Here is a 142,177-nt window from a genome sequence, read left to right on the forward strand (position 1 = left end):
GTGCACTTATGAGACTGATGTAAATATGTAAAGACAACGTCATGTGTTTTTCCAATAAATGTGCTTTTCATTCATGTTTTGGCGTCATGTGCGCTCAGAGGGGAAGTTATTTTAAAGTGGTATCCGAGCTATGAGCATGCGATATCTTCTCGGGAGGAACCAGGGTGTCACCTTTAGCACCTTGCCTGAGAGTGTCGTCAGAAGCTGCGAGAGTCAACAGACACGTGCAGCTGCAAACACATGTCCTGTTTGTCCATTTGCTGAGGATGCAAGGGAGAACGCGGAAGGTGTGAAAGTGTCAGCGAGAGCCTCCAGATATCTGAGTCATTTACTTACAAATTGCTTTAGATCTGTCTGAAAGTGGCGGGGTTCTGAGGGAGACCACCTGTGGGAATGACAGGGATGGTCCAGAGGTCAAAGGCTAGAGGTTCGATCTTCAGTCTGTGGGTTTTAAAATGGCTTCATCTGACCGACTTTACATTAGATAAGGAGCTGGTTATACTGTTCAAAGGTGCCGAATGAGTGGCAATGTTGGGATTTGTTTGACTTGTGGTGTGTAGGTGTCTATGTGCAACTTTCATTTATACTTTTTCTGTAAGTGTTGGATCATTATTTGTAGAAGCATTTGGCAAATAGCCTGTTTCTGACATTAAAAACATGGATCTTTCAAATATTGAAATCATGTCTTACCCTTCTTTGTTATAATAGTTAATTTTGAAAAACTATTCCGCAAAATGACCTTTATATCACTTATGTATATTGCAGAGAGGTTTTTAGATGTGATAACTGAACCTCAAAATATCACAATATTATCGTGTTCTTTTGGAATATGAGGTGTAGAAAATGCTTTGCAGTGTAGTTTGTTATTTAGTCAATCACCGTAATAACCTGAAACAAATGAAATACCAATGATAAAATGCAATTCTAGGTCAACGCCACGTGGTGTCGCTACAAGCTCACGTCTATAAATTCAGTCGTTGGATTTTTCGTTTTGTTTTTGGAAACAGTTGCGATGAAAGCTACTATTGCGTCAGAAAATCTGATAAAAGAAGTTCCACTGTGTTCTGCTCGTGACAGGGTTCTTTTTATATATAGATTTTAAATACAGTTTAATAGTGAACAATAATCATGTTTTAACAACATGGCTCAGTTTCAAACGTAATGCTGATGTGAGTTTAAAGCAATAGAAACCTTTAACGTATTTATTCATGAATTTTGCCTTTGATCTTTTGCTGTGATCTTCATTTCTAAGACTTTGAAAAGGGAGAGTTTTGGTGAAGGTATTGAGGGCCCAGTGCTGACCTGTTATGAAGTTGACTAGACCTGTGAGCACTTGTCTGCTACAAACATGAAATGTTCCCAAATGGGAAGCTGCTGAAACTCTCTGGTCTAAACCACCATTCTGTTGTTCATGAATGTTTGCGGCTTTGTCCGGGGTCACCGGGGCCAACGCTCAATGATCTCCGTCTGATATGGACTCGACCTCTCGCTCGCAGTTCTTGGGAAAAGCGGCTGTCACTTAATAAGCTTAAGAGTCCTCGGCAGCGGGTCGGCTTCCCACCGTGGACCCCAGAAGGAAACCCCTCGCAGCCCGAGCCATAAATAAGTCACAGATAATGAAATTAAGGATTCCCTCCTCGACTGGAATGTTTGGGGATTTCGGGATCAGGGAAGTGACATTTCCAAATGTCAGCGTGTTGATGGTGCCGCTCTGATCTGCCCGGTGATAAAATATGAAACACCGTAGGCCAAGATTATTAATAACTGTGACGTGGCACTGCTGCCCGGCAAGTGACACTGGAGTTGTTTACCAACAGACTTTTAATGGAAGAGACGTCAGCGGGGAGAAACTCTACACACACGTGTCAACACATTGGCGCTCACTGGTGCGCACATTTATCGAGTTATATTTGCTTATTGAGTCGGTATGAAAGGTGAGTGAATGTGTTATAACATGGGCCCTCATGTACACACAAGGACTCAAACTCACTAAAAAAATATGGAACACACAACATCCTCAAACACACAACTGCAGAATTCTGCAAAGCCTTTGTGACACACTCTCATTTAATGGACCAGTCTCTGACTTGACACGTCAAAGCTCCATCGGTCACCGATCATGATCGGCCGATATCGGCGTGATCGGTTTATTCACACACAAATAAAGAAATGAGAGGAAGCCACACACTTTTATTATTAAAGCTCACACTCACACACACACACACACTCACACACACACACACACTCTCACACACACAAAGTCAAATTCTCGGGCAGATGAGGTGTCAGTCACTTAAAGCAAATGACGCGCACAAACTGTCACATGAACTGAAACTCTGTGGAAAAAAAAGAAACGCGCTTGGAGTCACGCAGCCCTCTCCTCGCACGCCTCCCTAGGCCCCGCCCCCTCAGCAGGACTCGTTAAAAGAGCGGGTCTTCTGGTTGAGGGGATGACTCCTTCAGGACTTTTTACACGGACCGTGACTCGGACTTGGCGCGATGAAGTCTCCAAAACTCACATCTCAAGGTAACAAAAACCAACACCTTCCTCTGCGCGTCTCTGAGTGTCACGTCAGTGTCCGGATCGGATCGGTTCATTAAAAAAAGTTTTGTTTATTTTGGCGGGCGGCAGAGAAGCTCATCAACGTGGACGATCTGAGCGATGTGCTGTGCGAGTTCGACGCGGTGATCGAGGACTTCACGTCCCCGGTGGAGAAGCGACACTTCAGGTACGACGAGCACCTGAAGACCATGAAGAGGAGGAGCAGCGCCAGCGTCAGTGACAGCGGCATCAGCGACTCCGAGAGTGAGTTCCACCTTCATTTCCCTCTCAAAGTGTCTCACAACATGTGCAACATGTACACGGAGGCAGTGGCGGCCCCAGCTCTTGTGTGGCCCGTGCATCGCATAGTATTCCTATTTATATTGTTTCAATCTCTTAAAAGTACATTTTTTTATACATGGCTGACTTTCTACTTTATAGAAAGTGTGTTTATTTGAACCCTGTCCTGGTTGTGTTTGACACGTGAAGATCCCCGGTTGCCAAACAACGTCCTCCACCATCCTGCACTATAGTTGATGCGCGTGTTGAGAGCAACGTGCGCCTCCCTAGTAAACACTGGTTGGATTGTTCTCCTCTATCGTCTTCTGTTAGCCGACTCTGCGGAGCCAGTACAGGGCAACAATTGAAAAAGATAACTTGCTGTTATGTTTCATATTCTGTGTCTTTATGAGGCTAATAAATGGATCATTACTGGAGGGCTAATGATCGGGTAATGAGGGCAGTGAAACCGAGGCGAGTGGTTGGAACTGCAGTGTAATGATCTGGTAGAGAGGCCTGAGGCTTTAGATTCCAGCAGGAGGCTCGTCCTTGCCATGGCAGTCCACACAAGGGCCCGTCCCATGCAGGGGCCTTTTGTGTCGCCGGGTGATGGATGAACTGATCAGTCACAGGGTGGAGGCCTGTGGCTATGGGAGACTGGACACGATCATTTCAACAGCGGATGTTAGTCTGGGGGGGGGGTGTTCTGTGCGGACGATGAGTGGGTCAGCGAGGAGGTGACATTTAAGACGGTCCTCAGAGAAGAAGCTCTCAAGTGCTGCACGAGTCAGGGGTCGGTTACTGCTGCAGTCGATGCTTATCTTGACTGATTCCAAAAGAAATGAGGTGTAAGCATGGACATGAAAGTTGCAGTCAGTTGTCCTCCTTCCTCTGCGTTTGGTGTCTCTGCAGCTCAAGAGTGAGTGACAGGTCCGAGGCGAGGAGAATGCGCTCATTACAAACCAACCTTCGCTCCACTGACACAGATCGCAGCAGAGGATCACACACAGACACACACAGGTCTGAACGTTTCGTCGCTTGTCTGTGTCTGCCAGGTGCTGAATCGCTGAACAGGAATAGCTTCAGCTTCAGCGACGAGCGCCTCAACTCTCCCACCATCTTCTCCCCCGCCGCCTCCCCCCCGCCTCTGATGTCACCCAAACGTAAGTTTAGAATATTGTTTGAAGAGCGAGTGAGAGAGAGAGAGCGTCCGTGAAGATGTCCTGCCTTGTCTCCCCATCAGCCAAGCTGGGCGACACCAAAGAGTTGGAGGACTTCATCGCCGATCTCGACAAGACATTAGAGGGTGAGCACTTGTGATGAATGAGCACGTATCCTGGCGCCAGCGCTTTGTTCCTCTGCTAATGACCACTCCTAAAGTGACAGGCCGCTCACTCCCACTGCGTTTCAAAGAAACAATACGCTGTCAGGACAAGTTGCACGCTCCGCTCATTCACAGCGACTCCACAGATCCATATCTCCAGAAGCAGTCAGAACACAGCTAAAAAACCTTAATGCTGTTTACGTTTTCGCTGCCAAAGGTTGTGTCACTTTGTTTTGCAAGTGGAGTGTCGGTAATAGGAGGAGGGCTGTGGTGAAAAGCCACCAACCAGCCTGCCTTAAATTTAGCCGCGACCATTGCGCTTCTACGGGGCTTGTGTGTTGCGACTTGCATGGAAATGAGGAATGTGCGCGGGTGCAAAGTGGGCCTTGAATTCCAACTGTAAATGTCAGGCGTGGCATGAGACCCAAGTGGGAGTCGGACTTTTGTTTCCTGTGCCGCTGAATATGTGTAATTCATGAGGCTGGCAGACGTCCTGGGCCGAAGCGGCGCCCCCTGTGTGTGTGTGTGTTTATTAGGGTCACTGGTGTTTACGATGACCAGAGCGTCTGCCGTCCTGAGCCAAGAGTTCTCATCAGGTCTGTCTTTTTTTTTCTTTTAGATATGTGACTGGGACGCTTAGTCATGAAGCCATGAGGGAGTGGAAGTTTGGACCCCCCTCCCCTTGAGCAGCTCCTGCCCCCCACACTGAAAAAGAAAACCCCAAGAGAATCCAGCTGGATGACACAGCAACTGCTAAGTGGCTCCAGGTCGGCGTCGGGTCCTGCCAGCGCTTCTTCCTAAAGTTAACCTGGCCGGCGGAGTCCAGGCCACCCTGGCGGACGCCAGCAGACAGAGGGACAAACTAAATTAGCTTTCTAGGGGACATGAGGACAAGAATACTCCGCAGCCATGAGGTAACAGATTCCATGGCCTTTTGTGAGGAGTCACACTGGAGCATTGAACAAGCCCAAACCTTAACTCAGAGTGATGCAAAGCCTTTTGTATTAGAGGTATATTTCTTATTTTATAGAGCTTCTTATTGTAAATTTGTTTTTTGTTTTGTTTTGTCAGATATATTTTTGTACCATATGTAAATAATAATTGTCATATATTTTATTTGCTGTCACACGAAACAGACAGATCTCTGAATAAACTGATCAGCTTTAAGTCTGAATGTGAACTGGAAACTCCTCAGAACCAACTGGGATGCAACCTGAGTATTTATGAAGCTACTGCCGACAAGAAACCCAAGAATACAATAAAATATGAATTATTGATATTTAAAAGAGGTGAATCGTTTTTTTTTTTCCATGATCAAAACACTTAAACACCAGTGGTTCCGGTCAGCCAGGATGGAACCGTGATACAAAAGGCCCTTGACTCACCAAAAACAATGGCACCAACCACTGGAGCAAGGCATCCTGGGTACTGCGGATTGTCCGCACTTGTATTGCTCCCATCACATGTCCATCAATATATAGCCACTACAGAGAGTTTCTGGACTTCACTGAGCTATTGAGTGCCTCCCCCTTCTGTATTTACCCCCCAATATTTTCCTTTTTTTCCCCCCAGTTGGTGAGTAAATCTGATGGTGGCCATCTCTAAAGCCACCCTCCCTTTATCACCACAACATACCAGCACATGATCTCATTAACATCTCCATCATGTGGTCAGAGGTGCTGCTCACTTCCTCCTGAAGAGAGCAAACTGTGCCATGTCGCTGCACAGTAACAGTAACATATCGTCTCGGCGTTTCCCCTTTCTGTCCTCATTTATCAAGCACTCAACAAAGCCCCTACTTATGTAACGCCTGGGTCTATTTCCAGTGGTGGAGGCACACAGGAGGGAGTGACCCCTTGCTGGCCGGGCAGCAGGTGTGGCTGCCTCAGTCTTATGTCAGAGGCACCCCTCTGTCTGCTGCCACCAGAGGTCAAGGGTCGGTGGATGCAGCTTAATGCTATGTTGGTGACATCGTAACGCAGAAGCAGGTGCGGAAATAAGACCATTCACTTGCCTGTGGACGGATTGTTCAGATCAGACAAGCGGGAAGGGTCAATAGGTCTCAATGGCGGCTTGGACCCCGAATTTCGGACAGTTGGCAGGGAGCTCTAGGACCATGTTGACACAACAAATGGTCTGGCGAGGGCACGGCGGGCTCCCCTCTCTTCTAAAATAACATTTTGGCCTGGCAGCAGCGGGCATCTTTTATTGGCAGCAGAAGTGTTAGCCTTGGCACCGGAGTTGTTTGTGTAGGGAGCTGGAAGTGTGGGAAAGCGAGGCAGGGATTTGCTCGGACCAAGACGGAGCAGCAGTCTCTGAACGCGTGGCGGGAGAGACGAAAGAGAAGTGGATAACTGGAGATGTGCTTCCATGTGTTACTCTCGACACCAGACGGATTCCTGCGGGGGGCCCCTGCCGAAGACTGCTGAAGTGGTCAGGCTATGTATAAGCAGGGCAGAGACGCACAGATGTGAGTCCACATCACAAAGAGACAGAAACACGCCCGGCCAAATATCAGGTTCAGCTTACCACTGGGTCGCTGGTGTGCAGATGTCCCCGCTGGCTGCGCTCACGTGTTACGTGTTTTCATGTTGATGGGTTCAGCTGTCTGCAACTTATTACGCTGCTCAGATGAAATGAAAACGTCGTCGTGGAGCACGGAGCGAGTGGTGCGAACGATGACGCGTCATAATTCTGAGTATCGGACTCAACACTGAGCCATCTCTCTACTGTGCTGCAGGGGCCGGAAAATGTGGCCCCCATAAGGTCGGAGCAAAGCGTGATGAATTGATATTCAATATATTTAGGGAAAAATACAACGCGAGTCAGTGCCTTTACATTTATTATACATATTTTAAGTATTCAGAAAAGACCATCCAATATACAATTTAAATATTTCATATTTCATAATGATCAAAATTCATAGGAATCTGCTTGAGAATGGAAGTTTATAATTAATCTGAATTATTTGGATCAAACGATTTTCTTTTTTTTTGGGTTATTAATAAATTTGATTCCCAGCCCTGTTTAGAATATGTAACTCACATAACTTAAGTTACATATAGGACTGTTTTCTTCTGAGCTCCTGTCTTTTGGCATGACAAACCCTCTCGATGGTCGCAGCCTATACTTAGTTGCTCACCTCTAATGTACCTGAAGGGTGTGGAAATGCTCTACGCATCCAGCTACAACGGGATGGAAATTCCAGGGTGAACGGCCTGTCATTGCCGTCCATGCAAGACAGGCATTATTCTTAAGAGCTTTTATGAGACTCAAGCTCATAAAATTTGATTTGTAAATGAAGTAAACCAAAGGTTTAAGTGAGTATTTTCAGGCCATTCAATGTTTTTAGAATCAGAAAAACTTTACATGCACTTAAATGTCACTATAAACAACAAAAATATACAAATGAAATGTAAAATCTAAAATGCAAAATACTCTTTTTTTCTTAAGCAGGTGACGTTTTTTAAATTACAGAAAGAAAAAACAGAACAAGAATCCACTTTCATTTTGCAGTTACATCCAGGAATAGTGCGGTCATACTCCACTCAATAGTTTAGCTCTAATACAACTTCCACACACTGCTCCGAGGAGTCTCATTCCCCGGTGGTGATGAAATCTCACCATTACGACAAGCCCACTCTGGACTTTGCCAGCATGTTTGGCCTCATCCGTCCAGCAGGAACCAGGTCACAGATGTTTCACACACACAGGCGACTGTGGTCACAGGGAAATCTGAACAATATGTGGGTGTGTTAAGGCTGACAGAGGCCGTGGACATTCATGCAGCTGAATGGGAAGCTCGGGGACAGGTGCTGGATGGATTTCTAAACAGTCGCTTCTTGGGAGAAAAACATGTTGTTTCGACCCAGAAAGATTTTTGTACATGAAGGATGTCATTTAAAAGCACTCACCAGTTTGAAAGTGGGCGCCACATATATTCTATAGATATGAGGTTTACAGCAGGCAGCTGTGGCGCTGCGTTCAGGTGCTCACCATACGAACGGATGAATCCGCCTCTGTCTTTTATTCCCTCAAAATATTAGTGCTGTGCAAAAATAAAATAAAGAAAACATGCTTTATACAAAAATATGCCTCATTTTAGAGATCATTTTTAAAAAATGTTTTCACAATAATATCATTGCGGACAAAAGTTTGAGCCCAAGATAACATCGCTAAGGGAGTTACTGAAAAGTCTGTCAAAACAGTGGTGATACTTTAACTGGTCTTGGAAACTTCAAAGTGTGTGTGAGAAGGTTAAGACTTGTTGAAGTTTGAGAAAGGTTCAGCCTGGGTTAAGTATTTAACGCGTTAAGTACAAGGGCCGGGGGAATGCTTCACTGGCTTTTACAGGCTGTGTGTTAATGTGTTTGCTCGCGCAGTGGCTCGTCTTTTCCTTCCTGGAGACAAAAGAGCCTACAGCAGGAATCATTAATGTACTTTAGGTTTTGAAAGACAGGGTTCAAGGTCAAAGTGTCACTCTATTTGAAGGTACTGGTTGGAAGGAGCAGTCGGGATTAAAGGTGCGGTGTGCGTTTTCTTGGATAGATTGTGGCTGAAATTGAATGTTGACTAGACAAAGAATATAAAAAGCATGTGTCCACTGGTGATTCTGAGTGAGGGCAGATCAACCTAGATCAGATATAGGCTGTGTCCCATTTCTCCCCCTAACACTCGCACTTGGTTTTGAGCTCCCTCCACTATGAAGTGCCCTCCGACGACGAAGTGAAGTGATTCACGTCCCTAAGAATTGGGACAACACATCATGACATCACGCATAAAGACGTGTCATTGGCTGCAGTGCTGTGTTTTGTTTCCTGCATATCCAGTGTTGCAACCTCTTGTATCTGCACTGATAATCTCACTTGGTTTGGTGAACCAACGGAGAAGAAAAGGGCGGAGCTGAAGCCACTGTTGGAGGTATGAGGATGTAAACGTTAGCCTGGATGCTGTTGTACATACATGTTGTATTGTTCATGTGGGTCACTGACGTGTGATACGAGATTAAGTCAACAAACCAAAGAGTAGTCCTTGCTACTAAAATGTCCCTGTTGTCCCATATTCACTCGCTCCCCTCACTTTTGGGTCTGTTTATCAGCATCAAGTCAGAGGCTTTCTCTTGTTTGGAAACGTGGCACTGACGTTGTTTGTTCCTTTTTGAGTCCTAAAAGTCTCCCCGTGCAGCAACAATGGGTTCTGTCTTCTCAGCGGCGCACATGTGTCTGATCCTGTGATGCCAGCAGGCAGATGGAAAACAGAGCCAGCGAGAGTCGACAGGAACTGGAGTGCACTCACGTTAGCCGGCCAGGCAAAAGATCAATATCCCAAAATACAATACAGCCCGGTCACGAGCATTGACAAGCGTGCGGTCATTAACACATGGATGTGGCTTCGCTCGTGACTTCACCATCCAGTTCACTGTGAGGTGGACACGCCATCGCATCGGACTTGCAATCCAGTTGAACAAGCTAAGGCTGGCAGAATAAACACAAACATTTAAAACAAATATCAACAGTATTTGTTTCAATTGACTCCGACAGTCTGAAGAAAGAGCTGAGCCAAAAGGCATGACTTTTCAGCTACATCTGTGAGCAAAAGGAAAGAGGTGGCAAACACAGGAAGGATCACACCTCACAGTTTCACCATGCTGTTCCTTCAGAGCAGCATCACCATCAGAAACCATTCCAAACAAACCATCAGGAGGTTTGTTTGGAAAGGCAAGCCACGCCCCCTTGCTCAACCCTCATGACCCAACCTCAGATAAGCAAGATGTTTCTGACACAGAAAAGAGATACAAGGTGTCTTTTTCTAAACACATTCCTGTGGTGAAATATACGGACGAGGTTTTTTCTGGTGGAGCAGAAGTAAGAGTAGGTTGTCATCATGACTAACTGGAGGAAGAAAACTCCAAGTTCAGCCCAAACACAGATGACCATGAAGGCCAGAGAGCTCTGTCTTCAGTAGGACCACAGACTGAGACTATTGTTCTGAAGTGAGTCCCAACAGATGCTGACTTCTCTGGACCCTCCTCCAACTTTCACTTCCCCTCCCACCCTGCTGTTCTTCCTCTCCATCCTTCAGCATCCTCCTCCTCCTCCACTAATCTCTTTGTCACTCACCCTCTGTTATCAGCTGCACTTCCAAACTCCTCCATTGTTGCTTCACTTATCAACGGCTCCACTTATACACACACGTGGGAGGGAGAAGAGGCCGTGTTAGTTTTCACCACCTCCTTCTGTTTTCTCAGCACGACTGGTGGGTCAGCGTGTAGCTCGGGGCCGGCAACTGCACCCTGTTATTAAGACCCAGTGCATATGAGAACTGGAGCCTGAGGGGGGGTGTCCTCACCTTAGCTCACCTGATGGATGGAGGCCACTAACATCTTGAGTTATTGGGTTGAGTTGACGGAGTAGTTCCGCCAAAAATAACAAGTGGTTCCAGGATGGATGCTTGCTTCCAGCTTGCAATCTCAATCTATGCACCTTCTTAAGACAAGGCACCTTAGTTCCTTTGGTCTGATGTAGTTCTGACCTACTGCTGCGGTGGTAATTACAACTGTAAGGCGATATCCTTGTGTCAACACCTCCCATTTACACAGTGGGCTACTCCTCCTCCGTCCACCTCGGGGCGAACCCTCCTCAGAACCTTCACTGACACCGCTCGACACAGCGACTGACCAAGACAAACACCGTCCTCCTCATCGCTGAAGGGTTCGTCTCCCGCCGGGTGAAAGTTGCTGAATGGTGATGGACTACTTTATGCTCTCCCCCTGCGCTTCGCCTGGTCTTGCCCAGATTTACGCCTATTGGAGCGGCGCTGTTTTCTCAGACAATAAATCAGAGCCAAGACTCCAAGTCCATTAACCTAAATTTAAAAGGATAAATCAGGGCTGTCGTGGTGAAGTTCAGCGGTTTATTTAAATCACGGCCCATTGATTTATTAAGAGAAAGATTCAAACCAAATCCAAACCTTCACCGGTGGTTTCTTCAGCACGTAGCGTCGACCTCCAATACAAATACTATCGATTGGTTCTCTCTGTGGAATTATCCCACTGTAAACAGCTGCCATCGCTCAGTCTTCCCTCTGCCTTCCAGCGAGATAACAAACAGAAAGTTCAAGTGGAAGATCTGGACAAGACTCTGCACGCTCCCCTTTGTAACAGAGGCCAATTCTGATTTGAGCCAAACGCCAATTTGACTTTACATTATGACCACCTGGATAGTATTCTGTCGACAGGGGAGGTCGGCACTAGTCTTTGGTAGGGAATGGTGAGTGAAAGGTTTCGGAACACATGCTGCATCACAGTGTACAGGAGCTGGGACGACATCTGCCTCTCACCCCGAGTAGCTGAGATCAGCTTCAGCAGAAATAAGCAGAATATAATAAATACGACAGCCATCTTTATTGTGTGTGTTCAGCTTGTAATGTGAAGCCGTGGATATTCATTCGGTCTCAGCAGCAGACCCTGTGCTACCCACACACAATGAAGCTGAAGTATGATTCAGGGATTAAAACTCTGGGAACACAGTCGAATGACCAGACGTCAGGAAGCCTGCAGGAATTTCCTGCTGAGCTGATCGAGCCGTCATCCGTTCTGTGTGTGTTTTGATCACGAACAATAATGTATATCACAGAGTCATAAAGTTCCTTGTGGTACAGTGAGTCGATGCAATTGTATTGTTGTTTTGATAGATATAAAAGAAAGAGGTCACTTCAGTAGACCGTTCTGGGTTGAAAACAGAAAAACGCTGATGCTTGTTTTTATCAAGTCTGAGGTGAACTTCCTCAGTGGAGCAAAGGTCGGCTAAGATTCGCACGCATGAGGCTCAAGGCCACATGACTCAAGACTAGATAGTTCGAGGTCAGGCGGTCAAGGACCATGGAGGATTTGGAATAGGTAAGACACAAGACGTTTGCTGCTTTAGAGCAACCAAGGACAGGTGGGTATGAAGGTGGGAATGAAGACCAAGAGTTGCAGGCACCAGCACCAAGATGGTTCCAGATGAAGATGAGGCAAGCAACATGTTCTTTAGGGTGGAAAATATATTTTTACCCAGAGAAATCAAAGCGCAGTGATCAAAGCTTGGGAAGACCAAGTGTTTAAGGGGTCAAGAATTTTGGATGATCCATCAGAGGACTAGGTTTAGTGAACTTCAGAGGTTGAAACCAAGACAAGAAAATTGAAAACTGGCCTTTTTGGTGCCGAGACCAATACTTAGGCGTGTACTATGCAATATATTATACTAAGAAACAGTGCTTTTTAGGGATTGAGACAAGTACAGGGGGTCAAACTGGGCTGAAACTGGGCCAGTGTGATGCTACAGGATCAAGGCTTGCAAGTCAAGACCAAGACTTCTGGGAGATAAAAAAAAAACAAGTCCAGACATGGATGTTGAGTTAGGACTGATACTCTGGCCTTGGGGTGGTCGAACCGGTCCTGAATGGGCCGGGGAGGCGTTTTCATTCGAACCCATCTAGCATAGAAAGCATCTCCAGTCAGGTCTCTGAACACTGGGATCAGTCAATTCTCAGTCAGCTGTTGCATGACACCTCATGGGTTCTGATGGGTTGGAACTTCAGGTTTGGACACCTCAACTCGAGCGAAAGACAAGACCTGGACTCAGGTCAAGACAAAACCAACATGGGATTTGGGAACAAAGAGGATGGATTTTGCTTTAATATTCTTGCCGATAAAAATGTGCTAACTTGAGTTTTGTGCCCATCAACTTATCACCGTCTCTGTAAATAGTATCATTTGTCTATAAAATTATTGTACGTACACCTGCGTAACATTGTATGCTTGTTAACATTAAAGAAAAGAATAAAGAAAGTAATCTAGATCTTATAGAACTTACAATAATAATGACCTTATTAAGGTTGTTTTTGCCTGTAACAGAGAAGACTTTAAGTCTGCAGTTTCTCTATATCAAATGAAACTGTTCTACAAAGACGGTTGGTGTGGATGAAGGTTTTTGTTGCATCTAATCTCGAGCAGTCAGCTGTCTGGGAACTTCGACAGCTGCCTTTTTGAGGACAGTGTGGACAAGCAGAGCTTCAGGATCTCATGAGATGTAATCTCCACACTTGGTAGGAGACACATCTAGTTCAAGCATGACGGACCTGTCTTAGTCAGAGCCGGCTGAGGTTGGGAGGAGCAGTTCCCTGATGACACTGTGACCTCGCAGCAGATGAGAGGACGATGAAGAAGAAGTCGTTGAGAATGGTCACTCTCCAGCTTTCATCCTTTCCCCACGTCCTTCATCATCATTACGGTCATGACTGGCTTCCTCCTCGGGCTGTTGTTGGGTCTGAGCTGCAGACCAGACACCGTCTACAGACCCTCCCTTGTTCTGGGTGGCGAGAGGAACAACAACACACACAGAGCGCGGGCTACTAGCAGGAAGAATCCAGCGCTGGCAGCAAGATCCCTCCTTTTCTCATCAAAGGGCAGATTCATTGTCTTGAGACTTAGACTGGAGGTGGGTCGCGCTCTGGGAGGAAGGAATGACACAGCAGAGGAATGACTCAATCTGCTAAACAAATCACTCTGTTAGAGACGCACCACTGATGCAGCGGAACAACTTACAAACGGCAACGATGACCAAAACAGGCAGTGAAAGCTGGTCACCAAGGAAACACGCTTTTTCCGTTAGATTCTAAAAACTTAAGACCCAGTTCTGTGAAGACATCACAGCTAGAATTTGAGAAGTTTTTGCACCCTACAAAGGGAGCTCAGACCGATGTTCCATCTGTGGAATGTTTAGGTAACTCATGATTTAGCGAATGAAATTTGGTGCGACTGTTATTGAAAACACGAGTGACAAGCATCTGTCGCTTCCTCCTGTCACCACAGCGACTACTTTATCATGTCAATAAACACCATGAGGTTGGTTGGTTGTCGAGGGAACTATCATCTGTGAGCTTGAGAAGTGACCACAGACACATTCTGCCAGAAGCCACTTCCCCTCAGACAGAGATGGAAAGTTGAGCAACGGTGGAACAGAGGAGTCCCGTGGTGATTCATTCATGGTGAAATCACAGGAAAAGCAGAAGAAAGATGTTGAATGAAACTTGTAGGGTGGTTTTCAGAGTTTCGCTAGCTGGAGGAGAAACGTTCTATTTATAAGAATCACAACTGAAAGAGTTTCTGAGCGTCAATCTGGTGAGACATCTGCGGTGACAACGCGATGACGGACTTGCTGATACGGACTCAGTTAGCGCAGTTTCTGCTGAGGTCAGTGACCGCAGTCACCAACAGACTATGAAAGTTTGAGCATGAGCAGCATTTTTCCTGACCAGGACGACTTGTTTAGCTGTTAAAAAAAGTGCCCAAAAAACAATGAGGACAATGAGGAAAATCAAAATCACGCAATTAGAATATACAATATAAATTTGAAAAATTACGAGGTTTAGAAAATGAAATTGTTTGATAGAAATGTGTTTAAATTGTGCGTTTAAAAAGGTTTAAGTAAACAACTTGGATTTTTTGAAACAGCAGGATTTATAAGGTTATAATAAATAATTAGAAGTGTTAACAATAGAAAAACAGTAAATAAATAATCCAGTACTTTGATCGTATATGGCCATGGCAACATCATTTGGGTTTGTTTATTGTTCATGTCTCGTTGGACACTCCTCCCGGCCCAGTCCCATAATGCACAGCAACAGCTGCAGATGGAGTACAAAATAATATTGTTTTAAAAAAAAAAAACATGAGAACAAAGTCCATTTCTGTAAATACAAATCTCTGTCAAAGGCAGAGGAAGCTACTATCGCCCACAGTCCAGGACAACTGGAGGTTTAGGATCTCATGAGATGGAGTTGCAACACCTTGGAGGAGGCCACATCTCGTTCAAGACTAAAGGACCTGTCTCAGTCAGAGCTGGCTGAAGTTTGGGAAGAAGACACATTAAACTTGAGAACAGTCACTCTCCAGCTTCCATCATTTCACCAGTCCAATTTCCACGACTGTGTCTCAAGGTTTGACTTCTAAAACCCGAGAATCCCTGCGTCTATCTCGGACTAATCTTCTCCATATGGCCTTGTATGGTTGACGTCAGCGACGCTGCCCGGACTCGCCGTCAGACACCAGCTCATGTCGGGATTAACAGCACACAAAAGTGTGTCATAATTCTGGATGAAGGAGGATGAAGTGCTGAAACTCCGACTTGTAATCCGCCGCTGTTACCGCCGCCGGTTTTCATCACCGCGGCTGAACTTCTCACTATCAGCATTTCTGAGTGTCAGTCGCCGCAGCGACCCGTCTGTGGGTCTGTCAGCAGCTCGGCTCATGAGATTCAGAGGACGGCTCTATTAGAAGACGACAGGGGCAGGTGTGTGAGTCAGAGACTAAGCTGCTCACACTGAAAAGGGATCTTGTTCAGTGAAAAGAGGGCAGTGCCCCCCCTTTTTTCAGAGAACACCCCCAGTGATTTGGTGTGGAGTGACACACAAATGGAAAGTACACATGTTACATACGTTTTTTTTGGCACTGTTGAGATTTATATAAAAAAAAGCATATTTTTAAAGTTCCAATTCTTGTGTGTTTTTTTACTCAACTAAATTAGTAGATAAACAACTTCCCAGTTTTGACTGTTAGCATCATGCTAACGTTTTTGCGGTTCACCATTCATAAATAAACATATAAAACAATCACTACGCTGCCAGTCATATCTCTGAAAAACACATTTCTTTTCATGTTTCAAGTCTTTTTTTTGGTGACATTCCTTTTGTCCCCTTTGCAAAACAGGAAGAGGATTTAAATGCAGCGCCAGCAAAAAGAAAATCCCCAAAATAAGTTGTGAATCACAGAAAAGCTGGCGAGTGATGAAATGCATGGAGCAGGAAGCAGAAGTGATTCACACGCGTGACAGAACACCAGTCTAGACGTGGTAATCAGTTTTCAAGTGTCCACCAGGTGTTTATCACAAACAACCATTCAGCAGTGTTTGTCGGCGCAATTCCACGCTGATAAAACGCGTGTCAATAGAGTGGCGAGACGTGGGAACCAGAAGTACCGATCCTGCTCAGGAGTTGGATCACAAGAGCAGCCTCTTGTGTCTGTAAACAAACTTAACTCAACAGCAACCTCTGGTCTTCACCTTGTTTTTCCGCTACAAGAATGATTCTAGCAACCACTACCTATGTGCTCTTGAGCAAGACATTGAGCCCCAATTCGCTTGGAATGTCGTCAACAAACAGAGCCAGAAAACAGATGTACTAATGTGTAAATATTATGGTAACACAGAGAGGTATATTTTTTCTTGTGTTTTCATGTGTCGTAAAATAAATCGTAAAGTAAAAATAAAAAAAAAAATTATTCATGCATTTCAAGTACAATAGGAATTATTAAACATGTTTCTTTTTAATTCCCAATTATTCACTCCAACTTTAACTTAAACTAAAAGGATTTATTTTATTGGAAATAGATTTTAGCACTTGTAGTATTCGTCACACAAATGCAGCAATATTGTTTCGGAAACAGTCTGGACATCATGAAATACACAGGGAGGACAACAGTTAATATGATGATATGAATATGATAACTTTAATGAATTACATCACAAATAATTCTATACAATCACATAAGGCAAAGGTATCTACAGTTGAACATGCTATTGTGTATAAATATGAAGCCGTTATTCTGCAATTTTATGCCTTAAATGAGAGTCAAATTCTGACTGCTGTTGTAAATAAAAATGAGGTTTGTTATTGTCCAACACAAAGCAGCCTTAAAGAGCTCATTATTGTGACACAGCAGAAACAAAATTAGTGTGAAAAACAACAGATAAATAGACAATAAAAAGCGGATAACAGAAACAAGAAAATGAAATCATGACAGTCAAGTTATGATAAACCCAACTCGGCGACAGACATTTTGCCGTCACAGTTAAGAAATGGGGGGTCAGTAATGAAAGGTGATCTGGGATTCCATGCGGGACTGAGGCGGTCAGTGGGTGTCACAAGATCCAGAAGCCAGGAAGGAAAAGGGGGCGATCATGTTGACATGGACGCTGCCAGAGAACACACACACACACACTCATACATGCTCCTACAGCGGCAGCCTTGAAAGAGCGAAAGCGAAGTCAGGTGGGAAATTCCCTGCTGCTCATCCAGCCAAGATATTGACACTGGCACCCTCCAAGTGTCGCCTTTCGTTTTCACCTCCCACTGTGAGGTTTGTTTCAGCCCATAAAAGGATTCCAGAACGAAAAGTGGACCTGAACACAGCGTGTAAAAGCAGCAGGTTGTTTGAGTCCGGCCACTGAAAGCGACCTTGCGCTGGACAAGGCGTCAGATTTTGCCTGGCAACCTCGACAGCGCTTGTGGCAGCAGCTGATGGCAGATAAACTCTGTCACGTCAGTGAGATGACTCTTTCCTCCTGAGACTGGGTGAAATATGATCTGGGATCAAGACGCGCTGCAAGTACAAATCATTATTTCAAGCAACTCACATGATCAATATACTCAACTATAAACAATAAATCAATTATGTGTCTGATATTTTTTTATTTTACAGTCATTTTCATTTAGATTTGCCAGGAGAAATCCATGAACTGGTGGACAGGTGACTTGTTTCTGCATCACTGTACACAAGTAACCTGGACGCTCAGTGACGGCTCACAGAGCTGGAGGGACGACCCTCATGACTATCTGTACGAGATTGACTCTTCATTGTTATCCGTAAAAACAGAGCATCACAGGTCATAGTTCACACAGGGTCAGATTCAGATGTTCTCTCATTCAGAAGAGTGAAACAAAAAGCAAATCACAAAAACGTCCTGCACTTCCTTCTTTCTCGAGCGAGGTGTCATGTGATGACTCCAATCTACCTCTTGGTCTTGGTTTCTGTTTTCCAACTTTGTATGTTTCAGACACTGGACAACATGGTGGACGTGAAAATCTGCTGCAGTATTTGAGGGATCTGTTTGGTGTCCATGGCAACGAAGGATCTTCCAGCAGGAAGAGTCTTTTGAAGTCTGGAAAAAAGGGAAATAAAAGTTGAGTAACCTTGAAGTGTGGCAACAACACAAATCTCCACGAAATGGGTGAAGACCTGGTGTGTGATGAATGGAGGGGCCCCCTCATTTGCATAAACCCACCGCCATAAATGAGGCTCTTTGTCGCCTGTTATGTAACTTCCTCATCTATTTTGGTGTTTTAACTGCTCGCAACACAAAGACACTCCAGAGTTCACGAGGATCATGAACTTACATAAGCTCGGCAAACCGTCTGACCAGTCTAACAGCTTGATGCTGATGCATCTCCATCATTCATTTCTATTTGAACCACTTTTTCTTTTAGTTATTTGCTGACTAACTATTCGTACAAATTAAAACTTAATATCTAAAACCTGTTGCATGTTGCACCTGTTGCAAAAAAAAAAAATCACTGTAAACTTACGTATAGTACAGTAGTTATTTTACTTTTTTTTATTTAGTTGTATTATTTATGAACAATATCATTAATTTAACTACTTACCTTTCTAATCCTAAAATATTTTAAAGATAATTTTTAGTTCCACATGATTTGAGTAGTTTCTCAGTAATGATGCTTTGCTTGATTTATCCCACATTTATTTTTAACTTTAAACAAAAAAAAATCAGTTTTTTTACAACTTAATTTATTGCTTTAAAAATGTGCAGACTATCCAAACAGATGAAATGAAAATTTTACAAGCAAATTATTGTTTTATTTGTGTATTTAACAAAATATTTTATGAAACAGTGTTTAAATGAAGGATTATATTACTTTTTTATTATATTATTTATTTTTCAGAATTCTTATTTTAAATATACTTGAATAAGTTATTAAAATACATAATCAAAAAAGATAATTTTACTATTATAGTTATTATTTTTATTCATTTGTTTAACTTGTGCTCACCCTCCATTTACTCACCTTTCAGCCTGATCGCCCAGAGATCCGATGAAAATGGCGAAGGCATGGACCTGCGGGTCAGAGGTCAGGACCTGGGCGAAGTGTTCAGGCCGGATCCCGTAGCGCTCCAAGTTAGCGTCGCTTAGAACCACGACGAAATGCTCGTCGGCTTCCTCGCGTCCCAACTCCTTGATGCTGTGCTCAGTGCCTTCCAGGGTGAAGTCTCCGCTCATGCAGAACTGAGAGTGAGCATGCATCGTCTGCCGGGGATACGAGGATGCCAGGAGAGGACGGTGAGGAGGGAAGGAGGTGGGTGAGAAGGAGACAGGAGGACGATGAAGAGGAAAGCAACGAGTAAGGGACATGAGCAGAAAGTAAAAGGCAAATGGAGAAGAATAAAGGACGGACAGGAGGATGAAGAGAAGAGGATGACACAGGGCCGTACCTTCAGAACTTTGAGCCTCTGCTTGTCATTCTTGGGCACTTTGTCGGCTCTGACCAGCTCGATGTCGAAGCCGTCGCCAGAGTGGCCCATGATGTCGTACTGGAATGCCAAAAAAGCAAAGGGAAGTTTGCATTACTATTGGGTGGTCATGTGGCAGGCAACAAGAAAACATTGAAAGTAAATATTTGTCGGTCAGCTCAGCATGACAAAAGGGGGGAAGGAAACAAAGAGGGTAAGGGAGGAGACAAGGCTGGAAGGAAGTCAAAGTGCAGGACAGTAGAAGGATGAGGTGAAGAAAGGGAGAAGACAGGAAGAGACAGGGACAAAGGGAAATGGAGGGAACAGGAGGAGGGATGGAAAAGACAGCAGAAGCTTGCGATCAGTTGTGATAATAGTAGTTGGGCAAGTGCCAGTAACAGTAGTGCGGTGAAGAATCCAAAATAGCAGTAGAAAGTCAAACCAGTCATCTGAACATGCATGGCATGAGCTCGGTGAAGCTCTGTGACTGAACTGTTACACAACATGTAGCATTCCCCGCCTCATGCAGGACTGAAGTGGCGGCACGCAGGTGTGACGTGGCAGAAACATCAGACCATAACTTACACCCGGGTATCTTCACGGCCGCCACCTCCCGCTAAACTATGATAACCTGTCAGATGTACACATGCCTCCCATGCGCCATCCATCACTCTTACATAAGAGTCCCGGCCCCTCACCCCTCTATTTCAAGCGTCATACATGATGTGAACAGGCCTTCTGGAATACCAAATATTAGCGTTTCAGTTCAACAACAAGCTGCTATTAAAAAAGTGTATTTCCATCCTGTGGCTCTCAATGAAACACGACGCCCCAGGTCTCTGATGATGTCACAGCTCCATGAATCATGCGAACACGTGAGGACGGAGAGTCATAGGATCAGTTTTTACAAGGTGAATCTTCTGCCAAGCAAGCAGCCTGTGACATGTGATGGGGAAAGTGTGCGCCTGTGTGCTGATGTCAGGGCGGCTTTAGTGTCACACAGGGGCCGAGGAGTCTGTGAAAGCCTCACACCCCAAATGTATCAGAGCCCCAATCAAACTGTGCCAGATAACCAACTCTAAATCACTGATGTTGGAGATGAAGTGCAGGGTGGGGTGACGGTTTCCACCAGAAACAGTAGCCGTTGTTTTTAAAGAAATCTTCTGATCTCGTAATAGTTTAGTAATAGGCAAAGTCATAGCAGTGACTCATAGTACTGACATCAGTAACATGACGGTGATGTCAGCGACAGTGAGGCTCATAGTGGTAACAGCAGTAGCAGTGGAAATGCAGGATGTCAAGTCTGTAGTAAGAAACAATAGCCACAGAATAAGTAACACTAGAACTTACAAGAGGCAGTAAAAACTGAGGCACAGTAGTTAACAGCAGCAGAATTAGTAGTGTTACTTTAGAAAGCAGGCAGGTAGGAAAATATCCCTCCACTGAAATATTGTGACGGCGTGATACTATCTCAATAATTTAGTCACGCTATATAAATATTTAATCAACTAATGAATGCTTAGTTATGTTAGTGTTTCTGAGTTGTATTCAGGTATCGGGGCATTTTAGCCTCATAACTCTTCATAATCTCCAAACATCACAACAAGATCTCCCAATAGTTCAAGCCCAGGTTGGAGAGGCAGCGTCTGCTAACCGCCCCAATGGTTGAATCTAAGGAGATAAGACCGGCATCCGCAACATTCAAAGGGAAATGAGGTACTGTACATGAGTCAAATACTCATGGAATTACAATATAGTTGCATTTATTGGTCCCACAGTGGGGAATTCAACTATACGTAGCATATCGCCAGATAACTGCCAATACAGAGCTGTACAATCATAGCTTTGCCTCGAGGATTAAAGGTAGCCATCGTAGCCATAATAGTAATAGTGGTATGACTGTAGGCAGTAACCATAAGTGGCTCAGGTAGTAGAAGAACAGAGCGAGGTGGCAGACTTTGGTCGTGCCACATCTGTAAAGGACTTGTGGTGGGAGCAGCACTGGCTACTAAGAAGTAATAGTTGTTGTAGAATAGTCGTCAGTAGCAGCTGGTCATCGTGGTCATGAGTGACCGTCCACTTGTAGTCAGTGAGCTGTAGTGTGTACGTTTTCACCTTGAACTTGTGTTCATAGTTCTCCAGCGCCTCCATCACCATGCACACGGCCTCCATGGAGCGCTCCAGCCTGCCGTCCACGCCGTTGAAACGGTACATGCTTCCCGACACGTCAGCTAGCACCCGCAGTCGCTTGGGCTTCTGCTGAGGGCTGCCCAGCTGGAAGTGGAGTAAAAACACTGGTTCCATTTTCATGGTTACAAACTAGACATTTGAGGAAAGAGGAGTGTGCTGTGGCCTTTCTGTGCACCTTCATGCTGGGACTGAAAATGTAAGAGCTAAATTTGGAGGGAAAAGGTTGGAGGAGTGGGAGTGGACAAAAATGACGAAAAACAGGGGTGTAATAATAATCTCACACACATCTCTGGAATGTGACGGATGAAGGTCAGAACTGCGTATGAGAGGCCTTCAGTGTGTGGCTGACTTTGAAGGCGTGGCAAGAAAAAACATGCACCTCTGGCTCCTGTTCTCCTCTGCGTTTATAAATAGACTTCTCGCCCGTTAGCCCGTCGATGATCTTTGCGTCGTCCAGTTCCCCGAGCGCCTGATTCTTCAGCCACTGTCGCTCCTTCCCTTTGGCCTGAAGGTGACACACACGTCTTGAGTCATGTTTCCAAATATATAAACAGCATTTTGACACTTCTTGCAAGTGTGCACCAACACTTTCTCTTCCTTAGCGACAAGATATTGAGCCATGATGCCATTGCCTGTGTTACTCGGGGTCATTTCAGTAAAAAGGCTAACTGCTAAGCCAATAATAAGAATCAGGAAATGTTGCAATTACAGTTTAAAGATCTTATAATGTCTGACTAACAAGTTCATCGTCTCGAAATACAGGCTGTCACCCTTCACTGTTTACTGACAATAAGGCTGCATGGAATTAACATTCCATGTGGGAAGTTGGGTACCACAAGCCAAACCCCATGCCGCCCTCTACGCCACACCCACTCCGCCACTCGCGCTCTGGGTCACCCTTAAAGCCAGCAGTTCTTAGAAAGCTATTGCTGCTTCTGTGGTCGTCCGGAAGGAAGACTTTTGAAACACGTGCATGGAAATGAACGCCACTGTACGGAGAGGACAAAGGGAGGAACCCAGAGCACACCGTCTTCTGTTCCAAACTAGCATTGTTATTGTTCCTGATATTAATCTCATGCGTAATAAAGAGACGAACAATAGCCAGAGCTTGTTTGAAGACGGCATGCTGCTAGAACAGAAGTGGTTTCTAGCCATGAGGTAAACGCAGGCAAAAACAACACATCAACATGCTAAAGTATTTAAATCTTACTTTTCTACTTGCTGCTGATGAGTGACAAGCAAATACTCTTATGACTTTGTACAGAGATGATCAATACCCACAATTATTCAGACACTTCCACAAGAGAAAATCTAAGGGATTTCAACAGGAAGTAGATCAATGTAAGTGAGTGTCTTTGGTGAACAACGACACAAGACACGTGGCAACTAGGATGAGAACAACAACAACAAACATGGAGGAATCCCTGAACAAAAGCAAACCAAAGCATCTGTTTGCTTTTGTTCAGGGAGGTTTTTCGCTACACAATGGCCAGGGTTTCCACTACTCTGAATGGACTTGAAATTCTTATAAAACTGAAATTCTTATACAAATATTTCCAAGACATTAATAGAGCTTTAGTTTAAATAAGGTGATATAAAAACTGGAATATAGCCACCATCGTGATTTATTGTGCTGCTGTGAAACTGAACTGAAATGTATGGGTAATATACCAAATTCTTTCAAATTGAAAAATGTGGCTTCTTGTGGCAAATATTCTCATACCATTAAACTGCGATTAATGAATCCCAAATTCTCTAATTTATTTGATACATTTTTGTAATCGAATTACACCCCTAGTAATTAGTTACCGCCAATAACCAAAACATCATAGTCAGATGTGTCAGGTAGACTCTCGACTTAAATTGCTTTAGCATTAGGAGCCAATAACTGGAATATGTAGTCAGATCAGACGTACGACAATGAGGCTACTTCCCCTTCCAATGTAGATCCAGGTGTTTACATTAGCAGATCGCTGATGGATGGATGCCGGGGTTTCCCTCCAGGGACACTCATCCCCACAAACACAATACAGTTTTCTTAGAAGCTGCCAGAAATGGATCGGCATGCGTGTGTCTGTGTCACATCACTCCGCAGGTATGATTAAAATAACACGACTGTGCCTGGTCACGCCCGCTCCGATTGGTATAATCTCCTTCATCTTTATGGGAAAAGAGCCCCGAGGCAGCGAGGACAAACACAAACAATAACCGCAGTTCAAAGCCGACGGCGGCGCGCCTGCAAACACCTGGATGGCAAACACAAACACCCTGGCCGCAGCATGTGAACTTCACACCTGGACGGGAGGATAATAGAGCGAGACGTGCCGCTGCTCTGTAATCTGCCCAGCAAGCCGCACGATTTTCACGATTCAGTCACATGACCTCGCTGACACACTTCTGTGACAAGCGCTGGAACAATGTGAGGAAACTCGCGAGCAAAATAAAGAGATGGAGACAATAGCAGATGTACAACCCTTCCACCCCCAGACCAATGAGGGAACCCCAGAGTGGACAGCGCCCCTGCTCTTCCTGACAACAAAGATTATAAACTATTTCATGGCATCACATGACGGACTGGATTTGAAGCTGTCGCCTTTGGAAGGTTAAAAATAGTGAAGCGCATTCGATCCGTTGTTCCAAAAATATGATTTATGTCTTTTTTGTGATCCCCTGTCTTAGCGGTCCAGCTAGTTAAGATGACTGTGTCATGACGCGAGTGTTGATGCTGTACTCGGCTGAGGTGACAGGAGATTATGACCGACACCTCCAACTTCACGTTGCAACGCCAAAACCACAGTTCATATCAGTTGTAACACTCACATGTTTTCTCTATATTTACCTGTCATCTTATCATCTTATTTCATAAATAACTTCTAGCTGTTCTGCTCTGACATTTGAGGCCAGTTACATATTGCTATATTGCTAGTTAAAAAAGATGAAGATACAACACTTTCAAGAGTTTGTTTTTAAACACAGATCATAAGAAAAGCACTAAATTAAAAAAGATAAAGAACTGAAGAGATGGAAAGTTTGACTGAAACATCTAAAAAGAACTTTCAACTTCAAGTGTGACCTCAAGAACAAAAGGTTTGATAAAACTTAAAGTAGTATTCGATAGGTACACAAAAACAATAATCTTATATATACCATACATAAACTACTTATTCATATGAGTACTAGTAGCAGTGGTTCAGTTGTTTATTAATGGTTTTTGTATGTGTTCCAAAGTGGACACTATAAAACAACTATTACATGTGGCTCAGAAGGTGCCAAGGATTTTGATTCACACCGACCTGCAAATTGTCCAGGATGATGCGCAGAGACTGAACTTGCCTCCTGACTGCACTGGAAAAGCGTTCGTAGGTATCTGCGTCGTACTCACTCATGTCAATCTCCCGTAGCCTGATTAAGAAGAGTAAGCAGATTGTTACTTCATCAACTTCGTCCAACAACCAGCACAGTCTCAAACCCAGTGAAAACCTGTTCTCAGTCATTCTACATTAAAAGTGAATTGATTCCACTCCATTTCTATAGACATCTGAATGTCTATTGTGATTCTGAAACTGGCTCTGCTATGTAATCTGCAGTGAATCTCAACAGGAAGGAAAAAGGAAGAGAGAAGATCGGTTGGTCAGAATGAGAAAGAAAAACACCATCAGTATTCAGGAAAACATTGGAATCAAATTTGAGGGAAAAGTGAAATTGAGGGAGTGAAGTGACTACAAATGTCACTATTTATTTGACATTAGAACTTAGTGATGGAACTGTAAAGAACCACACCTTCTTGTAGCCAGCAGGCCCACCATCAATAGGTTGTCATTCAGTTTCTTTTGATCACTTTTTATGACACAGAGGTGGGATGACTGTTTAAGCCCAATGTTTAGGTTCTCATAAGAATCCCCTGCAGGTGTTAAACCTTGGCTATGTCTTGATATTTGGACGGGTTTACCAGGTGTTTGAATCTCGTGGCTACAACCAGACCATAACCCAACACAGGGAATCAGGGCAGACTTCAAAACCTGATCCTACGGTTAAGTCTGGTCTCAGTAGCGCTCGGATCATGTGCGTGCTTGAGGGCAGACACACTCAGTTTGATGTTTACACTCGGAAGGCATCTGCCGTGCAATCAGAAAAACTAAACACGCTAACCCGGAGAAGGTCAAGAAGCATGGAGGTAACTTGTGGCAGGAATTTCGACTCAACATGTAACAATGACCTATTACTTAACAGTCATATGATCTAAAATGTGAACTAAATAAAGCATTGAATTTATTTAGTTAATGGATCTGTTTCACTTTCATAAAATGTGCCAGCAACAGGACACAAGCATTACTTTCATTTTCCACTGACACTTTCCTGCTACCTCACACAAAGGCAATCCTTAAACAGATCAAGCTTCTCGTGTACAATTTGAACACGTCAACAAAGTAAATGCCCAGTAAAACAATTAGAACGGTCCACATTCAGAATCCTTATCTTTCTTGTTTTCACTTGTTTGTAGTAGTTATGGGCTCAGTTCCTCAGTATTTACACCAGATGACATCAGTCATGTGCAGCGGCGGCTGACAGACTTCCTGCACACATTTGCAGCATCCTGTGGCCACAAAGCTATTTCCTCTAAATTCCTGAACTCACTGTAAATACACAATTTTCGAAAAGTAATGCAGCGCAAGCAGCAAGAAGAACACAAACATCTCTGGAAGTGAATAGAGGAGAACCTGTTCATTTTAAGAGTATCTAGTATTTTGTTGGTGCTCAGGATGTTTAGGTTTAACAAGGTTGCCATGATACACTATACACAACAGGTATGGTGAAAAAAAAAAGCTTTGAATACGGTATGATCTATGAAAGGAATATGTATCAAACAGAGTCTTTTCAAATCATTCAGTCAGGTGTCAGGAGGAGAGAAGTCCCCGTCATGATCCAGAAAGAGGAACAGTTTGGATTTGTAAAAGAGCAGCTGGTGTATTGGCATGTGTGTGCATGAGCAGGTGGGCGTTCCAGGGCCTGAGCATACCTGAGCCTGTTTTTGCTTGTGAGTGTGTGTGTGTGTGTGTGTGTGTCAGGTGCATCAAGGTTGATGGTATGGTGGCAGGGTGCTCGATGCTCTAAGCTAAATAAATACTAGATTGTAGAGTGAACGACAGCGGCAGGGAAAACCCTGACAGGTCCATTAGTGTGGCATCTATAGGAGATGATCTCCAGCATGTAGCTACAAGATCAGAGCAGGATGTATGGAGGTCTCTCCGAGGTCCAAGCCGAAAATAATACTATTATTTTTCTGTCATAAATTTTTAAGTCATAGAGCTTTGATTTTTTCTAATGGTAAAAAAGCAACAGGTATTTCAAAAGACATGTACTCTACAATATTTATGTTATATTCAATACCATTTATTCTAAAATAAAATTATATATGTAGTTCTTTATGTCTTTTATTCTTGTATTGTGTTTTTGGAATAAAATTAAGAAATAAAATGAATGAATAAAATTCTGTTCTATTTTTAAAAATGATCTATCATACACTAATGTACAGTTAGACGTACTGAAGACAACTAATACAGAGATTTAATATTCACACAACAAATAAAAAAGTAGGTCACACCAATATGCTGATCTGGGACCAAAAAAATGAAAGAAAAATGAAGAATGAAAACAGAACATGGGGGAAAAGACATGGGATAAAGGGGGGATGGGACTTTTAGAGAGAGTGTAGCAAGTGAGACAGAGTGAGAACAGAGACGTCCTTCATGGTTGCACTAGTCAAAGAGATTCTTTAAGAATCCTTCACACTGAGGCAAAGTAAAGACACACATCCACACATGAATGTGCACACACACATCTCACAACTCGGTTGGACCATCACTCCAGATGCGGACCAGATGGTGTAAAATGAAGTGATGCGCCTGGATGGTAGACGGACCAGGACACAGCTGGTCAGAAGAAAAGGCAAGGCACACACCCAGCTGATCCTTACCTTTCTTTGAAAGCCTTCTCTGCCATCTCCCGAGCAGCTCTGCGGACATCCTCAGGAACGGCATCCTTCTCTGCCTGAGACACCTGGTAGACCTTGTGTCCCGCATCCAGCCGATATGGACCTCCCTTACCTCCCAGACCTGCCGTGTCTCTTCCACCTGCAAGAAACAAAGGTCATCAGGATCATGTGTCTGCATGTTCATTCAAAATCACACCAGTCACACACACTTGTGTGTGCATGTCCATCCTTGTGGGGACCTCTTTGCCATACTGCTTTCCCCAGCCTCTCACCCTAAACGAAGACATCCAAAACAAATGGCTAACGTTAACCAGGATTCTAAACCAAACTTGAACCCAATAATTATGGGTCGGTTATTTTGAAGTTTTCATCCTCAAATTGAGGCTTAGAATTGTCCCCACAAGGATACAGCCACCCACACACACACAGAAAAAAAACATGTCACCTGTTCCACCAGCCCACTGGTTTCCACCGACGTGAGGGGCATTTTTAAGATCAATCTTTCCGTGTTTTGGGGCTGTGACGTCTAAACCGCTTTCCTTCTGGATGGTAATCTGAAAGAAGCAGATTAACAATCTAAATAATAATAATAATAAATTGTACTTTCATATCGGTGGGAATTTTGAAAACACCTTAAAGACGCATGGAAAATGAAAAAATTTATCTTCACAAACTGAACAAAAGAAACAAAGTACTTAGGGGATTTCTGTGCATTGCTCATGAGCACTTAAGCAACTGTCCACCGCTCTGAAATACTAAATAAGTCTATATTCCAGTGCATTTTACACATATTTTCCTTTTTCCTCCAGGACAAGATCATGTTTTCATTTATAGTAAGTACATTTTAAAGGGGAACTGCTTATAATAACTAAAGGCAGCATCTGAGGAGAATATTGGACAATAACCTGAATTTCTGTAATTTTATAAAGAAGTTACACAGTGACATGAACATGAGTCCTCTTCAGTGTCATGAATATATGTGTGTTGTCACTATTCTTGTTGACTGCCCAGTTTGATGGCGGGACAGTTGGATAGACTCTTATCAAGACCCAGCACTGACACGGCAGAGGAGGACCTCTCCTCGCTCAAAGCTGACCGCGCCTCAAACTGACACTGAGCCTCTCACACCTACAAGTGTCGTGTCAGCAGAGCTCTATTTAGGGCAGATTAAAAGGGTCACAGTGTGATAGGGACAAGATATGGGTCAGTCAGGGAACAAGACTGTGAAGTGGACACAAGCGTTCAAAGTGATGCCGGTGAATCCAGGTAGTTTCCAGTGAAATAAATCTCTTCTATCATGCGAGACAAAAAATAAATGAATGTATTTTTTTAAATTAAATATTATATTTATTATATATAAATAGTGTGGTATGTAATTAAAAACAATAATTATTTAATTTATAATACTCAATTCAAAAGCCAGAGCAACTATTTAAACTATAGCAAATATTTAATGTTACAGAACTTCCTGTTTTCTATTTTAAAACCAATACATTAGACATGGGGCGTCTCTAGCCCGCATGCTACTTCCTTGTTGTTTCATTATCCTTGCTAGCACAGCTCTTTTTTGAGCTTCAACCCCCCTCTGTCACAGGAGGACTGGACTGAATGAAGACAATTTCAGTTTCAACCCAAGTCATGTTGACCATGACTCAGCTGTGTCAGTTCCAGTCGGCAAACGCAGATTTAAACAGACAAATATTCACTCAATCGCCTCCTGCCGCTGCAATTCAACAGTTCATCTGCGTACCAGCGGAGGATTAACAGCCGATGTGTATTTAGCTGTGTGTGTCAGAGTGAGCTCAGTGAGTTGGTCACAGCCATAGATGTGAGGTGGAGTGAAAGGTCAGTGCGGTGACCCATTGACACGCCACGTGAACCATCACACACTGATACATATTTGTGAGGGTGATTGATGGAGCTGACACAGGAAGCACTTTATGGCACACACGCACGAATGAACGCACACACACATGGCAGGGCTATGGAGGAGAAAACACACTGCACAAGAAGGAGTTTGGATTCACTCCCACAGAGCATTAAAAAAAGATTGATGGTAATGTGCTTGAGTCTTTGTGGTAATTAATTAATAATAAATAAATGATATTTATTTGCACACCGAAAGTTCTGATCCTGACTGAGTAACCCGCTAACGCCATGAAGAAAGAAAGAAAGAAAGAGAGACAGAAAGAAAGAAAGAATGAATGAATGCATGGCATACATGTGACTGAATCGCAGAAGTTACACATGCCTTGGTCACACCGACACATACCTAAACTGATACTGTCTGCTCACCATCACCTACTGAGGGTCTCATCTGTCTCACTCACGTCCGGTTAAGTGCTGACTCATGCTCCGTTTTAGGATTTGGAGGAGACCATCTGAGTCAACTGCATAGTGTGTAAGCAGGTGAGTAGCATGTCCATGGCCCACCATCACTAACAACAATTTCAGTAACAATAATCATGAAAAACTAACTAAATAAAAGTACAGTTTTTTTCTCTTTTTTTTTGAAGGAGACGCAGCAGAACATAACATGGAATAAAACCAGCATCCAATGTGCAGTCAAACATTGAACACAAACCTGTTCTTGAATCATCACTAGAGTACTGTTGTGTACATAAGAGCTGTGGGCAAAGGGAGAAGTTTGAGAATCATGACCATCCCTGAGAGACATTTTCCACCCTGTCTCTTCTTCACACGCCGTCATCAGCGGCCTACGCCTCGTCCTTCAGGATTAATAGGCTCATAAATTTAGGATTCTCCCTTCAGATTCTTCCACAGAGCTGGAAAGCCTGTGTGTCTTATTGCAAGTGTGTGAGTCTGGTGAGAGGAGCAGTTAAACTACCACCTGCACTCACAACAGTGTGTGGATTTTAGATTTGAGGAGAGTTTTGAGAACTTCCTGCTGGTTTGTTTAACATCAGCCTTGATAATGTACAATTTTTTTCTTCTTGTAACTATATTTAATATCTCAGAGTGACGGTCAGTCGAACTGTCCTTATTGCTTCTTCTTATTCTGAATGACTTCTTTTCATCACTTTTTAATTGTTCATTTTTCCTCCTTTTTATTTTCATAGTTACATATTTTCTTTAAAATTTAGTTATCAGTTGTTATGGTTACTTTTTAAAAATTATAAGTTTCTCTTCTCAGTCTAGTTTTGTTTCTTGTGTTCTTTTTTCTTTTGAAAAGTTGAGTACGTTTTGTTTATTTTGTTGACATATTTTCCAGACTAAAACCTTATTTAAATACCCAGAGTTTTAGGGTTGACTTGCCAATGTTTTGCAGGTACTAAAGCACACAAAACAAAACAATTTAGCAGGAGAACAGTGATAGTTTCTGTCTTCCAAAAGTGTCCAACACAAAAGGATCGTATCGTCCATCATTCTAAATCTTCTAAACAGCCTCAGGTTGGTTTGTTTGTATCCATTCATAAGCAGAAATTTCAGGATTGCATGAAGGTATGTGTCGATCAACAGGCAAGCTGATACAAGTAACGCAGTTTCCACAAGTCTTCTCGAATACGGTGTATCAAGCAGCCAGCTAATTCTAATTTCATTTCAGACTGAATCTAGATCCCCAACAGAGTTTAATTTAAAGAGGGGGGATATTGAGGACAACAAAAAAGTCACAGCAACACCCGGCTGTTGGGCTCTGTGATGGACTTATTTAAAGAGCGTGTGTCATCATTACGACATTGAGCAGGAAACCTGCCATCACCTGGTTGGCAGCCATGAGACGAAAAAAAACAAAACAAGAAGATGTGTCGTGTTTAGACAACGAGACGGCCGTCGACTCCTGAACACGTGAGAGTAAAGTGATGTGGCGAGAGGAGACCCACTGTCAGTGCTGATGTTCACTGTTGGTTGGCTTTATTCTTGATGAAATTAGATGGTTATGTAAAATGCTTGAACGTAAAATGATAAAAAAAAAATTGTCGCTCAATTTCAGAAGAATCACAGGAATGTACAGAAAGATAAATATGATATTTTCACATAATCTGCAGCAGAAGAAGTCAAATGATGATGAAACACTCTGATGAACTACTATAGCTCCAAAATAAATCAGCAGCTGCTGGAAACATCAGTTCGAGGGCTCCTACCGAGCTGAGGTGTGTATGCAAACGCATTTTGGGTTCTATAGCGCCTTTCATGGAGTGCGCTTCAGATACAGTAGCACCAGTGTTGTTTGTGGAGGGCTAACAGAGAGCACAGGGAGACTCTGTCTGAGTTTGACCTACGGGGGTCTTGCCGCCTCTTCAAAGAAGAGCGGACCACTGAGGAATCCAGACCGGGGCGAGGTCCCTGGTGTCTACTGCAGGTGGAGGGAGTGAGAGATGGGTGTATGCTTCACTTCTATTGCCCAGAGTAACAGAGAGATCAGGGACTGATCTTAATGTAATGAAATTATCCGACACTGGCGGATGTTTCCAGACAAGCAAAGAAGTCCAATATGTCAGCCAGAAGAGTGAAGTGGGAAGGCTCTTTAGCAAGGCTGGAGATGGACCCCCTCCTTTTGTCCAGAGTGGATTAAAATATTTCCTCTTAGATGCCCTTTTAATCACCAAAATGTTACTTCTGTATTAAAGCTCTGTACAAAGATAATATCGTATACTTGATCGGGGATACACCTCATAAAAGTTTGAGCTGAAACTTTACATAAAAAGACTAAAAAATGTTAAGTCACGCAAACATCAATTTTAATTGTCTTCTGAAACTTTAAAAAAATATGATATTTAAAATCCATATCTCAATAAAAAGAGACATCCATCAATGATACACTAAATGTCATCAGGTAAAGACATATATTTCCATTTTGGCATCTAACTAGGTATTATACGAAATGATAGAAGGCGAAACTGGGATCAACAGAGCTTCAGTAACATCTGAGTTTTTATGTGGAACAATGCTGCCTCAGTGCTGCTCCCAATGTCCTGACCTGTAGCAGGGGTCAACCTGATTACATCATCACAACAATGTCCGTCCTTTCATACACACTGACCCGGCCAGGTCATAAATTCTGGGCCTGGAAACATTCTAGTCCTGGGTGAAATCAGGAATTTCTCGGCGGTCAAATAAACCGCAGACTCAATTCAGCGTTATTTAGCGAACACTGCCACTTAGCGGCTAAAGTTGAGAACGCAGCAGCGAACGTTAATAAAACGATGATCGCGTGCAAATGTACCTGGACTGGTCTTCCATCCTCTGACCCAATCATGGTTCTCCACTCCATCAGGGATCTCTGGAGGTTGTCTAGTCCTGTCTCCCACACTCGGACATAACCCCCCATGTCCACTGTGACCACACCTCCTGACCCCAGAGGAGCCATCAGCACGTCGGACTCCGACACTTTGGACAACCAGCTGGTGTAAGGCGACACTGTCATTGACCTGGGAATATGATCAAGAGAATGGTCATAAAATACAAGTAAAAAACATCATTCAAGGCTAGTGAATGGCTGCATATAAAAGAGAATGAGAGTATTCGCTAGTAGTCAAGAACACTCCTGGATTTACCTTGGAACTGCAATGTATTTGACTTTTTTTGAGTTCAGGTCTGTCACTTCCAGATACGCTGCTGCCATTGGGGGTGTGACATCTGAGGGGAGAGAGAGTTAAATGTAAATGTCTGAGCTTAACATATACAAGAGCTATGAGCTGATCTACCTTTGGGGTAGACTTCCTTCAGGGGGACCTTGCTAGGTGGCAGCGCTCTGACCACCTGGTTGGATGAGAGCAAACTGGCGCAGTTGTCTCGTTTGGCTGAGCCGGACCGAAGTCCTGATCTGAAGAATGAGTGGGCGCCGCTTTCCCCGCTCTTCATGGCCGACAGGTCTGCTGGTCTTTGGAAGCTGTAGACCTCGTTGGGAGACTAGGCAAGAGATAAAAGGTTACAGGAACTGGAACTATGTGTTGCTGTATGGTCACCCACCATGAGTTCTGGGAAGCCAACAATGAGCCGAGCGTACGACCCGGTATCTGTCATGATGCGATTGGGTGAAGCAATCTTCTGGTCCAAAGCAGCACTGAGATTCTCGTTGGGAAGCTGGTAAGATGAGAGCATCTGAGGTTGAACTCCGTCTGGAGAGAGAAGCAGACAGCAACTGTTACTATAATGATAGAAAAATTCAATGGATATTTACTGTCATTCCATTGAATAAACATATTGACGGAATAAAAAAAATAAAAAAAAATAAAAAAAAGTTCCACACAAAAATGATAAAAAAATGAGGGAATAGTCCAAATGAAAAACTCAACTTGATAAAATAATAAATAGAGAGAGCAGTGAATGATATTTTTTTCATTATATTTTTTTATATAGCCGCACTACTCCTCAGACTCAGTGGCTCTATCTGTCTGTCTGATTCTTTCAGAGAGGTTGACATCATGTCTGTGGTTGGACAGGACGCAGTATATATCTGATTCATGTGCGAGTCGTGTGACACAAATCACCAACATGGTTTGATACCTGAGCTGACGCCGTGACCTGCGCTTGCCGAGTCGTCGCTGATGCTGTGCAGCTGACAGACGCCAGAGTCCTCCGGAGCCATGTGCATGGGCTTGGTCAGCAGGAACTTCCTGTTAAAAAGGCAAAAGTGTGTGAAAAGTGATTAAAAAAACCAAAAAACAATTCAACAACAACAACAACAATAATAATAATAATAATAATAATTGTTCCTTTTTTTAAATGAGACTTTTATAAAAATGTGTATAGAGTATATAGTTAGTAATAGAGTAGTATAGCAGTACACTTAAACACACTAAATCTACCAATATTAGTTTGTGTATTTCTGATTTTTATATAGCTTAAAAATACTGTAATAAAAAAAAAAATTCACATTTAAATATTTAGTTGGTTATATATACATACACTCTCCCTCATATTTAAAATTCTACTTCAGGTATTTTCCCTATTGAACTTATAAACCGGTCCTGCCTCGCTGATTTGACATCACTCACTTGTTGGTGTTGCTCTCGAGCAGCAGCCATCGATCCTCTGCCACGAGGAAAACTGACTTCAAGTTGATGGGCAGTGAGATGGAGTGGACCTGGCCCTCCAGAACGTCCAGCACCTCCAGCTGGTTCCTGAGACCCCGACAAAAAATGTAAAATCAATAACTCAACGACTTAATTTCGACCTCATGTCTACCAGAGAGACTTGCTCACCCTTCCTCCTTGTAGAAGAGGAGCCAGTTCTTGTGAGAAAAGTCGCGACACATTTTGTAGGCAACCTATGAAGACAAGACCATTGCTTGATCTTCAAATGTCTCTAGGCAAAAGTGGTATATAACATGATTAAAAAATGTTTTTGTTTGGAGGATGAAATGTAATTCAGACTGAATTGGGTACAAATGCCTCTTAGCAGCATTATGCTGGCTCAGATGAAAATAAGGGTTGTATTTTAGGACAAGCAGAGGAAATATTTGGTTGAGATTGTTTGGCAAATAATCTGTCTCACGCAGAGATAGATGAGGGGCGAACTCGTCCACCCTCCCTCCTCTGCTAGGTCTTTGGCTGCACACAATTTTCCAGAGAGAGAAGAGAGCTGCAATTTGAACTCATCAGCAGCTCTGTTCAGATAGGATACTGCATTCAGTCCAGTTTATCAGATGCTCCCACTAATAAAGCCACCAGACCACTCTGAGCTCCCAGCTCTGATTTCTTATCTCCAATTGAGTGCAGTACTGGTCTGTGCTCACATTTGGAAGGCTCAAATAAATGCACATGGTGCCCTCTGACCTGCTCCTCTTTGCTGCTCCACCAGTTTGAGGATCTGGCCGTAGGCGGGTCGCTCTCTGGAGACAACATGAGTCGACGCACAGCACCGCTGACCATGTCCAGATGGAGAATCGTGTTGCTCTGGTGGGAAAAGAAGAACACACGGTAATGGTTCAAGTAAAGTTGTGTTTTATTCATTTATTTCATAAATAAATATTCATGTTTGCATTCATAGTCATTCACAGAAAAAGGCAAATCAAATCACTGTTTTAGCATTATGTACATGTACTATAATCACCCTACTGAAAGTAAAGGACTGGTACAAAAAAAAAGTCGAGGAAGTAGAAACATAGCCACATTAGTAAAAAAAAAAAAGTATCTTATCAATCAATCTACATGGTATCATGCATCATAGCACCTCACCTGAAGTATTGTATAATTTTTATTTATTTATTTTGGTAGATACAGAGAAGTGATTTTTTTTTTTTTCATGAAAACGTGATGTTTCACCACAGCCTATAGGAGTCGCTGTTTACCAGGCAAAAATATCCATCTTTTCAACTTCGATGTTGGCAGAGCGTCCAGAATCGACCTCGGTACTCAAGCTTTACAGTTCACTGACAAACGCATCATTGACACGCGTCGTCGGTAGTAGAGGGATGAAGCCACAGGACTGGCCTGACTGCGCATCTCTACTTCCCTCTGATGCTTTCCTTATGCTGAAACACACACACTCCGGGCTATTTTAAGAAGGCAAACCCCCACTTCCTGAATCAAAACTGACCCTGAATTTAGAGTGTTTGACAAGTTATTTGTGAATCACTCTCTTAGTTGGATGACTACCAAATCATTCCCACTTTCTCATACAAATGATGATCTGTTCTTAATTTACAAACTACAACCAGTAAACAATCTTCAACAGAAGATAATCCCATGAAATTAATATTTAAAGATCCATGGAGCTTTTACATCCTGCGTGCTTGTTCATATTTGCCTCCTGCAACGACGCTGACCTGCAGCTGAACTTTATTTTGTCTGTTCATCTTCCTCTGATACAACAGAACAGAATTTTTAGGATCCATCAACACACTAACACAAAGCGGCTACACATGACTACTCTGTTTCTAAGTCAGTAGAGTTTGAGTTTGATGTTGCAACAGCTATATGTCAGCGCACTGCTTACATGAAGGTATACCAAAGTACAATGTACTTTATGCACCTACCTGCTCCTCGTGCAGAACCACCTGCCCCTCCAGGGGGTTCCCTAGAGGAGCGACGGTGACGAAAGGCTGCCAGACTCCGCTGATGGTGCGAGGGAAGACGTCGTACAGCTCCATGCACTGTATCGCCTCCCCCCGCTCCTTCATGGAGTACAGGGACACCGGGTTACACGTGGCCACGTACATCACATCTGCAAAAGGAAACAGGATGAACCTTAAATATGCTGTTGGTACTTTCACTCCATTTCCACAGGGGTTTAGCATGTACCTCACGTCCTATAACGTTGCACATGCGTCATAACGGATGATCAAAGATTAAAGCTTTGCATTATTATTATCATATTAGAAATATAATGCGCTTAATATACACTCCTGTGATCTATTAATGAGATTAAAATGCATAACTAACTCAGTAATCTGTTCTATTTCATACTGTGACCACTAGATGGTGCCAAAATGGTTACAAAGTTACGTGTGTGTGTGTGTGTGTGTGTGTGTGTGTGTGTGTGTGCGCGTACCATCTTTAGTGGTGACATCACAAATGATGTTCACTTCATTCATGGGAATTTGCCAGTGGACTTTCTCCTCGCTGAAACTCATCGCCCGGCTTTCCTGTCTGTTGCACGGGTAACTCTGGACACGCAAGAACACCGGGCCCTAGGACAAGACAACAAACACAACCAGCTGCTTACCAATACTTTGTGGTATTCTGTGATCCACCACAGCAACGACCAGAGGGTTTGGAAAAAAAGATTGATGTACATTTGGTATTTCACTTGCGAGTCTCATTTGCCTCTGATAGGAACATGTTCATGCAAATAAAAAATACTTTATAACACCTCAAGGAGTAGATTAAGTGTATAGCATTGTCCCCAAATAAACAAATAAAATCTAAGCATGAAAGTGGTACAAAAACACTGGGATACCTTCACATCTATCCTCCGAGTCTCAGCCGGGCAGAGCATTTTCCTTCGAGCGTTGACACCTTGATTAATGGTCCAGTATCCTGTCATCTTGACCTCTGGCAGCGGCAACCTGGGGTCAAAGGAGACGACATGAAAGTCTTTTCACACAGCTTGCAGTTTACTGCCTACGCTTTAAATACCAACCATTTTAAGAGGACAGAAATACATTGCTCTTTTCGTTTTTTGAAGTGAAATGAATAATAGTGCGTGTGATATTATACAACAACTTAGTGAGACATTGAGAGAATTTTTTTGAAAATAACAATGTTTTCAGGGAACTAGGTTTTCCAATGAGGTTTTTTCACTCAGAAAAAAATGTACTATTATCATTATTAATCTTTTTTTCAACAGTTTGTTCAATATTGAAGCAAAACAGTAAATATAATTTGTTTTACATAAAAATAATTCATTACATTTTAATCATTTTGTTCTATGTCAAAAATGTATTATTAAAATGTTTTAAAACAACAGAAAAAACATAATTATGTAATAAATAATGGGCTATCAACAACATCTGTAGTTATGAATGAAACTTAAATGGTTAACATAGTGGTCCAATAGGTCATAACTAGAGCATGGATTAAAATTTGTCCTTAAACATATCAAGGAAAATACTTGTTTCTCCCTCAAGCGTTTATCTTTTCATTAAAATTACAAATGCAGAGAGAATAAACGAACAAGAGACAAGAGAAACAAATATTTTCCTTTATTAAAATGACAAAACTGTACAGGATGAAACAATGCTTGAAGTGAGTACGTCTTAAACTGGCATGATGTGACTTCTCTTTTAGTGTGTTTTGTACTTCATGAGTGGCTCCACATGGTAACATCAGTCTACTTAAAATAACGCATCGAGAAAACAAGCTGAATTTCAAGTGTGTCAGGGAATGATCTCTAAATCAGTTCATGATGTGCAACAAAATGTGTCGTGCACGAGAGGTAGAGCAGATGAAAAATACTTATTAAAGGCTTAAATTAGTAAGCAAATACAAATAATAAGTGGGAATAAAAGTGTTTGGAAGCAATTAATATTTGTAAAATTCTGAACCAATCTTGTCACTACAAAAGGAGGACTTTTATTATATCACTAGCGTGTCCTATCGTCTCGTGACCCTGCAGTCTTACTCCTTGGCCAGACTGACGGAGCTCGGCTTGGCCCCGATGGGAATCCCGTGCTTGTGCAGCGCCTCGATCAGAACCTCCCTCATGTCCTTGTTGTACGAGTCGAAGTCAAAGACGTTGCGCACCACGTTGGCCAACCCCTCATTAGGGAATTTCTGTTGTGAAGAAGGGAACAAAGTTGAGGAGGTCAAATGAAGATAGTGTTGCTCCTCCTATGAGAATTTATTGACTCCTGGAGTCTATCACAGCCTGCCAATAAGTCCCAGTCCTGAAATTGAGCCCAGAAAATCACTGGTACACATGAAGACACATGTATGACTGTCCACGTGACTCAATTACAGTCATGCATCCAGAAAATAACATCAAACTATGAGGTGCTTGTGTCTCCTAGCATTTCCCACCAAGGGTGGCCACAGCAAGTCAGCTTCCTCTTAACCAGTTCAAACCCCATCAACTAACATGCGATTCATCTCCTGAGGTGCCATTACATACGCAGAGATGTAAATCGCATCTGCGCACATCGATCTCAAGCTTCCGCAGAGGTGCAATTACGACCAAAAGTGAAAAGTAAATTACAACCTACAGCCTCAAACCAGATATTTAGACCTGAAAACCTTTCTGCGGATGTCACAAAACTGTGGGCGTCAATAGTGCCGCAGATTAATGGCGGAACAAGGAGGTCCTCTGGGAAATATGAAAGAAAAAGGAGGTCAGTCCGTGAGCAATGAATTATTGATCCAGTTCTGATTTATCAGTTCTTCATTTTCTCTGGCGTGTTTGTCCATCTCTGTGGTCGAACTAACATTTGCACAGCCTGTGGTGCAGCCTAGCACTTCCTTATGAAGCATTTCACACAGAAACTCAAAAACGATATCATCTTACACGGATATCTAAAGTAAACTGTTTATTTAAAGGAGAATCAGGACCAACTTTTTGAACTCTTAAGACACAGGCTTCTCTTAAGTTTTGCTTTTTGCAATTTCAGAGACATTACTTGGAAGGAGTAATAACTAAACTTTGTTTTGTAAGGAAAGTCGTTTTAAAAGAAGAATGACCTTTACTTTACTTTTATGGACCATTACTATTCACAATGCCGTAATCAATAATAATTCTAAAACAACTAAAATATGTCAGATTTCCATGTCATATGAAGCAGTTTATTGTACATATTGCATGTACTCTAGATTCATTCTCAAAACCTGAACAGAATTTACCATCCCACTGTGTTTTCATTCTGGGGTTGTTGCACTAGACCATACAGTGAAAGACAAAAATGTCATCTGCACATATGAGGACGGACGGTGGAGGATAAGGTGACAACAAATCTGAACTTTTAACGGTCAAAATTTGTGGTTTACATTTGAATCACAGCACCAGAGCTGAGTCAACCCTTCTATACCTCCGCTTTGCGGGAACAACAGACTTTTGTTCTTATATTCAGCGTGTGGTCACAGTATAAAATAGAGCAGAGATTTTGAGAGGTGTGTGAGGCCAGCATAATACAAACAAAAGATTGATAGTGTTGCACAAACAGGGACCGCGTTTGGATTAATTTCCTCTTCAACCATGTATGGGAATCTTAAATAGAAAGCCTTGGATTTATTCATATTTTAAATAATTTAGTTTTTTTAATTTTATTGTAACAATGTTTTGTCAATACTGATTAAGACATACATTACAGTTCTTTGAGATATACAGTATATCTACAATTCAATTTATTAGTGCTGTTATCAACTACGTTCCGGTTATTAACACGGTGATACTTGAATTAATATATATAACATGCAAAGTGATGTATTATCGCACTTATATTCTTCAAGTGGCAGCCATGGTTTTCCATCAATTCTTTACTTAAAGCTCACATATACTGTATAGTGGATTATTAGAATGTTCAAGACATCAATGAAGATGTCATGAATGATCAGATTCATGTATGGCAAGGTTTAAGAACTATTAAGTCATGGACTTAACTGAATTGAGTAATACAGACTGAAGAACCCATAACCCTAACCTAAACACACAATATGTCATTAGAAATAACACTATTCTCTCAAATTCTTTATACAAGAATACCTTAGAAACCACATTAAAATTGTTGTTCATGATAATAGACATTCATAACATCATCTATAAACATGATGTCTTCTGAATGTACTCAGAATGCACCACAGATGACACCTTTATATTAAGTGTAACCAATTTTTCAACACAACAAGATTGGTCACCTGACTTGTTTGATTTACGATGTTTTACCTGAAGGTGCTTGACAATGTTGACCACCTCTCTGGTGGAGTAGGGATACGTGATGGATCCCTGGTCAGCCATCGAGCGCAGCTCTCCGAAAGCAGCCACCAGCTTCTCCAGAGTAGCGTCAGGAACATCTGGGCCGTACTGCTTCAACATGGCCAGTTCTGCTTTGGGTTTGGGATTGTCCACAGCATGACAGCTGAAGATGTCGCCTGTTCACGGATCAATCATGAACGAAAATAAAATGCACGTCAGTATGAATGAAAAACATGGTCATAAAACTAACTAAAACTAAATGTGGGTGTAGTTTACTCTCTCTTGGTTTTAGCATAGCAACAATCCAGACCAGAACCTCCCATCACAGGAACTGATGCATGGTGAATAATCTTTTACCTAAAGCACCAAAAAAGTCATTCCCAAGGAACGGGAATCCGGGTCGGTTGGCCAGAACCAACATTCTGAAGTCTGGATGCATGACGATGGTGTTCACCTTTCCCTCAGATTCACGTGGATCTAAAAAAAAGGTCATATTATCAAACTGACAACAACATACAGAAATATTTACTTAACAGACACACACACACACACACAAGCAGGCACGCACACACTTTACAAATGACTCCACCGCACTGACTACTTCAGGCTAGTGTTAAATTTGACATCTCAAGTTTCTGTTTACATTCCTTCAAGTGCAGCAGGCTTGTAGTACGGAGAATCATGTAAAAACTCGGTCCAAAATCTACTGGTCCGGCTCCATAAAGGCTTTTACAATAATCCTCCATGAGAGATGTCTCTGTTTAGACGTCTAAGTGCTCAGCTCGAACATTTATTAGTCCTCTGGGGGATGTCACGCTTCTGACTGAGCCTACCTGAGATGATTCTTCTTCCATCTGCCAGGATCATCTCGCCGCTCTCCACCAGGGTTTTCAAGATGCAGGTTACGTTGGTGGGCGCTTTGTCGGCCTCATCGATCACAAGAATGTGTCCAAATTTCACAGCTTTCACCTGCAATAGATTTCAGTCTTCAGAATTTGGCTCATTACTCCCCACAACACAGATTGTTAGTGGTGACTTAAATCGTGGCAGTGAAGAGTTACAGCATTTCACTAAGTGCTACTACTCCTAAATGTGGGAAGGACATTTTTGCTGGTGAAATTAAACTTGTATTGGTCTTCTAATAAAGCCAGTAGACAGATTTTTTGAGTTGAAATGGGAGTTTTACTAGCATGAGGCTGTTCATGGGTGCATACCAGGGGTGAATCCTCATACATGATGATTCCATCTCGTACTGACGGCTGCAGAGTCAGAGTCTGGACAGTGGTGTCTCTGTAGGTTTAAAATGATGAGCACAATCTCATTAAAATACAGCAACATATAATTATCTACACACCTTTACATGAGTTAAGGACCCAGTCCTTCCAATGGCAACGGGTAAAAACATTCTCTGCATGAACTTGCAGTGCTAATGAGGTGCTCTATGTGGGGCAGTGACAAGCAGATGAGGCTTCATGACACAGTATTGGAGAGTTGATGATATTTTCATGAAACATGATTTACAGAGGCTGTAAAATGTCTGGACTTGAACATCTCATTCATTGAGACCTCACATCATTTCCAAACCTAGACCACCATTTTGAGGCCTCTAAAAAGCAGGACACTGTTTCATCAACCCTGCAATACTGTTTCATGAAACCCCATCTATCTATCATTGATGTGGCACTTTGCGAAATTTATAGACAATGTGGTGCTGTTGCTGTTGGGGAGGATTGGAACTGTAAAATAAACTACATTTGGGTTGAATGGAGGCCTGACAAAGTGAGCACCAGCTTTTGTCTTTGGACATTCTAAACAAAAAACCATGGCATCAATATCTTGAATGTAACCTGCAGCAGAAGTACAGCAGAATGGCTGTGGATGGGTGAAAAATAAACATCCAAAAAACAGCCAATTTAATAACAGACATAGTACATATAGAGTATGTTTAACTGCATTATAAAACGCTGGAACTATTAAGCCATATCGAGTAGGGTCTCAAGACCAAGCAGGTGAACACATACACCAATAGGAGAGGGCATTTTCCATCCATGATAATCATCATACAGAACAAATGCCTGAAGGTCTGAATCTGGCTCATGAATTAAACAGATTGCCATCTGACCGTTCGAAAGAGAAAAGACCTGAGGATTCTCCAGCATGTTCAGATCTTCCTTGAATAATACATGCTGGAAAAATATTGACCACAGTTTAATTGCTTGGTTTTAATCTCTTGAGCAAGGCTGTTAAATGGGAGGTATTTAATGAAAAATAAAAATGGTTTCTGTGTTTCAGTCTCCGTCTTTTACACCTCCAAGCTGAGTAATACTAGAAGGCCCAGTGCTAGACACACATATAAGCAATTAAATAGACAAAACCCCCTTACATCTGTGTTGACCTCCCATTTTAACAAGCCGCTGTTCTGACCTAGAAGTTGACCCACTTTCTTTCCAGGAGAGCAGCAGCTCTTTTGCTTTTCTGAGCCACATCTCTGTAGACATCAACCAGACGCTCCACAAGCACAGCTCTCCTTATTTTAGCAGTCGCCTGGTGAGCCAATCAGGTCACTCGGATTCTGACAAACTGCTAAAACAAATCGCCACACCACCAACATGTGTATTAACTTTTCCTTACAAAGCTGTCATTGATCTCAGAGCAGCAACCGGTGATTTTCTGGTCATCAGTCAGCACACAGACCCCTACCCTCTAATTAGTGTTCAAATCTATACAAACTGCTTTGCCGCTGATAGATCGACGCTCATAAACAAGACGGATCAGCTATAGCTATAGGATTTGCTTACACTTGTTGGAGACATGGTCTATACATATTATTTGTTTGTGTCTATGTCTGTAGCTGTTTATCACATATAAAAAATATACATTAAACATACTTAATGTAAGTAATATAGATATGTGGCAAAAACTTCTCTTATTTTGACCAATAAGTATCAATATTTATATCTAAAAAATAAATTATATATAAATATTGTATTATTTTCTACATATAAGAATCAATGTTGGCTCTCTGTCTAACTTAACTGAAGTGACTTATCCGATGAATCAAATATAACATGCTAATTTTTCCAAACTCATGAGAGAAAGTGGAGCTAATGATCTTCGGCGGTCGGGTGGCCTCACCTGTGCAGCTGCAGGTATTCTCTCGGCCTGTTCAGAAGATGTAGGAAACGGTCCACTATTTTGTTTTTGCCCACTCCCTGTAAGAGACGACAGTGTGTGTGTTCAAGTGTTCAAGTATTAACCAACAGGTTAGTCACTGACTGAAAAGTAGTCAAAACCGTTCATGTCAATCTTTAATTATGGCCTCTAACCAGAGCATTTGGATGAATGGCCAACAGTATGTCAATAATAGCTGCTATTCAATTATTAACTGAACTAAATATAAAAAAATCAGTTGAGGAAAGTAGATTTCTGAGTGCTATACAAGACAGTCCTTCAGTAAAACAGATGGGATGACAACTGTTCTTCATTTCAATGCAAAACAATAAGAACAAAAGAGTAAAAGACATTACATTTGGGGTGAATAACATATTTGAAACAATCCCTGAATTAAAATTCCAAAAACATATCTTTATTTAAGCTAGTTTAATCTAAAATGAAATGCTGCACTTTGAATAAATGGCTTCCGGGAAGAAAAGCAATTTACAAATATTAATATTTCTTGGAAAAAGTACTGCCAAATCATGTGTTCATGGAGTGTTTTTCTGACTCTGTGCTATGACTCTCATTTTGCACAAATTTGAAATCACAAGCCGAGCGACAGTGTCAACTCAGAAAGGACCCTTAAGTTACTTGACTCACCTGGTTGCCCACCAACAGAAGGTGTTCTCCCAACAGGAAGTCCTTCAACATGTCCTCCATCACCATGATGTGCTGCAAAATCAGATCAGCTCATATGTCAATTTATCGACCTCAGATGTTTTCCTTGTTAAGCATGACAAATTACTAAGGGATGATGTCAGATTTATTAAATGAAGGAATGTCTCCAAGAGCAAACAGCAAACATGAGCTTCGAGGAAAACGTCTGAGACATCATTTCATCGCCTGCTTTTTTCCACGACTTGACAGAAAACAGGTCGAAGCTAAATAGGACGTCCTGCTTTTCGCTCGTCACATATGGTCCTCATCAAACCTTGTTCTAACCAAGCGCAGTGAGAGGAATCTATGCAGAAAGAGGACAGGGGAAAAAGATAGCAATGTGGGTCGCATTGCATCATCGCTGCTGCTTGAGGACGTCAGGATGTCATTTCTGTTGCGGCTTCCTCTTGAAGGAAGACGTGCCTAAGTCACTAGAACTGAAGTGATCAGTCAGAGGAGGGAATTGATCGCTCGCAAACAGAGCAGTAATGAGTCCGGTGGCCGACTCAGAAGGAACTAAGGGTATTTATTAGCACTGTAGCTTACAGTTTGATTCTATTCAAGACATTAAGAGTAAAATAGCAGATTGCTGTTTCTACAGCAAATACACTAACACAGAAATTAGGAAATGTACACACAACTAAGTGTGCTCTCAGAGGTGGAAATCTAAAGATTAATCTAACACTCGGAGTTTGTTTGATTATGCTGTTAAACTAAACTTAACTAAGACACCTGGGAACAGTTTTGTGCATAGAAATTGTGTGTTCTTCAGAGAGTTTCCAATGGTGTCTATGCGTAATTGTGTACACGTGGCTGCAGTTATTACAGTTAGGAAACTATCATTCCAAAATGAGAATTTATCAACAGACGGACAGTAATAAATGGCTGTAAATACCTGAGGGTTATCGTAGAAAAGCACATCTGGAACCTTCAGAGTCTCCTGCGGCCTGAATACGGGAGCTGACACCTTGCCTATAGTCAATACTCCGTCTTTGACCTTACCTGGGGTAAAACACATGGCAAGGTCACCTGCGTGTATCTAGTACAATCAAACCACTCAAGTGTTGGTCACTAGGGTAGGCATAAAAATCATTTGGAATTATCAGAAGAAAATACATCTTTAAATACCTGAAAATTAAAAAATATTCTGCAAAAAAAGATAATTCAATATTATAGAAAATAAAATATAGAATTGATTCAATATAAGTGAGCAATGTGACAATAATTCTAACAATCATAATAACAAAAAAAAAGAAATATGAATAAAAATAACTGTCAATATTTGAAGATCCAATGCAAGGTTTGCGATACAAAATAAGTTCCAAATAATAATTTAATAATAATAATAATAACTTTTTTATGACACTGGGTCTTACTCCTACCATTTTGTAATACAAGGAAGCATTTGTTGTCTTAAAAATGTGGTGGTATTTTGAAACCATTCATGATACAGTTCAGTTGTTAATATGCATTGAGTGGCTGAGAAGAACATGAGAGTAATAGTGACGTACAGCTGAAATCACGTGTGTGTTCAGTAGCATCTGAGGTTTCTTTTATGGAGCAATTGGCCAAACTTTTCTGTAGTGAAGCTCGAGCCAGACTGGGAAGGAACCTAGGGAACACACACAAAAAAAAAAAAAAAATCAGTGATCTGATTGCACACAAAGTTTTCACTAAATAACGCATGCCGTATTGTTCCCCATACTTGGGTGTACCTCGAGAGACAGGCCTTATTGACAGCGTGGGCGACACTCTCCTCGGGGTACTGCGAGAGCCGGCGACAGATCCTCAGTAGCTGTCTGGTGGAAAGAGAAGAAGCCAGAGACAGAGCCTGGGGAGAAACACCATCCAGGAATTAATTCTTTAAATCACAAGGCGTTTGCGCTATAGCTGAATACTACAGCTGCATGCGTACACACCCACACGTATGTTTGTCTTCCTATCTTAGTGAGGACTGTCATTGACATAATGCTTTTCACAGCCTCTCACCTTAACCTAACCATCTAAAACAAATAGCTAAACTAAACCTTTAACCCTAACCAAAGTAAAACCCGTTTATAATAACCGTGCTATTTTGTAGTTTTAACAAAAGTGAGGACCAGCCAAAATGTCCTCACTTAGCAAAAATGTCCTCTCCCTGTAGACCAAAACCTCATAGAGGTTCTCACAAAAAAGTACAAGAACACACACACACACTTACTGTTTGATCATTTGTTTGGCGGAGACCGTGTGTAAGATGCAACAGTTGCTCTACAGCTTCTGGAGGAACATTGGGAGTCTAAAGGGAGAATGATGAAAGACCTTTAACTACAAAATTACCTTCATACAGTCATGTTATATCTTGACAAATAAAAATGTAATATTCATTACATTCTTGAGAGGACATTTCGCACAAATAAGACCTCACCAGCCCTTGGATGAGAGTGATCTCCTCAGTTCTGGACAGAGGATGGACTGTGTGGTAGAGGAACATAGTGAGCAGCTCTGGGCCCAACCACTGCTGACCCTTGCTGTTGCTGCCGGCCGTACTGGCGCCCACCACAGGGGGCTCTGCTAGGGCAAGCACCCTGAACGATGGGTGAATGGGGAAGATTGACCTGAAGGCAAACACACAGAAGAAAAGTGATAACACCGGATACACAGTTCAACCTCTTTTCATGCGTGTAGATCAAAGCAGCAGGTGTCTGTGGTGTCGCTGGCGAGTGTGCATTGAGGGAACGTCATTGTCCAAAGCAATCTTCATCAGTGCGAACAGCACGACTTTAGACAGCCAGCTATGAAATCGTCTGATTGGAGCGGACAGGAACGTCTGTGACACTCGCCCTGCAGAGGCACCCGGACTATATAGGGATATATTTACACTGTAGCAGGCGGAGCAAGTGTTCGGTATCGTCAACATCAAAAGACGTGTGTGACGAAGTTTCCTCTGCTGGGGAGCACGTTTAGGGCTGAGCTCTGAGACATATATATATATATATATATATATATATATATATATATAGACATATATATATAGACATATATATATATATAAAGAGCTTTATTTTCTGAGATGTAGAAAAAAAATTACATTTTATAACATGTTGCAAGTACTTAGGACTCCATTACAAATGTGGTGATCTGTAACTATGTGAAACCATCCAGATGCAATCTAAATTCGACACAGTCAGCAAATTCACTTTGCAACCCGCGGCACTTTCATAAGGAACCACACAGGAGGCACGTCAAAGCACCGATGCTCCACAATCCTTGTGCTTAAAAGCCTCAGCCGCAGGAGATTAAGGATGAGGAAGTGGGGTTTTTTTAAAGTCCAGATGCCCCACCACAAACATCCTTCCTGCAGTGGTACTTGTTCTTCAGATATAAAAAAGAAGGGCTTACCTCTCCTTCAGTTGTTCATCCGTGTACTGTAGGTGCTCCTTCAGGGTCTGGTATCGGTCCCACCGCAGTAGCCTGGTCCCGTCATACAGATCCAGTTCCCTGTCGTGAAGCAACCTGACACAGAAATACCGGTATAATTTAGGTTAAAAGAAACTTACGATACTGAGTGTAACTCACTTCTTAGAAAATATTTCACTCCATATGATGTGTTCTACAAGACAACCAGTGATGGGTTTTACAAAATTTAAACTGTATTTATGATGGTTATTGAGTGCTTCATATATTTTTAAGTTTTATAATTCTGGCTTGTGAGTAATTATTATTATTATTATTATTATTATTGTTGCCATTAAATAAAAAATCATGAATTATTTTTAAGTTCCCATTTTATCTGCCCGCATTCCTTCCCTGCAGGTGGCAAGAGCTGAACTGAATTGTGAAATTAAATATTAAGTAGTGCTCTAAAAATGTAATTCTACATTTCTTGTCCCTCAAACTAAAAAAATTATATGGAAAAATATAGTAAAAGAAAGGGCTTTTATGATTCATACTCATAATCTTCAAATTAAAAGGTTACATTTCAAAAAATGGCACTGTTTAAGCCTTTTCTCTTATGTAAAATTTAAGCTAAGAGTTTTTCTTCTATCCTGCATGAAAGACAATACTCAAGTCCATCAAACATTCTCTGTCCTGACTGTGCAACTCCCTGTTAATTCATCTTCAAGTATTACCGGGAATCAAAACAGTTCACCTTAACTCCTAAAGAGAAATGTCGTAAAATATATAAATGATGGAAATGCCTCACCTTGAGAGGACTGCCAAAGTTCCAAGATTGACCCTGTGTATTCCATCCAGCAAAAGCAGTTTGCCTTCCAAGGCAGCAGTCACTAGAGGCGAAGGCCGCCATGCTGTGTCACCATTGGGAAGAGTGTATCGCTGCTGGAGAAGGTCCCGCGCTGTCATGTCCTGTGCGGAGTGAGAGTTATGAACAGAATAATCGGCTGAGAGGAGGAAAGGGAAACACTAGTTGAGACATTGAGAAATTAAATAGCTTGCATTTCGATGTACACTTAATTGGGTGTTCCCTTATTTTGGGTTTATTTGTTTATTTGCTCTATTTCTTAGCTAAACCAAGGAAAACACTCAATAATGCAATAATCTTCAACTCTGTAGTGGATCAAACTATTCACAACACAAGCCAGCCTGAAGAGATCTGCTGCACACACACAGAAACATTGCAGCTCAAGATGCTCCTTTGTTTTCCAAAAATGGATTTTTTTCAGACAAATTGCTTGGCAAAGGATTCCACAATTCCCACAGCACGAGTGACCTTTGACCTCAGGCAGCTAAAAATAGCTGCACGCTGATGCAATAACACACTGGGCTTCGGCACGCCAGCTTCCTCCACCATCATCACCCAGCACACAGAATTCCCTAAGATCCCACACACTCATAAAGAGGACATTCATTCACTGATTCAAATCGTCCTCCTCAACAAGAAAAACTGGTCAACAAAATCAAGTCCAAACAAGCCAGAAACACTCAGATTGTACACATAATTAAATGATGATTTAAGAAGAAGCTGAAAATAATTTAAGTGGCACAAGATATACATACTAAGAAAACATTTTTCCTTTTTTGAGTCCACTCTTGACTATTTACTTTTGGTACGGCTTGACACCAGTCGCTGAACATCATTTAGCATCCACAAGATCTTTGCAGGAATGTTTATTCATCTACAGACGCAATACATGAACCCCAGACCAGTATATCTGTCATGGAATGGCTTTTCCACTGACATGTATTCACTGTTTTGATTCCTACCAGCCACCCAGAGAGCTAATCATTAGCATGTACACTTACAAAGCTGCCTGTTAATGTATAATGAATCACCAACTTGGATGACTCACTCACTCGCTGTGCTCACTCCTGGCGACTCTCAAAGATGCAAGTCAGTGCCAGTGACTTGTGCAACAATCTGGTTAGCTTATTGGCAGGTGTTGTAGGGGGTCAGGGGTTCAATTGCAAATCGGGTTCTTGCCTGTATATGACCACTCTTTTTTGGGATAAAAGAATGACAGAGAATTTTTTTTTTTGTGAAAAAACCAAATGTCTTTTGTCGAGAACTGCTCTTCCTCACCTGGTAGAGCATGACAGGCTCAATGCTGTAACCCAGCATCTCTGCAAACTCCCTCGCAATCACAGACTTGCCGCAACCCTGAAATCACAAGCGCTCCATAATCAGTGACAAACAACACATTCCCACACGGATCGCTAGAAAGACATCATCGTGAGCTACCTTGGCGCCAATCAGACAGATGTCCTTAACCATGTGTGACTGCATCATTTCTGCGATCAGTTGTGAGTGACTGGCCGTGGTGATGAAGGTGGGGCCGCTGTTGGGGGGGCGGAGCTCTTTGGCACCAGCAGGGACCTGGAGAGTTTTGGATGTGTGGGTTAAAAATCGTCACCACACTTATGGATTACAAACCTATCAAGCACAGGAGCTTATTTCCTCAAAGTGAATACACAGGAATAAATCCCTCCACTGTAAAACTGAAATGTCACATCACAGAATGTGACATCTCAGGATTTAGTTACCTGAAAGGTGATGCCTTTGTTCGCAACTAGTAAGGTGACATCAGCTGTTCCTTCAACACTGTGTGTCCTAGATACACTCTGAATGGAACTGGGTTGCTGCTGCCGCCGTCCATCCAACAGCTCGAACCGCTGAGGATTACAAAGCCATCGAATTAAAAAGACAGCAACATTTTTTTCTAGGATGACTGCAGTGGCACCACAAATAGTACAGTACAAATGGCACATGTAGCAATTATAAATATTCAAAGATCTAAATCCAGATATGAGTTGAATTATACCATTACTGAAACAGAACACACTTCATCTTGCAGAATTGACAATAAATCTACCCTGATTTCAATGGAGCTCCTCCCCAAAGGCAGGAGTCTGACACCACTAAAAACCTTGGACTAATCAGACACCCATCTTGACAAACAGAAACGGCCTCCATAAAAGCAAAACAAATCACATTTTGTCACATGTCACAATGTCACATTTTCTATGTCTCAGAATAGAGATTCTACAGTAGTAGTTTGTGTAAAAGAGAGAGTTGTTAGTTCCAGCATGGGTGCCTGGATGAAGACCATGTCAAGTCTTTATAGTCGCTTACACTGAGAACACCTTCCACTGCTGAACGTCCTTCTTTCCCTAAGATATTGTTGTAAGGGTAAAGTCTCTGGACCAGCTGCTGGGAGGACAACATGGGGAACGCATTCTACAACGAAGACAACAGAAGAATTATTCAGTTGTAACACTTATATGTTTAAACAGCAAGCAACATCAGTCATCTCACCAAGATGTTGATGCCAGAAAGAAGGTTGTCAACTGGAAAGTCAGGAAGTCCCAGGGTAGATGATTCCTGGGAGCATAAGGTCGTTGCTAAAGACAGAAGCTGTGACACTCTGGTTCACAGAAAAGAGACAAAATAGGTAAGAGTAGCTGCCATGCTTTCTTGAAATGTGAGTGAAATTTTACCTTTCTGCAGATACATTTGGTCCTGCAGAGTACAACAGTTCCAGTTGGTCCTGAAAATTAGAAATTTTCTTACGTTAGTATTAAGGCAAAGTTATGAACAGAGCCGACCTTCCAAGTCACTTTATGTGGCCCGTGAGATCTTTAAACTGACCTTGAATGGCAAGTAGTAGATGTCTCTAGCCTGGAAGCGAGAGCGCAAGGGGGGGTCCAGAGGGTTGCCTTTGTACTTTGGGACAGGAAGGCCGAGAGCTATCACCCGGAAGTCCTCACTCACTCGCACAATCTTCCAGCTGTCCAGTTCTTCTTTGGTGTGCTCCTGTAAGACACAAACGTATTTATCCGTGTCCAGGTAGAGTTTAAGATGTACATATAAACTGAAGTTTTTGAATATCAAATTCAATTCAAGATTCAATCTCATTACAAGGGAATAACCAAGCCAATATCAAAGAGGAGGAGGTCGATTGTTAAAACACTAAGTGGCATGACTCAAAGTCAAATGAATAAAACTCTGCTTGTGTCATGTAATAATGCGCATCATCACTAAACACTGAGCCAGGAGCCGGATAAGCATGCATCTCCTAACCTGTTTACAACATATTTATAGCATATTTGGTGAACACAGAAGGTGTCTGTGTGAATGTGCTGTGATATTACATAACAGAGGTGCAAAGAATAATTTAGTGGCAATCCAATCTGTTCAGGCAGAGGCCATGAGACGGAGCTGCGCTGACCTGCAGCAGCTTGTCGTAACGTTCTGCTGACATCAAGAAGCGTCCATCCTCCAGCTGCATCTCCCGATTCTCCAGCAGGTTGTTGAGGACCGGCAGGACATTTCTCTCTGCCTTTTCGAGACCTTCCAACACCAGAACCCGCCCCTGGGTCGCCGCCCGAACCGCACACTGGGGACCAACAAAGTAATTCATATTAAAGCACTCGGTCCTGAGCATGGTGATGTACAAATGAACTGAAACAGGATGGAGTTCAGAGTTCCACTTCTGCAAAAGGGTCATTCTGTATTTTTTGAAACCGCTACTAAAGAGCAATAAAGGTTTTGACTGTCAGACATTGCATACCAAGTTGGAGGAACACATACTTGGGGAAGATCAGATAAATGTTTACTTTCGTGCTAAGCATATGTACACCTAAGGGGAACTTCATCATAGCAAGACTAAAAAAAAACCCACAAACTTATCAAGTCATTAGATATTTCTTCTGGTCATTTCAATATTTCAAAAAAACAAAAAGAAGAAACCTTGCGTCAAATTCTTCTGGGACAGAAGAGTCATGAACAAACCAGATTAAAGATCTATAATGTGAGAGTAAGTATGCAGAAGGAGATTAGACAGAATCTAGTGTCTATATTTAGCTCAACTGTTCAAATTCCAACAGTCACAGAGCATGAAAACAAACTCTGCTTTAAGTTTGATGCCATCTGGATGTGGTTTATCTTGGAAGATGAGCACAAAATCTCTTCCACATCCTGCGTCACGCACATTTCTGACAATTATCCTATTACAGTGTTTGTTGCCTAAAATGGACCAGGAGTTAAAAATAGAACATCTGGTCCCCACTATACTTTTATGACTTCCCTTCCCCACACAACCTGCTGCACATTTACATGTAAACCTAATTACACGGACACTCGCGCTGCGGTCCGACCAGACGGCTGAAGTTTCCTGCCTCTTGACGTCAGATGCTCTTTTTTTTTAATCTTGCAGAAATAGGTCTCTATATTTAAGACGCATGCATACACAAACACACACACAGGGCTGTGGAAAGTAGGCTTTTTTAAAAAGCCTGACTGAAAATTGTTTGCTTTAATAGGATTGATCTGGGAACTCAATAAGCAGAAGAAATATTTTTAATTGGGTGAGCTGGAGGTCAAGAGGCCAGAGATAAAATGTCATCATGATTTAAATCCTTATTGTCACTGCAATTGTTCATCGGCCTTCCAATAACTGATAAACCCTGAATTGGTGTTACTCCTGTTTGCTGCATGTATTCATTCACATTGTTCTACCTATTTCCTTCATATGGTTATTGGGACTGTCAGTAACTCAGAACATGTTAGCAGTCCTTCAAAGAGCACAGATAACCAACCACTCACACCTACAAACAAGGTAAGTCGGCTAACCTCTTATAAGTCTGATAGTCAGAGGCAGAGGACTAAAAACAAGAGCAACCGATGGACTGCAATCATAAAATAGCTCACAGTTTGACCTGCGTCTGGATATAGAACTATGAATCAGCACAGGTCTCTGAGGGATACTACCGTACAGATTAACACTCTTAACAACTTCTACTTAAAGTGAAATGTTCTATTCATTTGGATAAATCGCTGTTAGGGGTTGATCACAGGTACAGATAAAAAAAATGAAGCAGCGTGAGATTCCCACCATGTGACTGAACAGAAGCCCCTGTTTCTTACACATTTATATTTGAACACCAAAACACATCATTAAAATCGAGTTAGGGGAGAAATAAGCCGCTTTTTCACACGTATCACCGTAATAGGGACACTGCATGACCTGTTGCTATGGAAACTATGGACACCCGCTTTCATTTTAGTATTGCGTGGGTGGGGAGGTAGTTGAGCCTTCAAGGGAGCATAAGGAATTATCGTGTAGCTTTTCCTGGCAATTGAGGATGTGCGCTATATTAAACTCAGAAATATTGTTTCACGAGAAAACAGATGGAAAATAAAATGCTTTAACTTTTATGTGGGTTGGAATAACCTCTCATGACATTTGACCTCAGTTGCACCAGCTCTGGATCATCAAGATGATTCTTGCTGCATCGTTCCTCTAACAGTCTACAGTATATGTGCTTTGTCAACAGGTACAGAATTATTGCAATTGCACTGACACCTTTTCAACTGCTGTCAGGAATGGCTAGCATTACTAGGGTTTTCAGGTCATTGACCTATGATCCTCCACCACAAGACGCCGCACTCAACAAAAAGGTTCTTTGTTCCAACAATGAGGCGAGAAAATGCTGACCGCCGATTTCAGGAGAGTCAGGGCTTCTTTAGATGTAGACCCAACTTTGAACAAGTGAGTTCGCAACTAAGATCGGCAGTCACCTGCCTCACTTGGTGTAGACAAGCACAGACACTGGCTGAGGCCCTCATGGAAATATATGTCGGGACAGCCGAGGCATCTTTTTCGGAATCAGAATCAGAATCAGCTTCATTGCCAATGTCAGTGAGGACCCCTCCAACTAGGAAACTGCTTTGGTATTTTCCCAGCAATTGATCAAATATTAACTGAATAATTAACAAATACAAACAATCCATCATTTGCAAGTGCAATAACATTTCCGCTTTGTGACAAAACTCACAACATTTGGACCTGTTAAAATGTTAAAAAGACAGAACAAAGTACACCTTTTATGGGAGATTTGACTACTGAAGAAACAAAACACACAATAGAAGCCCTTTAAAGCCGTTCTGACCACTGGAGGACATCAAACTTGCATTTGTAAATGAAAAACTATTGTACATTTCACTGCCAACAAATAGCCCAGCAATGTTGGTGTGAATTCGGGAGATGGCAAGACTTATTTACATTGCTGACATTTCACAGGGGTTTTATCATTTGTGTGGGATTGATTTGAAATGGGAGGTGGTGAAGAAAGAACACTAAGTTCTGCACAGATAAAGCAGCTTTGATTGTCACGGATGATCGTCCCCATGGTTACAGGGATTACAAAGTAGACCACTAGTGGAAGACAATGAACAATTAAAAGAGAATTCATCAAACATCTTAAGTACACAATTGTGCTTGAAGGCTAGTTAATGCATTCCAGGTATAATAGATCTCTGCTCAAAATATATTTTAGAAAAAAATGTTTTAATTTACTGATCAACTAACATTTTGTGTCTTCCAATTGTTTAACCATGTATTGAAATGTTAAGAAAATCATTGCACAGCTTACTGTCGCAATAATAAAAAAAAAATGTGATAAAGCATGCATCATATTAAGTTAAGTTAAACATTGCAACTAACCTGATCAATGTAGAAGGCTGTTCCTGACCGGATCTCCCGCCTCTGCTTCAGGTCAGTCTCAGTGGTGTCTCTGGACAGAGCCACATACTCCACTTCACGCTTCGTCAACTCCTGATCACCAAAACAAAAGCACCACACCTTTCTTTAGAACACAATTCACTAGAAACACAAATTCATTTTGTCCCTTTATTTTTTTGACCATGTAGGATTGCGTTTCATTGTGAATGTGTGTATGTGTTTGCTTGAATGACTGAAAAGACTGTGCAAGTATATGTTTTTACTCACAAGGTACCGCATAGCAATCGATCGTCTCAGAGGTCCAGGGGGGCCTATAAGAAACACGTCCTGTCCTAAAATGTCTTTCTGCATGATCCATCGTAGATGTTGAGCCACTGTCTGAGGTATAGAGTCTGAAACTAACCAGAGAAACTCAGTTAAAATCTTAATACTAATAGCAACCCAACAGAAGGTTTATAACAAAGCATGAGCATCACAATAAAATTCTAATTCTAAAATAAAATATTGGCTTACTGTGCTTCACTGGAACTAGTTCAGGATTCCGTGGGGCTTTTAATTTGTATGAAATGTCTCCAATTTGCACTGTGTCACCTGCAACGTCAGATCAAGATCAGTGTCAACAAGTAGACAGTGGGAGGAGCAAAACTGATGAACCAAGGAACAGTGTGTAGCGCACAATAGCAGAAAATTAAGCATAGGAGGGGGAAAACAAATCATGGGGGGGTACTCATGAAACATTTGATGGACTTCATCATCATCATCTACATCATCAATAAGACTGAGAGTGAGCATTCACTAAATTATTATTAAATTAATAAAATGTCTCGGTGAAAAACAATATGAATACAAAGATGACCATAAAACATTTCCGTTTACATAGGTGTATTTAAATGTGGTTCAGTAGGTTGGGAAACTAGATTTGCATTTGAAAGTGAAACATACTTATTGATCGTGGGAGAGTTTAACCTGTTTCTCTTCCATTTACCTACCATATACATGTGTCAGTTGTGTGTGGACTGCCACAGGATTATGACTCTATTCATGCATTTAGTCGCAGTGTTAAGTATTGTCCTTGTCAAATTGAGATTAAAAAAAGTCAAATTTAGCTTGAATTCCTATTTAAAAAAAGAGTAAGTCCAACAAAATCTAACGCATGGGACCTATTTAAAAAAATACTTTTTGCGTTTAGACCAAAAGTGGAGGAGAAACTTCTCTCAAGTCTAATGACTGATACGTCAAATGAATCATTAACCGAGGTCGCTATTCGCGCTAAATGATAATATTGTATTTGCTAAATGATTCAGGGCAACTGTCGGTGGAGCACGCGGCGAGACAATTGTGTTCAGTTTACCTGAAGAAGTGTTAAGAAGTTTGACCTCATGTGTCTTCCACATCCAGCTGTCTCTGCCCAGAACACAACCGAGGATATTCCTCATTCTACGGGCAGCGACAGCCGCTGCCGTGCCGCTACATAATATCTGTGAGTGCATACTTTAGCTTATGCCATTCAGATAAGGCATTAAAAGCAGTTAATTTACTAGTAAGGACACTTGACTAAGCGCTGTTAAGAGTCCATTCCGTAACATGTTATACGTAAGTGCCCGGAAGATAATAAGTGAGGGGCGGCGGAGTCCGCCACTCAAGTCTTCCGTGTATGAACCTCGTTGAGAATAGTTCCACTTTACTGTTGCACCGTAACGATAAAGGCAAATTTTGGAGAAACCAATTTTGCTCAAATTGGTTGCAAAAAAAAAAATCTAAAAACACAATTTAAAATTGTATTAATTACTATGTAATGTAATCGTTTTTGTCATCAATACATTTCCATTTTATCGCACTAGTTCATTTTAATAACATGGTGGCCTTTTTATCTAAAAAGGTGAAATATAGTAGATTTATTATTTATTTTTACATCAAAACAAACGTGTCCGTGATTATTGTTCATAATCGTGGAAGTCGAACATTAATTTATAAATAATTTGCCACGATTGCGTAAAGTGAAAAAAAATCTCATTTCAAAGTATAAGGTATAAGATATAAGTCCAAGTAACTCTCTCTAGTCTTCAATGTCAAATATCTAATAAAATGTTAAAAAAAAAAAACAAAAACACAACAAATCAAATCGTTTTCGGGTACAAAGCAGTCTTTTCTTATTTTATTTACCTTTACCCATGACGTCACTTAGGTTATGGCCAGGACCACGTGCGGGTTGTCACGTGACAGAAGGAAAGAAGGCGGGCGAAGCCGAGTCGAGGAGGAGGAGTAGATGGTGAGGGAGAGGAGGAGTGGAGGAGGAAGGAGACAGAGAATTAAAACAGCTCAAATGCGCGTAAGAGCTTCTGGAAGAGCGGCGAAAATTCCTCCACCTTACCGTGATCCGTCTCTTTTCTTCCCTTGGACAGAGATCTCTGGACTATGGAGGATGTTTACCCGTACACCCGCAGTCCTGCCTGGGAGGAACTGGTGAGTTGTGACTTTAAAATTACATTATTGACATCCAAGGCACCGACTTTATTGGTGGTGCTTGTTTTAAACACTTCAAGCCACTATCAATCCATCCAAACACATATTGTGAGTGATATATTCTATTCAATAACAGGGGAAAAGTTCACTGTGGAGATCCTGAAAACATATCTTTCTTGCTTGGTATATTGTCAAAGTAACGTACTGTATCTAAACCTTTTTCCTCCGACCGAGAAGCAGACAGATGTGCGACCACTTTCACAAAGCGGTTTTTACGATGAAGCCGAGGCTCTACTCCGAGTCCCTGGTGCACGACAACACTTTTTTGTCTTTAATAAAGCATTCCAGTGCTCTATTATTACAATTGTGGAGCAAAAAAAAAAAAAACTATTTGTCTCGGCAAATTTCTCTCCGGAACAATAACTTGGATTAACTTGAACGACCATTTCATCATTTTCTTTTTCATTTAATTTGAATTACTATTAGTAATATAGCCATTCAGTCTTATTGGTTGTGGCAATAAGGTCTCAATATATAGATCACAGAAAACACCACATGGAATTATGAAGAAAAATCACTCCGTGGTGATCCGGAGAGCGGCTGGGGGTTCACCTCTGTGGAGCCACCGCTAGGGTTTGCCCTGCTACGGTCATGTCTCCCGGCAGGCGGCTTGGATGAGGCGGTCTCTCTTCGGTTCACCCATCTGCCATTTAGGGACTAGAGGGTGTTTTTCCATGAGGCGAGGACTCCCTCTCCGAGGTCCACGACATGCCACACGCCCATGTGTCTACCAGCCTTTGCGTCCAAACACACACTCAGGGAGCCGGAGATGACAGCGAGAGGAGACGCGTGTTCTGAGCCGCTCAGCTACTCTCGCCTGCGGGAGAGGAAGGGAGCGACTACTACCACTGACCGCTTGCCTTCTCCCCCGCGACAGGAGCCGGATAAGGGACTGGTGTCCTCGGCGAGGATCCATGTGGTCGGGACTGTTTCCGGATCGGTGGCTGCGCCTGCGGACGAGTCTTCTGACAGCGAGGCTGAGCAGGAAGGTCCCCAAAAACTGATCCGGAAAGTGTCCACATCAGGACAGATCAGGACGAAGGTAAGAGGAAAATGTTTGCACTCTTGCATGGATGCGTGTAGATTCTCGGACAAAGATGAGTTTGTTGCCCCGAAGGTGCGAGTTTTTTTTTCCCTTTGCAGGAAGTTAAAAATAACTTTTAGATGCAGTTTTATTCAAGCGCAAACCGAAATGCTCTATCAGCACTAACACTTTCAAAACAGAAAAAAATACAAAATACACAAATTATCAATAAAAAATACATATATTGGATATTTTTTATAGATAATTTGCTTGTTTGTTTGACAGAAGTAGGATTGTTTTGAGCTGACCGCCTGGCTGATGCTCACCCTTGGAGTGAAAAATGAAAGACATCTTTATGACTGTTTTTTGAATGCTCACTCGTCCAGCCTCTTGTCTTCTCTAGCAGACTCCTAGCAAGGCTTTTACATGAGGTCAGTGAGACAGTGATGAGGCGTGACAGGGATTTAAGGTGAGAGTAGGATTACATCAGGGATCAGCTCTCAGACCCTTCCTGTTTACCATTGTTATGGACAGACGTACGGACAGACAGAAAGGTTTCACTGGAGTCTCCATGGAGATGGTGTTTGCTGACATGATAGTGATCTGTTGTGAGGGTAAGGATGAGTTGCATGAGAGGCTGGAGGACCGGTGAAGAAGAGGGAGTTGAAGCAGTGAAAACAAGTTCAATTATGTGGAATCTGAGGTTCGACTCAATTCATTTGGATGTTTCGTTTCCTTCCAGTTGCTGAAATTCTGCCATTGCTATATATTATTCAGAACATATTTATTGGACTCTTGCTTGCCCCACCTGGCTCAAGATTACTGTGATTGTGTAATATACATAGGTAATTCAATATGCTTTGGATGGGCTTTTAGCTGTGGTCTTTTAAGCCAAATTGTTCATGTTCTTTATAAGATCTTACACCTCATAATATTGGTTTGAAGCCAGATTTGTTTGATACCATAGAACCTCCTCCACCTTGAACCTTAATGGTCTATCTTGTCCCCTGCCTTCACATGATTTCTTTGCTGCATACTCTCACTGCCACAGCGGACTATTTTCCCTTCTCATCATCACAGACTTTACTCCTTTCTGGAGTCTATTGTTTGTTACAAAATAAGGATAATGGTGGCTTCTGGCTTCAGTTGTACTTTATTCATCACCCACGACCCTCACCTGGAGGAATAAGCAGAATATAATATGTATGTCTATATGTATGTACTTATTTCAGCAGCCAAAACGTTAACATGTAACAAGGAAACTGGAGGAAATAAAGTCACCATCTTACCTTACCCCGTCTGTACTGCACGTGTCAATGGGGTGGCTGAGACTGTAATTCCAGAGCTTCATGAAAATCAAATAAAAAAAGTTTAAGTATAGACAGGCTAGCAAGCAGAGATTCTAAATGTCAAGAATGAACCCTGAAAATTCCCTAAAAATTAATGCTGGTAAAAGAGAATATAAATGAAAGATAGAAAACCAAAATGAATGTTTCTGGTTCAGGGAGAAAACCCAAGTGCTGTTGATGTGTATTCAGTAGACAATTCATGTGTTTTGAATTAAAATGGACATGTTTAAACAAAGGAAGCCTGTGACAGACAGGCATTTGGTCCTGAACTTCAGCATTTGAAATGTTGGTCCTTTTTCGGAGCAAATCTTTTGACATTGCAAAGAGCCCATTTTAAGTCTTCACGTTTCACATTGTTGATTTGCCACCTCTCTCTGTGTGAGGCTCAGAGGTAAGTAAGCAGATGCTTTGCTGACTTTTTCCTTCGACACCAAAGCTCTCTTGGCCACCTTATCTTTTTGGCTTTAAATACGTCCTCCCACACTAATGCATCCACTTAATTATTGACTGCCCCTCTCCACCTCTCTTACATTATTCAGTGTTGGAGGACACACCAGGTCTTGGCAGCACACAAGTCCCTAGTCGAGTGTGTGAGGCGGGCTTCAGGGCACTGATTGATATGTTGACATTATGACAGATGAAGATGTTAAGAAAACAAATTTACATGAGCAAACACCCAAGACTCACTGCGTGACTAAAAAATAATAAAAAGGAAACCACTTTACTGTATTTTATTACTAAATTAATGTATAATAAGGAGAACTACGAAACTAAGTAGACAAGAGTCCATAGGCAAATCACTAAAAAAGTCTTATATCTGAGTACTAAACCATAATAAATCTTTTTCATACACTTGTCTCTCATTGCCGTCACAATGGCATTAAGCACTTGTCCCATAATTGTATCGATTCGCTTAGAATGTTGACATTGCACCGACGAAGGTCTTAACGTTGCCGTCGTGTGGTTCAGTGGGTTCTTCCTGCGTTGGTGTGTGTGTGCTGTCAGCTGCTAATGGATCATGCAGGCCCGCAGTCACTGAGTGTTGTTCCACCAGTTTGTTTGCTTTGCCCCGGACGATGTGTGCATGTGTGTTGATGAACATGCATGCGTACACTTGCTCATCAAAGTGGTTCCCTCCAGTATCTCGCCTCTCGTGTGGTTGCCACAGACAACCACGTCTTTACTGCCTTTTCGGCTGACTGAAGGGCACTGTTGCCTGCAAGACGAAGCACTGGGATGAAGGGAGAAATGTGCCTCAGCGTTTACATTTATATCAACATATAACGTGCTATTTTTGAATTGTTGCTATTTTTCAATCTCATGTGAAAATGTTTAGTCGGTCCTTTTTTTTCTTATATTTCTAGACATTGCAATTCACATTCTTCTTAGCGTCAGAATTAACAGCTGAAAGTTTCATGGCATCAATATCCCATGATTTTGGCACCACAAATTTGAATTGCTGATTGTGTAAAATAGATAGTTGTATATTATACACCTCAGTTTACTGCTAACATGTAACAAATAATTTTTATTTTTTTTCTTATATCAAATGTTCATCAATTGTAGTATTTTTGGATTTTATAGATTTTTTAAAAAATCTCTTTTTATATATATATTTTCATATATAAACTATCTTTATTTCTCTGTAAATAATGCTGTCCAGGTGTGTGACGAATGCTGAGTAACTTCCCTCAGGTTTCGTGTTCCCTGCCTCGGTGTTTCACTGTCAGTCCAGCGCAGTGATCATAAAACTGTAAGCATAAACATTTACAGTTTTCCCATGTTCCACTGATCTGCTGAGCATCATGAAACCCGGCCTCCGAGACAACACACTCCATCACAGACACGCGCATCAGCATAGAAAGGCCTCTGTCCAACGCCATCTCCGAATCCGTTTGAGATGGCTGCGTTCTAATTGCTGGCCTCAGCTCCGCCACTCGACTTCCCCACCAGCATCTTGACACCGTATAATTAGCCTTGTAGGTTGCACAAAGAGATCAGAGACAGATGAATTACCCCTTCCTTATTGTTGTGTTGCAATTTTCTCATCACCATGGTGAAATCTCAGTGTGTGGTTGCCTCAATGACATAAGGACAGGCAGCACAGTGATGGCAAGGTTTTAGTACTCACCTAAACAACAGATTTGATCAGTAAGGACCTGAGTTTGAAGAAGCAGCACAAACTAACTGCTTAAAAACTGCTAGAAAGGATGTCCAGGAACCCTTCACTACACGCTGTTCACCGTTCACAGAGTATTTCTCTCGGATACTAGTGACAATAGATTGTAGATTTTTCTTGAGAGGCTGTTGCTGCCGTTCTCAGCATCCATCCTGCTATGTTCATCCGTGTGTGGTTTCTAAGTGTGATATTCTGAATTAGTTTCAAGCCACACAACAGGCGAACGATCGACTTCTTCGGTGTTTCTGGCACTGAATTCAGGCACCATAAGATGATGCTTATGCATGCCATTGGAGAGACGGTGAAACTTTGTGACATGGCAAAGGAAGGTTTCTGACACGAAGTCAGACTGCAGTCTGTGTTGAACTTTTTTCTTCTCATTTTTGAGGTTTTTCATTTTGTTCACTTAATCCAAGAAAATTACTTGTCGGTGTTTGTTTCTATCAGCACTCAGATACCATCAGGCTAATGGCTGTGTTATGTGTGTGCAGCTATTAATGTTAATAAAGTGCTATGTGCAGCAGATAAACCAGACTGTCCACAAGCCACAGACAGATGCATGTGCTCTGTACCACTTTCTTATTTCTCGTGGCAAAGTATTGATGATCCAAGCTCTGACTTGTTTCATTCCTAATGTGCAGTCGTGTCTCCACATATAAACTTGTATTGCCCTTCGTGTTTCATCATTTGTAGTTACCTTGTGCAACATGACCTTGCATAAAAGTTAAGAAATTAAAGTGTGATGCAGCGGAGTGTAGAAAAAAAGGTGAAGTTGTTTAACACCAAATTTCATCACTGTTGCTTCTGCAAAAGCCTGTTTGAAGTGACAACATTTGCATCATAAGGACTCCTGTCTTTTAGAACAGCAGTTTCAGACTACAATCCACAGGAGAACAGAATTTAACTCTTTGCCTAACTTTGTTGTTAAAGTGGGAGAATGAACTGATGAACACTGGTCTGTAATGTGAAAGAGATGTTATGGATGTTTGGGCGAAAAAATGAATAATTTTAGGGAAACTATACATGCTTTTTTTATTTTATCATTATTATTTTTTTATCTTAATATTGAAAATAAAATAGAGATGTTATAAAAAATAACTACATGAACATTTACTATACTACATTTATCATGATAAATGTAAATGTTTTTTATTTGTATTATTATCATTGATAAAAACAATAATAATTACAACAACAACAACAACAACAACAACAACAATAATAATAATAAAGGTCTATTTATATTTAGCAGTGTTGTGTTTCTGCCCTCCTCCGGTAAACTGTTCCAGAGGAGCCCTGACAGAAATAATGAATTCATGAACCAATGCCTCACGTTGTAGAGCAGTTGTAAAGCTGATCTGATCATGTTTTTCTACTTCGATGCCTTCCACACGCTCCCAATAAACCAGCCAAACTCCAACAGGATAGGCTGTGTATTAGTAGTGTTTTGCAGTATTATTTTAGTGCCTCATTGGCAAGAAACTTTAAGGGGCCTTTAATTCTAGAATTGTAAACATGGAATTTACAAGAAAGCAACATTAGGATCTTATATTTATAAGACCCACCATCGCCACGGTGGGTGCAAACAAGACGTGCTATTTTTAGCTCGTGTCCCCTGCTCTTTGCGTTGATGCTCTCGTGAAACAATTAACCTAATTGCAGCGGGAGAAGGAAAGTCAAGCTTTTTTAATCAGATTAATTAACTGCGCCAGGCCTCAAAGGGACTTCTAATTGGTTTAGGACTCTCTGGGCGCTTGAAGGCGAGCGAGAAAGAGGGGAGAAGCGTGAATAAAAGGTGTGGAGCATTGGGTCATGGATGGTCAAGTCCTGGTGTGTGAGTAATATGTTTGACTTAGAGTCTAGGGGGGCGTCAGAGGCAGGATGCCTGCTCAGCTTCAGGGAAGTCTTGCCCCACTCTTATCCACCACAGCTGCTGGATTCATTTGCCTTTGTCTATTGTATGAACTGCTCAGTGTGTGTCTGTGTGTGTGTGTGTGTTCATGTCAGGGGGGTGTTAGCTGCCCGGTGCTCGGGTTACTCATGGTTCTCCGACGCACTACACACGCTAGTCACACCATTTAGCCGAAGAAAAAGCTAAGAGGCGGGAGACTATTTATAGATCACTTCTGGCCTACTTGGCAACAGGAAGGCGCCCAAGACAAGGAAAGGAACTATGGAGGCCAAGGAGGGACTAAAAACAAAACACAACTTCCAACTGGAGCAAAGTCGTTGCCGAGTCGAAAGAGCAAGTTTCACGTTGTCAGGTGCCAAGGGCTTCAAAACAAGGCGGAGGGATTGTAGGTGGACATAATCACTAGAATTAAGGTCAAAGGCTTTTCTTGTTTTGCACTGCAACTGTGGGTGGAAAGCACAGTCGCACTCCAACTGCTAATTATATCAATATTTTTTCAAAATGGTATTACAAAGGAGAGGCAGGCTCCTTGCGTGATGCCTTGAGGGAAAACGCCCGGACCAGTGAAAAACAATGTTTCCCTTTTTGTTCATCCTATTCTTCAACATGATATCTTTGAAATGCTTGCGTGTTTTTCATAACTTTACCTGATGCCACACATCCTCCACAACTCCAACCGACCCATCTCACATCTCACTCCTAGGACGTTCAATAGTGACTAGTTGCAAGTGGGTTTTTGCGTCCCGGAATGACACGGTAGTCAGCCTACCTGGTTGCATACTTTCACCTGAAGCCCCTTTCACCTTATGCAGTATATTCTGACGCCTGAAAGAAAGATGGTGGTTGGAGGTTGGGATAATCCAAGCTGCTTCCACACAGTCTAAACAATTGTGTCACTTGGCATCGAGTCAGTTGAGACATTTAACTCGTAGTAGTGTTGTGTGCTGGGTCAACCACTCTGCGCACCTGTCCAAGGTCTAATCCCTTTTGAACCACACGCAAACCACACGAAACATTGTACCTCATAGAAACACCAATACAGAACCTCGCAACATGGAAGGCTGACTTCGGCATCAACATAGAGCACAAAAATCCGCTTGAAAGAACTTACTATTTGAAGCCTTGAGAGTGAGAATGTGTTGCCCCTTAGGTCCTTCTAGTGCTGCTGTAGCGTTCTGTGTAACTCAACACGACAGCATTGACCTAGGCTTAATAACCATCTGCTTCGATGTGGCCCATACATACCTCCAAATTAACCCACGGCCCTTCTACCTGTACCTTTTTATCAAAAGCTATTAATGTTAATAAAGTGCTAGTGCCAAATAAGGAGAGAAACCTTATATGGAATCCATGATCCAGCCCCACTGTGATTGCAGTCATGTGGGAAACCAGAAGACCTTATACGGTTGTTAGTACTGAGGTATTCCACCTTAATCCGTCCCAGGAATGTGCTCTTCAGCGGTACTTATGGAACGCTCAGATCACTGTTACATATGCGGACAGCTGTTTCCGCTGGCTTCCCCTACATTTTTCGGCCTTAGCTCAAAACGCTACCAAAATATTACATGTTCAAACGTTTTGGAATTGTGGTTTTTGCCCTGTGGGTGTTAGAACAGTGATGACTGACGGCAGCAGAAATTCACTACATACATCTTTCATGAAGTGATGCATGAATATCACCCATCTTGAAAATTGTAAGACATTGAAATCATGTTTTAAAAACACTGGGGGAAAAGTTTCAGTATAATAAAAGTGGTTTATTTACTTAAAAAAAAAAATATATATATATCTTTTTTTTTGTGCATATATATATATATATAAAACTTGTTTCTATAGGCTCGCATTTATGTAATATCTGACCAATTTATATATATATATATATATATATATATATATAAGTCTTCTGTGTCAGTCGTGTATATGTTTTTGTTGTCCTGGTAAATATCAAAGCCATGTTCCCAATGCGGGGGTTCATGTCCCATTATGGTTTTGTATACTCTTCTCTTCCTCCGGTGTGACATGCCTTTGCATGTGTGCATGTTGTGTATCGACGGAAAAGCGTGGATCTGCTAGCTATGTTTAAGTTGACACAGCTGGTGGGCAGGCGTTTGTAATCCTCCTCATAAAGAAAAGCCTTCCTTTGCTATAAATAGCTTATGTGTGTGTGTGTGTGTGTGTGTGTGCATGTGTTTGTGCCGGCTATATCTTACTTCCCTCACAGTAAATTTGTGTGTTTTAGCTTTTCCATGTAGGCATTTGCGACGTTTGCTTAGTTCTCTGTGTGTGTGTGTGTGCGCGTGTGTGTGTGCGTGTGTGCGTCTGTGTGCAATTATAATGGCCATAATGATGCGGTGAGATTAGACTTTGCACACATAAGCTCTTAAACAGACACAAAGACCTCAAGTTGTTCCATCTTTCCATTGTGTGTTCTTCAGCTTGACTTGCATTCTTTTTCCTTATATCTGTGCAATGTAATGTCTGGTGTAGCTATTTAAATGCTCCTTATTTTACTCTACATTTTCCATATAGAGATGCATATAGACATTGTTTTCTGCTTCCCAATACATCGGGGTTGTGATGGAACATAGCGGTCACTGAGTGTGAGGCACACAAAATCTAGGGTTTAATGAAAAGCTCTGTATGAATATGATACAAACTGTTTGGAGAAACCAGTGCAGCAAACAACTCCACATCAACACCAGAGTGTGTGAGGTGCTGATATTAAAGACGCTTCAGTGACACAGGAAAGCCATCGACTAGAGTTTGTCCTTGTGTTTTTCAGACCAGTATTAAGGAGGGATTGCTGTTGAAGCAGACCAGCTCCTTCCAGAGGTGGAAGAAGCGTTACTTCAAGTTGCGAGGGCGGACCCTCTACTATGCCAAAGACGCAAAGGTAAGGGGTGATTTTCTCAAAAATTAACTTTTAAAATCACTATCAGAACTTGATTTTATGAAGGTCAATGATTAACAATAAATGAATCAGACAACTGATTCTCTTGATTTCCTCTCCTGTTAAAGTAACGTATTATGTTAGCTGAAGAGGTACAGGTGGATACTGGGTTTTCATCGATCTGTGATGATGTAGTTTCATATTTTGTGAAAAATTCTATGTAGAAACATAGGAACAATGATGATGCTGATGACTTTGACATCTTCTTGCCGCTAACCTCCCTGGTCTGGATCACATGTTCGCGTGTTCACATGTACCAGACGGGCAGCGCTCTGTCCCGCTGGCAGGAGAGGGCGCTGCGCCGGGTGTCCAGGAGTCATGTGTGCTGGCGGGTTCTGTCCATGTGCTGGACTGGTGCACGGCGCTCTCCACCACCTCTGGGCCCCAGCGGATCTGAAGAGGGCCTAGTGAGAATCCGGGTCAGCACTGTCCAGTCAGGGGTCAGGGGTGAAAGGGCAAGATCAAAAGATCATCCTGTCCTTCCCTCTCCTCATTTCAGAGCTGCATTCATGTCTCATGGTGATCATGAAGCTGTTGCTAACTGTGAATCCTTTAATCTGCCTGCCCAGCAAAACAGGCGGGAGAATCATTTGGGGCTGTATGTTTTCATTGAGTCACGTATACAAACAAATAAATACATAAATGGCTGCTCAAAAATAAGCATACATTTAAATCCATTAGAATAGCTTTTGAATAATCATGCAAAATAATAAAAATGATGCCAATTATTTGTGCTAATGATTATAGAAATGAAATGGGGTAGGTATCGACGAAACAAGTGTTGTAACATGGTAGCTAGTGTTTCACAAAGAGGTTACTTGAGATGAAAAATAGTAACTATAAAATAAAAATAAATAAGTGTTGTGTTCAGTTAAGTCATAATATAGGAATCCATGGTGTACAATTTAGTTCATGAGTTTGGATCTTTTATCACTTTTAATTTCACCTAAAATAAATGCCGTTGTTAAGTTTAGCAGCTCATTGAAGAATGGGTTGTGCATCGCCATGTGGCATGAATGTAGTTTTTGTCCAATAGACTCAGAAAAAGCAGCACATGCAGCAACAGAATTGTGGAGCATCCCAAATTCGTCGCTGTCGATAGTATTTATTGTTGCCGTTACTGCTTTTTCAGTGGTAAAGTTGAGTAGTTTGTACTAGGAATCTGTAAGGATTTGTTTAGGTCATAGAGTGATGGATCATTTGCTGCCATGCCTTGCTATAGAAGCCTACCTTTGGCTCAGCTGCATCTTGGCACACAAGTTGTATTTAAAGCCAGAGAGGTGATCAACACGTATGTTTCAAAAACTAAATACATAAATATGAACATGAAAGAAAAAAAAAAACACCTAAAAAGACTCAACGTCAGGGATGCCAAAGGCTTGTTTGCTGAGATGCTGCCGCTGACCTACACTCTGGATTTTTGGGCAGGAGACAGACCGGACTCACGCTTGTGTCCTTCACTCACTGTCAGCTTTCATTACAGCTTCTCTCCAGACACTCGGATCTGGCTCCTTCCTCACAAACAAGTGTGTGTATGAGTGGTAGAGAGCGGGGGCGTTTTGCAGAAACACATATGATGCAACCTCGCTGCGGCCACTGCTGGAGTGTGAAGGAGGGAGGGGGCGTAATGTTCCCAACTCTTTTGACCACACACTCATCCAACACACTCACATGTTGGAGCCTGCGCACAGCAGATTACTGGGTGACCAAAGCATGGCATCCGCCATAACCCCCTTCCTTCTCCATACACACTTGGACATGTTCTTTGTCATAGTATCATGTTGCTGTTCGTGGAGTGCCCCGTCCGCCTGTGTGCTGCCTACACTGGTTAAAGATGGCTCCAGTCTCCTCGCCTCACCAGAACAATGAGCTTTCACTGTCCCGTAACTCACACGCACGTTATTTAAAGAGAGCAACACAAAGGGAAAGTCATTTCACAGCGCCAATTTTTGGATATATTGTTTTGTGGTGAAACTCATTTCCTACTAAAGGGAGAGAGTCATTGTTCTTTGTCACAGCATTCTGACTTTTTGAACTTCCAAGAGGCTGTATTTTGGAGACATGTACACCATGTTTGACAACAAACATATTCTGATTTTAAGCCTAATTATGTTTAATTAGTTTAGAGATGCAAACCATTATGTCTCATTATGTCTCTCTTGATAAACTGCTTTGCTCTTTTTTGTGTGTGTAAGCAAACAGGTTTGCACGTATTTTACTACACGCTAACTGAAAATCATGTTTTTGTGCATATGCTGTATGTGTTATAAGTTGAAATAAATAATAAGATACATATAATGCAAATTGAATTCATATTGCTGAAAATATCTGCTTTGCTATGGCTGCAATAAGACGTCATCACATTTAAGAGATTAAAGATTGTATGAGAAACAGACTCTTACTTTGTCCTTCTTCTTCTCTGCACATCTCTTCTCTAGTCTCTTATCTTTGATGAGGTGGACCTGTCAGACGCCAGCGTGGCAGAGTCCAGCACCAAGAATGTCAACAATAGCTTCACGGTAAGTTTGTCTTCTTGTAATTCAACACCCATTTATGGAAGAATACAAATGATTGATAAAAAGACTCAACCCAAAAAGCTGAGTCGAATAAATAATACTGACTAATGGAGCGTCTTGAGACGATCGGGACTACAGTACTGATGTTTAATCTCCAGTTTTAAAGAATAATTTTTGTCATTGATGGCTTCTCAGTTGTTTAAATAGACAGCAAAGATGAAAATCTACACAAATTGGTCTATTTTTGTTTTATGAAAACTGCACATCTGTTTGTTGAACAATTATGTTGCTATATTTAGATAATGCTCATATGCATTTCCCAGCAATGCTTTGTTTATCCTTGAATTCTTCCCACTTCCTGCGGGAGTGAATGAATGTCGCTATGAATGGAGACTTGATCGTAAAAAGAAGGAGCAGCTGAGGCGTGTGTGGAGGGAAAGTGAATATTATCTGGACGAAAACAGACAGTGAAAGAGCTCATAAGGTCCTATCCTTTCTATAAATGTCTCCCCTCTGCGTGTGGGTCGCTATAAAAAGTAACAAGAGGGGGGTGGAAGCGAGGAGAACACTGCCTGGTGGAGAGTGTGCTGCTATTTTTAGCCGTGCCTCCAAACGCTTGGCTGAGCACGGCCGGGATGGCCTTACGTCTGCAAATTCATAAATAGAAGTTAATGTGACAGCAACACGTGCATGTGCATGAGGGTGGTGTTCATTGTGTTGTGTGGGATCTTCATCAGACCTGGACGTGGCGTTTACCCCTGGCTACAGTCGACCCTGACTGACCCTGGCTGACCCCTAGGAGCTCAGTGTTTGAGGCACACACACACACACACTCACACACATATATATATATATATATATATATATATATATATATATATATATATATATATATATATATATATATATATATATATATATATATATATATATCTCAGTGGTTCTTAACCTGGGTTCGATCGAACCCTAGGGGTTCGGCGAGTCGGTCTCAGGGGTTCGATGGAGCCTCCACCGCAGAGGTCCACCCCTCAGTCTAGTCTGCAGTTAGTGGGCACAGTCATTGAAAGCGTCCTGCTCTGAGATTTCCAAGGTCAGTTGTTTTGAGTTCATGCGCTGTGTTGGTTTTGTTATTTGAACAAGGTGATATTAATGCACAATTCATTTCGTGCACCAGTAAAAAAAATCATATTTTATTTTTTACTATAAAAGGGTTCGGTGAATGAGCATATGAAACTGGTGGGGTTCGGTGCCTCCAACAAGGTTAAGAACCACTGATATATATGTGTATATATATATATATATATATATATATATATATATATATATATATATATATATATATATATATATATATATATATATTCTCATTCATGACATACATGAGTGGTGATACAATAAGCAGTTTTAAACAGTAGCATTTGTTAACAAGAGTCATCATTTTAAGGGGAACAAAATCATAAAGCATGAAAACAAGTGTATTGTTATCAATTAAGTCCAGTTAGATTTTCTGTTAAATTTCACTGTACAACTGAAAAATGTACCGCTCCCGTAATCAACCCTCATTGTGCAGAAAGACAATGTAATGGTATGAAACATTACAAATGCAGCATCATATACAAGTGGGACTAATAAAGGCCCTCTTATTTAATCTAAGTATTTACTGTATGAAATGGTATAGCTGACTTGAAATATCGAGACGATATCACACAATTAAGTATTGAGATTTTTCAGGAAAAATATCGGTACAATATCAATGTGCAATGTGTTGCGATATTTGAATATTTAATATTCTCTCAGACTCCTAGTATTTATTATGATGTTACTCTTTTCAGATGCATTTTGTGGGAGTTGTATATGAAGGTAGCTGGAGTCCCTCTGTCCTTGTCGGTTGTCCAAGATAATAAAACCAAGGTGATTAGGGAGCATAAGAAGTGCACCGTCATAAAATCTTTATGGCACTTAAGCAACGTTTGAGCTAATGGACGTAAAGCTTATGATTCATGGAGGAATGACCGCTGAGGGGGGAACCCGCAACCGGGAAGGGCAGCTGAGGAAATCCTGAAGTGATGCTGCACCATCACTGACGTGTGTGAGTCTCTAGAGGAGAGCAGCAGATAGCAGCACCGGGCAGGGGAGGGAGGACAGATGCTGCTTAGAAGAGAGGGAACCAAGACTGGGGAGGCTTCGTGAAACGTTAAAGAACAGAAGGTAACTAGGCAGATTCTTCCGTTTTTGTCACATGAGCTGCGGTGTGCATGGTGCTGATTCAGTCACGCTAGTCCTCAGAGGGAGACCTGGCTTCTTGAGGTGCTGTGTGTGATCACGGCAGAGACGGACAAGTAGAGGACAAAGGAATGCGCATGACAGTCTTTTGGACTCCGATTAGCTCCTGCAGTGTTTGCTGCAGAAATCTTTAGTTATTCATGGTGATGTTTGCACTGCTCATAACACAATAACACCAGGTAAAACATGACGACTACAGTCTGAGTGTAGCTTCATGCTCCTGCTCGGTGTTCTCGCCCAGCGTATGATGTATTTTCATCCTCATTGTTTTGACGTGATTATGGACTAGCATATGCTGAGTTGTTGCGGTTCACTCCGGGTTTGTGCTTCACGTTGATTTCCACGTGCTTCGCAGGAGGAATGGAGTGAAAAATAAGTCACACTGGATTTTCACACACACACATTTGTCTTTGCCATTTTTATTTCCATTTAGCATTTATTGTAATGTCTGATCCAGATAGTTTCAATAATTAACTTTAAGGTGTTTTCCTGGTGATTTAGCTGTGGTCACAGTTTAGATTAGGGATTGTTTTTTTTTACCCTATAAAAACTACTTATTCATATGTTTACTCACAAAATATTAGACAGTAATTCATCATTAAAGTATTTACTAGTATCTTTTCAAGACTACTAACAGTCACTGAAAGTTCACTCTAACATCATCGTGATTACGGTATTAACTGTGTATAAACAAGAAATTAGTTTATTAATAGTTAATATGTGTTCCACAACCTACCTTGATATTCTGCTGGGTCTATACTTGTTGGATTTGTGTATTTATTATTCTGATAGGTTACTTAATACATATGTGCTGAACTCATGGCTCCGCGGCTCAAAAAATCATGAAGTTGTCATTCAAAGTGGACCAGGAGCTGCATTAGTTCTGAGGCCGGTGCATTATCAGGACGTTAGGAGATCACAGTGTCAAAGCTTTGACCTTCAATGGACGGTTTGCGGAATCTGTGTATCAGGAAACTTCCCAAAACTGAAAAGTGAAGTGCATTTGATGAATGATGGGGAGTCTAGAGTTCGGGTCATCGATGAAGGAGTCCAAATTCTGCATGAAAACGGTTTGAATTGTATCACAATTGAGTGAGTCATGAAGAGCCTTCATGACATTATGTCGTAATTGTCATTGGCAATTGAGTTATTGTTTGTTGCAAATATCAATTACACATTTGAAACTTGGTTTGTTTTGTTTCATGCTCATGGTGCGTGTGTGTGTGCTTCTAGTTGATCCTCCCTTGTGGGGACCTTTTGCCAATGTGGGAACTATTTGGCTGGACCCCATAATTCCAAGCCTCAATTTGAGGATGAAGGCATCAAAATAAGTGGGTCATTATAGTCAGGTTTCAGTTTGGTAGAGAGTGCTGGTTGAGGTGAGCCATTTGTTTTGGATGGTTAGGTTTAGAGGGAGAGGCTGGGGAAAGGGTTATGGCAATGCCGGTTCTCACTAAGATAGGTAGACAAACAGGTGTGTGTGTGTGATGTCATATCCTCACCAATCCTCCGCCGTTTATCCGCCCCTCTGTTTTCATTTCTCTGCTGTGTGGCAGCAGTGCGCCGGTGTGCATGCTTGATGAGTCGCTGACACTGTAGCGCAGACGGAGCACCTTGCAGTCCATGTGAGCGAGCACAACGCCCAGCCCACAGCGAAAAAAAACCAGTCATAACACACCCAGCAGGGCCACTCCTCCGCTCTCACAAGACTCGCTGCAGCTTATAGGATTGGCTGGGGTTATTAGCGTCCGCTTTAAATCCCTGACACTGATCTGGAGGAGATTCAGATTGGCTCTGAGCTGCTCCCTTCACTGCCTGGATTTGCTGTGGAATTTGTAAGTAGTGGCATTCCAACAGGAAGTTGGGAAAGCACTTGTGGATGCTGCAGCCTGTCAGATCTTGTAGCAAACATCGTGCCCACTTCAAAAGTACATATTCTCATGTTGCTGTTCTTGAAGGGGGGGAGACCCAATACAGCTGGAATAGACCTGGGTTTATAGCAGTAAACTAATTCATATAACTCCTACGATCAACACCTTTAAATGTTGGCTGCTACACTTGCAAGGTCGAAACATTACACTCAGGTTGTAATTTTAAGGTGAAGTTTCTAACTTCTCATCTGTAACATTAACACTTCTGATGTATTCGCTCGTGAAGGTCAGGTTTCCCGACACTTGAGGGATGCCTCAAGCTTTTTTTGGATGCAGCTCTTCCTGTTTCCATTGGCAACTGACCTTATCACTCCTCTGTCGCGGAGACACATAAGGAGAATGTCTTCTCTTCTACAGCTCTTGTGTTTTTCTCAGAGAATCAATTTAGCAATGTGCATGCCATCTCTCCCACGCACACAACCTCTATCTTTGTGGGGACATCTCATTGACATAATGCTTTCCCCAGTGTCTCACCCTCAACCTAACCATCCAAAACAAATGGCAAAACTTAACCAGGACCAAAATTATTTAGAAGTTTTAATCCTCAGATTGAGGCTTGGACTTCTGGTTACTGGGGAAAATGTCCCTACAATGCAAAATGTCCTCACATGTAGGTGTGTTTCCAAGAATTAGTCCCCACAAGTACAGCTATACAAGTACACAAACACTCACATGCACACGTAATCCTGGTGGATGCTTGTATTGTGAGGGAAAACACTGGACGATCAGCAGATTTGCTCGCAGGTTACACAGTGAAAACATTGTAAAGTGCAGATTGGTCAACAGTTGAACATGAACCACGAAACACACAGGCAGCTGTGCAAACTCACACACTCTAATTTTGGACTCATCGTCTCCACTTACATAACAAGAGGGGAATAATGATAATTTAATTACCTTTCAATTCAATTGAGGGCAACAAAAGGACAAAAACTTTGCAGACAAAAACAAACTACAGGCGAGGTCTCATGATGTCCATTTATGTAACAGTGTGAGTGAGGGCTTTTGCTAAGAGGAGGGGGAAACACGGTGCCACAGATGTGTTGAAAATGTAAGGAACTAATAATAACATTGGAAAGTACAGTATATATTGGTATTATGTTTGTGTCTGTATATATATATATATATATATATAGATAGACATAGATATATAGATATATATTTCATCAGTTTAATATATTTTATAAATTTTCTGTTCCCATGTTATGTTTTATTTCTTTTTTTCACTGAAATATCAATAATAATCGCAATAATTATTATTATCCTAAAAGAAAAATATGTATATGACCCTCACATTTTCCTTATTACATTCATTTTTAATGTCATTTCATTTCTTGTCTGTCTGTCTGTTTGCAAAAAGACTCATAAATGTCTTAATAAGAAAGTGATACAAAGTCAAAGAACAGATGAGCTGCAGCACAAGCTCCGATTCTTGTTCTTGTCTTGTATGTGTGTTGTTGAAGTGAGTGGTGTCATGCTGCTGCCACCTGCTTGTCCCATAGAGCTCATCGCTAGCAATGATATTTCAAACATTGCATAAGGCCTCAAATGAAATAAATACAGTGCAATAATATTACAAAAAGAACTTTTCTTCTCATATTTAAACTGCTGATTCACAAATAATAATAGATTTAATAATACAAGTGAGAAAAAATTCAATCTTTAGTAGAGATTAAGATGTTCCTGATTGTTAAAATGTTTAAAATTAATTAAAATAATTTGCTGTTGCAGTTTATAATTTCCATTTTCTTTATATTTTTCCGGTCAGTCAGGAAAATCACAATTGCGTATGCATTTTTCTTGTTTGTGAGATTAATATTGAACTGGTGGGCCTCTCCTTCGCGCATGAATATTGATTTCTGTGAGATGAATGCAAGTGAATGTGCATCTATTCATCTGGGAGCAAATGCTGTAAAGACACAGTGAGCAAAGAAGAGATAGAAGAGATGAGGGGCGCATGAATAAGTGATGGGGCGTTGAAAGGGTGCTGTGTGTCTGTGGGGTTATCTACCGGGAGACCTCACCATAAACACGCTCGCACACATGTCGCGGAGAGCAAGAAGAGGAGGTGGTGTGCGAGAGAAGCTCTTAGCCTTATCCGAGCCCACCTCGCCTGTCAGCACCGATCTGTCTCGAAGCAGCATGAAGAGCTGAGACCAAAAAGAAAGAAGCAAAGGATCTCAAGAAGGTGTGAGAGGAAGAGAGAGTTAATGAGCAGGAGAGAAAGGAAGATGGAGGGAGGGGGCTCCTCTCTTAAAAAGTGAGCAGAGCGCTTTCTCCTCTCAGTGGCACCGCGGGCTGAGGAGGGAAAAGCTTTGCAAGCATCTCTCTATACTCACAGTATCCCTCACCGTGCATCTCTCGCTCCCCCTCCAGGTGATCACTCCGTTCCGTAGGCTCATCCTCTGCGCCGAGAACAGGAAAGAGATGGAGGACTGGATCAGTTCGCTCAAGTCGGTCCAGTCGAGAGAGCACTATGAGGTAAGGAGATTTTCAGAATCACTAATCAGGCAACATGTTTGAGTGGAAATGGACACAATGTGACAGAGAAAGGCGTCTGTGAAGTGAAAGGATTGTTGGTTGAAACTCATGGGGACACACACGTGCTGGTGTTCACAAAGCATGTTTGGAACAGCTGGGCTCCGAAATGACTCATAGAGCATGCACTTCCGCCACCTGTCACAGACCACTAAACCTCCTTTTATTACCGTCTTTGTTATCCAAAACATGGAAATAACATTCTACATATCACCCGTGAAAGCGCCTCTTTAAAAAGCCTCCCTCCTTGAAATGTTTACGGCGACCGGTTGCTCTGGAGGAAAGTGGAACTGCATGTTTATGGCTGTGATTTTAGGGAGGGAAATATTATATAAGACCCCTTCCCTCACCCCGTTTCACTGCACTGCAATGCAGCTGCACCCCCAGAGCTCACACACACCGGTGGGTACACAGAGCTTTCACAACAACACATGCGCGACATTAAAATAGTGCCACTGCTGGAATCTGGGTCTGGAAGCACCTGCTCTGAGTCCAACAGAGCTTAGAAGGGGAGCCATTGTTCTTGTGTACAAACTGTGTTTAGTTTGAATTATTCATGAGGCTCTTGAGCTTTCATGACAAGGTGTCTTATTTTGATGGATTTTCGAGAAGCAGTTTAATAAAGGTTTGATACATACTCTAGATTAATAAAGTACATGACAATGTGGTTTTATATATATATATATATGGAAAGGTAAGAAAAGAAAATCATAAATCTTTTTGGGTGTTAAAACAATAACAACAGGTGGATGACATCATTCAAGCGACTTGCATAGCAGGTGTCTCAGATTATTTGCATATATCAAGTTATTATGCCCCTTTTGATATCTTAAAAGCTTGTCGATATACTTTGTGTGATACTGCAAGAGATCCACATGAACTTTCATAGTTCAATTTCCGACGCTATTTTGTGTTTGATATTTTATGATGCTGAAGTACAATGTGCATGTATTCCTTTGCACCTTTTTTCCTGCTGCTGCCAACTCTTTTCAACTTCTTCTTCGTCAGACGGCACAGTTTAATGTGGAACATTTCTCAGGGATGCACAACTGGTACGCCTGCTCTCACGCACGCCCCACCTTTTGCAACGTCTGTAAAGACAGCTTGTCCGGGGTCACGTCCCACGGCCTGTCCTGCGAGGGTGAGTAGCGGACGGTCCACTCAGATATAGCCTGAGATTCAGACTTAAATTCAGTGAAGAGTGAATGTGATTTGAACAGCTGCAGGTTGTAATTACAGTGTTATTTCAAGCGTAAAAAGACTGCATATAGCCTGTTTGTAAATATTTTTTGAAGGTGGATGAAGAAAGTACCATAACAGAACCCCTTTATATATGTAATGTGTCGGTCTAAAAGAGATTTTTCTTACACTTTGTGACCCACTTAAGATACATGCACTGGAGTCTTTCTCTGCCTGAATCTGGCCTGGATTCTTTTCATTGGCCTGCTCCTCGATTCGGGTTGAATTCGGGCCTTGTTATGCCACATTATTGCCATGTCCAGTCAATTCTTCCAGCTCAGTGCTGGTGCAGTAGATTTGTGACTTACGTGAGTGTTTATTTATTCAGTTCAAATAACCCATCATTTTGTGAAAAAAGTAAGATAAAATTCTAACATTGTGTTTTTAGTGTTAGTTTTTGAGTATAATGCTGCAGGCTTTTTCAATAGTCCTGTTTGCATTGCTATACCGTTTAGCAAGTTTTAACACTGAAATGTTTGACATCCAATCACAGATATATCTTGAAATGATAATAGTAATAGCTAAGATTTATAGAGTAGAGCACTTTTCAAGGCGCCCAAAGCGCTTTACAGCAAGTATTCCTACCTCAGTCACACCAGTGGAGGTGAGCTACAATGGCTCCAAGTGAACTGACTGCACAAAAACAAAACTCATAACCCAAACAAGCTGGTCGTGAGTTCTGGTTGGATGCACTTAATAAATAATGATATAATTTAAAAAGAAGCTAGCAAATGGCTGCCATCAGCATAACGGTTAAACATCTATGACTGTGCTCATCAGTCACGATTCAGACTGCGATCCGACATCGGCTCAGTGATGAATCTCAGCTTTCACAAGTCCGCAGTGACATACAGTGGTTATTAATGCTGTGTTGCGTAAGCACCTGTGACTCATGAAAATCTTTTTAGAGTCAAGTGTTGGGGCTGGACATCAATCCAGAGACCAGAAAGAAAACTTTGTCAATCTGCCATTAGCAGTGGCCGAAGGTTTGATTCCCTCGGGCGAAGCCCTCTGTGTGTCTTGTTCACATCTTCACCTTATATGAGACAGAAAGGTGGGTGTGAATAGGAAATGGGCCACTCTTAAAGGTGTTATGGTATGTCTTAGCGACAGGAAGTAGAATTTAATTAGCACCCTCTGCATTTACATACTTGCTAATTTGACTAAGATTCCCGAGTGAGGGTGTCTGGGAACCTTTTGGAGCATGTTCAGGTGTGTTTAGGATATTTTTATTTTTATTCCCCCAAGATCATTATGTCCCCTTTTTCTTTTTGCCCCTATGGGCTACAACCAAATCTTCAATTAATTAATTCAAATTCCATTCATGAGCTCAAAGCAATTTATATCCAGTTATGCTAAAAAAACTTAAAAAAAAAAAAAAAAAGAAAGAATCTGGTTTATTTTTCAAGTAAACTCAAGTCTTAAGTGAATGAAATTATGTTTGTACAGCTATAAAAATACAAAAAAGTGTGAATCCTATATTAAACATTTATATAAAAATAGTGGCTTTTGTTGCGTTATTTTATATGTTTTATTTTGAAGAAGAATTTTATTTTTTTGTGTATTTAAAAATGTAAATGTAAATAATGTATGACGTATGAAAAAAAGATACAAAAAAATCTTTAAAATATATCTGGGAATTTGTGTATTAAGTGATTCAAATTCAAGAGAACAAAATAAACTGTTGACTCTTGAGAGTAAATAAATAAAATTTAAACAATACTTGGTTAACTATGTTCGTTGTATATCTTTCGAGCACCTGGTACAGTACTTTTCTCACATAAATTACATCACTTGCCTCTCTATCAATTCTAGTTGCACTGTAGTGACACTATTAGAATGCATTGTATGGATGTACGGCAGTACTTCCTCTTTCTGGACATCTGCCACTTCAGATATTTCTTAGGTTAAATGTTAGTTATCATAGTTTATAAGGCCTATCATGCTGTTTCACCCCTGGTTGGGTCTGATTTGTACTGGACTCACTGCAACAATGTGACGTAAGGATGCTAAACTCTTGAGTCTGAAGCTTGGCTTGCAAGCAAGAGATCTAGTTTGGACACCTCTCCACTTAAGACAGATTTTGTATTTAGCCTCTCAGGAGTGTAAAGTGCTTTCCGGTTGACCTGATGCTGTTTTTCCGCGATCCCTAGCTTGTTGTTAGCTGTGAAAAGAAATGTCAATACCCATTCTGATCAACTCTCTCTGGGAAAGGGAGGCAGTTCTCCGAGGCATTTTAGTGAAGATGCTTTGCATTACTGTCATTGAAGTGGACTTATTGGCGGAGCTGTCTTTACAGCGACTCCATCCACAATTCTCTTCCATTGATTTTCCCATTTTCTTAGTTTTAACACTAGTCGGCATGATTAAGCGGCAGTCCTACTCAAGCAGACTGGTTGATGAAATGGGCGAGCTGATGGATGGAGGTGCTGACAGGAAGGATCTCCCAGGACGACCAGCAGCATGTGATTATAGCCGACAGGACGAGGGAGAAATGAAATGGAGATGAGAGAGAGTTGTTGTCAAACGTGAAGTGCAGCCAGCCAAACGCTTTCACAGCAATCAGCGGCTCTTAAATTTCACTTGGATTTTTTTCTGCGCGGGACAGACACTAGGGATTGATTTAGCCGCAACCACTTCTCCCTCTCTGCCTGGCACACACCCTCCTGGACGCAAGTCCTCTGTCCTGAGTACAATGTTTGCTTCCTGTGAATGGTCTGGATGTCGTCGGCCATTATCCAACATCCAGCTCCTCTTAATGGTCCGCTAATGCTGCCTGACAGCATTCAGTGGAAGACTGCAGTCAAGTATCGATTGTTGCTTCCGGATATGAGTTTAGTTTCATTTGTGTATCAGTCAACCGCTTAATGACATGTGTGTTTGTGCTGTGTTTGTTTGTATCCCTGAGAAGACATGACATTATTCATGGGTTCTGAGTGCAGCACCAGGAGAGGATGCATCTCTTCTGGTGCAACATTTATCTTTGAACTCTTCGCGTCAGACCTGTAGGCTTCATTATGAATATTCCACGACCGAGTCTGGAGCGATAAGTGTGTTGTTTTCAGAAACATGGCTCTAACTCTTGATGTTCCCAAGAGGGTTTGGGGTGACTTGACAAGTTTTCCTGCCTTAAGCACTTTCTTGGTCTCTTTGTTTCAATTGTTTATTTCCCTAATATTTGTTTTTGGTTACCAAGTAATTCGGCATTTTAGTTTTTCTTTCTTTAAAACTCATTTATTTACTGACTTTTTTTTTATTTTAGAATACATGTTTAAAGTATTTATTTTGATTTATTTTGTGGTGAGTGCTGCAACTTCACAATATGATGACTGCAGGTTGCATTCCTACTTCGCACCTGCGACCTATCTGTGTGGGTTTCCCTCTGGGCTCTTCCATGATATACAAACAGATGTGTTTTGTGCCTAATTTATTATTTTATAGTTGAAAAAAAAAGTGTTTTTGATCCATTTTATTTTCTGTGATGTTTGTTTTATTTAATATTATTTTTAAGATTTTTTTCATGTGTTTTTCTATTCAATCTTGTGTTCTTTTGTGAATATTAATAATCTTATGCATGTTTGTATTTCATCTCATATTATATATATTGTACAATGGTGATATTTCCACCCTTGGATAAATGTTCACACCTCTTTTTTAATTCATTTGATTTCTGATAATAACTATGTTTTTTCTTTTGTTTTTGGCAAACACATTAATAATGATTATTGAAAAAATAAAAATAAAAAATCATAAACAGAAACATTTCTAAGTAACCAATATGTTTTTGGAGTTCTGACAGGTGACGCATGTTTTTGCCTCTCATAAATGTACCTGCTCACATTCAGAAAATAAATAAATAAAAAGAATGTTCTTCTTTTCCAGTGTGCAAATTCAAAGCCCATAAACGCTGCGCGGTCAGAGCAACCAACAATTGCAAATGGACGACTCTGGCCTCAATAGGGAAAGACATTATTGAGGACGAAGACGGAGTAAGTTGGAGCTCAGAACACATGCTGCCATTGAATACATTCATTCATTATCCTTTTGAAGCCGGTGTTCATTTAAAGAAGGTGTTTCAAAGCAAAGAAAGAAGCGAATGTCACACACTTTACCTGCATTGTTCATTTAATTAAAGAAACTGACTATCGATTGGCATCTTCAGCCTGCAGCAGGCTCTGCTTGTATTTAACGGTGGATTTATTAGCAGCTGAAGTGGAAGATAAATGTGGGCGCCGCGCATGATAGTGGCCCCCGAGGACAGAGCAAGACAGTCATTATCATTCCTTAAACTTGTGGACGTGTGTGCCTTGCAGGTGGCGATGCCTCACCAGTGGTTGGAGGGAAACTTACCCGTCAGTGCCAAGTGTGCGGTGTGTGATAAGACGTGTGGCAGCGTGCTGAGACTGCAGGACTGGCGCTGCCTGTGGTGCAAAGCTATGGTGAGATCTGTCGCACTGAGAATGTGTATCAGTTTTATATATATATATATATATATATATATATATATATATATATACATATACATATATATATATATATATATATATATATATATATATATATATATATATATATATATATATATATATATATATATATATTATATATATACAAATACTTTCAAGACATGAAAAGAGCTTTAGTTTAAATAAGGTGATATAAAAACTTCGTGATTTATTGTGCTATTGTCAAACTGATGCAAAATAAACAACATTTTGTTGTTTAAATGTATGCAACAGTTAAAACTGTTATAACAGTTTGCTCACGGAATACAGAATATAGTGTTAAGTTTGTATTTGCAGTTCCAGAAAAAAAAGAAAAACACAATTACTTCTCTAATTAAAGATCTTCTGCTCCTTCAGGTGCACACAGCTTGTATGGATTTGTACCCTCGCAAGTGTCCTCTCGGTCAATGCAAAGTCTCAATCATCCCCCCGACTGCTCTCAACAGCATTGACTCGGACGGTAGGCAACACACAAACATGCATGTGCTCAGGCTAAAAATACACTCCCCTTTGCAGTCACCCGTTCCACCTGCAGGTCGTAAGGTTGATTTCTCTCAGCATCGTTCAGAAGATAACAAACCAGATTGATCAGATATGATGGACTCATGCACACGCACATCTGATTGTGGACAGCTCTTGTCATGATTTGAGTGTGTGTCCCACAAAATGCTCAGCAGTTGGCCACCACAGCGTGATGGTACTGTGTGGTGTGGCAGTTATACTATATACATTCATCCTAAAGATTTTCTGGCCAAAAAATGGTTCACATCAATGATGACAAGTCAAAATAATATTTCCTGATGGCAAGGGTGAGTCACTCCCTGCTGAAGAGTGACAGTTGAGTTCACCGGGATTTCAAAATTTTACCAAGAATTATGAATTCATTGCCCCTTTACCATTTTGAGAATGTATTTTATGATGAATTATGTGTTATTTTCTCTTTGACTTCATGAAGTCGAAGTCAGTTCAGCTCAGAGGTGTCGCTGCTTATTCTTTTTTGTTCAACACTTGGAACAGAAATAAGCGCACAAGCTCTACGGGAAAACAGTGAGATGTGAAAACCTATGAAGATGCCAGGAACAGTGACATCACAATTTGACGCATGAATGCTTTCACCTTTGAATAGTGATCATGTGACTCAATACAGAAACAATAACATCACCACAGTCACCAGTCGCCCCATTAGATACTGGACTGAACCGATTCTACAAAAAAAACATGATAATAATTGATGGGAAAAAATACAAATATTACACTGGTGATTGTAGAATGTTGTAGAAAACAGATTTTTACCTTTTTTTAAATTAAATATCCTGGTGAAGGAGGAAGGAAGAAGGAGGGAGCTGTGTGTCATGGAGCTGCAAGTGTGTGTGAGAGAGAGGAACCATTGTCTTCAAATGTGTTCGACGTCATGGGCAGGCTTGCATGACCATCAATGTTTTTGTGAAGTCAAATCATTTTTTTTCTGCACTAAACAAAGAGTCATTCCCAAGTTGATGCACCTGCTGCTTTGTTCAAGGTTGACTCACTCTAAGAACAAATATTCCAAGAGTGGAAGGAGGCAATCAAAGTAAATAGTTGTTCAAAACTTCATTCAGACACAGCCCCCCAAAAAATAAGAATAAAAATCCCTTTATCAACAGCATCCATTAGCGCTTCAACAATAAAAATCAATCTTGTTCCTGGAAGCGGCTTCACAGAACAAGTCAAGTGCGACATAATGGACGTTTCCGTCATCATAACCCAGGCAATTTTCTTAAAACAACCTACTGGAGACGCTATAGAAGGCTCTGAATGATCAGTAAATCATCTCTGGAACACAACGTTAATAACTAAGATGGTTTAATTTTATTCAATGTGAATTGGATTAATAGCTCAGCCACTGTCATGATAGGTAAACTTTGCAACGCACATCACAGTCAGCTTCATTTTGCTGCATAATGGAAATGTGGGTATTTTTAGTGAATCAGGTTTTACAGACTGTGGCTTCTTATAAATCAGCTGAGGTGCTGGTATGTGTTCCAGGAAAGTTGCTGCTCCTCCGTCAGTGATGAGGATAAAAATAGCTCGATCTACACACACCTATCTGTGAGCTAAAAATAGACATGGCGGGAGGAATGTGTGTGAGCACAATCCTCATCTGATTAAGGTAGTGTGGCAACAGTGGAGATCTTTGTATTTATTCCGTCACAAGAAAATGTCCCTCCAAGAAACAGACCTGCTGTGGATGGAGATCACCACCTGCATGCTGGAGTCAGATAAGCATGTGTGATTGGATTAGTGTTCATTGGCTGCCTCTCTCTCTCTCTCTCTCTCTCTCTCATACACACACACACATCTTTTTTTTTAATAAGGAAGATGAGCCAACCAGAAAGAAAAGTGCCCCCTTTATCTCCATCCTTCAGTCTCCTCGTATCTCCTCACGTGCCAGGAGCTCGTACACCCAAATGCAGGCTGGGAAACAGGGGGAGTCTGGCTGCAATTGGCTGTGGGGCAGCCAGAGCACGTGCTGCCGCGTCGTGACTCCCTCCCTCTCTCCTCTCGCTCACTCAATCTATCCTTTGCAATGAAGATGAGTGAGAGTGGAGGAGTGACAGCGAAGGAGGGGACGCCATCAGCTGAATGTCACACATGGTGGAAGCCCACCAACACAGACCCGGTTATCACCGCCATTCTCATCTCACAGATTATCATCCATAGAGTCTGGCTTGAGGATGCACGTTTTCATGCATGTGTTTGGATGCAGACGCCTCCAGCTTCCTTAGAATTGATAAATACAATATTTATTCATAGATTAAATCAGCACCCAAATTTAGATTTCTCACATTTATTTAAACAAAACCGAAATCCATACAGTTTTGTAAAATGAAGAGCCTGACTTTATATTCTGGAGATGATTTACTGTCCATGCAGCATGATGTTTTCAGTTAATGTTTCTGAATGAAAGTTTTGTGGATATGATGGTCATGAAAGACTAGAAATTAAAAGAAGAGTAGATAAATAAAAAAAAACAAATAATGAGTAGTGAGTAGTTTTAAGTTGAAGTCACTGCCACGATTTTTATTTTTTATTTGTCCTCAGATCATTTATCCTCATTCAATATTTTGTCGCAACGTGCTCCCTCTGTCTCATTTGTGCCACTTTTTTTTTAATCAGTCATGAAAGTAAAATGAAAAACAGTAGTGGAAAGCGAACTGCTTGAATCTCACCTGCCAAGTTTATTTGCTCACTCTGTCCTTGCATGGGTTCCGGCCAGGCACTCAGTTGTAGTCATTACTAGCATACACTGATGAGGAAATACTTGCACGACATTGAAAAAATAACCAAATAAGAAGCTTATTTACACAGGTACTGTGATTTTTGTTTTTAAATATCATGCCTTTATTATATATAATTATAATTGGGTATATTGGTTTTCTACTTCTATTTATCCTTTTGTGAAAATACTTTCTAAAAATTTCTAAAGAACAACAGCAGCCACAGAAAAAAACATTATATATTGTTCATATACTGAGCAGACAAAGCTGTTTCTAAGTAAAATGGTGAAAGCAATGAACTCATCGCGACTGCAGGTGGCAGTAGCATCCCGGAACTCACTTGCACAGCACACTCAGTTGAATGAAGAAGAAAGTTGGGTTGTGACTATTCTTCAAATGATTTGTGGATCCAGATGGTAATTCAAAACACCTTCAAAAAACTCTTCTTATTTCCATTATTTATTTCCATTTTCATTACCTTTAAAATGTTAACTCCGTTTTTGGTAAAAAATAAAAGGGGCTAAATTGACCTGCTATCCTCGTTTTTATGGCTGTTGCAGGGTTAATATCAACCAAAACAACTATTATTGTGGAGAAAGTTATGATATTCCTAAAGGAATATTCAGCATAACACAACAAGAAAGAAATATAAAATATACTGTATACTACCAGCAATGGAAAAAATGAAGAGATGTTGTCTGTTACCAGCAATTTTTTTACAAAATTATTTGAACTTCTGATCGTCAGTTCAAGAGACAGAAATCTCCTGAAATAATGGCAATAATTTGAACAGCTAAAAATGTGCTCGCAGGGTAGTCCACGCCCGTGCACACATTGTTGAGATTCTTGTTTTCAGGTGCTGTGAAATTGAGTTATTAAAACCTCTGTGACTTTGTAGGGTTCTGGAAGGCCACCTGCCCCCCATCATGTGCCAGTCCGCTCCTGGTTTTTGTAAATTCCAAAAGTGGAGACAACCAGGGAGTGAAATTCCTGCGGCGATTCAAGCAGCTTCTCAATCCGGCTCAAGTCTTCGACCTGGTTAACGGCGGCCCACACCTCGGGTGAGGAAAATTACTTGGTTGGTTGTGTTATGGATGTTGTTACTGAGGTGACTGAACGACTTTGTGGCTGTCAGTCTGCGGTTGTTTCAGAAGTTCGACAACTTCCGTATTCTGGTTTGCGGCGGCGACGGCAGCGTCGGCTGGGTACTGTCAGAGATCGACAAACTAAATCTGCACAAACAGGTCAGAACTAACTTTAAGAAAAAGTTTAGAGCATAATGTCTGTGGGTTGTTCCAGTGTGTCTTTGTGACTTTGCTCCTGGCTGAATTATGTAAACCGTCTCGCAAGCAAACACACATAATGGCAGCGAGTGTTTGATCCCTGATGCTAAATACAGTTCCTGCGTGTGTTGCAGTGCCAGCTGGGGGTGCTGCCTCTGGGCACGGGGAACGACTTGGCGCGGGTTCTGGGCTGGGGCCCGTCCTGCGACGATGACACTCAGCTGCCTCAGATCCTTGAGAAGCTGGAGAGAGCCAGCACCAAAATGTTGGACCGCTGGAGCATCATGACCTACGAGATCAAGATCCCACCCAAACACAGCTGCCCCACCACGCCGGAGGGGGCAGACGGCTGCCAGGTACTGGCCCGCAGACGTTCTCACGCATGGCTGAGTCAGTCAGATGTGACAACATGGCTGCTCCCTGTTAGATACGGTGTCACTGTCACTTCAGCATCAAAAAGTTTTACAATCTCTTGCCTCCTATTTGTCTCTTAGATTCACATCACAGCCTATGAAGATTCCGTAGCAGCTCATCTCACAAAAATCCTCAACTCTGAGCAGCACTCAGTGGTCATCTCCTCTGCAAAGTAAGTGTGTAATTGTTATTATCATTATGCAGCAAGGTGGTGTAGGGGGTTTTACAGGAGCCTCACAACAAGAAGGTCACAGGTTTGATCCCTGCTCTGTGAGACAGCTCTGTGTCGGGGTTTCTTTTGTGTTTTTTCTCTTTGGAGGATCTGGTGTCCACCCTCATTCAAGGTGCTGTGTGCAGTACTGGTGACTCCAACTAGTAATGAATGTTCACTTTTCTTCAGGATCCTGTGTGAAACAGTGAAAGACTTTGTTGCCAAAGTGGGAAAGGCGTATGAGAAGAGCACGGAGAACACAGAAGAATGTGACAACATGTCTCTCAAAGTGAGTCCCAGCTCGACTTTGACTGAGCTTCAAGGCTCCTCCATCAACGCCTCTTGTGTCTCCGCCAGTGTGCCATCCTGAACGAGAAACTGGACTCGCTCCTTCAGACCCTCAACTCGGAGTGCCAGACCTTCCTCCCACTCCTGCACTCCACGCCTCCCATTGTGGAGGAGGAGCAGGAGGAAGAGGAGGATGAGGAGGCAGAGGAGGAAGAGGAAGCCAGCGAGGAGAGTCTGACTGAGCTGAAGGGGAAGCTGGAGGAGGAGGAGACAGAAAAAGGAGGAGGGGGCGGATCACCTCACAAGCTGTTCCGAAGCAGAGAGCAGCTGATGCTCAGGGCCAACAGTCTGAAGAAAGCAGTGCGACAGATTATTGAGCAGGCGGAGAGAGGTAAACACATGGAGTTAATCATTGTTTGATGTTTGCTTTTCCCCACTGTATTTAACTTCATTATTGTATTATCAGTTTCCCGGATAACACTCATTCACTTTAGATTGAATTTCCATCATATAGCTTTACTCACTCACTCCCATTTTCATGGGTATAAAATTAAACATTTTTTTATACAAGCCTGTTGCCCTATTATTTTTAATGACTTTACACTTGGATTCACAGTGTAGTTTATTTATTTTGATCATACAGTGTTTCCTTTTTCGTATTTTTCCATCTAAAATAACTGATTTTTTTTTTTTTTTACAATGAGATAGCATGTTATAAAGCCTTGATTTTAATATAGTCTAAATTGTTGTGTTATTACAATAGAAAATAATGCTCTTTCTTCTCCAAAGTGGTGGACGAGCAGAACTCTCACCCAGACGAGGTGGAGCTGCCTTCTCCTCTGGAGTTCAGGAAGGACAGCGAGGAGGAGAACAGAGACAGCGAGAAGGACGAGGACACCAAGGAACTGGAAGCTTTGCCATGTGAGTAGGAAAATGAGAGGAAAAAAACTCTGGCAGGGCGCCGCATCTCTATTAGACAGGTGGTCATAATCCTTTACGCGATTGGTGTGCGCTGCAATAAAATCCTCATCAAACAATAGAGCACACCTTGTAAATCTTTCATCACACACTGAAGGTTCAGGCAGTGAAGGTTGCAAATCTTTATATCTCCCCCTTGCGGACTCTTAACTTACTGCATGTGTGTGAACCTGAATTATTGCGAATGGAAAAAAAAGTTGTGCTGACGCAAATCAGGTTTCCTGTCATAAATAAACCAAGGAATTAGTCATAAAAGGGCATGGAGCGACCTCCTGTAGTGGGCCGATGCTCAGCAAAGCACAATTCCTTTAAAAGGAAGTGATTTTACCTGAAGTGCTCAGACAACCGTAGAGTTTGCTTTATTCACAAGCGGTGTGAATTGTGAAGTTCTGAGTTTCTGTTGTGTATTTTTGTAAGTGTGCGAGGGGATGCATAAGATTTGTTATTGTCTCTGGCCTACAAGTCCTTCCTGTTTATCATGGGACAGTTCCTTCCTTCCATACATTCTCCAGTCGGAGGAGACGTGGAGGTAACTGCGGGTTTTTCTCTCATTGTTACTTTAAATCACCTCCCCACCGCTTCCTGAACTGGGCGCCCATTAATGGTTTTATTTTATTTTTTTTTTTTTAATGGACTGGATCAGATCACATGGATCCACGTTCGCTATCAGTAACCCTGACAGAGATTCATTCCTTTAAGGAGCAACAGTCAACAGACTGAACATATGGATATGGATATTTCATGTAGAGTGAAGAGTGAAAATATTATTATGTTCTAATTTATAATCTTATTAGTTCCTTTTGTAGTTATATATCTGTCACAAGTAAAATCAGTCAACACTTACATAAAAAGTATATATCTAAAAAAATATATATATAATATATATATATATATATATATATATATATATATATATATATATATATATATATATATATACACACATAGATATAGATATATATATACAGTATACTTTATATAATGTAACATTTAGGTTTTTTATTGAAGTGTTGACTTAACAAAAGGATCTAATATGATTATGAATTAGAACATAATAATATTTTCACTCTTCACTCTACATTAAATATCCATATTTTTCTATTTCTATACAGTGAGATTAGTGTGTGTAATTTATGATAGATATATAGATATATACATATATAGATATAAACATTTTTTGACATGAAGCTCTTCTATTTCCCCATTTGTAGTTTAGTAGTACTTTTGTAGTACTTGTATTTGTGTAGTTTGTTGTTTGACTTGTTAAAGTGATTCTCTCGTCCTGTGTGTGCAGCTGTGAAAAGCCCCTGTTCACCCACAGAGAGGAGGGTGAGTCGCAGCACTCAGTCCTTCGGTCCCTTCACCATCACGCCCTTCACCACCAGCAAGGAAAACCTCCCTGTGTTAAACACTCGCATCATCTGTCCTGGTAAACACCCACTCACCCTCGATCGTATCCTTCACCTCCGATTGGCCCTCATAGGTGTGCATGTGTTTGTGTAGGTTTGCGCGCCGGTCTGGCTGCCTCTATTGCTGGAAGCTCGATCATCAGCAAGATGCTGCTAGCCAACATCGACCCCTTCGGCGCGACACCCTTCATCGACCCTGACTTGGACTCTCTGTAAGCCTTGTTTGTGTCCTCATTCACACTCATGTAGTCTGTCTTGATGCTTTTGACTGAATAGTAGAATTGTAACCCAAAAATTGATCTCTGTTCTGCCAAGAGTTCCACCTGTTGTCGGAGTGTGTTCACTTGTTCAACTGTTCTCTCTCTCCAGGGAGGGCTACATGGAAAAATGCGTGATGAACAACTACTTTGGGATCGGCCTTGATGCCAAAATCTCACTGGAGTTCAACAATAAGCGAGAAGAGCACCCAGAGAAATGCAGGTCAGATCACCAAACAGAGTGCTGGCTTGAAGCTGAAAACTTTTTTTGAAAAAATATTTTGTGTGATGCAGGAGTCGCACCAAGAACATGATGTGGTATGGTGTTTTGGGCACTAAGGAACTTCTACAGAGGACCTATAAAAACCTGGAACAGAAGGTCCAGCTCGAGGTAAGTGAGGAGACAGCACAGCTTTATTTAAAATTGTATTTACAAATGTTCTCATCCACTTGTTGATCCTAACTCAAGGATGTTGGAGACCATGAGCCTTGTCCTGCGGACACAAATGAGATTAAATTATTTTTCATATTAAGCAAATATCAGGTTAGTGCCACGACAAATGTGTGTTGTGTCCTCCACAGTGTGACGGCCAGTACATACCTCTGCCCAGCCTTCAGGGGATCGCAGTGTTAAACATTCCAAGCTACGCAGGCGGGACTAACTTCTGGGGAGGAACCAAGGAGGATGATGTGAGTCCACTGTATCCGGTCAAGCATGCTGCAAGCATCACTCACATTCAGACAGGATGTTCCACTCCTTTGCCCAGAACTTACACGACAGCTCCTTCCTATGCTCTCAAAATAGCTTTGAAGGTGAAGGGGTTTTTTAGAGAGATGGAATGTAAGAGTCCTTATAAGTCTATTTAGGGTTGATGTTTGATTCCACGATCACAGAATCAATACATGGAGAGGTCATCTTGGTACACACACACACACAAACACGTTTGTTTAGCTATCTTTCTGAGGACGTCACATTGACATAATGCTTTCCCCGGCCTCTCACCCTAAGCCTTACTGTCTGCTTTTACTAATGTTTTAACCTCATAAACCTTGTGAGGACAGACCAAAACGTCCCCACAAAGCAAAATGTCCTCACAAGAAGGTGGCTTATCAAGACTTGGTACTCAAGTATCCCACAAATACCCACAAACCCAAGTATCAGCTAGGATTTGTGGCATCCAGCCAAATGTTCCCCACAAAGGCATAAGGTTGTCACAAGCATAGTGTTTTGTCATGTATTGGTCCCCACAAGACATGATGAACTAGATACACACACAGGCACATACACTGTACCTTGATGATAACATTTCACACTTTTGATCAAAAATCTGTTTACAGATTTGATCTTGGGAAATCTGTCATTTGACTATTTTTTATATTTATTTATTTAAATAATTATTGCAGAAAAAAAAGCAGTGCAGTTAGTTGCTTACACACAAGACAGTTAACTACATCTACATTAAAATACATTAAAATAAAAGCAGAGGTTTTTTTGCACTGGTCAGTGACAAACTTTTGTGTCCCAACCCGCCTGTTGAGAACCTCTGCATTAAGTCCATTCCAGTCATAAACCTTCTTTGCGCCTCACAGATCTTCTGCGCTCCGTCCTTCGACGATAAGATCTTGGAGGTGGTGGCTGTGTTCGGGAGCATGCAGATGGCTGTTTCCAGAGTTATCAAGCTGCAACATCATCGTATAGCTCAGGTGAGAACGAATAAGTGAGAGAAGAAATTAAACTTTCAGTATTGTAGTCTTATTCTTCATTATCTGCATCAGTGTCGCACGGTGAAGATCACTATCCTGGGCGATGAGGGTGTTCCCATTCAGGTGGACGGTGAAGCCTGGATCCAACCACCGGGTGTCATCAAGATCCAGCACAAGAATAGAGCTCAGATGCTCACCAGAGACCGGGTGAGAGTCCAGACTGGACACTGGAAAAATCAAATAAAGATAGGACCGTTTTTTGACCCTTCATTTTCTGAGCAGGCCTTTGAGAACACGTTGAAGTCCTGGGAGGACAAGCTGAAGTACGACAAACCTCCGCTGCGGCCGCATCTTTATCCACAACAGTCTGTGGACCTTGCAACAGACGAGGAGGTGTCTCTGGTGCAGATGTGCGCCCGAGCTGCTGAGGAGCTCATCACCAGGTAGACCTTAATAGTCCGAGGTCATGGAACCCTCTGCGTGTGACCTGACTCCTGCTGTTCCTCTGCAGGATATGTGAAGCTGCGAAGACCAACGGGCTGTTGGAGCAGGAGTTAGCTCACGCCGTCAACGCTGCTTCACACGCCATCAACAAAACACATCCCAAGTTTCCTGAGGTGAGCAAAGATCAGGTCTAAATCGATTGACATGATGTCGGTTTGTGTTGCCAGCTTTATACAATTGGTCTCCTGTATTTTTCTAGCGTGCATAAAATATTTTGGGCTTCCTTTGAATCCAAACTTGTTTTTTAATGATAAAACTTGGCAAAAATTATTCAATTAAATTGACAATTATATATTTTATTTCGATTTTCCTAAATTACTAACTAAATTCAGTTTTTTTATAATCTTCTAGTACATGTATTATTAAGTAATACATGTACTTTAAAGGTGGAATAAACTTTAAAATGTATATTTAATTGCAGTATCATAAAGATAACTATTTAAGAAAATACCTGCATTTCTAAAAGATCAAATAACATGACACGAATGTAATGTCAAATCTTGGCATTTTATTAAGCATTTTTTTTTTAGATGAAAGTAGCAAAAGAATATGAATAAGAATATAAATATGAAAAAAATATCTCACCGAAATGACCTTTATTTTGGTTAAAGACTGTTAAGTTTGTCTGCTATGCATTCTTAGCCCAATAACTGTCCCAACTAATTATTTGTTCGTTTCATGTTTTTCATCCTTATTCTTCGCCAACAATTGTATCATTCATGTGTCTCGTACATGGTCTCCAGAGTCTGACCAGGAACACAGCCATCGAAGTTGCCAGCACCGTCAAAGCTCTGTACAATGAGACCGAGTCCCTGCTGGTTGGCCGAGTTGCTCTGGTGCGACTTTTTAATCTTCGTTTCACATTATAAATTCCCACACAACATTGGATCTGTGTGCATGATCACAACATCTCACTTTCATCTGAGTGATTTGTCTGTATTTATGTTCGCTGCAGCAACTGGACCCACCTGAGGAGGAGCAGCTGTCCGCCGCTCTGCAGACTGTGGAGGGAGAACTGGGGAAGCTGGGAGAGATTGCGTGGCTCTACCACATCCTGCAGCCCAACGATGAGGAGGTAAGAAGCTTCTACATCATTTACACCAAACTCTGTGTTTATTACATACATACGTGGGACAATTTATAGAAAAAAAAATCTTTTAAAACATTGAGTTTTCAGCGTCAATAATCAGATTTTTATGTATATATAATTTTTTTCTTATTATATATAAAATTGTTTTAATGCATAAAATGACTTGTATTAAAACACATAGTAATATGGTAGTTTCAAACAATTGTTCAATTGTTGTTGCAGGCTGAAAATATTGCTGAAAACATATATAATATTATAAAGAAAATGTGATACTGAAGCGCTACCAAATTATACAATTAAAAATATGCAACAATTTGGAAGAAAAATATGTTACACGTCACAAAAAAAAAATCACTTTTTTAAGATCCATCGAACACTCGCTTTCACTGATTTGTCTGTTCAACTTGTCCCCCGTCTGTCTGTCTGATAAAACTTACCTCGTGTGTGCCTCCCGTCCTGCATCAATACATGTATGTGTTTGTTCTGAAGTGGATCCTGGCTCCAGGTGAGCGCAGAGCTGAATAGCTAAATGAAAGGCTATAGGTTGATTGTGCTTATGTACCAGGACCACTCTCTGGGTTACGGCAAGAGGAACAGTCGCAGCAGCATGTTCCGTATAGTGCCCAAGTTCAAGAAGGAGAAGGCGGCAAAGAGGACCAGTCCTCAGTCAGGTAGGGGGTTCGAAATCCTCACTGTTCCATACTGATATGTTGAGTATCGAATCACTTGGAGTAGCGGGTCGTGGGTGAGCTTAGTCTTAGGCCTGGTCCTTGACACCACACGCTGATCCAAGTGGCTTTGACGGAAATGTAGAGCAGCCAGGTGTCGCCCCGAAGTTGCTGTTGTGGTTGTCAGTTTAAGGACTTAAATGTCCGCCTCTTTGTGACATTTATACAGTTTTAGCAATTTTTTAAAAATGAAAAAATGGGATAGTTGTTTTATGTTGCTTTTATTGTGTAAGAGGATGTTTCTCATTATTAAACTATGTTTTTATGGAGTTGTTTTTTTGATTGCAAAACACAAAGCGGACCGATAAATAAATCCTTATTTTGGATTCCAAAAATCAGATGATGCTTTCGAGGTTATCATCAAAAGGGGTTAGAGTGTGAATTTCCTCTCTCAGTCTGTGTCACCGGAGGAACGTGGCGGTTATTCAGCTGCAGTGTGGACGTTTGGATTTACAGTAGTTGGAGGTAGCTAGTGGGCAGGTTCCTGATCAGCTGGGCTGTCCTTCCTGCACAGGCTTCTGTCCAGTGACATTTCCTCATCTGGTGGATGATGCATGCCCCCTTTCTTTCCTGAATCGCCTTCAGCCACTTGTGATGACGACCTCTGTCACCCCTCTCCGCCAGCCGCCGCCACTGCTCTCCCTTCCTTCTTCCCTAAATTCTACTTCTTTCCCTGATATTTCCCTTCTCTAAGAGAGTGTGTGTTGGCGAGTGCGCCCTTGTACACCAGGCGCTCTGAGCCCCTCTCTGCTGTCCTCTCTCTTGGTGTGTGTGTAGTGGAGAGATGGGGAACAGAGGAGGTGGGAGTCTGGCTGGAACAGCTGAGTCTAGGGGAGTACAGAGACACCTTCACCCGACACGACATCCGCGGTTCAGAGCTGCTGCACCTGGAGAGGAGAGACCTGAAGGTAACACACACACACACCTCGGCACTCACTCTTCCTCTTGGTGATCTTACCTTCTTCTGTCCACTGGTCTGACCTCTTTGGCCTGATAGCTGTCTCCCTGTCTGGCATCCTGTCGTGCTGCGCTGCATCGCTCTGCTTGGCTTTTTTTTTTCTCTGTCACCGTTGCTTGGTGGGAAATGAAACGTTGCTGTCTGACTGTTACGTTTCAGAAGGAGCCGTCGACAATCTATTATGAACCTGGAGAGTTTTAGTTAGTGGGAGTGTCGGTGTGAATGTAGCGCCACATGACGCGTGTCTGAAGTGAACGGGCATCATGGGCAGACTTTGAGTTATAGTCTCCTTCAATGTGTTTTACAAGCTTGTGATGAACTAAAGTGGATGTGTTGCCATGGTGATGATCAGACAAAGTGTGTACCATTTTTATGATGAAGTTTTTTTTATCTGCTTGAACTAACTGTCAAGGGTTTCGGAGATCATCGGTTATGGAGAAATGAACGCTCAATATCAAACCTAATACACATGTATTTTATTTAATACATGTATATTAAAAATATACCACTCAATAAAAATATATATTTATTTAACTTGACATTTAATAATGAATTTTAATCATTTATAAATGAACGATTAATCATGTTGAAGGATGATATAGTTCAAGTTTGATCAGTAAACTTTAACCTCAGGTTTGAAGTTTGTCAGTGATGAAAGAACACTGCATCCTCAGAAGTCCCAAAAAACAATTGTGTCTCCAACTTCTCCATTCATCACCGCAATCTAATTTACATTATGGATGGTTTTTTGTTTTTTTTTTTTTAACATAATTTCCCTTGGGATTAATAAGGTTTTCTGATTCTGATTCTGATTTTATTAGGACATCACTTTGTGTAGTGTGGTGCACTGCAAAAATCAAAAATCAAAATTAACACTTTACCGCCACAGACTTGATATTTATACTTTAATCTCGTAAATTATACTGTATTGTTATTGTTTTTGTTTTTTTTGTCAATAGACTTTTATTTTCTCATTTTAGAGCCTTCATATAGACTATCATTTATATCGAGGTTTGAGAATTCAAAGCTCTAAAATTTTGGCTTTTGAATTGAAAACTCTAAATATGCTTTAGGAATCAGCATCTTTGAGGGCAGAAATGAAATTAATTTTCAACTTAATTTTGTAAGTTCTGGCTTTTGAATCTTTTATTTTGTTTCAAATTCTGACTTTTCAATTGAAGCATTTTAGCCACTAATCTAAATGTTATGCAAGTTCTAGCCGCTTGAAACGAAGATAAATAAGCCACTGCATTTGCATTATGGAAATGGGTTGACGTTACATTATGTGTTTCTACCAGTCGGTGGCTGCTCGATTTGCTGATGCGAGACGGAAGATTTACACAAAACAACCAAGCAGGGGCCGTGACTCCATGCCTTGAGAGCCGTCATGTGAATGACATTTTGTTTTCATGTACTTTAATGCTGTGAAAAATTGAGGAATATTAGACCGTTTTAGTTCATTTAGATACATATTTATGTCACTTTTGCTTGAGTCATTTATTCAAATTTGAAGTTTTGGTTTTGCAAGGAAGTGAATAAAGATCAGTCACAACAGCCTGGGTCCAATCTTTTTTTAATTTAATTATATGTCTAATGTGGTATGTCTTATTGTATCTTTTAGGATCTGGGGATATCGAAAGTGGGTCATATGAAGAGAATTCTTCAGGGAACTAAGGATCTGGCCAAAGCCTCCATGGTCGACCTTTAACAGAGAAGCAGACGGCTTCTCGTGAGGAGGAGGAGGAGGAGGAGGAAGCTGATCTTCTTCCCTCTCAGTGTTTGAGACCTGCGGTCCAGGAGATGGGTTATCAGGAGGAGCTGTGGTGCGTGAGAGAGCGAAACCTCAGTGATGTTGTTTGGTGCCAAAGTGAGGACGGCGAGAGCGCAAAAGGAAGTCACGACTCTCTACCAAAAATAAGCCATTTCTTTTCCAGTTTCACTCACAATGCACAATCAGGTATGCAGCCAACCACATCTGGCACATCAGCGGTCAGATCCTTCAACAACCTTGTAGCAAAAGCAGGACTTCCATTAAGCTTGGTTAAACACGAGGTATTTCTGAGGGAGAGATAAGCCGCTATCATCACAGTCGAGGTTTGCACACAGCGGGACGCTGTTGCATGCTGCGCTCGCTCCTACTTTAGATTACTGCATGATTAGTGATTTCTTTGTGCGTGCAAATAACACTTGAACAAGTTTTACACGTCGTATGAAGTATTATGATGCTATTTGTTACTACTGACAGTTTCCTTCAATTGCTACAGGCTTTAATTTATTTTGCATGAGGTGTCAAAGAGCAGTGCCATATTTTTAGTGCTTTAAACATCATTTAAAATGCTTTTGAAGATATGAGTATTTCGAATTAATATGTTTTCGTGGATGTGGTAATCCGTACCAAAGTGAATGTCTCTGAAATCGACGATCCGGTTAGCTGGTAAGCGTATTTTTTGACAAACAAAAAGCTCAGCTTTGTGCAGAGTTGCGTATATTAGGAGCACTTTTTTAAATGTCTTGCTTTATGCAAGTGCAGTTTGTCATTCTGAAATAGCTTGGATCAGTATTTCTCTCTCAATATAGTTTGGAAATATTGCAGTTGACCTGCAGCCTGAATATCATTAAGTGTAGATTCTGTTTTCTTACTCATGTTGATAAGTTTCTTTGGCATTACAGGGTGTATCTCTATATGTGATGCTCGCGGTTGTATCTCGTCTCTGAGATCAAGTGTACAAAAATGTCACGCAACACTTTTGCTCAAGCTCTGTCGACATGGCGAAAAATCTGCAACCAATTGGTTTGTTTCTCTGAAATTGGTGGTCACCAACAGATTTCAGTTAGCTGAAGTGGTTCCCCAGGGTCAATAGGTTTTGTGAACCAGGTTTCCTGAACCACCTAATGCAGGAAATAACAGTCGAAATGATATCAGTCTTCCTTTCAATTGACTTTAACTCCACTGGTTGGTTGGTTTGATAAGACATGATAAGATTTGGCACAAACTTTTCTTTGTTTTTCGTAGAATTTTCTTGCACCGCTTAGTAGAACACAGCCTGACAATCACAGCATGCATCCCTTCAGCTGGTGTAGGCCTCACTCAAAAGTTTAGCGCCCCCTCTGGCTGTGAGTTTGCCTTAGGAGATGAATACCCTTGGTCCCCTGAGATGGCAGTCGACTGTAGATGGGGTTATCGAGTGGAGGACTAGCCATGACAACGTTGGGTACTGGACCCTTCAGAAGTAGAATATCTTGGTACATTTTCTGACTGAAAGCACAGTCTTTGGGGACCAACTTTCATAGTAGAAGCAAAGATGCAGACTCTTTTTTTTTTTTTTTTTAACAGACACAACTAGGCATATCTGAGGTAAAGATTGGGAAATTTCAGAATGCGCAAGGGATAACGGTTCAAATAGAATGGGAGTGTTCAAAGGAAATGTGATGTTTTGATTCTTGTCTGCTAATTTCAGCATCACTACGGTACAGTGGTCATAACACAAGAGACCATGGAAGCAGCCTGGCAAACACTGGCACTTCAAGGTGTGCATTGGAGGCGGCCTACTTTTTGGTGCGTTTTAAATTAGCATGGAATGTAGTTTGGAGCAATCGCATGTATTTAAAGCTCTTTCAGGCCACATTTAAAGATCTGGCGGCCCAGACTTGGCTTTGGTTTGGCTCATGACCTTTAGACATTTAGCCGCTTACATCACGGCTGGTAACTGCGAGTCTGTCTGGCTCTTGGCCTTCAGGTGAGTTGGTACCCAGGGTGTCTAAGACTCGGTTTCAACGAAATGTGGATCTAATTTAAGAGAAACAAAGCAGTTGTTTGGTGCACTAGTTTGGTGTAGCACAAAGACAAAAGTGTTGCGGTGCACTGTAGATACCAGTGGATGCAAACACTTGTTGTGGTCAACACAGCATGCGTTCCGTTGTGTATATTACACCCGTGTTTCTCTCGTACATGCTGTTGTGTTCTGATGATGGTGCAATATTTATCTCTTGTTTTGAAGACCCTCAGCAGCATGACGTTTATTAGCCGTCGCTCTATGGTTTGTAAATGTTCAGTCTCAGACAGACGACGATCTTCTTCCAGTTGTTCACAACGTTGTAGGTTGACTCCTCTGTGCTTCCAAGGTGATACACTAACAATGATCGACCAGGGTGGGCAGACTGTTGTGTGTCACAAAATGTATGTGTAACATAGAATGTTTGGGCCTTGTGTGCTGACCATCCACAATCAACTATTCTTCGAGGAGTAGCCGCGTTTTTGCTTATTTGTAGCTTTACATAGTGAAGTTTAACACTATTGTCAAATGTGAACAGGCGCACAATTGTCATCATATTCAAAGATGAAATGAATGTTGAATTGAACTGGTGAAACTGAGCGAGCATGCAGTGTGGCTAACACACAACAAGAGGGCGCTCTATCTCATGAGATCACTGGTTACAGTGGCGTTTTGCTCATGTGGACAATCAGGCGATTTAAATCCGTTTATATGAATATACATTTGGAATTCTACTTCAAGTAATAGCCAAAGATACGTCTAAAGCAGATAATCTCTTCACACTACAACACGTCCAGGGCTGCACAGTATCTCTGCCACTTATTAAAATACCTCCTTCAATAGTGTTTTTGTTCTATTTGACATCCTTTTATTGTAATTTGTAAACTCTTATATTTTCTGCTATCACTTTATTTGCGATGAATGGATGGTAGATCAGCTCCTAAAATACAAACTTAGATTTTTATTTTTCAAGTTTAGTATATATATGTTTCAACTGTATATCAACCAATTCTTCATTTTTTAAAGATAAGTTCACCGTATGAGGTGACAAAATAAGTGTCTCAGGTGTCCCACAGTTGAAGCTGTAAAAGTAAAACCAGCAACCAACAATAGCAGGAAACATTATTTGTGTTGGTGCTACAGTAGAAAAGGAAGTTACTTATGCTGGTCTTGTGTTTGGGAGTGTGCAAAACAGAGTTAATCTCATAAAATCACAGATATTTTTACTAAAAGTTGGGAGTGTTCCATTTGTGACTCTCAACATCGAATGGCAAGTAAAATTTCACAAAGTAATTTCTTGGTTCCAAGCGTACCATTTTGTCGAAACTATCCAATAAATGGAACAAAAAGTCCCATGTCTAACATTTGAACGACTATTATAAAGGCATGTAGATATTGTGTAGCCCTACTTTCTTTTAGTCACACTGCTCCGCCTCATTTCACTGACATCAATGCCTTTTTATCATGTATTTTCTCCAGATGGTCTCTGTGCTGATGCCTAAATATCTGGATTTACAGAGTTTGTCGAAGCCTTCATGGTTTTTTTTACGTGCTTTCATAAGAGCAGCGCGGACGAGCTGCTCGTACTGCCTTGTTTCCCACCTTCTCGCGGGCATACCGAAGTCCATTTGACCTCGCCATCAAACTAAATATGTTGCATTTTCATGTGTCCAAATGATCTGCCAGGTTTCTCCTCGGGGTGGGTGAGGGTTGCATGACCTTCCCCCTCGCAAAACGTGGAAGTTGCCATTTTTCCAACTGTCTGTAAATAATGCTGCAAACTGCCTGGTTTGAAAAAAGTCCGACATAACCCATGCAAGGATTTTCAACCTTCATCAGTGGGAGTTTAATTTGTTTACATCATGTTTACAGATTTAGTTGGTAAGAATATATGTAGGTATGTATTTGGATATTTATTGCCCAAGGTATATGACGTGTTGTGTTTTCACAATTTGAATATAATGTTACATCTGTCACCCGTATTATTACTCAATGGATGATTTTGGTAAAGTAGTTGATGATTTTTATGACTACTAAGTGACTGTTTTCTGTGCCTTTTTATGGTTAGGATGCATGGTTAACTATTTATTACGATTTACGAGTCACTGAGATGTGTATTTTTGTATTCTGAATAAATAAATGGTTCAGCTTTTGTTGTACATTTTTAAGGTGCCTTAAGAGAGGCCACCTGTTCATAATTATCTTCAATAAAACTGATTACATATGCAGTTGCTGTCTTTTGTCCTATTTCTATTCTGCCCATGACGAAAGATGAAATATATTATTGAATGGATGGAACTTATCACACTTATTATGCGATCATCCCCTTCAAACAACCATTCTGTTTCATCACTCCGAACCCGAGTTCCGCAATATTTTTCAATGGTATTTAAACAGAATGCGTGACATTTATTGCTATATGTATGTAAACATCTAATGAATGACTTTCACCACAAAGGTGCAGGGGGGAAACCAAAACATATGAGGCATGTTTATATGCAGAATGAATTTACCCACTCTACAAAAACAATTAGATCTGTCTCACATTTAGATGAGTGTTGTGTAGGCGATGCTGCACTGGGCTCCTTCTTACTTCTGTAAAGACACTTGGCAAGTGTTGTACGCACATCTCCAAATATTTACAAAGGGTAGTGTTCTTGACAGAATACATATTTAGCAAAAAGCTGTGTTATGTTCATGTATTAAAAGGTGAAACCTATTTCTAGTCTGAAGATGATGGCAATATTCAGTGCATTTTTGCTTTACAAAATGGACGGCTTTGGTGAACTATATCTTCTAGCACAGTTCAGAAGTTTACTTGTTGACCCTTTAGTTGGAATGTATTCATTATTTCACCATATCTCCAATGTGCACGCTTCTAAATTATATATTTCGACTTTAATTCATGTACGTTTTATTCATTTGATCAATCTGAATCAGTATTTACTCCAACAGTTTTCAATAAGGTTTTCAACAGGTGAGTCAAACGTATATTCATATATCAGGTGAGCAATGCTAAGTTTAATGACTTAATGTTAATAGTTTAATGTGCTCAAGTATAATCTATGCGCGGGTGATATTATTCATCCATCGTTAAATTAAGGAAAGAATGGCGCACAGGCGTTGCTATGAGACTGGTTGTTCGACTTCTCTGCCTTCGATAGCTTGTACGCGTTCTCTGTGCTCGATTGGTGATGTCTCAGACACTCTTGTTTTCATGGGAGGAACAGTGCAGCTGAAGATTTGGAACTTTCATTCGGCCAATTGAGAATCAGTGCACTTGGACAGAACACGGAGAACGCATGTAAGAGTCGGACTAACTCGTTTTAATAAACATTCCAATCAAATAAGAATAAGTGAAACAGATATTAGAACATTGTATTATCAGAAGTTCAGTACCTTTTAGGTGCCGTTCATCTGAATAGACAGATAACTCAATGGCATAGCGATTTATTTTCATTGTGTAATGTGATTTATTTGGCCAGGAGGACTGCGTATTTCACCACAATAAATCCAATACATGCAAACGCTGCGAACTCACCCACCCCCCGCATCCAATCAAATCCCTCTTTGGATGAAGGATACCAATCAGTCGACTCGTTTACGGATCGCGCATTAAAACACGGCGGCTACCGTCGGCGCTGCTGGTCACACAGCTGAGAGGTAAACGTCTTCGCTTCCGCTAAAGTGTCATGCCTGCGCCACTGCGTGCAGCACACCGATTTTGCTGTCTTTCTATTCGTGTTTCTGTTCTCGTGCTGCCATGCTAGTGAGCTAACCAGCGATGCTAAGGTGACATCACAGACCGAACCCACTGCGGCCTGGTTCCTGTTGTTGACAGTATGTCAGTCACCGCTGTGCTTTCGTTCGAACACTGCTGCTTCTCACGTAAATGCTGTCTTGCTACCACCCCGTCACGTTAATCCTTAAACTAGCGTCCGTCTCTTGGCTTGCAGGAGCGATAGTGACTCAACATCAGCATCCACAGTTGGCGGCCGCTCTGGCCTGCAACAGCGGGTACCAGCCCAGAATCCTGCAAACCGCCGTCGTCTTTCATCTTTTCTAACACTCCAAGTGGTTATAAGAATACTTAAAGCTGCAATCGTGTATTATATGTACGTGCAATGTGTTCAGGCGTGCTAACATCAGTCGTGGTACGTGTCATTTCGCGAACACCGTCTTGTGAATGGATCAAAATAGTGGCGTGTTGATGTCATCCAACGCTACAGACAATGGGGTTATTTCTTACAATATTCCACTCAGTGAATAGCAGATTCAAAAAGAATCCCAATGCAGAATAAGAGTCCTTTACAGCCCTTGCATCTGCTGTTCCTTCGAATGTATTGGCAACACAGTAGATGCGTCGGTTCATACGTGTCAACAACTTTCTTTTTCGCTGGCATGTGTGATTTTACCGTGCCTCTTTCTGCAGCTGCTTTAGTCGGCTCAGACCTAGGGATTAAGAGATGCATTTTCCCCTCTGTGTGTGCATCATGGGGATCCAGTACCCCGTGCATTTATTTTATATTCAGTCATTTTTTCCCCTTATAACCTCAAGAGGCTGTGACACCATAGTAGTAGACTCAAACTCACTCTTTAGAGTCACATTATGGGTCATGAATTACCCTGTATGTGTTCATCATCGGTACGAAAATGTGGTGATTCCACTTTTTTGGCTTGTTCCCTTGATGTTTTCTCGTGTTTGCATCCCCTGCATCTGCCCACTCTCTTTTCTGAACTTTATCACCTCTCAACTGAACACGATTTTGGACTAGACAGTATAATGTTGTTTCTCACGCCTCAAAACTGTTACTCAATATCGCTATCACAAAAAAAAATTGTGCAATAATATGTGCTTAGGAGAAGCTATCTGTGGCTTTAGAAAACCCAATGTCTTCAGTTCTAAAAAAAAAAAAAAAAAAAAAAAAACGACATCATAGCTGTTTTTCCACCTGTGAATGTGTATGTGACGCATAGTTGAGGTACGGTTGGCGGTGTTGTTTTTGTTTAGCTGACTAAAGAATGCAGGAGGTCTTGGACGGCCATAGGAAGCTCGTGGCCTGTCCTTGGCTCTTCTGGTTCTCAGATGCAGGATGTTCTGGTCAATCAGACCACCTGCTTTCATCTAGACTCAACCAACTGCCACGCAAAGCTTTGATTTCTTGGGAAACTTTTCCTCTGTGCGGACTGTAAATATTTTCTCCTCTCTCGGCGGCTCTTTCATGCTGCTTACTAAGCGTGTTTCATCAGAACTGCTCCTCTGTACTGCTGTTTGATCTTTGACGCTGACTGAAATATGTTTTCACAATCTTTCTTCTCAAGATATTTAATGTTTGCGTTTAATTTTTATCTTTTTTCCCCTCAAAATATATATACATTATGTATATGTATTATGAAGCAGAGTTTGTTGAAAATGAGCTTCACAGTGAGAAAGGTTCTACTATTTCTACACAGGTTTTCTAGGCCTGGTGGCTGCACTCCCTGCTAAAACCAATACTGTTCCACACCGTGTTTATACTGAGAAATAACCGCTTCATTTACCCAAAGGCAAATGATTGTCTCAGTTACTCTTTTTGCCATGTGATAAAGTGATAGAATCCACAACCAGATGCAGTATATTGGTGCTGGTCCATCTTCCCTAGGAACCAGAAGCTAAATGTAGTTATTGAAATGCGCATCATTCATTCTTGATGGATCATCTTTCTCCCTGGAAACCCTCTTGATAATAGGATGGATGTATAAGACATGGATGTCCTTTGATATGAACTTTCATCATCTCTTGCTTTTGTTGTTGTTGTGTGAAATGCAGATTAAAGAAAGGCCTGGATTACTAGTTCGCCATTAGTCCAAAAGTTTCGTATACAAACTCGTAGCTGAACGAAATATTTGATTTACATGCTTTGTGTGTTCGGGTGGATTAAAACATTTTGTTTTGGTACCTCTGTCTTCATAGGTGATCAGTGAGCACTGTGCAGCGCTCTGTGAATATGGACACCTCTTCCCGAATCAGAGGTCGTTTCAGATCCAGGACATCCGTAAGGAAAGAGGCGAGTTTGTCCTTTTTACAATTTGATGAATGATTGGAAAACAGTGATGGAGAATTACGTGTGTACATTAACATGACACACAGGGACGCTTTATTCTGTAGCGCCTACTTTATTAACCAATAAATCCTGTTGTTCTACCCATGACATAAACTGAAACTTTTCGTACCCGATTTCCTCTTAAAACCTACAGTACCCCCCTGTGAGAGCTGTTTTTTTTTTACTGTTGTAGTTAAAATTTCAAAATATATCGCCTTTTTTTTTTAAAGTAGAGATGTACTGATGGAAGGTTCTTGACCACCTGTCTAATAATCATAATCGAACCGAAGTAATAAGAGATCATGTCCGAGTAGCCTAATTTTATCACTTTAAGACAATTTCTGTGATACTGGAGGGAGGGAACTGCTGTCAATTTCACTTTATTGTTTTGCCAAATTTAGCCTGGAGTTCACTTAGGTGCTGGAATGTATTAAATCCTACTCTTACCAATATTCAAACTTCTATCCTTTCTATTTATGGCCCTCAATCCTTTCAGACTGTGCGTGAAAATGGCCCACAGTGTGTGAAGAGTCTCTTCAGAAGCAAGAAGGAGCTGTGCAGCATCACCTTCGATCTCCCGCCAAGGGATGCAACAAGACTGACCGAGGTTTTACAGACACATAAAAACAACACATATATGTCACAGCTTGAGCACTGACGCTATTGTGCCCTTTTAGATTCACTTTGTGTGTCTCCCTGGTCATTGTGAAGGAGAGGATGTGGCACAACAAGTAGGATGTTTTCAATTTTAATGCATTACATAGTGTGTTTTTTTGTTTGTTGACACTCATCTGCCATGTTTTCTGCAGGCCCTGGCGTCACTTCCTAGTGGATTGTCTGAGTCCCTGCGGGCCCTCCATGTCCATGGTCTAAAAAATGATGAGGTTTTGTTGCTCAAAGATTCCCGCAGGTTGGCAGAACACAGGGAAGCTGGTTATCAGGTCAGTCATACCCTTGTAGTTTCATTAAGTGCATGTTGATGTTGTCAACAGCTTTTTGATCACAGTGATGTTATTATTATTTTACATTCCTTTGTGTTCAGTGTGTGATAGAAATGCACTGGATTTCTACATTCACCCATGAATCATGTAGGTTTTTCCATCAACTTACATCATTGTGCTTGAGTCCTACAGCTGCTGGGCAGATCAAGCATTGCCTTTTCGTTTCATATTTGTGGTGACTGATGCCCACCAGTGCAGAGAAGGGCTCAGCAGAACCCTTAGACAACTCCATAACTGTTGACTTGTCGAATCATTTCATGCTAATCCAGATGACTCAGTGGGATGTTGTTGCGGAATAACCAGACTTGAAAGGCAGTGACTGAAACTAAAACCTACTATCCACTTTCATTTCATTAATGTGGTTGTTGTTTCAGTGGGCCAAAGTCAAATGTATAAGTGATTAAAACCTTCTAAGTGAGCCTATCCACCTCCACGGGCTTCTCTGTGGGAACAAGGCATCGCCAGAACCAAATCTTTCTCACGCTTTGCTTGAATTGCAGGTGGGAGAGAAAAGACCAAGTTGTTGTGTTTTTCATCCCACAATGGCCGTGTTTTTTTCTGATCCTGCGAACTGTGTTTGGGTTTTCACAAGCCCTTGCAGCTCAGTCTGTGGTTGCGTTGTCCCTTTCAGACAGAGACCTCCCACTTCTCTGCATTACCAAGTTGATTTTTACTCAACAATTTTTGTATTCTGCATATGCAACATATCAAGTTGCAGTCAGAGAACAGACATAACAACCCACTTCCGACTGCCTCACCCTCCTGTAACGCTGAGAGTTCTCATGTGAACCAGGGAACTTCTATCACAGTATGACCTCGCCTGATCATTGAGTTGACTGTCTGTTCTTTATTTGGTTCATATTCATTCCTTTCATCGCATCAAAAGTGACCAAAGATTTTTTTCTTTTTTGCCTGTAACCTGGGAATCAAAACATCCAACCGTAGTTCAACAGTTTGACCTGAGAGCTTTTACTGAAACATAACTCTTGTTGTCTGGGTTTAAATCTTGTACTGCTGCGCCGCAATTCAGTTGACTAAACAACATTTTGGTTTTCTTTTGTGCAGTGCTGGTTAAAAGCTGTTTGTGTGCTGAGGCACAATCCAAGCGCCAGCGTCCACTCTCAAACCAGCGTGGCATCATTGGTGGGCTTGCTTGGCTGCTACATGGCAGGACTTCGCTATGCTTTGGAGCTACAAGCTATTCACAAAGGATCTGGCGACCCTAACCTGCCTGAGGAGGATGACACCAACCAGTCAGTTTCTTCAATTGAGGACGACTTTGTCACCGCCTTGGAGCATCTTGAAGAGGATGACTCTGGAGAGCACCCTTGTATGTTCAATATATTTGTACCTTGAATTCTATCACACATTTAAAATATGAAGACATATGAAATGAAAGTAAAGCTAATGTACATTGGTTGCAAAACTTTTGATAACTTTAAGTTCTCCTCAAATAACTTTTTATGTCCACCCCCTGCTTCCCTCCACAGCCTCCTATCGCCACCTTAAAAAACGTGATGTGGCGTCACAAACCATACCCGCCCATAAAAGACGTAAGGAATTATCTGGCTCCTGTGTTGTCATCCGCTCATCTTCGAAGAAGAATTCATCAAAGACTGAGGCTGCCTCAGATGTTTCGGTCACGGTGCAGAGGTCAGCAGGAATAGAAAGCCAATGGACTTACTGCAGTCAAGGTGCTCGCCTCCCCTCCCCACAAGTCAGTGAGTCAGAGGAGTCTGACTGTTCCAGTCCAAGTCCAATCATTTTCCTAGATGAAGTGGGCTACCAAAAGAGCCTACTGGCTAAGCTGGACATTCCACAAGTGCCAGGGGCCCCCAGAGAGAGAGTGGAAGACTCTGACTCTGAAGTTAGTGAGTTCTTTGACAGCTTCGACCAGTTCGATGATCTGGAAGAGTTGAGTTCAGAGAGCTGCACCCTAACATTGCCTCTGGATGCTTCCTGTTCCACCAATACACAAAATGCAGCTGAGACCACTGGCTCCACAACAAGATATATTTCTCGAGGTTGTTCCACGAATAGTATGAATCCTCACCGCTTTGACAAGCGCACGCTCCCAGCCAATGTGAAAAAACCCACTCCACTCAAACCAGGCTCTCCATTTGGACTTCATTCAGAGGTGCCCGACTCCCCGAGACCTGTACAGACACCCTCCGATGACAATGGTGGCCCACTCTTCAGTCCTGTCAGTTCATCCGCCTTCAGCCCATTGGTGGACTCCAGTGGTAACCTTGAATTTTTCTGGAAGAAAGACGATGATACACAGGACAGCACTGAATTACGCAAACCCCAGGACCTTTGCTCTTTATACAAAACCTACTCAGACTTTGCCAGCAGCCTATCAAACGAAATTCTCGGCTCTGTATGTGGCTACCAATCGGCAGTAGACATTAATGATAACAAAAACCTTAGCTGCGTCTGCCACAAGGAGTTTAAAAACCCCTCTGGTTATCTGATGAAGCTGTCGGAAATCCAGGAGACAGTAACTGTTGACAAGCTCGAGAAAAAGTCTCATTCCCTTAAAGATGGTATCCAGAGGTTTGCCAGCGACCTTGTGGAAATGAGCCTTGGCAGTGCTTTCCGTGATATTCAGAAAGGTGTTTCTACCTGTACCACCACCTTGTGTCACCTTGCAGCAAGGCTTACCTCTTCAGTATTTCAAATGGCCTTCCATGAAATTGGTATGCGCCAAGCTTATGTTCTGAAGGAACGTGCAGTCAACGGACTAGCTGGCTTCCTTGTGGGAGAGGCTATATCAGGAGCATTGAAAGAGTTTCTCACTGTGAAAAAACAAATCTTTCACAACACAGTGACACGTTTTGCTGCCGATCTGGCTGAAGAATTGGTGTTTGAGGGTATAATGGAAGTATGCCAGTTCTCTTACCCATCAACCCCCTTGACTCCTGGCGAATGGTCATTTGGTCAGTGTAATGAGGAGCAAGAGGAAGAAGAAGAGGTGGTTTCCTCATATGCTTCAGACTTGTCTGAGTCTGTTATTCAGGAGGCCTTCATTGAGCTCTCTCAGGCAGATGTTGCCTTCACAAGCCAGGCGGCCATTAGTGTATCTCTGGACAACATCTGCTACGTCAATGCAGACATCTCCAGCACTGATACCTGCAGTACTTTTGTAAACCAGCATGTTTTGCCTTCCAGTTCAGTTACTGTAGTTCCGGGAGGGGATTCAAACTGTATTGTGAAGAAAGCTCTTTACACTGTATCTGGCATGGCGAGCTGCATTCCTGTACCCCGCGCGGGCCAAGCCCTTTTCCTCATTGAAGACTCCCCTGAAACATCTAACTCCAGCCTCAAAAGCGAAACTCTCCCGTTGCAGGATCCATCTGTTGTTACTAAACATAACCATGGAACTCAGACTCCAATTGAAGATGATCTTTCCAATGGAAAATCAATGTTCCAAAACTTTTCTGGCAACATGGTTGATATGATAGTAAGTGAAGCCTGTGAGCTTATCACTTCTTCAAAGGTGAAGAAGGGTTTTGATGAGTGTGCTGGGTTTCTTACAAAGACAATTGGAAGCCAAAGATGCCCTGAAAAACAGGACATGATTCCCAGTGAGGTCGGTGCTTCAGGGTTGATGATGCACTGCCTTAATGTACCGTCCACTGAGGTAACTGGGCAACGATCTAAAATTATTGCGAGGGAGGATTCGGGTCAAAAATCACGAGGGACCCCTGGTACACCTCCATCTACACCTCAGCAGCCTAGTGAAGTGTCCAAGGAGAAACAAATTAAACAGTTCTCCAAGAAGTTGAAGACTAAACTAGCGAAGGAATTTTCCCCTGCCACTCCACCACCAACACCTCATTATCAACCAGAGTCTGGCCAAGGACTAAAGGATATTACCCCTGAAGAAGAGAAGAATGAGTTCATGCTAAAGCTCATGCGATCTCTTTCTGAAGAAGCTGAGGGAAATGGGGATGAAGAGGAGGATGGCGTTGAAGAGTCTGGTGCGATGAGGAAATCATTGGATATAAAATGTGAGCAACATGAAGTTAAAAGAAAGTCCTCATTGAAAGTGTCCAACAAGGAAGCTCTCCATTATGCTGAGAGGTTGGCGTGTCATATTGTCTCTATGGCAACTGAGATGGATAACATAGGTGTCGCTGAGGAAGAAGCGGATCAAAGAAAGGAAAGCGAGAGAAGGCGGGACAGTGTTGCCCACTTTTCAGAGCAGACCCTGAACACTCTGTGGGTGTATGCTGGAGAGGTTGCTGGAGATGTAATCAATGATGTGAAAAGAATGGTGCGCTCCGAGCGTCAATGTCCATATCACAGGCCCATTAGATGGAGTTTGGACCGGTCAAGTTCCGAGTCTTCACATCTCTACCACCAAAGCAAACCTGTCAGCAGCACATTCCAGAACAAAGATGATGGCCTAGCTGAGCAGTGGTCCAATGACATGGTAGCGTCTGTCCATCGATCCCCAATCTCCACCTCCAGCACCATATCCAGTTCCATTTCAGGATTGTCCTCAGAGTATCCTAGTTGTGAAAGTGTGACTGACGAGTACGCTGGCTATCTAATTAAGGTACTGAAGAAAGAGGGAGGCAACAGGGAGTTGGTCCTTGATCAGTATGCCAGCCGTTTGGCGTACCGTTCCATCAAACTGGGATTGGCGCACGCAAGTCGGAAAAAAAAGCAGAGATCTTTCAGCACTCGACTACTCAGCTCCAACTCGTTGCCGGATGAATGGAGGACTTCTTCTAGTGAGACCTCATCACTTCTTGAACGCGACGGTGTAGTAGTTTCGAAGTCCGAGGAGGACACCAAGTGTTGTTGCAGAAGCTTGGAAGTGGCTGGTCAGAGAGAGTACACAGATCTGGTCCACTTTGCAGAGTCATTAGCCTACAACATTACATCTGATGTTTCACGTAAATTTCAGTTCCCCTCACAAAGACTGCCTAAGTCTCTGACTGACTCCTGCCTTTATAAAAGGTCAAAACTTGAAGACATGACAGAAAATCTCATTAGGAACTCCTTCTCCTGCCCTTTGCTGTCAAAGGAGAATGGAAGTAAGCATTACCACAGCACAGGCAGCTTGTATGATGGAGAATTCAACAGCCGGGCCATGCAAGTCATTGAGCATTATGCGAGAAAAATTGTAGATGACACTATGAACATGAGCCTAGCCTCTGTTGGACATTCCTTTTGTCATCATCAAAGATCCAATGGCTTATCGGGACACTCTTGCACTCAAATGTTTACTGAGGGAGCTGAGCTGGGTCAAGTTCTTGGCGAGAAGAGGTGTCATTATTGTCAGACAAAGGAGTGCTCCTACTGCTCAAAGCTTTGTAGGTCCCACAAACGGCCTATCATGCAGATAAGGAGTCATGGTCAGGAATATCAGACCAAGTCTGAGCGACTGGACATTCCAAAGATCCACATTGACCTGGACCAGAGGTCAGCGTTTGCAGAGGGGATGGTGTCAATGGCAATGGAGAAGGCTAAACGGGAGCTGAGCAACACTAGTCTTAACGCTGATAGTGGAATTGGCCATGACGGGACGAGCTACGCTGAAAGCCTGACTGCAGAGATCATGGTCTCTGCTCTGTCGAACATCTGCCAAGCCTCAAGTGTCAGGTATCTATTTGAAGAATTTTAATGCTTTCTTCTTTTGATGTTTTTATTATTCACCTGTAACAATTTCAACTTTGCGCATCACCTTCATTATGACACACTTATCTTAAGGTAGAGGAGTAGTAGTGCATGGTTGGGCCACATTCTATTCAACATTTAAATTCTTATAACTCCTTTAAGGTCTCAGATCAAACACCATCAGAAGTTGAGTTGGGTATTCACATAACCTCATTATTATAGTCGCCTGCTCAAAACCCTGAGCAGATTCTTTTGCACGTGCGCAGGGAGTTATACAAGCTTTTCAGTACTTAAGTTACAATAACATACAAGCAATAACATACAAAGAAAACGTTTCTAAAAGCGAAAGTTCGCCCTGAGGTATAACATGCTTGATACACAACGTACTTATGCTATTTAAGAGACGGCACTAAAGAGGTGATGGGAAGCTTGTTCACAAGTTATGGCTATTCAATGAGACGGTGAGTTTTTGTTATGTGGTTAGTTGGGCAGAGTTTGACAAAAAAACTAATGGACATCCAGGAGTGAAAATACTTTATATAACACAAAAGCAAAGTTTAAGTTTGTTATCTGTTTCCATATTCCGTCAGTTCAGACTTGTCAAAAGCTTTGTTTGTTCATCAACTGTCAGATTTTGAAACAATGTATTTTGGAAAAAGGGACAGAAGCATTGCAACATATGTTTGAACTGTATATAAAATTGCCGTCGTGAAAGAGTTAACCCTACTTCTTGATGAATACATAAGTGAAAGGAAATGGGCTTTAAGTCACGTTTTTCCTTCGTCACTGAACAAACAAGCTTAACTCTAACTTAAGTCGAAGAAATCCAGGTTGGCATCATGTAATTACGGGTTAATTACACAAAACCTAATCTTTTCAGACCAGCTATGTCTTGTATGAAGTGTTTGCGATCAAAGCTGGTGATGTTCTAAGAGTTGTTGTGCAGTCGTTTTCCTCTAAAATTAGTCTGCTAATCACATTTAGTCTGTAAGTCAAATAGTGATTGCTAATCTTTTAATCGGTCTCCAAGTTCGGCAGTTTTTGCAAGAAGTGATTTTGGTGTCTTAAGTTAAGTCAAGACTTTGGTAATCTTGCTTCACCACGTCAAGATTTATCCCCTCCTCGCAGCTCTCCGTGCCGGGAAGCGACAGAGTCCACAATATCCCAGCAAGTGAGTGTCGGTGACGACAGTCTTGGCAGCTGGTCAAACCTGAGCTTTGAGGATGAGCACGCTGACGACAACAGCAGCTTTCTTCACCTGAGCGACAGGTACGTCAACACCCAAACTCATACTTTATTCAATTTGAAATCACTCCCCCTGACAGCCCGGTGTTCCACAGAGAGACTGTACTGTATTGCATGTTTAGTCATAACAGATGAAAGGTTTGCCTTTACAGGCAACTGCATGAGTAATTATACAAAGACAAGGTTGAATGGTCTATTCAACTTTTAATCCTCCTTAATTTCATGTTGCTGTGGCCTGGAATAAAAATACAGTCTTTTGTTTTGTTTCAATATTATGGAAGAGTCAGGTTGAAAATGCCCACAGCCCTTTTCTAATTATTTGTCTTGTGAGTTAAATCCTTTGTCTCGTGTGAATAGGAATAATTTTCCCCGCTGCTCATCCGGTGAGATTTCTGCCCCGGCAGCTCTGTCACTGCAACTACATTGTCCTTGTTGACTCCTGCTATCTCTTCTTGTCAAAAGCCAACACCACACCGGGGTTTCCACTGAACACGTATGTGCTACTAAAACAATGTTGTGGCCTCCTGCCACATCAGGCCTCTCTGGTTTGCATAGAGATCGCAACATGTCACGGTACTTGAAGGACATTTAGAGGCAGCGCAAAACTACCTCTTTGGGAACAGCGTGTTTGTTAGTGAACATACGCTAGTTGTGTTGAGATTGGTGTCTCAACTCTGACATTCCACAAGTCCTCATCTCCCTTGGAGCATAGTCTGATAAGGATTGAAAAAGTGGTCCTACGCCAGCCAAAGACTACCTTTGTCCAACATGCGTCTCACATGCTTTCCCTTTGTTCGGTCGCTGTCCTCTTGCCTGTAGTGTCAAACTTGGTGCCTGTGCCGCCGACGGCATGGTGACTCGTCATAATAAAATATGATACAAAGTCTACATGTAGCATTCTGCTATTAAAATTCACCATACACACTTAACTGCAACTTCATTATACTATAGATTGATGCACCGTCTGGGATGCTGTGTAGCACGGCATGCCAGGTGGAAACGCTTTCATTGGCTAGGATGTTTTTGCGGAATAGAACATAATGTGCTGAGATGAAAATGACTCTTCATTATGCACCAACTCTAATCCTGTGCTGTATGAGTGCGTAATGTACAGTATGTGGGCTGTTAGTGCAGCGTGTGTGTTCACTATGTAGGTGGGCATGTTTTTGGACTTGTGGATCCCTTTCAAACTCTGGTGATCAAAGTATGTGGAACTGAGCTGTCTAATTTTTAGAACTGGACTACATACATTTTGGACTATGAGTGGAAGCTACAATTTATGGTGGAGAAGATCAATTATATAAAAGAAAAACATTACCCATAACATTTCCGTGGATCTGTCACGGTATTTTACTTGTGTGGTGAGGTTTTGAAGTTGGTCAGTGATGGTGAACTTCTCAGTCATCGGTGAAATAGTAGGTGAGCCCTATGGGAAGTGCAGAAACACAGCCACAGTTTTTCCAATGAAGCACAAAAAGTGATGATAACAAGACAAGTTTGGTTTTTTTTCTGTGAGGCTGATTCCTGCTGTAACCTGTTACTGTTTACGGTCAGGATTCTGAATAAATCTGGTGGAGTCATGCTTCAAAGCAAGGAATGAAAACATCTTCATCAGAAGCCCATTGAAACGGTTGTGAATGTCGTTGGTGGTAAATTCAACCTCAATGGAATAAAACTGAAGAGTAAAGTCATGTTGGTTATGTTATGTTGGTTGTGTGGCAATTGAGTCGTGAGTAGGAGTATGTCACAGTTTTGTTTGGCACCCTGGTGGTGGATGCCCTGTCAGGGCTGTTGTGTCTATTTTTCATGGATGGTGCCTGTAGGCTCTGTGGTTCGGGGACCTGTGGTCAAATCGGTGTTTTTGTAGATTAATGTGTCTGTTTCGATTGCTCATTTCGGAGCGCAAGGCTGTGGTGACGGAGATTATTACTGTTCACATCAGTTTTATGTAAGAGGATGTGGACAACACATAACCCTGTATAATAAGCCCAGATGACCGTATTCCTGTGCTTAACTATGTGGAAAACCTATTCAGTCGCGCAATAATGTCTCTGCTAAGAATGTAAATGGACCATCGACCGTCAGGTTTGAACAACATTGTGTCTTTATTGGTGTCAGCACAGCACCCTAATGAATGTGTGCAGAGATCACAAGTGAGCGTCGTCTCCATGGTAGCAAACATTTGAAAGACTTTCCCAAGATATGGAGAACACGTCCTGAGGTTGCCAGTTATTTTGGCCTCTTGAGCACAAGTGAATGTATCAAAATATTTTCAAAAGGTGTGTCTTTCGCTGCTTTGTTCTCTTCAGGCGAAGTCCAACATGTGCGATTCATTAGTCTTCTTCAAACGCATGCTGCATCCGTTTCCTCTCGGGCCAACTGTTGATGGTAAAAAGCAAAGCCTCGAGGAGACTTCCACTGTGATGATTGAAGTTATCGAGATAACATGAACATATTGAGGCATACAACACTACAGTGTGCAGGTCGCAGCCAGCCGGTCAGTTACGGACTCACTCAAGAGGGAGGTTCTGTTGCTAGTCCTGCAGGAACACACGGCTCATCTCTGAAAACAAACATGGGGTGATCTCACATGTGATGCCTTTAGCAACAGCTCATCAGCCACAGATGATTCAGTAGAGCAGTGGAAAATCTGCATCACTTGAGTAAGTGTTGTGAGCATCACAGGGTGTGGACAGAAACCTTTCCTATAAATAGACGAACCTGCTGAGGTGCGATGGAATTTTGACTTGTTGATGCATCTAAGCTGCGATCATGTGTGGACAGTGATATATGTCTCTCTCTCTCTCTCTCTCTCTCTCTCTCTCTCTCTCTCTCTCTCCAGCAGCAATGGGAACAGCAGCAGCTGGAGCAGTCTGGGCCTGGAAGGGGAGACGTGTGAGGATCGCATGTCCTTCTCCCCGTCTGACAGGTCAGTCAGTTGAAGCATGACAATGAATCATTATGCATTCATGGCAATAAAAACTGGTTTGCTGCAGTATAGTATAAAAAATTCTTTCATAGATTAAGGTTTTTATTGGTTCAATAACGCATGCTGCTTTGTTAGATTGTGAGTTGATTTTTTTTTTTACTCTTATTGGCCTGTAATAAGCATATTAACGGCTAAAAAATGAGGCAATAACATTAAGATAATAAAGAACTTGCAGAACAAGAAGGAAGATAAACATAAGCACCTGAAGAAAAGCCACTCAGTGTCAGTAGCTGCAGCTACATGGGCCCCGTTTTTCGTGAACTGAATTGCTCTGACACACGCAGTACTGTAACGCATGTGAAGAAGAAGGGACTCGTCCTCTGTGACACTTTCTCGATCCAAATATAAAGAAACTACCTTCCATGACTAGTTTAGATTAAATGGCCTTTAGTCGTCCCACAGTGGGGAAATACAATACAACACAACACATTCTGTTTACATGAAGCATTTTCATTCAGATCAGGTTGTTATTCCGATTAAAGTGATCCATGTGGTCCATGTTGTTAGGCTGGAAATATTGTCAGTGAATTTAACTCTCCAAAGTAATAGCAAGAAAGAAGCACGTTGATATCACTCACACACATAGTGTAGCGCAGCATTAGAAATTTAATGCAATTCTATTCAACATCTATCGGCCAAAGGTGGTAGCTGCTCAAGTGGTCAGCTCTCTGTTACTTGTTGACCTTCAGAAGAGTCAATGGTCCTGTCGTAAGATAACACTGTGACATCTCAGGACCTTCCGAAAAGGAATCATTCTGTGATAGAAGCTAAAAACAAAACTAGCCAAAGGGAATCTTTTGAGTTGTAATCCAAAACTAAGGACAAACAGAAGAGCAAAGCACCTACAACGTTCTGTGGATAAAGTTCACTGCTTTGAATGTCTGACCAACTGATCAATTATTATTTGTTGTTAAACAGATCTGGAGGGTCAAATACATTATATACGATTCTGCAGGAGTAACTTCTGCTATTCCTATGCCCGCCGTTAGGAGGCAGAGTTTTCAAGCATTTCCACGATTTGATTTGTTGTGATGGATACAAATATTCTAACGGTTTACAACTTGGCTGCTGAAAAAAAACATTCAGGTTTTGGCTCCATTTGTGTTTCATCACTATGATTTAAACAAACTGAACTCTGTAGAGTTTTCATTTATACCCCGCTGAAGAGTTCAGAATACTGTGGCCTTCAACATCAGAGGGAAGACAAATGTGAAGGAATTGATGAATCAATTCGTGTAACAGAATCTAAACACAGCTGATGACTACAGAAGTCACGTCAGTGTTTCCCAAACCAGATCAATATTTGCATTTGCCTTGCTGTTCTCACGTCTCTCATCTGTGTCATCTTGACCTTCTCCCCCTAGCAGTGACAATCCAGAGGAAAAAGAGACGGAGATGAAAGAGGAATCCAGCGGTGAGTAACACATTAGAGAAAAGAGCCGATAAAGAGTGACGGGGCAGGAAACACAGAGCCAGATGTTGGAACTCTTCACGCTGCAGAGTGGGTCTCTGTCCGGCTGGATGTCATCATCTGTCTGCAGTATCATATCCTGGGATTTCACCGCCTCTACACTCAGTCATCTTCTCCACTCCTTAAATCATTATGCAACCACTGTATTTGTTTGTGATTTCCATCTATACCTCTGTCTCATCTGCTCCTTATTGTTTCTATACAATTTTTATATTTTAGGATCAATATTTTGGAAGTATGAAGTTCGGAATTCTCGCGGATGTGTTTTTGACAAGGTCACTAACTGGTGATTGACACTTCAGAACTACACATTTTGACGTGTATAATCTAAATGACCTTCGAATCACCTTATAGATTGCACAGATGTGACATGTATAAGAGGAGCTCAGCACCTTGAAGCACATCCCTGAAGTTTGCCTCTCTTCTGTTGCAGCCGGAACCATCTGCGTGGACAGACCTCAGAGACCCACTTCCAGGACGGCACTGGTTGTCGCCAATTCGGACGTGCGGGAGCTTTGGCACGGTCATGTGACCCTGGACCCTCAGCTGAGGGGGATGCTACAGTGGGCGGCGGCCTCAATGATCGACGTCCCGCAGATCCAACTGAGCTTGGACCGAGAACTTCAGCAGGTGAATGCAAATGTTAAAAGCCGTAGTGAGTTAAAGATCAGAGCAGCTCTGCCCCAAGTCTCTCACTGCTGTCTGTTCAGTTGAGGCTAATCTTGGGGCATCTTTTGTCCCTTCAGCTCCCTGTCGTGGTCCAACGTCTGCGAGAGAGGAAGTGGCGTGTAGGGGACCTGCTGCACATCCTTCTGCGCTACTGCGAGGAGAATCAAGGTCGAGAGGAGGCGAGCTGCGACCCCCACCGCGTCCCTCTCTTCCAGTGGCTCTTGGATCACGCCTAACACGTCCTCTGTAGTTACGCCGTCTCACCCACCTGCCTCCCCGTTCAGACAGTGTTATTATTTACCGGTAACGTTGGTGAGCCCGCACACCTCGCTACACTCGCTGCATGCAGAGAAAAAAAAAACGAAAAAACAGACCGATCCCTTCAGTTCCTGGCAGACACTGGAGCGGTGATTTGGGAGATGTGTTATTGTTAGGGAATCCCCATAGCTGCCGGGTAGATGATGTCATAGAATCCACAGCTCACCTCTGCGCTGGTGTTCTCACATGTTGGGAGACCAACCGCGTGCGCACACCCACGCATCATCAGTGTTAGGACTTTGAAGGCGCATCACATCTCGCCACTGGAGATGTTTTACTCAAACACTCTCTAAGACTCAGATATCCATGTTTCTATAAAGTATTAACACTTTTATTCGTCTCCCTCCATTTGGAGGTTCAACCACAGTGTTATTTTCAATCCCACAGTCCATTTCATTCCATTCTTATTACCAGCATTGGTGCACTTTTCAAAAAAAGTTTTTTCCTTCACACCTTTTTAGTCTTTCTACTCTTCAGACCTGTGAGTCACAGTTTAACTTCTAATTACACGCTTGTCACAGAAGGAAGTGTAAAACCCACCCAGTATGGCCTCCTAAAGTTTTCCTTCCAGAACTCTGTCAGGTTTTGAAAATAACGCCGTGGTTGCAACATTCACAAACTTCTGATATCAAACTTAGTAAGAAGACGTGGTGAAATATCTGAGACCGTTGTACATTTTAAGAGAGAAAAAAAAGTGTATTTTTGAAGGTAAAGTATCTATTCAAACATGAAATCGTGTCCTGAAATCTAATTGTTTAAATATATCTATATATCTTTGAAAGCCATGTTCTCTGGCTGCACGTTGCCAAACACTCTGCTGTGTCATTTCGGGGAAGATCCACTGACGCAGTGGTCCGATTAATTAGAGGTGCAAGCGACCACTAACCATCAGTAGCGACATAGCTCGACACTGGAATCATGCGTCTTGTCATCCTCAAATTCACCTTGTGGAATTACAAGTGAGTGGAAGCCGCAACATCAGCCCCCCCCAGAATCCTTCCCCACACACACAGACACACAACTGTGTTAGTCACCAGCCCCAAATACGCACAGCACTACCATGCACTTTTAACTTGAGTTTCACATCTCTCTTCTTTATGGGAATGTTGGCATGTCGGCTGAGGCTGAGCGCGACTCTGAAGAGACTGAAGAGCTATGTGTCGTCTGATGATACCTCACACGACTAAAGCTTATACTCAACAAGTAAAATAAAAACTTTATTGTTGCGGATAGAAAGAAGAGGTCTAAGGGAACATGAGATCTTCAAAATCTTCAAAAGAAACAAAGTTAATAAATATATGATGTTAAAAACATGACAACTTGATTAAAAAAAAATAAAAAAATTCCAGTAAAAACAGGAAATAAAAGATTGACTATATTTCTGGCATTAAATATAAGTGGCATCTGTCAAAATTAACAGAACAAATATTTACAGTGGAAAATCGAACAGTAAAAATGAATTTTTAGGAAAATAGGGAAATGTGAGTACCGTGACAGAAATATCCACAATTGGGAATATGTTTAAAATAATAATAATAATATTATTATTATAAATAATAATAATAATAAAAACAATCTGATCAGCAGAAATATGCATCAAAATAAAAGAAATGCTGACATTTTTGCTTTTTAAAATTTATAATCAAATGGATTGTCTAGCAAAGGATGATGTTGAAAAGTTGTTTTAAATTTAAGAAAAAAAAACATTGTTGATTTCTCAACATGGAACAACCTAAAATACAACAATGCCGAATAAAGAAAATGAAAGACAAGCTGGTGGAATAAAAAATTAACTTGGAAAAAGTACATGGCAATTTCTGCAGATTACTGTCCAAAAAAAGATTCAATCTCTTCTGAGTCGTTCATCCAATCACCTACAATGCCGCTTTTGTAAAAACAATATTGGGACATGTCACCAGGCGTGTGAAGCACTGTAAGATAGCAGCACTGCTCGCTTCTCTGTCACTCTCGGCAGTTTTTGGGCTGCATGGTTGAAGCGTTGTTCACATTTGGAGCCGCAGTGACTCGTCCGCTTGCTCTCTGTGTAGGCGGCCAAAAAAGAAAAAAAGAAAAAAATGAAAAAAAATCTCCTGTATGGTGTTTGTTAACAGAAGTGTCCCAAAAGGCTACAAAAAAGAGAGAGAGTGGGAACTGAAGTGCTTCATCCCGAATGTATTTCATGACACCTGTGCTGAAGTAAACCAAACGCAGCGTGGGACTTGTTTCCAAGTCTGAATGTTTATAGTCGTCACTTCCTCTTTATTTGGACATTCCTCTGCTCCCCAGGTCGCTGCACTGTTGTGTTGTAAACGCTGGAAGTGAAACTGCGAAGACTCAGAAGCAGATTTTGTGGATCCGTTTTGTAAAGTTGTAAAAGATGTACCTCACCTCAGCTCCCCCTCCCCTCCGTCCCCCGCTTCCTCGTACAATCCTGCCAAACTAAAGGTATTTATTAAATTATTAAGTTATATATATGAGTTTGGGTCCGATAGCTGTTCTCCCTCGTGGCATCGCTATAGTTTACACGTTCTGAGCTTAAAAATCTGTTTATGTTGAAGCTTGATGTGACAATAAAGCTTTTTATGTGCTCGACGGCTCGCCTTCAATTCATCTACATCTGCTACATCATCAGGTACGTTAAATTTCTCCAACAAAAACCTGTCCACAATATGGCGTTGGTCTACTGTTTGAAAAGCATTGCATTCTGTCTTATATGTAAGCTTTTAAAAAGGGATTCGTTTCACCAGTTTCTAGATGGTAAGCTGTTATCACAGCCACAATCATATATATAAGAAAGAAAAAAATAAATAAATAAATTTTATATATATATATATATATATATATATATATATATATGTATATGTATATGTATATGTATACGTATATGTATATATATATGTATATGTATATATATATGTATATGTATATATATACGTATATGTATATATATGTATATATATATATGTGTATATATGTATATATATGTGTATATATGTATATATATGTGTATATATATATATATATATATGTATATATATATATATATGTATGTATATATATATATATATATATATATACATATATATATATATATATATATATATATATACATATATGTGTGTGTATATATATATATGTATATGTCCTGTGGGGGGTGCTCCGGGAATATGGGGTACGGGGCCCTCTGCTAGGGGCTGTCCGGTCCCTGTATGACCGGAGCAGGAGCATGGTTCGCATTGCCGGCAGTAAATCAGACCTGTTCCCGGTGCATGTTGGTCTCCGCCAGGGCTGCGCTTTGTCACCGGTTCTGTTCATCACTTTTATGGACAGAATTTCTCGGCGTAGCCAGGGGTCGGAGGGGATCCAGTTCGGGAACCACAGAATTTCATCTCTGCTATTTGCGGACGATGTTGTTCTGCTGGCCTCATCGGACCGGGACCTTCAGCATGCACTGGGGCGGTTTGCAGCCGAGTGTGAAGCGGCCGGGATGAGGATCAGCACCTCCAAGTCTGAGGCCATGGTTCTCGATCGGAATAAGGTGGTTTGCTCTCTCCGGGTCGGTGGAGAGTTCTTGCCCCAAGTGGTGGAGTTTAAGTATCTCGGGGTCTTGTTCTCGAGTGAGGGAAAAGGGGAGCGTGAGATTGATAGACGGGTCGGTGCAGCGGCAGCAGTGATGCGGTCGCTGTATCGGACCGTCGTGGTGAAGAGGGAGCTGAGTCACAAGACGAAGCTCTCAATTTACCGATCGATCTACGTTCCCACCCTCACCTATGGTCACGAGCTTTGGGTAATGACCGAAAGGATGAGATCACAGATACAAGCGGCTGAAATGAGTTTCGTCCGCAGAGTGGCTGGGCGCACCCTTAGAGATAGGGTGAGGAGTTCGGTCATCCAGGAGGAGCTCGGGGTGGAGCCGCTGCTCCTCCACATCGAGAGGAACCAGTTGAGGTGGCTCAGGCATCTGATCCGGATGCCCCCTGGACGCCTCCCTGGGGAGGTGTTCCGGGCATGTCCTACCGGGAGGAGACCCCGGGGAAGACCCAGGACTCGCTGGAGAGATTATGTCTCTGGTCTGGCCTGGGAACGCCTCGGGATCCCCCGGGAGGAGCTGGAGGAGGTTTGTGCGGACCGGGGAGTTTGGGCTTCCCTGCTCCGAATGCTGCCTCCGCGACCCGACTCCGGATAAGCGGCAGAAGAAGGTGACGGTATATATATATATATATATATATATATATATATATATATATATATATATATATATATACACTTTTTATTCATTTTTTAATTATTATTATTATTATAATAATAATTATTATTATTGTTTTCTACATTCACTCTCCTCTGTTTTGGGTTTATCAGACTGTGTTTTTGCCACAAAACTTTATGAGGCCAATCGAAAGCCGACCCTGAGCTGCTGCCTGTTCTTTTCCAAATAAACTTGACTTGGTGAGTAAAATCTGATGATCATTTAAGTCTGGCATCAACATCTTTTAGTTTCGTGTCCACACTCATCTCTCCAGAGCACAGGCAGAGGAGCCACAAGAGGCCGCTGCATATGGCGGGTTGGCAGAATCCAGTGAAACTGTTGTGCGACCAGTGAAGATTCAAGGTAGACTGTCTGGTCGGCTGACACGTGCTGCAGGTGCCAGAGAAAACAGAGGTGTGTTTATCAAAGAGTGTCTCGATAACAACCATGTCATTACAAATTGACTCGGATAATTAGATCATGTTCTGCGCACGGCTGCGGGTACCTGTCAGCGTGGCTGCCTGGGGAATCAATGGCTCCTCTGTCTGACATGGAGCGCTCAAGAGCCGGGGGAGTGAGGAAGGTGGTGACACCTAATTGCAGGCCTTTTGTGATCCACGAGGCGAGGAATGTCTGACAAGCAAATCTGTTCTTTTGAGCCTCTCCGACAGACAACAAGAGCTTCTCAGAGCAGACGCACAAGGCCATGCTTCTCTGGGTACGTGGGTGATCCTGCCAGTGAGGTCATCTCTAAGCGGATTTAAATTAGAGGGGTCAGTGTACAGGGGCCGCCGAGAGCTCCAAGAACTCGCCTTGTTCCAGAGTTTTCATTAGCTTCAGTTGTTGATAGATGGACACGGTGTCAGCAGATCTGTTTCTCCTCTGAGGAAATATGATGAACAATATAATGACAAAGAGCCAGTGTTCATGATAATGCGACACCTGCTGCTTTTTAGAAACTTCAAACACGCCAAGCCGGAGGGCAATGCCACCCCCGAAAATGTCTGGTAAGATCATGACTATAGCTCTCATCTCGAAGACACACTGCAATCCAACCGTTATCCTTTCCACAATGGGAAATTTAGGAAAATAATCAAGGGAGCTTAACTGTTAACTGGCTCCTCCCACCTCTGACCCATCACCCTCCAGTACATTGAAGCCCAAAGTCATTCATACCCCTGGATAATGTGACTCAACATCTAAACAATGAGTTGCATGTTCAAAATTAATCAGACCTTTTTACAGACTCTCACGCTCAACGGGAAAATCTGAAGGCCTTTACCTTCCCTTTTCTGGAACTGTGGACAAATTCACAGCACTCATTGTTTCACTCCCTCAAGCAAGGTGTTTTCAACATCTGTCCCAGTACACTTTGGATCATACAGCATACTATAGGAATGCCAGCAACCGACCGCTGCAGTTAGCTTATTCTTCTTCTTTTTCTTTCTGCTTCTCCCTGCACCCACTTCTTCACCTCTTTCTCACACCCTCCATCGCCCTGGACAGTTGAGCCTCAGTACTTCAAATCCTCCACCTTCTTTATCTCTACATCCTGTAACTTCACCTGTCCACTTGGCTCCCTCTCATTCACACACGTATTCCGTCATACTGCGGCTTACCTTCATTCCTCTCCTTTCTAAGGCAAACCTCCACCTCTCTAGCTTATCTTCCACTTGCTTCCTGCTCTCAACACAGATCACAATGTCATCTGCAAACATCATCGTCCAAGGGGCTTCTTGTCTAACCTCATCTGTCAACCTGTCCATCACCATCGCAAGCCTTGGTGCAGTCCCACCTCCACCTTGAACTCCTCTGTTACACCTGCATCACACCTCACCACCGTCTTACACCTGGCATTCATGTCCCGCACCACTCCACCATACTTCTCTGCCACTCCAGACTCCCTCATACAGTACCACAACTCTTCTCCTCTGTCGTATGCTTTCTCCAGATCCACAAAGACACAATGGAACTCCTTCTGACCTTCTCTGTACTTCTCCATGAACATCCTCAAAGCAAACACTGCATCTGTTGCATCACACTGCATCCCTTGCTGAAGTTCCAAATTATTCTTATGATTTTTTTATTCAACTTGAGTGTTTGATACTAGAGGACATTTAATAGGGGCATATCCACAGCCATATCCTTAAGTTCCCATAGAAGTTCTAGTGAATACAGGGACAGGATACAGGATACAATGTTTTATTACATTTACAAGATGGTCTGCACTTTGCAAAAATCTCAGAGGATGTGGTCGGAAGCCAAAAGTGACACCTGTGCTGACCAGGAGGATAGTTAGAGAGGTGAATCGCGAAGGTCAGGTCCTGGTGAACCAGGAGGCAGAGAGTCCCTGCCCAACATTTATGTTTTGCAAAGTTTAATCGAGTGAATTCAATCCAAGTTGGGTGTAAAAATACCATCGGAGACATGCAAAAGCTTGTCAGAGGCATTCCTCAGAGTCGCAGCCGTGATTATTCATATACATAATTTTGTCACTTCATGTTCACCTGATAATCAAAGATATAAAAATATTTTTTCTGCCACATAGATGGCTCACACATCGTCTTAATATCCCCTGGTAAATGCCCACGACTTTAAAAAATTACCACCCATTTGTCCATCTATCCGTTGTTTCCCCCCCCTGAAACTGCCTCCAGTTCATCTGTGGGATCACTGGTCTAGACTCCACTATGTCCTGGGTCTGCCCTGGTGTTTCTCCCTCACATGTCTTTCCAGGGAAGTAATTCGGAGACATCCTGACATCTTACCCTTGCCACCTCAACTGGCTTCCCTCTGGTGGCCAAGCATTTGTAATGTTGAATGAAGAAGAAAATCCATCATGGCCACTCATGTCTGCGGCCATGATGGATTTTTTCTAGTGTAGTCTTCACTTCAGTTAGTGTGCTCTGAAGGTGCTGTAGAACCATGTGGGGCCTGAAAACAGACATTAGCATTGTGTGTGTGTGGTGCCAACAAGCCACCTTAAAGGAAACGATCTGAGAAATGTTTCCAGTTGAAACAGATTGATTGCAACAGAACAAGGCTTGGAAAAAACAGTTAAATTTTAATTAGCAGCTTTCACTGAAGTTTCACTTTTGGCTGCGAGATCAATGATGGGATGATTTATGTGATCGTAAAGTAATCATTTCATACTTTACTCCGAGTGACTCAACATTGTCTGAAGTGATTCGCCAAAGGGAGCCGATACAAGACTTTGGGCTGGTAATGTGTTTCTGCTTGCATCTCTGGATGTTGACTTCCTGATAGACATGCAAGTCACATGGAAAATGATTCATCAAAATGTTCTTGCTATGACATCCCGACTTTAGAAAATCCATTGCTTCAGGGCTCTGTCAACACCAGATCTGACCCGGACTCACTCCAAACACAGTCATGGCGCGGCACTTTTTTTATACATACATTGCAGGGTGGAAAATAGAAGCATCTATTCTCGAAGTGTTAACATGACTGCGGAGCACACAGTAGCAATATTAAAATTAAAATAACTTTTAGCATAAATAATGGCAATATTTAACCCTATATGAACTAAACAACAACAAGGAGAAGTCTAGTCAAGTAAAGTTTTCCCAGAACATCAAATGCGTCAACAATCTTATGGTGTTGCAATTCTTGCTCGGTGGAGTGAACTGATGACGCGTGTCGTCTCCTCTGCAGTGAGTCACTGCTTCGCTCGACGTGGAACTGGCTTGGTGTGAGTCCTACATGAGGGGCATATGAATTTGATCAAGGCCACAACAGTCCCACGGGTCAGACTTTTTACAGGACAGGAGTGCATTATGTAGTGGTCCAACTATTTGTCAGTTGCATTAACAGATGCACAAGGTTTGGAGGGTCAGAGCTAAAAACTGAGGTCGATGTTACGATCATTTGACCAAAGTAACGGTCTGCTAAGTAAACTTAAACTTGCTACATTTTAGCATGTATGAGCACGTTTTTTACTATGCTTTTAATGACAATGAATTACTCCTAATATGTGTATGATACACGTTTTAAGGACTCTAGACACAATTCTCATGTGGCCATTAATGTTTACCATGTTGTGCTTGTGCATGTTTTTGAACCTTTTCAGTGCCTCTGAGGTTATTCTATTGAATGTGTTTGACAGTGTGTTAAGTAGGGTTGTTGTTATTAATGGACGCTCTTGTGTTGATAACATCTTCCTTACATTTAAGACAGATACAAAATGTGTGATCATGAGTTAACTCATTTTAAGTGCGATTAATTGAGATTCAAAAATGCACTCTATTGACAGTCCGACTTCACATATGTCTAGTTCAATATTGGGGTGTGCCAAAATTGATTCATATAAAAAATAAAAATCCACTGGCTGTCCAGCATTTTGTCGCTGCGCAGCCTGTTCTGGAAGGCACTCACACAACCAGAAAGTACATAAACAAAGATGGCAGAATAGCTGCCTTTACCAGGATGGTCTTCGCTGTAATCCAGGATTTGGTGTCATTTTGGGACACCCAGTGTCCAAGTGCCCAGAGACACTGAGCTGGACACGGCACATAAATTGTGCAGGCATTGCAAAACTACGACCAAGTGCCTCAGCAAATGCGCTGCCTTGTGTTGCGAGGTGTCAATGAAATCATTTTGAATTAAAAAAAAAAAAAAAGGGGGGCTCCTTCAGACATTTCCCATCCAAGGTTGCCACAGCAAGTCAACTCTTCCACTTTAACCTAGCTACATGCTAGTCACACCTATCCTCTTCTTGTTCATCCATGAACCTCATTGGTTCTTCCTCTTGTCATTTTCCTCCATTTTAAACACTCTGTGGGCCCACTCTTATATCTAATATTGTTATTATTCATAATTGTTGAGATGCGCACCAGGTAGACAGAGATCTTACAGTAAATCCCACAGTGTGGACACTTCTGACATCATTTATGAACAAGCAAGACGCAATCATCAACTAGTTAAATATACTCGTGTGGCTTCATCTCATACACACAGATGACAGCGTCTCGACCCCCACTCTGTTGACTCATGAGTCACCAATATCACTTCCCTCCCAACAGCAACAAACGGCCGGGTTGTTGGGAGAGTCCACCAGAGGGGGGTCAGGAGTGGGCCGCTTGAGTCAAGTCTGAGGAATCCCTGGTACACTGTAGAGCGCTTTGTGTTAGAGGGGAAAACCGGCTACATCATCCCTGCTAGACCTTTGTTTCGTCTTGCCTGACGAAATTCATTGTTTTATTTGCTTCTCCTTAGATCAGCTCTGTCTTTCATTATGTGCTAGCAGAGGTGGGGTCCTCGGGTCGAGCCGCTGCACTCTCTCGCATCATGCATCCTGACGTCAGCTTGTGATTCACAAATCTCTTTTATCCCGGAGGCTGCAATGGCTTGTTTGTAGGCGGAGGTCAAGACTCGCAGCCGTGCTCATCGCCCGAGCCGAGAGGATTACCGAAAAGTTTATGATGTGGAAAATTTCATTGTACAAATGTTTTCGCAAGACGGAACCCACTCTCCCACGTGATTTGTGAAAACAGGGAGTGCTGTGGTTGTTTAGCACAGGAGGGCTTTTCTGTGTTTGTTAATGCAAACGCACATCATTGTTTCATTAAATCCGACCTGTTTTTTCTCACTTCAGTCGAATCCGTGACCCAATAATGTCCTGAAGTTTTGCAATGAAATCTCAACACGCGCCCAACAGGAGGTAAGGACCGCCAACAACAGCTCCGCAACTTTGAAATGTGTGTGAGAAACACTTCTTACTGTACAGGTTTTTCCATTCATTCAGAGCTGGTTCCGTTGCAAAAGCCATCAAGAAGTCCCACAATGTCTCTGCACATCACTGCAGCACATTGGTTCGGTTGAAGTGGAGAGTCAGTTGTCGCTTTTCATTGCTTATTTTTTTTTTGATGATTTTGAACAAGCATTCTATTCAGAGCGGGACAGTGATGTGGAGAAGCAGCAGCAGCAGCAGCAGATAAGAGGTCAGGCCGGGGGGACGGATGATTCATCGAAAACTGAATGCTCATTTCAAGACTAGTGGGAGATGAGGAAATCTACAATGGGTGGAGAGGAAATGTTGGAGACACGAGGGGGTACTGGTGTTTCCCCAGACCCGTGTTTTGACTCTCTGGTGAATGAGACAGCCTCTGGGCCTGGTTATATGATCAATAATATTGAATTTTAGACTGAAATTGAAGTCCCCACCCTGGAAAGAGACGGTGTTTCACTGTTTCAACTGCAGTTGCCTCATCTTTTGTTTCGTCTCATCATCATCGATGAGGTGACACCCTCAGTTATTGACTCAGGTGTGTGTAAGCTCTTCTCTGAAGGACCAACTGGGATGAGGAAACACTGGAACAAATCGTCTCTGTTGATGACCTCACTCAGCTTCCCGCACGCCCACCTTGCGCTGACAGTATGGTCTGTCTTCACACTGTTGTGAGCGTCTTTGATTTGACCACAGAGTGGAAGTCTGGGAAATCCTGATGTGCCAATGGCGCGATGATGTCAACCACTGACCGACCCCTTGTACTTTTCCTACTCAGTAGTCAATCGTGGATCACATCATCCAGTTTCAAATTTTTCCTATTGGGTTTCCACATCCTTACTGTTACCTGCAACTTAAACTTTCCTTCTGGGGTTGGGTGAGGCTGGGCGGCATCAGGTATTCCTCCTATGTGATCCCTTAAAGGCACACGGGCTGCGTGGACATGCCATAGGGCTTAAGAGAGGCGGAGGACTATTCCATCAAAGAGCTTTCATACTGCAGCAGACATTCAGACAAAATTAACCCTAGTAATTTCATGTAATATGATTTGTTTGGCCCAGTATTTTGGTCAAACAACTCTGCAATATACTCTACATGAGTATTAATCACATTGGCTTGTGGTGTGGTGTGTCCCCGTCGTCTGCATTGGTGTACCCTCCAGTCATGTTCCGATAATGTTTTGTGCTTGATACCAACAGAGTTCCGATCATTTCTGTCGATCCGAACCCAAAAATATTGCTTTGACGTCACATGCGGAGCGAGGATGCTCCCCTCAGATCAGCGGGAGGTGTCCCATGTCACAAGTACCCGGACAATCCAGGTATGGGAATGAAACAAAACTTTGTCCAACTTAACTTTAGCAAAGTGATAACTAACATTACTTATTCATATACTGTGATCAATCTGTGTCGATGAAACATAGAAAGAAGAGATGAAAGGCGAGGACATGGGCGGTACACAGATCACTGTATCTTATAAGCTGTACTAAACAAAACACTGAAGTTTGATGTCTTCAAATTCAGCCTATTTTTGGAATACGGGGGCAGAATATCAGCTTTTTCATCAACCAAATCAATTCTGCATCACGGCCACTACATGGCCCAGCTACATTTTACAATCCAAGAAGTCATCACCAAAACAAGTCAGGATGTGAAAAGACAACATCAGGAAACTGCCAAAATGAAGGAAGAATATACTCAAAACCAGGACAGCATATCAGCTGTACTCTCACAGAAAGATAACGAAGAAAAAGGGAGTAAGAGATCTAAAAGTTCAAAGCTTGAAAACCAAACAGGCTGATACAGTGGAGTCGAGTTGCTGAATTGTTGAGGACTGACAGAAGGCTCGGAAGAGCGAGAGTAGATTTAACATGTATGTAACATTATGTGAGAACACAAAACAGGGACGATGAACCAAGGGCGTCAACACCAAAACGTGGAGTGAGGAACACGAACGGGGAAAAACCTGAAATGGAAAACAGGCAAATAAAGTTAAGCCTGGCTAAGGAGGACAACGAAAACGCACTTGGAACTTAACTCACGAGGTCCAAATAACAGAAAGCGCTCAGTGGTGGTTCCACACACACACACACACACACGGGGAAATAACTATGACGAGCAAAACAAAAGGTGAGTTATACAAAGAACTCACACAATCAAATAGCGAGAAGTGAGAAACAGAAAACTGAGTGAGGAGAACAAACTAAGGAGGCAGCTGAAAGAAGATCAAGCACGCACAGAATTTGGAATACAGGAGTACGAGAGAGTGGAGGATCGAAAGAGAGAGTTTACCACGAGGACGCGAAGCAACCATCTGGCAGTGCAGAATGGAACACAGGTGCAGTCTGATCAGCAGAATGGGATCCAGCTGCGCTGCTGTGAAGCTAAAGGGAGAGAAGGAAATGGAAAAGATGAACACAGGAAATAACAAAATAAAAGCACAAGAGAAACGAAACATGACAAGGGCAAGACAGAGGAACATGGTGACGTAGAAATGGAAGCTGATATTAAGAGAATCACACTATTTAGAGAATTATACTCTTGGCTTATTTCCAGCTGTGGATGCAAATCCATGACCCATCTTGGTGACATTTAGGGAGGAATTGAACATCTGAACGCTAAAAGCAAATATTGGCAGTTCAGAAACGTGTCTCTGCTCCCACCACCCATGGTATCACCTGAAATTCAACTCTCCTTCCTTCCACGCAGTCTAGCAGAGGCTGGTTGGATTCTCAAAGTTCCCACACTCGTCAAAGCCACACACACCAACTGAAACTGGATCTGCCTAATGTACTGGAATATCCCTGAGCAGGCCAATCGCCACTACAACTTTCTCCCCATTGTGATGTTTTGATTCAACCACAGGCCTCTGAGATGTGACGGGAGAAAGGCGGGGGCTTGGAGGCAGTTTCGAGGTAGAAGAAGTGTCGAGCAGGAAGAAATACATTCATATGCGTGTGTGTTTTACAGAATAGTCGGCGTGACGGCCTCACCACAGAGGATGTGGGACTGAGGAAAGCAGAGACAATTTGTTGCTCTTCAAGGTGCAGCTCTTAAATCACAATCTAGATGGTTTTCATAAAAGTGCTAATAACAGAGGAAACATAATATATGTGTCTGAGAAATCCTGCATGTGAGCGACTCAAACAGTTCATCAGCGGAGATGCAACAACTGAGATTGTTTCCACGCAGGGAAGCAACTCAACCATTTCCTCACATTTGGCTGCAGTAATTTATACATTTCAGCTTTCAAAACAAGCTGAATCCAGTGGAATCGCTGGTGGTTGCTTTGAAGCCGGAATGGTAGAACCAGACTGACCCGGCTCGCTGCTGCTTGCTTTGTCGCTAAACTTGACACCAGTTCTTTGCTCAGAGGCTTCAGATAATGCTGGACGTCTGTCGTGCTAAATACTGAAATGATTGTAGGAAGAGAGTACTCTCTTGTGGCGTTCTGTTTACAGGTCCATAACAGTGAATGTCAGTCAGCCCAAAAGTTACATGCTAGGTCAGTCCTCCTCAAATAGTGGGGCGGGCCAACCTTGGGGGAGGCGTCGCACTTTAAGTCTTTTCCGTTACAGACAAAAACAATGTTAAGTTATTCTTTACTTTAAGTCGATCTGTATACCTATTTTCTTTTCTTTAATGCTAACAAGGATACAGTGTTATGCAGAGGTGTACTTGTGATCATTTCATAAACAAATGATACTACTTACAGAGTACTTGCAGAGTTAGGGGGCATGCAAAATGCTTCTTCCTGGGGGGGGCGAGGCAGAAAGAGACTGCTCCCCCTTTTAGCTTTATGTTGCCCACTTCAATCAATGTCAGTGTTGCACCACCATCACCTCCAGGCTGCTTTAGGCTTTTAGATAATATTTCAACAAATCCTGCCCATCCTGGATGTCAACTGTTCAAATAGCTGACCTCAGGCAGGAAACTTCATCAGGACTAAAACTTTAAAAGGAGCTGCATCCCCTCTGCTGCCTACAATGAAGGCCAGCTGCAAGCCTGCAAGGGTTCCCACAGGTTTAACTTAATTTAAGGTTGCGGACCGCACTACCGTGGTGGGCCTCAATAACAACGAGTTCAACTACAGGACCTCTGCTTGAGCACCTTGTCACTGACCACTTCAGCCTGACAGCAACTTTTCTTCCTCTGCTACCGGGGACCATCATGCACGACTTTCACTGCACGGTACAAGGACTGCACCACCACCTGCAGGCAATGCCACTGAGCCTTTACACTGGAAGAAGGCTGAGGGGTAAAGGTTGAACTGCTGAGACACCTGGAACCAGGACCCCTTCTAGTACCACCAACCCTGGAGTACTTCCTCCACCATCATCCATTGGACTTAAGACCTGCTCGACTTACGTCCACCCGTACTTACGACCACGGCAAGCAGATTCTTTTTTTTTTAAATTCAATGTCTGGCACCGCAGCATGTAGCAGCCCGACAACGCGTAGGACAGTTACGGCAGCACAGTCTCCCAGCATCTAACTCTCACACAGCGATCTACCACAACAGTAGTACCTATAACTCTTGCGACTTCCGTCCAATCTGACTTACGACCAGTTGGTCGGAACCGATCCCGGGCGTATGTCGGATGTTACTTGCATATATGATGCATTTATAAGGCTTTGTAGAGCATTTTATGAATGTTCACAATTTATTGTTAGTTAAGACAAGGTTTATGAAGTATAAATTGTGGATTTAACTTGTAGTTATGAATAATCAAGAATAGTTAAGAAACATTGATATAAATTGTCTATCTATGAAGCCTCATAAAGGCATCATGATGTCTCATGAATGGATTAGTAATGTGTCATAGATGAGACCTTCATATAAAGTGCAGCCGATTCTCCTGACCGATTAATTAATTAATTGTTCAGTGTGCAGTCAGTTTGAAGTCCTGTTTTATGTGTTGCTGCACACAAATATTGACTCTGACCAGATTAGAATGACTGTTTACTTATTATGCTGCGTGTGCTGTGTTTGTGTGAACGTGACATGCTCTTCAACTTTGAGCACTCGGCCTAGTTCAGATGCAACAGTTCCAAAGAGCCGTGAAGATAATACTCTGATACTTCTCTTCATTACTGTAGTGGTCATCGCGTGAAATATGGCTCAGCCCAGGGATGAGAGTTCTGAAGCTCGGGGCTAGCCTGCTGTCATAGCTGTTTTATTACAGCAGTTAAGCTCAGCCTCTCTGCTCACTCTCAGCCCTCCATTCCAACCGTGAGGCCTTTAAGCTGTCCATCATCATTAAACAAGCATTACTTTCAAATCTTTGGCAGGCAGTTCATAGCCAACACTTGAATTTGGAAACGGTCCAAACACAGAAACACACGTCTTATTGCTGAATGTTCGTGGATGCTTACTCAACAAGAAAACCACACCAGTGTAATACAAACAGGAAAAAGACACACATTCACCTAAAAATCACCTCTCATCTGCTTGGCTGCTCGACGAGTCTACAGGAAATAGCTGCGGCTGCGAGAAACCAACGACCAAACACGAGTTCTCACGGTGCTTCAACGATCCCCTGACGGAGAGGGAAGATCTTTAAAAGAGGGTGCCATGTTTACACGACGATAGGGTTAGACAAGAGTCGACGGCATCCTCCTGAAGAGACTGCAGTTGTTTTGCTTCAAACATGTCAACATTCTTATACAAGTGTGGTGAAAGTGAGAGTGATAGCAAGGCAGGGAATGCGGTCATTCTACAGCGTAACCAGAATCATGTGTGTGGTTTTATGGAGTTAAAAAAAACCACAGCGAATGAGCATTATATGATCGTAGCGCTGTGGGGTTTGAAGGCACGAGAGGATCGGGGCGCCAGGTGGGGGTGGTGGGTAGGGGGTTCATATAAAGAGCCTTGATGGAGCTGCACCTAGAAATGTGTTTCGCAAACTCACTCGACCTGCTGCAACCCCCACGTTTCATTGTCGGTGCCGTTGCCTAAAATAGGCCCTGAAAGAGGCTCACTTTTAAATTTGTATTTTGTGTCCGGGGGGGAAGAGGGTCAAGAGAGCCATGCAGACATTCCAGAAGCTTTTGGTGATGGCTCTTTTTTGACTGTGCTGGGGATGTTTCAGGCACATTTAAATACTAAAAAAAAAAAAAAAACCACACTAACAGCCAGGCGAAATGGTGCCACGGTCAGTGCTGCTGCCTCACAGCAAAGTCTAACCTTGGTCCTTTCCATGAGGAACTTACTCCTTATACTTGATCCCACACGCCTCCCACATGTTGAGATCATGAGCTGCATTCCTCGTGAAGCAGATGATTAATATAGTTAATATGAGTAGTCAATATCTGACTTGAACTACACACAGAAAATGTGCAATAAAATTAATGTTATGAAATTATGAATCTCTAGAAATATTCACAAAATGGATAATACCTTTGACGAGAGAAATAAAATGAAATAAAAAAAAGAATATATAAAATATAAGATATAAAAGAAGATAATGTTCACAGCAACACTAGTACTACAATACCACAAATTGGCTTTTTTTCGCTCTAAACAATGAAGCATTTGTAAAATATCAGTTTAATTCAGTGTTTATCAGGATAAACACAAGCAAAGGGCCCACAGTGGTCCCCGGGCCCTACTTTTACTGAGGTCTGCGCCATTTTATTTGCATGTTTAGTCACAGTCCTGGCACGGATCCCAGTCGTGTTACATGACAGTACAGCATTTACAGCGCGGACTTGTGTGTCACCGTCAAAACGTTCAGAAAGTCACTTCCGCCTCCACTTCAACGAGGCCTCTAGGTAAGTTGACGCGCACGCGGAGAAAGGCACGGTCACGTGCTCGAGACTCGGAAGAGCGCGCGCTCTCCTACCTGGCGCGTGCGCACCGTCCCCCCGCCGAGCGCGAGCCTCCTCCTGGTCCTGGCGCGGCTGTGATTGGCTGCAGCCCACCCACCGCTCACGCGCTCCCTCTTGAAGACTCCGCTTCTCTTCCTCTTCGCCGAGTCTGGGACCTGGACGACGGAGCTGACTGGTCCACACGGAGCGATGGCAGCTACTCACGGCGAGTACCGAGGCTACCTGCGGAACACGGTCGACATGGAAGCCGGACAGCAGCGCTTCCACCCGGTGCAGCAGAGTTCGGAGACCACTTACCGGCCGCTGCTGTTCGGGACCCTGGCTGTTATGGGATTGCTTCAGGTGGCGTCCAGCGTGGCCATCCTACTGCATCTGACCGGCTACCTGCAGGAGGTGAGACACACACTCCTCACTTCAAACCGCCTTCCTTCTCTTTCGCTCTTTGGCTGTCCCTCGAGAGGGCAGCTACGAGATGTGACTTCATTCACTTCCCCTGAGGGGAACACGGGAGGTGACAGCCCAGTGCAGGTGAAAGAGAAGCGACTTCATGACGGATGAACAGAAGGGCATGTTGACAAGCAGATTACCGACAGTGACAGACATCCGAGCCACAAGTGAGGTGCTGTTTCATCTCGTAAAGGCCATTCGTCAATGATCTGGTCGTTACCTTGTAATGACTCTTTCATTCAAATGTCTCGCTCAAACAGTCCTGCATCATTCTGTAGCTGAACCCCTGATGATTGACGTGCACATCACATGCAACGTGCCACTAGTCTCAGTGATAATGCAACAGCAAAGCTGAGAAAAGCCATGGTTGCTTCATGACGATTGGAACACACTCATCCTTAACCACATTCATGCAAACCAAACAAGGAGCGCTGCATGTGCATGGCTTTTGGATGACATGAGAGCTGCAGTGACTCTACCTATCTTTTTGAAGGGGAAGTTTATGAAGGGAGTGGCAGGTACAGTGGACCATATGCTTACAACCTTGGTGCCATGAGTGATGAACACCTATATATGTCATATTTGGGGCTTTAAAATGAGCGAATTTGGAATATAGTTTTTGCCGAAAACTCACAAAAATCAGTTATCAGGGAGAACATGAATAAATAAAGCATTTAATGATAGTTGGAGAGAACATTCTTTGCCAGATATCCTGGGGAATGTTTCATGACTCATTCACATCAAGAGATACATTCCAGTGTATTTCATTATCAGTCATGCTTGCATAACATGGTGCAGTAAATACTTCCAACTACACATCGCGAGCATTTCTTCTTCACTCAAGAAATACGTGTGATTTTTCATCGTCGCCTCATATTGTAAAACAATGCGTTTCAATGTCATAGTTTACGTGACTAACTCTGGGATTAACTCTGTATGAAATGAGTTTGATCAAACAAAAACGCTGCAATTTTGCAGCCATAAAATGAAGTGTGTTGTTTTTTCTTTGTGATGTCTGGCTGCAGCCATCACAATGTCTTACTAACCAACAGTTTTGGAGTGTCTCATCCGCCAAGACTTGTGATTATGGTGCGCTCCATTTGTGTCTGGTTGTCAGAATTCGTAGTTGTTCCCAGACCTCCGACATGGAATTCCAAGTGGAATCCCACTCATGAATGGATTGTTGTCTTGACAACTCTGGCGAAATCCAGACCAGGCATTAACATTCCGATGGATCTGGCGTTATTATTGGTGGTGTGGAACACGCCTTCTTTTACTGCTTGTAATGTTCAGATGATCTCTTTAATCATCTTGGGCAAGTGTGACGCTTCAATACAAACAAGTTGGCTGCTGTGGACAGAACAGAGTTCAGAAAGAGTTGTATCTAATGTTAAGTTAATCCAGTCACGCTGGCATGGTACATCTTGAAAATACTGTGGTGATATCGGCTGGAAAACAATTGAGTTGGTGTCTGTTTCACATATGAATCACCATAAAACCCATTAAAGTGAGCTACCTGATGGGGTCACTGAAACTCACTACGACTTTTTAAAACTGTTGTGGAAGCCGCAAATCGCAAAAGGAAGTTCCACGATGCCACACCTAGTAAGCAAAAGTAAAAGTTTAAATCACATTAGACACTCCGCTTAAGGAAAACAAGACTTTATTGCATTTGACAACCAGCATTTCCTGTGGTGGGTTGGTGGTAACGCACACTGGTTCACCAGCTGCCACGCCCTTCCACCCTTCCATGACCTGAGCCATAAAGTCACAAGCATCTTGCTAGCGTAAAGTGAACTACAGCTCATGGTCAACAATAAGAAAGTGGCATTATTCCAAGGGTGATATACCAGCAAACCAGTCTGAGAGATCATGCCCGCCCCAGAGGGGGGCGCCCCACATTTTCTTGATAGAAGAAGAAACATTCCACTGTCCACACCTTTCTTTAAGGATTGGCATTTGACTTTCATTCATGCTAGACAAAAAAAGTGAAAGTTACCTAGTGCTACCTGTAAATCTTAATCCCTCAGTTATCAGTTTACATCAACAAAGGAGAGTCAAGTTTGGTACTCATACCACATACCTTTATCTGACCTATTATACTGCTAAGTTGTTAGAAACCTGTTCTGTCAAATAACTGTGCACCTAACTACTGCAGACAACCCGCTGACATTTTTTGTTGTTGTTCGGTTTGAAACACCTCGAAGTGGCTCCTGGAAAAGCTGCTACAATCTGATAAGGTTCTGGGTTACTAAGGTAACACAGAAGCAAATACTCGCCTTGCAGGATGCTTTGTTTGTAAAATACAGATGTTTTCACTCGAGTCTCTGCAGTTCTTCATGCGCATGTTTACATGTCGTGTGGGGGTAATTTGTAATTTATATGTGTCATCATAAGCTGTAAACTTTGGAGAACAAGCAGAGCCATCTTTTTTTTTCCTCCTAAGGGTTTGGAGGCAACACGGCTGCTGAAGTTCAAGGAGGGACTCCAGCGTGTTGTTGTTGCAGTGGATTGCAACCCCAGTAACTCTTGTGTTTTTCTTCTTCACCAGGTCTTTGTGTGTAAAACACTTTGCTGTTTGGTTTGAATAATGGCTGGAATGCAGTTCAGATTGTTGCACTCAAGTGTACATCGCAGGGCATTTTTGTGTGTTTGTGTTTGTCCATCTGGCAACACTGATGTTCTGCACTGAGTTAGAAGCATGATTAGAACACGATCGTATGAGTAAAACTGCAAGTCTTGAGTGAGAAATACAACCGTGTTGATCCTTGTTAGGAAATTCAACATGTTGTGTCAAAAAGTCTTCAGCCGATACAAGATTCATGTTGATGCTATTCAAATTTCTTAGTCAGCAACACCAACCATGGAAACAGCTCTTGACAGCATTCTTGTCTATTTCACAATAGATGTATTAAGATTTACAAAAGAGTATGGCAGTAATGCAAGATGGACACTCAGTCCACCCACTTCTGTGTATATACAAATTTGGTTTGATTCATGTGATCATTCCAGAGAGGGAGGCCAGTATCGGTGCTCGCTCCGATACTTGCCCATTTCGCTGTACTCATACACGTCAAATACTCGCTTATGACAGCACTAGATGCGTCTACATTGTTCCCTCGGAATATTCCTCGGATTCAGTGCATCACAGGTTTTTACGGGGCTGTCTGCTCTCACGCAAATGACTGGAAATCAATCCGTGAACAGTGGCGTGAATCACATTCAAATTAAACACGCCATTTAAAGCGCCAGCACTTGACGGAGCACGGAGAGTTTTCGGGGCTCATGATAGTGAGACCGCTGGTTCCTCAGCAGCAGGCTGTTAGCACAGCTAACGCTTAGCAACACCTGGCTGTGTGACATTCGGAACGTTAAGGGAATTGCCAAAGAAATAGTCATTCATTTCACCGAGCTAGATGAGCAGCCTTTCTCAAGTGTTGTTTACATGGAGACAGAAACGACTGGATCCGTCGCCCTTTTGGAGCTGCGTTTGTTAACCACCTAAATCTGAAACATTTGAAAACGTTCGGCGTGGATGTAAATATTTCACGGACATAGTAAAGTCTCAAGAGATTCACCAAACTGTGACGCCTCACATCGAATTTTTCCCAGTCGTTCTTTTGACAGAATAGTTGCTGTTCAGCCTGGTTTTTCTCTTCTTTAAAGAGGTGTATAAAACATGTCTGAATGAAAATGATTTAATGGTTAATTTTTTCACATCATCTATGCAGAAGGTCTCATCATTTTGATTACAAATCCATAGTCAATCCATGTGATAGGTATCGGTGGTGATCGACTCTCTGGCTGATAGGTGTCGGTGATGAAGTGAAGTCTCTTTTAAGGCTGTCAGCTCTGTTGCTTACCTGTAGAATATTCAAGCTTTCTCTATATGACATAGATTATGATTCCCCTGCATCCAGTATACTCACCCACTGCAACTAATAGTTGCACTCTGACTGCTCTGTATTTGGTGTAGTTAACAGTAACAGTATCTTCCTCCATGCTGTTCACACTTGGAAGCGACTGTTCATTTTATCACACAGTGTTTGACTTGCTGTGGGAATTCAACAAGTCAACTTGTGCTCATTTTGAATTAGTCTGGTGAATCATCATTCACGCAACAGAAAAATCATATGAATCATCATCAGTTAACTGTTAACAGAGGTTTTATCTGTGGCTTCTCGAGTCTGAGGCTTCTTCATTCTCCATCTTCAATATCAATCAGAAAATTAGTGAAAAGTGTTGCAGCAACAAAATGTGAAATAAGTAGGTTTCTTTTTCGATCATACCTCCGGTGAACAGTCAAGTATACCAGACCAGAGGTTTTCCACTGTTTGTGTTTGGTATTAGATTGACATGGCTTCTATTTATCTAACAGATTACCTGCACAGGTAATGCAACAGTAAATATCTCAACACGGCATGGAGCAGCTCAATACTGCTCAATACCATCTGTCTGTCTGTCCTTCTATTCATCTAACCATCTATCTGATCTGCAGTTCAGATGCTCGCCAATGAAAGGTCCAAGATAGCAGGCATCCAGTTGTTTATTGCAACAAATGGCTGTTCAAGAAGTGATGACCCAGTTACTATATAAGTGCAGCACAGATGCTTAGGTCTCAACGTCCGGGAGCAAAGACATGTTTTTTTGCGCCCTTAGCAACATATTCTAATATATAACCCTGGTCAAATTAGTTTCAGTAAACACAGAATAAATTTAGAAAACTGTGCAGGCTACAAAACAGGTCAGTTAACTTGGCTGAACAGATTTGTGGGAAGCATCCTCTTGCAGGACTTGAAGTAGAGGATGTGTTTTTATGAAAAATTGCTCCATCCTTTCCACTTCTGTTGGTCTCTGGTTTGGATCAGGCACCAAACAGAGCGCAGACTTCCTGGACAGAGGATCTTCTGCTCCAGGGAATGGGCAGAACCCGTCTCATCCTGTACCACACCACTTCCCTCTAGTCTTTGACTCTCCATTTGAAAAGCAGTGGATGAATAGACGTGTAAAACACCAGTCCATGGCTGGACTGACTAAAAAAAAAAAAGTCCTCTTAATGTAGTTATAGAAGGAAATGTCCTTGTCTGGGTTTAATGCTTTGTCATTCATCATGTCTGGAAGAGATTCTTGCACTTTTCATTTTGACCAATTTAAATGTAGTGTGCTATTTTTAGTAGAGCTTGACCAACACCTCTGTGTGCACATATAACAGACACGACTGTGACACACTAAATGGTTTTACTCAAGGCATGACAGTGCAACAACTTGTTAAAGCAACATGAAGAGTTAGGCTTGAAGTCTTGCCAAAAATCTTAATGCATTTTTTGCCTAAAGGGAAAAGCAGTTGATAACTCTATTGAATGAGGAGACATTTCTCTCACAGGCTCTTATTTTTCTTTTTCCAGGTAGACCTCACCACTGCCCCACATCGACCCATCGAGGTGAGTCTGGTTGACCTCGGGCTGTGCTTAGTCTATACACCTATAAACTGATAAACTCTGCTCTGGCTTCCGTTTGACTGGTCTGTGAAGCCAGCAGAACAGTTATCAAACAAAGCGGCTTCAGGGCATCGCCGTGTGTGAACACGGACCGCTGATATTGAGCATGACTTAGCTCTACTTCTCACTGTTGGCAATGACAAATGAGCCTCTTTTTATTTGAGGACATGCAAGATCAAGATCACAGAAGCCATTTAACTGCTTTTATTGTTGAACTATTAGCTTTCCTGGACCCTCGGAAAAGACGCTCCAAAGGGGAAAACCCTGTTGTTTTTGGCATCTCAAGAAATTTAATGAACTTCTTACCGACAGTTCAGGAAGAACAGATTAACTCTCCAAATGAGCAATGAGTCACTTTTTGGCAGCAACATTTAAAAAGAGTCCCTTT

General features: G+C 42.1%; 6 protein-coding genes across 21 annotated transcripts in view; 5 read left to right on the forward strand and 1 right to left on the reverse strand.

The window, feature by feature from the left end:
* The window catches only part of f5 (coagulation factor V), a 13,141-nt gene extending 13,067 nt beyond the window's left edge, over positions 1 to 74 (forward strand). The window contains exon 25 of the mRNA XM_053876570.1: positions 1 to 74. This exon is cut by the window's left edge and continues 635 nt beyond it. The gene's annotated coding sequence lies outside the window, so the exon portion shown is untranslated.
* A 2,330-nt stretch (positions 75 to 2,404) lies between these two features.
* rgcc (regulator of cell cycle) lies at positions 2,405 to 5,431 on the forward strand. The gene is made up of 5 exons (XM_053877308.1): positions 2,405 to 2,527; positions 2,633 to 2,806; positions 3,877 to 3,984; positions 4,065 to 4,127; positions 4,765 to 5,431. Exons 1-5 carry the CDS (start codon positions 2,500 to 2,502, stop codon positions 4,770 to 4,772), a joined length of 381 nt encoding a protein of 126 aa, XP_053733283.1. The 5' UTR covers positions 2,405 to 2,499; the 3' UTR covers positions 4,773 to 5,431.
* An 11,251-nt stretch (positions 5,432 to 16,682) lies between these two features.
* On the reverse strand, positions 16,683 to 57,440 carry vwa8 (von Willebrand factor A domain containing 8). The gene is made up of 45 exons (XM_053876344.1): positions 57,164 to 57,440; positions 56,326 to 56,403; positions 56,080 to 56,210; positions 55,795 to 55,905; positions 52,519 to 52,686; positions 51,939 to 52,103; positions 51,788 to 51,837; positions 51,606 to 51,714; positions 51,423 to 51,527; positions 50,834 to 50,962; positions 50,532 to 50,666; positions 50,373 to 50,450; positions 49,038 to 49,198; positions 48,233 to 48,346; positions 47,259 to 47,448; positions 47,052 to 47,129; positions 46,567 to 46,682; positions 46,363 to 46,463; positions 45,747 to 45,853; positions 44,795 to 44,866; positions 44,114 to 44,190; positions 42,193 to 42,268; positions 41,812 to 41,947; positions 41,336 to 41,455; positions 40,949 to 41,154; positions 38,699 to 38,850; positions 37,535 to 37,643; positions 37,127 to 37,265; positions 36,612 to 36,799; positions 35,410 to 35,529; positions 34,837 to 34,901; positions 34,630 to 34,755; positions 34,139 to 34,248; positions 33,602 to 33,750; positions 33,337 to 33,541; positions 33,187 to 33,268; positions 32,856 to 33,060; positions 28,116 to 28,224; positions 27,653 to 27,809; positions 24,972 to 25,080; positions 22,058 to 22,183; positions 21,604 to 21,762; positions 19,471 to 19,569; positions 19,047 to 19,285; positions 16,683 to 18,124 (listed from the first exon to the last, which is right to left on the reverse strand). The coding sequence occupies exons 1-45, from the start codon at positions 57,300 to 57,302 to the stop codon at positions 18,016 to 18,018; spliced, it is 5,709 nt and encodes a 1,902-aa protein (XP_053732319.1). The 5' UTR covers positions 57,303 to 57,440; the 3' UTR covers positions 16,683 to 18,015.
* On the forward strand, positions 56,544 to 99,168 carry dgkh (diacylglycerol kinase, eta). Of its 12 annotated transcripts, XM_053876348.1 has the most exons (33): positions 56,544 to 56,596; positions 57,998 to 58,141; positions 58,215 to 58,275; positions 59,213 to 59,377; positions 67,582 to 67,692; positions 68,010 to 68,168; positions 70,188 to 70,268; positions 76,856 to 76,960; positions 78,026 to 78,158; positions 82,139 to 82,245; positions 82,570 to 82,695; positions 83,119 to 83,221; positions 86,917 to 87,079; positions 87,154 to 87,262; positions 87,436 to 87,657; positions 87,796 to 87,887; positions 88,116 to 88,215; positions 88,284 to 88,605; positions 89,004 to 89,135; positions 90,487 to 90,621; positions 90,696 to 90,813; positions 90,971 to 91,081; positions 91,153 to 91,249; positions 91,441 to 91,548; positions 92,449 to 92,562; positions 92,635 to 92,769; positions 92,845 to 93,005; positions 93,074 to 93,179; positions 93,810 to 93,902; positions 94,022 to 94,141; positions 94,722 to 94,827; positions 95,662 to 95,792; positions 97,464 to 99,168. In XM_053876348.1, the coding sequence occupies exons 3-33, from the start codon at positions 58,228 to 58,230 to the stop codon at positions 97,548 to 97,550; spliced, it is 3,900 nt and encodes a 1,299-aa protein (XP_053732323.1). In that variant the 5' UTR covers positions 56,544 to 56,596; positions 57,998 to 58,141; positions 58,215 to 58,227; the 3' UTR covers positions 97,551 to 99,168. The 12 variants fall into 12 exon arrangements, 11 of the variants coding, with proteins under 11 accessions (XP_053732323.1, XP_053732324.1, XP_053732327.1 ...); XM_053876349.1 differs by lacking the exon at positions 56,544 to 56,596 and having other exon boundaries at positions 58,091 to 58,275; positions 94,700 to 94,827; XM_053876347.1 differs by lacking the exon at positions 56,544 to 56,596 and having other exon boundaries at positions 58,092 to 58,275.
* Positions 99,169 to 102,834: 3,666 nt separating this feature from the next.
* Positions 102,835 to 121,614, forward strand: akap11 (A kinase (PRKA) anchor protein 11). Of its 5 annotated transcripts, XM_053877020.1 has the most exons (13): positions 102,835 to 102,919; positions 103,101 to 103,278; positions 105,569 to 105,662; positions 106,195 to 106,305; positions 106,376 to 106,429; positions 106,508 to 106,639; positions 107,765 to 108,029; positions 108,190 to 112,315; positions 113,459 to 113,599; positions 116,418 to 116,504; positions 117,929 to 117,978; positions 118,469 to 118,665; positions 118,782 to 121,614. In XM_053877020.1, exons 3-13 carry the CDS (start codon positions 105,603 to 105,605, stop codon positions 118,938 to 118,940), a joined length of 5,382 nt encoding a protein of 1,793 aa, XP_053732995.1. In that variant the 5' UTR covers positions 102,835 to 102,919; positions 103,101 to 103,278; positions 105,569 to 105,602; the 3' UTR covers positions 118,941 to 121,614. The 5 variants fall into 5 exon arrangements, with proteins under 5 accessions (XP_053732995.1, XP_053732996.1, XP_053732998.1 ...); XM_053877021.1 differs by lacking the exon at positions 103,101 to 103,278; XM_053877023.1 differs by lacking the exon at positions 102,835 to 102,919 and having other exon boundaries at positions 102,985 to 103,278; positions 117,932 to 117,978.
* A 14,311-nt stretch (positions 121,615 to 135,925) lies between these two features.
* Positions 135,926 to 142,177, forward strand: part of tnfsf11 (TNF superfamily member 11) — a 13,756-nt gene continuing 7,504 nt past the window's right edge. The window contains exons 1-2 of the mRNA XM_053878042.1: positions 135,926 to 136,237; positions 141,697 to 141,732. Of these exons, the coding sequence (XP_053734017.1) occupies positions 136,034 to 136,237; positions 141,697 to 141,732 (240 nt within the window). The 5' untranslated portion in view covers positions 135,926 to 136,033. The remainder of the gene's footprint in view (positions 136,238 to 141,696; positions 141,733 to 142,177) is intronic.

The sequence above is a fragment of the Synchiropus splendidus genome, chromosome 10, assembly GCF_027744825.2.
Source record: "Synchiropus splendidus isolate RoL2022-P1 chromosome 10, RoL_Sspl_1.0, whole genome shotgun sequence".
NCBI lineage: Eukaryota > Metazoa > Chordata > Actinopteri > Syngnathiformes > Callionymidae > Synchiropus > Synchiropus splendidus.

Excerpts from the sequence above, each read along its gene's own strand:
- dgkh (XM_053876345.1), top strand. The coding sequence starts at position 59,057 with ATGTGTCTACCAGCCTTTGCGTCCAAACACACACTCAGGGAGCCGGAG. Across the intron at positions 59,378-67,581 it reads CAGGACAGATCAGGACGAAG|ACCAGTATTAAGGAGGGATT; the intron begins GTAAGAGGAAAA and ends TGTGTTTTTCAG. Across the intron at positions 94,142-94,721 it reads TGCAGCCCAACGATGAGGAG|GACCACTCTCTGGGTTACGG; the intron begins GTAAGAAGCTTC and ends CTTATGTACCAG.
- vwa8 (XM_053876344.1), bottom strand. The coding sequence starts at position 57,302 with ATGCACTCACAGATATTATGTAGCGGCACGGCAGCGGCTGTCGCTGCC. Across the intron at positions 41,155-41,335 it reads TGACTTTTTTGGTGCTTTAG|GCGACATCTTCAGCTGTCAT; the intron begins GTAAAAGATTAT and ends ATCCGTGAACAG. Across the intron at positions 19,286-19,470 it reads AGAGGCTCAAAGTTCTGAAG|ACGATGCATGCTCACTCTCA; the intron begins GTACGGCCCTGT and ends TATCCCCGGCAG.
- rgcc (XM_053877308.1), top strand. The coding sequence starts at position 2,500 with ATGAAGTCTCCAAAACTCACATCTCAAG. Across the intron at positions 2,528-2,632 it reads TCCAAAACTCACATCTCAAG|AGAAGCTCATCAACGTGGAC; the intron begins GTAACAAAAACC and ends GGCGGGCGGCAG. Across the intron at positions 3,985-4,064 it reads GCCTCTGATGTCACCCAAAC|CCAAGCTGGGCGACACCAAA; the intron begins GTAAGTTTAGAA and ends TCTCCCCATCAG.
- akap11 (XM_053877020.1), top strand. The coding sequence starts at position 105,603 with ATGGACACCTCTTCCCGAATCAGAGGTCGTTTCAGATCCAGGACATCC. Across the intron at positions 106,306-106,375 it reads ATGCAACAAGACTGACCGAG|ATTCACTTTGTGTGTCTCCC; the intron begins GTTTTACAGACA and ends GTGCCCTTTTAG. Across the intron at positions 108,030-108,189 it reads TGACTCTGGAGAGCACCCTT|CCTCCTATCGCCACCTTAAA; the intron begins GTATGTTCAATA and ends TTCCCTCCACAG.